At 43.7% G+C, this 144,179-nt stretch overlaps 3 protein-coding genes and 2 long non-coding RNA genes across 5 annotated transcripts; 3 read left to right on the top strand and 2 right to left on the bottom strand.

Annotated features, from left to right (window-relative positions):
• Nucleotides 1–4,999: 4,999 nt before the first annotated feature.
• LOC140470815 (histone H1-like) lies at nt 5,000–7,113 on the bottom strand. Its single transcript, XM_072566802.1, has 2 exons — nt 5,790–7,113; nt 5,000–5,087 (listed from the first exon to the last, which is right to left on the bottom strand). Exon 1 carries the CDS (start codon nt 7,070–7,072, stop codon nt 6,392–6,394), a length of 681 nt encoding a protein of 226 aa, XP_072422903.1. The 5' UTR covers nt 7,073–7,113; the 3' UTR covers nt 5,000–5,087; nt 5,790–6,391.
• Nucleotides 7,114–12,552: 5,439 nt separating this feature from the next.
• LOC140470846 (uncharacterized) lies at nt 12,553–14,889 on the top strand. Its single transcript, XR_011956749.1, has 2 exons — nt 12,553–13,444; nt 13,667–14,889. It is a non-coding gene; the product is annotated as an uncharacterized lncRNA (long non-coding RNA).
• An 8,972-nt stretch (nt 14,890–23,861) lies between these two features.
• On the top strand, nt 23,862–37,670 carry LOC140470843 (uncharacterized). Its single transcript, XR_011956745.1, has 2 exons — nt 23,862–24,281; nt 36,527–37,670. It is a non-coding gene; the product is annotated as an uncharacterized lncRNA (long non-coding RNA).
• LOC140470813 (uncharacterized) lies at nt 30,920–78,141 on the bottom strand. Its single transcript, XM_072566801.1, has 6 exons — nt 77,978–78,141; nt 77,075–77,129; nt 72,124–72,205; nt 45,790–46,701; nt 36,837–36,920; nt 30,920–34,071 (listed from the first exon to the last, which is right to left on the bottom strand). Exon 6 carries the CDS (start codon nt 33,440–33,442, stop codon nt 32,309–32,311), a length of 1,134 nt encoding a protein of 377 aa, XP_072422902.1. The 5' UTR covers nt 33,443–34,071; nt 36,837–36,920; nt 45,790–46,701; nt 72,124–72,205; nt 77,075–77,129; nt 77,978–78,141; the 3' UTR covers nt 30,920–32,308.
• A 4,524-nt stretch (nt 78,142–82,665) lies between these two features.
• On the top strand, nt 82,666–83,076 carry LOC140470614 (histone H3). Its single transcript, XM_072566662.1, has one exon. The coding sequence runs from the start codon at nt 82,666–82,668 to the stop codon at nt 83,074–83,076; it is 411 nt and encodes a 136-aa protein (XP_072422763.1).
• The last annotated feature ends 61,103 nt before the right edge of the window (nt 83,077–144,179 follow it).

A 144,179-nucleotide genomic window follows, 5' to 3' on the forward strand; every position in this document is an offset into this window, starting at 1 on the left:
TTTAGTTCTATGCCTAGTAGACTCGAACCTGGGTCTCTGGCGCTGTTTTCTCCGATTTCAGATTACAGTAAATGAGGCTTTCTGCTGTCGATGAGAGATTATCAAAATGAACCGAGATCAAACCAGAGCAGCCGCAGGACTGGGACAGCGAATGTGGAGTTTCCTTCCCGAATGAGAAATCCTTCCCATTTGCTTTCTATCCCAAACATTTCATTTCATTGTATCTCATAGGTGCCCCCCTCCCCAGGATTGTTTCGTGCCATGTGGTTTTCCTTATCGTTAGGTATATTGGGTTACACTTTTTATCGGGACAATCACGAGCTGGTCGGAAGGGGGCCCAGTGTACTGTGACGAGACCATTACACTAAGTACCATCCCCAAGGCCATCCTCATAGGACTTAAGATATATCTCAAAGCTGCGGTACTGTCCCTGATTATCTACATCCCCACAATTTACTAAGCTGCATACATCAGCGTCTATTACTTGTGGATGATCAGATTCAGGAACCGTTAATAATACATATGAAAATGATATTTGACGAAATCCCAATACTAAAAGGGCTAGCATCATAATTCTAGCAGCATCCCCAGTATTCTAAACATCATGCTGAAGCACAAAAAGACTTAATATGTAATCTTACAGAAATAATCCCGCGCTCGCGTCGCCACTGTATAATTAGTTACTCAAGGTCTCTTTAGTCTGAGTTTCAGTGGTTTTTGCGTTGATTCGGCTGTCCAGACTTCTTCCTGAACTGGAGATTCCACTGGCTCTTTGATTCGAGTGTAGTGAGTCCAGCCTTTCTCCGCCGTCCTTATTGCCGTTTCAGTAGTCAAAAGAGCCTGGTACGGCCCTTCCCAGTCCGGCTGCAATTTAGTCTCTGTCCATGATTTTACTAAGATTCAATCGCCCGGCTGAATGGGATGAACAGTGAATTCAAGGGGTGGAGTCTGTGCCAATAAACCCTGTTTCCTGAGGAAAAACAAAGAGGAGGACAAGCCCAGTATATACTTCTTTAAAAACAAATCTTTAGTTTCGGGAATTGGCAATTCTCCATTCGTTCCCAAGTAAGGTAATCCAAATAAGATTCTAAAGGGGGTTAGTCCCAAATCTTTCCTTGGGGCTGTTCGTACTTGCAAGAGAGCTATAGGTAAACATTTGGTCCAAGGGAGTCTGGTTCCTATTATCAATTTAGAGAGCTGTCGTTTGAGTGTTTGGTTCATTCTCTCAACCCTTCCCGATGATGGCGGGTGCCACGGAGTATGGAACTCCCAGGAAATTCCCAACTCTTTCATTACCCCCTGTAACACTTTAGAAGTAAAGTGAGTTCCTTGGTCGGAATCAATATGGTTCACGAGCCCATATCGGGGAATTATGTGCTCCAATATTGTTTTAGACACTCCACTCGCGGTGGCGGTAGCTAGGGGGTATGCCTCAACCCAACCAGATAGATGATCTACTATAACCAGCATATATTTTAGTCTGCCTACCCTGGGGAGTTCAGTATAATCTACTTGTATACTCTGGAAAGGTCTCAATCCTGGGTCTCTTCCTCCCGGGGTCTGTTTTCTCAAAACTTTCTTATTTACCTTTTTGCATATGATACATCCCTCACATATTTATTTAGCAATTGTATATATTCCTTTACATCCATATTCCCTAAGAACTAAATCACACATTTCTTGTACTCCCCAATGGCTGCCTTGGTGTAGGACAGCCATAATCTCTCGCATCATCATTTTGTTTAACATTCTCCTTCCATCAGGTAACCTCCAATGCCGTCTGCTGTTTTTACAGCCCCTAAATCTCTCAATTCTTTTTCTTCGCTTTCAGTAAATATAGGAACTTCCCAAGGACCTGGGACAGTAGGTATTAGGGAATGAATCACCACTTCTTGTGGGTTCAGGGCTGCTTCCTTAGCCACTTCATCGGCTAATCTATTTCCCCTAACTTCTGGTTCATTTCCTTTCTGATAACCATTTACATGCACTACTGCTATTTCTCGGGGGAGTAATAGGGATTCCAAGACCCATTTAATCAATTCTTCATGTACTAATTCCTTCCCCCACCTCTGGGTTAATACTCCCAAAACCGCTCCCTTATCCACAGTAGCAAAGAGGTGGAAAGGTTTATCTAGGGAAGGTAAGGCTAACACGGGGGCATGGATCAGATCTCTTTTGAGTTTCTCAACTAGGTCTTTTTCCTCATCATCCCAACTTAGACATTTTGGTTCCCCCTCTAATAGTTTGAGATATAATTTCTTAGTCTTCTGTGGATAGGAATCAATCCACAATCTGCAATAACCCGTTAGACCCAAAAATTTGCGTAACTCCCGTTTAGTGCTGGGCAGCGGCATCCCCACTATTCCCTCTGTCCGTTCAGGGCTTATCTTTCGCTTTCCCTCACTGACTAAATGTCCCAAGTATTTCACTTCTTGCTCCACATATTGTGGTTTGTTTTTAGATACCCTCAGTCCCTGCTGACCCAGGAAATTCAATAATTTGTTAGTGGCTTCTACTACTCTTTCTCTTCTTTTTCCTGTTACTAAGAGGTTGTCTACATACTGCAACAGGGTAGTCCCCTTGGGGCTGCTAAGGTTCTCCAAAGTTTGTTCTAACATCTGTCCAAATAAATTCAGGGATTCCGTACACCGGTATTGCTGTTTCTGTCTTGTCTTAGGGCCTTCCCACTCAAAGGCAAACAAATTCCTACCTTCCTCTGCCAAGGGACAAGCCCAAAAGGCATCCTTTAAATCTATCACACTAAACCATTTGAGGTCATGAGGGATCTCACTTAGTAAGGTATAGGGGTTTGGCACCACTGGGTGCCTGATCTGTACTATTTGATTTAATGTTCTCAAATCCTGCACCAATCGATAAGTTCCATCGGATTTCCGCACTGGTAGTATTAGGGTATTATAAGGAGACATACATGGCTCCAACAGTCCATCTCTAGTCAGTCCTTCAATTACTGGCTGCAGTCCTCGTTTACCTTCTATGGAAATGGGATATTGTCACTCACAGACAAAGTCCCCTTTCCTTTTTTTTTAAATTTACTTCAAGGGGAGGGATCTGTAGTTTTCCATAATTCCCTTCCCTAGCCCATACAATAGGATCTATCTCTCTCTCCACATCCTCTGTCAACATTGCCTTTTGTACAACTAATTCTTTTTCCTGAATTCCAATCCCCAGTCCTAAGAGGATAATTAAATCTCTCCCTAATAAGTTACTTCCTATATCAGCGATATACAACAATTCCCCTGTGACCCTATCCTTAGGACCTTCTATCATCATAGGTTCAAATACTGGAACAGTAAATCCTTCCCCTTTTACCCCCGAAACAGTAATTGACCGTGTTGACATTCCTACTTTCTTTGGTTTAAAATTCAGCGATGACCGTGCTGCCCCCGTATCTACTAGGAAGACGACCTCTTCCCTATAGGGTCCCACCTTCAGGTTTATCAAGGGTTCCTGGTGGATCCCCGGGGGCAGGAACCCCTGACACCCCTATTCTTCATCAAAATTCATAAGCGGAATTGCCCTCTCTTCCCTTTTCAGAGCAGGACACTCCCGCTTAAAGTGCCCTATCTTTCCGCAATAATAGCATCCTGCCTGTGGAGACCTCCAGCTCTGCCCCTGTCGCTCGAACCCTCTATCAAACGCTCCCCCTTGTCCTCTCTGTCCTACATGCTGCCACCCGCTGCTCCGGTTGCTCACTATTGGTTCCATTCTTTTCTTAACTACCTCATCAACCGTAGCTACCATCATTTTCTCCTTCTGTTTCTGTCTCTCATCCTCTCTCTTTACAAACACTTTCTGTGCCTCTCTTAACAATTCATCTAATGGCTTTTCACTCCTCCCTTCTATCTTCTGTATCTTTCTCTGTATGTCTGGCCATGCCTTTGTCACAAAAATGTACTTTCAAAAGACCCTGTGCCACTGGGTTCTCAGGGTTCATTCCAGAATATTTCCACATTGAGTCTCTTAATCTCTGCAAAAAAAAAACTGAGGGAGTCTCATCTTTCTCCTGTCTAACTTCAAAGACTTTAGTCAAATTCTGTGACTTCGGAACTGCCTCTCTTATTCCTTTTAGAATCAGGTCTTTCAATTCCCTCATTTCTTCTCTATGCTCCGGATTTTGATTTTCCCACTGGGGGTCTCTGAGGGGAAACTTCACCTCTCCCTGTCCAGCATTCCCATCTCCAATGGGGTGTTCCCTGTCCCATATTTTAATGGCTGCTCCCCATATAAGTCCCCTTTCTTCCCCAGTAAATAGTATATTCAAAATAGACATTAACTCAGCCCAGGTATACAGACTGGGCCCCAAAAGTTTATCAATTTGTTCAGAGAACTCTTCCGGATCCTCAACCAGGACCTTCATTTCTTTTTTAAATGTTCTGACCTCCCCACTGCTGAGGGGGACACTTACAAACCCAATCCCTATTTGTCCCCTATTGGTACCTCCCGAAGGGGATAAGTCATTACGTTCTTCCCTTTTCTTTTTTTTAAAGAAATATTGCAATATTTCTAGCTCCCCATAACTTCAAACACAAATTCATCAATTCATGCTTGACTAACTTTAAAGCCTATTCCAAACTTGTAAATATATTGATATATTTACGTTCATTTATTCAGTATTTAATATTCAAAATGTAAAATGCATACAGTTCTCAATTTTGAAATCCACTGTAATCACCCAGTTTTCCGTCCCCCTTTAATATCATTCAAAGCCATGTTCCAACGTCTGCGATCGCTTGACTGGTGCTTTATTGTTTATTAACTTTATTGTTTAACTGACTCCCCATTAATGTTTTACTCAGGCCCTGCGCAGGTCGGTCTTGAAGTCCTGAGCGATCTCTCGCACCAGCCGCTGGAAGGGCAGTTTGCGGATCAGCAGCTCGGTGGATTTCTGGTAGCGGCGGATCTCCCGCAGAGCCACCGTGCCGGGCCTGTAGCGATTAGGCTTCTTCACTCCGCCCGTGGCCGGAGCGCTCTTGCGGGCCGCTTTGGTCGCCAGCTGCTTGCGGGGAGCTTTCCCTCCGGTGGATTTGCGCGCTGTCTGCTTGGTTCGGGCTATTCTCTCCAACTCTCTGTAACACACACACAGGCTGCTGCTGTCAATGCTGAGGCTGCTGCGGTGCTGCCTGTTTAAGGGAATGGAGAGCCCGCCCTAGAGCTGGGACTGGATACAGCCCTGTCCCTCAACCCACAGAGAAACAGCTCCGGAAGGGACAGAAAAGACAGGAAAAGGATTGTTGGAGGCTGATTGGGTAACGTGAAATGACAGTTGGTCAAATTCAAAATATCCGCCGAATTCACCCTCACAAACCTTGAGATTAAAGTAACCATTAAAACGCAAAACACCATCCGTCTGCAACTAAGATATAATATTTTATAGTATTTTTAATATTTTATAGTAACTCTTTGAAACCGAGTTAGCAGTCAGCGCGGACAGGAGGCGGGATCATTGCCTGATCTGTCTGAAACAGGCAGGAGGAAAGGCGGGGTTTAAAACAGCCCAGGTAAACTGAACAACGGAACGTTTACCCGCCGTGAATCAATCGAAACAATCCCGCCAATTTAAACATCTTAAAAGATAATGCAGTGTACACCGATAAAAGGAGAGAATCTCACTTTATGATTAGATTACCCACAGTGTGGAGACAAGCCCTTCCGCCCAACAAGTCCACACCGACCCTCCGAAGAGCAACCCCACCCAGACCCATTCCCTTACATTTACCCCGACTAATCCATCTAGCACTATGCAATTTAGCATAGCCAATTCACCTGACCTGCACATCTTTGGATTGTGAGTGGAAACCGGAGCACCGAGAGGAAGCCCACGCAGACACGGGGAGAATGTGCAAACTCCACACATTTGTGGAGTTTGTCCCTGGCGCTGTGAGGCATCAGTGCTAACCACTGACCACCGTGCCGCCCCTGGTTTTTTTGTATTACCCCCAGATTGGAATTAGCACGAAGACAATGTGGGATTGCTGCCTGAACTGTTTGTAACAGGCAGATGGAAGGAACACGACATGAAAACATGCGCAGGGTCTCAGAATCAAAACTGAACAAAGTAACATTCCTGAACGGGTCAAATAAATACAAATACAATATGTCACATTCGTGACTCGGTAGAGTTATAAGTCGCGAAGTGAAATAAAATGGAGATCAATAACTCTCTCCCATTCCCCATTCAAAGGTCTCCATTCTCGTAAACCATGGCATGAGTGTGTATTTGAGTTATTCACATCAATTAACATCTTAGGCAGATTTGTGTTTGGCGCTGGGACGGGGAACATTGGATCCGGGCTCAGCTCTTTACTGAGAGATGTGGGTGGCTCTGATAAGAGCCTTTGGGTTCAGATGGTTATATGTTACACTGACTGGTTCATTTCTTTGCTGCTGTCTTGGTCACTTTCGCTTTGGGCTTGGCCTTGCCTTTAGTCGGTTTGCTGAGGGGTTTGGGGGCTTTAGGGCCCTTGGTCTTTTTCACCTTCTTCACGGGAGTCCGTTTCTTTGGCGCTGCTTTGCTCACCGCTTTCTTTGGCGGTGCCGTCTTCTTGCCGCTCGCTTTCTTGGCTGGGGATTTCTTGGCTGTCGCTTTCTTGGCTGAAGATTTCTTGACTGTCGCTTTCTTGGCCTGGGATTTCTTTGCTGTCACCTTCTTAGCCAGTGATTTCTTCACGGTCGGTTTCTTGGCGGCCGCTGATGTTCCCGCCTTCTTTCCCGCTTTTGCCTTGACTGGATTCTTTGGGAGTTTGAAGGAGCCGGAGACGCCCTGGCCCTTGACCAGAACAAGGGAGCCGTTCGCCAGGCATCTCCTGATACTCATCCTGATCTGTGCCTTTCGCTTTCCCACATCGATCCCGCTTCTCTCCAGCGCCTTCTTTACACCGGACAGAGACGTCCCTTTGCGATCCTTGATATCCCCAACAACCTTCAGAATCAGCTCTCCCAACCTGGGACCGGGTGTTTTTTTCCTGGGAACCACCGCCTTCTTCTTGGGAGCCTTGGCTTTGGTGGGAGCGGAGGCTGGAGGAGCCGTTTCGGCGGCTGCACTGTCGCTCATGTTGAGAACTCTGCGCTGAATCTCTCTCTGAGTCAGTCTGAACTGGGTCAGCAATGAAGCTGCTGGTGGCGGCACTGAGCAACTTCAAGGCAGCGAGCGGACGGCGCAGGGACAACCTGCTGTCAGCTCCCTGCTTCTGCTGCCTCTCTGTGTTTCTTTAATGGCCTAAACTCTCCAATTCCTCTGAAATTCCGCATCTCCAGACAGCCAGACTCGATCGCTCCTGATCCAGACAAGGGAAGGGTTGCGACTGAAAAGTTTTCACTCGAAAAGATGACTCCGTTGTCGAGTTAAACGCATTTTGCTGCCGCACAGATCGAGCTCTTTGAGCTGAGCGCTGACATTGTCGGTACTTTTAGACTGAAATCTTGAAATCAACGAATACATTGTCTTAAATTTTACCTTTGGGGTCTAGTGGGGGAGCCGGGAATAAGTTGAATTGAAAATGTTTTTGATTTTCACAAGCGAGACCCAAAAATATCGTAATATTCACGGACACACAAACACAGTTACGTTCGACTAACCGTCGCCCTTTTCCTGCAGTCTCTCTGACACAGTATTCACATCCACACAGTCACACGCCAGAAATATCACCAAATTTAAGTGTGGAAGGATAGAATGTCTCCTCCTTTCAGCCTTTGCTGAGGTGTCCAGGGAGTTAGTTGTAGTTTTTTTTCTCCTCAGTAACTGTTACACTCTCATCAGCTCTACTGTTTACATCCTCAAAGACGGCCAGTCGGTTTGTCAAGCTTAGAAGACAGAACAGTATGCACTGGAACAGGGCCTTCATGTCCATGCTGATTCTAGTAGATCCTGAATACTGTTTTGTCAAATGCTTCACAATTGAAGCTTTCATTTTGTTTTTTTCCCTGCAGACTGACTGGTCTATAGTTCACAATTTTATACCTACCTCCCTTTTCCATTGGATTGCTTACACTACCTAGCCCCCAGTCTGTGTAAATTATTGCAGAGCTTATAGAATCTTGGAACATGACCATCACTGCATCCAATATTACTCAGCCCACTACATTAAATACTCTGGGACGTAGATGATCAAGGATTGGTGTTTCCCAAACTTCAGTCCTGTCCACTGTCCCAACATCATTTCTCAAATATACTGATTTGGTTCAGTTCTTCCCTCTCACTAAACTCACCAATATCACTACTGTGTTAGTTGTGTGAACATTTGTGAACAGAGAACAATAGTATGTTAGTGATTTTTGAGACATTTTCGTTCCCCATTTTGAACCTCCCTCTTTAATGTTGTAAGTGGCATGTGGTCCTCTTTGGCAACCTATTTATGTTCATTTCTCTCTTTGCACATTTATTAGTATTTTAGCAGTTTTTTTTACAACATTACTCTCTTCTTCATTCGTTCTTTGTTAGTTAAATCCCTTTTTGCAGTCATTTGCTGAATTTGGATCTGTTTGCAGCCTTCCCATCTTGCTGTATTTCGTCCCAAATTGTAGGCCTTTTCTTTGGGCCAAAAACTATCTTAAGTCGTTGTTTCAAGTTTCACAACATTCTTTTTATAGGAGAGAGACCAGAATTGCACATAATATTCCAAAAGTGGCATTACCAATGTTCTGTAAACATGTTCTCCTAAGTCTCCTAAGAGCTCTGACCAGTAAAGGAAAACATATCAAATGCCTTCTTTGCTATCCTATCTAACTATAACTCCACGTTCAAGTAACAACGAACCTGCATTCCAATGTCTCTTTGTTCAGCAACACTCTACAGGACCTTTATATTAAGTGTGTAAGTCGTGCCCTGATTTGCCTTTCCAATTGCAGCACCTCATATCGATTTAAATTGAACTCAATATGTCACTCCTGGGTCCAGTGGCCCATCTGATCGAGATCCTGCTGTATTCTGAGGTAGCCTTCTTTGCTGTTTACTACACCTACAATTTTTGTGTAATCTGCAAACTTACTAACAATAACTGCAACCTCACATCCAAATCATTCATCATAATGTGGAGGTCCCGGTGCTGGACTGGGGTGTGCAAAGTTAAAAATGACACTCCACCAGCTTTCTAAATACAGACACCTGATGGAGGAGCAGCACTCCGAAAGTTTGTACTTCTAAATAAACCTGTTGGAATATAACCTGGTGTTGTCATTTTTTAACTAAAATTAGTTATATAAATGATGAAAAGCAGTGGACTCAGCAGTGATCCTTGTAGCACATACTTGTCACAGGCCTCCAGTCTGAAAAGCATCCCTCCATCACCACCCTCTGTCTTCTACCTTCGAACAAGTTCTGTATCCAAATGGCTAGTTCTCCCAGTATTCCATGTGATCGAATCTTGCTAACCAATTTCCCATGGGGAACCTTGTCAAACGCCTTATTGAAGGCCATATAGATCACATCCAACACTTTGCCCTCATCAGTTACCAATTCAAAATAACTCAGTCAAGTTAGCGATACCTGACTTCTCACACAGAAAGTCATGTTGAATACCCCTAATCAATCCTGGCCTTTCAAAAAGATGTAATCCTGTCTCTCACAATCCCCTCGACTGTTTGCCTACTGCTGATGTTACGCTCACGTTCAATAGTTCCCCAGCTTTTCCTTACCACCTGTCTTCAATAGTGGCACCACATTAGCCAGCCTCCAGTCTGTTTGCACTTCACCTGTAACTATGGATGATACAAATATCTCAGCAAGGGGCCCAACAATCACTTCCCTAGCTTATCACCATGTTCCACGTCCACCTGATCAGGTGCTCATGCTTTATCCACCTTTTCTGTATAAAATCATCCAGCAGTATCCTATGTATTATGGACATTTTTTAAGATATCACTATCTATTTCCCTCTCCTCTGTAAGCACTCGCTTAGTATCTCCCACTTTTCCTTTTCTTCTACACATAGGCTGACTTGGGGCCCTCTTCTTTCCCTGGTTACCCTTTTGACCTTCATGTATTTATAAAATCAATTTGAATTCTCCTTAACACTATTTACCAAAGGTATGTTATGTCCCTTTTTTGCCCTCCTCATTTCCTTCTCAAGTATATCCATTGCCTTTATACTCTTCGAAGGATTCACTCAACCTCTCCTGTATTTAACTAGAATATGCTTCCATCTTATTTGGACCAAAACCTCAACTTTTTTTCTCACGCAGCACTTCCTACACCTACCAGTCATGCCTTTCACTCGAACAGGAACAGACTGTCTCTGTACCCTCATTTTCTCATTTTTGAAGGCTTTCGATTTTTCAGCCATCACTTTGCCTGTGAACATCTGCCCTGAGTCAACTTTTGAAAGTTTTTGCACAATACTCTCAAAATTGGCCTTCCTCCAAATTAGAAATTCAAATTTTAGATCTGGTCTATCCTTTTCCATCAGAGCTTTAAAACTAATTAAATTATGGTTGTTGGCCCCAAAGTGCTCCCCCACTGATATATTATTATATCACAAGAGTAGGTCAAGATTTGCACCTTGTCTAGAAGATGCATTTCACATACTGAATCAGAAACTTTCCTTGTACACACTTAAGAAATTTGTTTCTGTCTAAACCATTAACAATATGGCAGCCATAATCTATGTTTGGAATGTTAAAATCCCTCACCATAACCACATCATTATTCCTGCAGATCGAAGATCTCCTGACAAATTTGTTTCTCAATTTCCTGCTGACTGTTAGGGTGTCTACAGTCCAATCTCAATAAGGTGATTAAACCCTTTCTTATTTCTGATTCCCATCCAAATAATTTCCATGGATATAAGCCCAGGAATATCCTCCCTCAGTAAAAGTGTGATCTTATCTCTTACCAAACTTGTCACATTTTCTCTTGCTGACCCCTCCCCCCATCCTTCCTGTAACATCTGATTCCTGGAACATTAAGCTGCCAGTTGTGTCATTCACAAACCATGTCTTTGTAATTGCTATGATATCCCAATTCCAATCCCATTTTCCTAATCATGTCCTGACTTCATCCTCCTTCCCTCTTAGGCCTCTTGCATTGAAATAAATGCAGTTTAAGTTATCAATCCAACCACATTCTCTGCTATGTTCCTGTCTGCCCTGGATGTTTGACTTACAGACTCACCAGCCTCAGATTGATATCTTTGTTCACTATGTCCCCGGTTCTCACTGACCTCACCCCACGCCCACACATTACTAGTTTTATACCCGATGAAGGGCTTTTGCCCGAAACGTCGATTTCGAAGCTACCTGGATGCTGCCTGAACTGCTGTGCTCTTCCAGCACCACTAATCCAGAACCTTACTAGTTTAACCCGTCCCCAGTAGCTCAAGGAAATGTCCCTGCCAATATAGTAGATCCCTTCCAATTCAGGTGTATTCCATCCTTTTTCTACAAGTCACGTCTTCCCCAGAAGAGATTCCAATCATCCAAACATTTTAACACGTCTCCCCTGCACCAGGTCCTGAGTCGGGCAGTCCTCTGCTCTATCATCCTATTCCTACCCTCAGTCGCTCGTAGCAGCGGGAGTAATCTAGATATTACTACCGGTGAGGACATCCTTTGTAAATTCTTGCCTCTCTTCCTTATTTTTCCTTCGGAATTTCATCCCTTTCCCTTCGTGTGTAGTTAGTTCCAATGTGTACGCCCCTTTGTGAAAATCCTGCATTCTCTCCGAGATATCCTTGATCCTGACACCAGGGAGGCAACACATTGTTCTGATTTCACGCTATCGGCCAGAGAGACGTCTGTCTGTGCCGTTAACAGAGATTCGAGTTTTGTAATTTGTAAAAGGAGGACCGTCGAAATCGCGAGTACTTCCATCTAAAACGATAAAGGCAGCTGATGTCAGGGAACACCGCCTTGATGTCGGACAAGTTCCCCTCCAAGGGGAACCATGCTGACTTGGAAATAAAACTGCTTTCTTTCACTGTCACTGGATCAAGATCCTGGAACTCCCTATTCATTGCATTGTGGGCAGCACATGGGCAACAGCTGTTTCAGAAGGAACAGCCTTCAAAAAGGGATGGAGAATAAATGGTAGGCTCAGCCAGCGACATCCACGTTCCAGGAGTGAATAAACAAAAACAGCTGGGGTCTCTCGTTGTGGCATACAATACATCACAAGGTTTCTGGGTGCGGCATACATGACACTAAAATCTGTCATCCACGACAAACTAAATCGAGTCCCAGGGGTGTTATTACACACCTGGTCTGACCTTTCCACGGGCCTCCTGACCCAGAAATAAGCACTGACACTGTGATTCAAGACTCTCTCCATCAGTTATTTTCTGCCTTCGTAAGAATGGTCCACTTATTCCCTCTCTCTGTATGTTAGTTTGGGCAAGGATTTAATATTTGTGGATGAGGGTCAGCAGGATTAAATACCACAGTTAACATTCGATCAAACGTGATGTTATTGAATGGGGGAGCACCGAGAATGGGCCGAGTGGCCGCCAGTTTCTCCGCTCCCTGATCAGATTGTGAGTGATCCGGAGGGAGGAGTTATTAACATGACCCGGGAATGAGCTCCATTGGAGCTTCAGAAAGAGACAATGTCCCAGCTTGAAACCTTCTTTGCCCTTTCCCCCACAGCCCCAGTTCCTTTGGTCAAACTGGGAGAAAATGGAATTTGGGAAATGACGTAATGTTTGTTTCTGGAAATTTTTGGGAAAACATCGCACGCTCGCCTCCCCCAAAGCTGATTGTTCCTGACCAGAGGAGCGCATGCGTAAAACCCTCCCCCAGTGCTGCCTTTGAGGAGCATTTACTCAGTGAGTGCAAGAGGTTTGTTTGAAACAGACCGCAATGGAGAGATCAGCGCCCACAGAACAGCAAGCTCCTTCCAGCAGCACATCGGGATGGGAGCCTTGGACACAGAGGGGGCTCTGAGACAGGGATTAATTCGGAGTGACTTCAGGGAGAACCGGGGCCTGCTTATAAGAGGCCGATCAGAGCAGGAACTGGTCCCAGCACCTGGAGTGACCGGGCGGTGGGGGGGGGGAAGGAGAGGGAAGAGAGAGACCTTTCTCGGGCTGTGTATAGGCCTGCTGAGGGAGGCAGAGCGGGAAGAAGCTGCTGTGGGACATTCTTGTGGTTTTTAATCCCATAACCACGGATGGAAATTCATTGTTTGGCTTCTGTTTCACGCTGAAAATGTGTAGCTGGAAAAGCGCAGCAGATCAGGCAGCATCCAAAGAGCAGAAGAATCGACGTTTCGGGCATGAGCACTTCTGTTTCACGCTGTTTATTGCGAAGAGACATTGAAATAAAGGACAGTAGAAACAAATGTGATAATCCTGTGTAGGATAAATATAGCCGGCGCTGGATAAACGTCTCCAAGTATGTGAAATCGTGCCTAGTATTTGTTTTTCAACAGTTAATGTGTTGGGAGCTGGGCATTGAACTGTGTAATCATTCCATTTATGGAGATGTCCATCTGTTGGTGAGTTCATTTTATCTCACTGAAATGTTTTAGAATTTGGGAAACAGAAAAAACTGGAAGGAGCGCAGGGCTCGAGTGGAACCAGGATCTGCACTGTTCACCTTGCCCTGTTCAAAAACAAAGAATTATAATGATCATGACCTGAATATTGCATTGATCATTTGGGTCTTCCTACTCAGCTGCTAGTGATGTACAGGAGCTCTCTCTTTTGTCTTTCTCCAGGCAAATATTTGATGGATCAATCCAAAAGTGACCAGCTGCTTCTCACACCCAGTTCCCACTGTCAGAGAGGAGAATGTCCTTTCCACTGTCTGAGTGGATTGAATCAGACACACATTGAGCTCCATTGCCAGAAGTACACATTCAATCCAAGAGTTAAAAACAACTGATGATATTATTTTGCCCTGTTCTCAGTGCTTACCACCTCAGTGACAGTAAATTCCATTATTCAAAACCAATTATTTTTCATAAGATTAGCAGCAGGTTAGCCTGTATGCTTATAATAAATACATATTTATGAGCTGCATTAAATTCATATGTAGATTTGGCATTTTTAAAGTTACAATCAATTTGAACAAACCGATCATGGTGTTACACGTTATAACAAATATAAATATGAAGTGTATATTTGAGAAGCAATGTTGGACATTTGAGTAATTGAGCAGCACAAAATTGTTCCAGGATTTGAACATCTTTCCCTCAGTAAGGTGTCCAGAACAGAACAAAACCAGCCTGGGTAACAGAAGGCCAACTCCCTTTGTCAAATGTATTTCTAAATTCAGCTACTGTTGCCTGTAAGGTGTAACACACATACAAAGAAATACCCAACAGAACAAAGATGCATCTCCAACATGATCTAATATTCTCCATTCAATACTTGTGCTGTCACCGGAATTAATTTATGCTCTCTGCTTTGTATTGGGTGTTGGGTTAGCTCAGTTGGCTGGATGGCTAGTTTGGAATGTGGAGTAACATCGACAGCATGGGTTTGAATCTCTCATTGGCTGAGGTTACCATGAAGGACTGTCCTTCCCCACCTGTCCCCTTGTCTGAGGCATGGTAACTCTCAGGTTAAACCACCACCTATCAGTTGTCACTCTCTCTCCCTCTCTTTCGCTCTCTCTGACACTCCAGGTGAGGTCTAACAAGTGTCTTGTACAAGTTCAACATCACCTCGCTGTTCTCAGACTCTAGGCCCTGATTAATGAAGCCAAGGATGTTGTGTGTTTCATTAACCCCTCTCCCCTGTTATACCACCTTCACTGATCTGTGCACATATACCCACAGCTCCCTCTGTTCCTGCACCACTTTTTAGAATCCCCCCCCCCCATTTTGTATTGTCTTTCTATTTCTTTCATCCAATGTCCTTCACCAAATTTGTATTAAATCAATTTTTGTCTTTATTTTCCAATGTTGACAAATTAAAACCTATTTTGTAAGTCAAACTTCATTTTCTCCCTCCTAGTCATTTTGTTTCATTTCCTTGCTACTAACTAACAAAATAATTCTGGTCTCCTTCCTATTGGAAAGATGTTGTGAAACTTGAAAGGGTTCAGAAAAGATTTACAAGAATGTTGCCAGGGTTGGAGGATCTGAGTGACAGGAAGAGGCTGAACAGACTGGGGCTGTTTTCCCTGGAGCGTCAGAGACTGAGGGATGACCTTATAGAGGTTTACAAAATTATGAGGGGCATGGATAGGATAAATAGGCAAAGTCTTTTCCCTGGAGTCGGGGAGTCCAGAACTGGAGGGCATAGGTTTAGGGTGAGAGTGGAAAGATGTAAAAGAGACCTAAAGGGCAACTTTTTCATGCAAAGGGTGGTACATGTATGGAATTAGCTGCCAGAGGATGCAGTGCAGGCTGGTACAATTGTAATATTTAAGAGGCATTTGAATGGGTATATGAATAGGAAGGGTTAGGAGGGATATGGGCCAGGTGATGGCAGGTGGGACTAGATTTGGTTGGGATATCTGGTTGGCATGGACAGGTTGTACTGTAGGGTCTGTTTCCAGGCTGTACATCCCTATGACTCTATAACTCCACAAAAACATTCAGGCTAGGATCAGGTTGAGTCCATCTGGCCCCTCAGAAAACTGCTCCCCTATTCCATACGATCGTAGTTGATCCCATCTCAGCCTCAAATCCACCTAGCTGCTCACACTTTCTTTGACCCACCACTGTCTAACGTTCTGTCTGTCTCCTCCTTCAATTTATGCAGTGTGCTGGGTGGTGGTGGCGGGTTCCCACAGGTGTACAACCCCCTCCTCATCTGAGAGATTTCATTCCTCCTTATCTCCGTTTTCAGTCTGCCCAGCCCCTTATCCTAAAACAATAACCTCTCATTCTGGATTGTCCCAAATGAGCAAACATCCTTTCTCCATCTCCTTTGTCAATCCCCACTTTAGCATCTTATAATCCTCAGTTAGTTGTCCTATCTTCCAAAATCCAGAGAAACAGCTCAATCGCTCATCTAAGAAACCCTTCATCTCTGAAAATGATTGAGTGAATCTCTTCAGAACTAATTCCAGTATAACTGCATCTGTCCTCAAGAGATCAAAATTGTACAAGACTAACCTTTCATCTTGGCAATCAATTCAGCGAATCTCCTCTGAACTCCCTCCAATTCAACTACATCCCTCCTCAAGTAAGAGGACCAAAACTGTCCACAGTAGTCTGGATGTGGAAACCCCAATACCTTGTTCAGTTGCAGTCACACTTCCCTACTTTCATACTCCATTCCTTTAGCAATAAATGCCTTCCTTATGACCCACTGCAGCTGTATACTACTTTGAGATTCATGCACAAGGACGCCCTGATCCCTTTGCACCAACAATTTGAACTTTCTCTCCCATTCAGATGACAACTTGCCTTTTTCAATTCTTCCAACTACAATGGATAGCCTCACCACTGATGAGACTGACCAACGCTCAGTTCAGTGCCTAACTGAAATTGATAGTGTGGCCTCGATTTGAACTATTGTACTTTAGATTTGCAGTCAGACACAATGGTCCATTTGCTCCAAATTGTCTAACAAATGTAAAATTGCTGGGTTTGCACCCCAGAGTGATTTTCAGGCTATTCGAACAGCATTCAAACACTGTCGAAAGTTGCTAAACACCTCACTAATTTACCTGTGCCACCGAGAACTGTTGGAAGAATCAGCTGGAGAAAATAAGAGAGAAAGAACATGGGAAAGTTTTACTGTAAATATTCAGCTTCACCTGCTTGCAAATGAATCTGGATTCTTTGCCTGATGCGCAAGCAACAAGTATTCCAATGTTAACCTTTCGTTTATATCTGTGCTGTCCATTCCTCAGAACACAACACATTACATTGTATGTCTCCCCAAATAATTTCATCTGCCACTTGTTCAGCCTGCCCATATCCTCACAAAGCACATTCCCACATAGTCTTTTATTATTTGTTTATAAATTCACGTGGGTTGTGGAAATCACTGGCTGGGCCAAGAATTTATGATCCATCCCTCGTTAGCCCCTTGAGAAGGAAGTAGTGAGCTGCGTTATTGAACCACTGCAGTCCCTGTGCTGTAGGTAGACCCACAATACCATTAGAGAGGGAACTGCAGGATGTTGACCCAGCAACACTAAGTGAACAGCTAATATATTTCCATGTTCGGATAATGAGTGGAGAAACTTAGGGAGAAACTTACAGGAGGTGGTATTCTCATCTATCTGCTGTCCTTGCCCTTCTAGATGGAACTGGTTGTGGGTTTGGAAGGTGCTGCCTGAGGACCTTTGGTTAATTTCTGCAGTGAATCTCATAGATGATACACACTGTTGCTACTGAGCACGGGTAGTGGAGCGTGTGGATGTTTGTGGATACAGTGCCAATCAAACATGAATTGTGTTGTCTCGACTCTGGATGGAGTTCGTCTTCTCAAGTGTTGTCTACAAGGTGCACTGCAGAAGTGAGTGAATGTGCATTTGCGCACATGAAATGTGTGCGTCTCTCTCTCTCTCTCTCATAAACATGCACACCTTCATACTCTCACTCGCACACACTCTCATTCATACTCCTCATACACACATCCTCACGCACTATGTGAGCAACATTAGTTTGAAACCCACGTCGAATCCTGACTGGAGAACAATCACCAGCATTACCTGCCAGAGTGTCTCACCCACCTGGTTTCCTGGTCCAGAGTTTAATGTGAAGCCATGTGACAAGAGAAAGGATCAGAAGCATTGCGACAATGAGTGCTGCCATCTCAGCGCTTGTGTTCCTGTGCTGGATTCAGAGAGCGATTTCCTATCAATAACATAATTGCATCAGCAAACACCAACCTTAGTGTTTCCTGTTTCCTGTTGCCCTGACCCTCTGCTAACACCCATCCATTTGGAAGGATAACCTTGTATGTGAAATTCGCTCCAAACCCTCACTGTTTTTGTGCAGTCTGTCTCATTAACAACAACCCATCAATCCAACCCAGACTCTTCAATGTTAAACTCAAAAGATCACTCTGTACCCACTCTCTCTAAATTGTCAGCTAGAAATTAATGTCCCTCATTCTCACAGCCTATATATAAAATCGAGGCAAAACCTCCCTTTGTCTTCCACCTGCCAGCGGCAACTGTGCCACTCGTCGAGAAACAATTTGGCCCCTCCACAGCCTGCTCCGCCCATTCAATGGAGTCATGGCTGATCACCTCACTTGGTCCCGTGTCTCCCCGTGCTCTCCCTTTTGCCCCTAAGAACTCTATCCAACTCCTTCCTGAACAACATTGTGTTCTGGTCCTGACTGCTTTCTGTGGCAGAGAATTCCATATTCTCACCACTCTCTGGGTAAAGAGATTTCTCCCCATCTCAATCTTGCACCGTCTCCTTTGGGTTGTTACCCCCTGGTTCTGGACTCTCCAACCGGTCACCAGGAACACCCTCCCTGTGTTTACTCTGTCTCATCTTTGTTCAAATTCATAGGTTTCTATGAGACTCCCCCTTAATTCTTCTAAACTCCAATGAATATCGTTCTAGCTGATCCTATCTCTCCATCTGTCAGTCCTGCCATCCCAGGAATCACTTGGGGAAACCTTTGCTACATTCCCTCCATTGGCACAATATCCTTCCTCAGGTAAGGAGACCCCAAACTGCACATACAGTTCTCCAGAGTGTGGTGTCACCCTGTCCAATTGTAGCAAGCCACTCCTGCTCCTGGACTTGAATCCTCTCACAATGAAGGTCTCCCTTATCTGAGAAAGGATGTTACTCTCTCTCTCCGCAGACCTGCTGAGTTTCTGAAGCAATTTTTTTCCGAGTGTTCATGTCGAGTGTTCAGTCGGACCCCAGTGAAGAATGGATGAAGAATGGAAGAATGGATAAAGAATGAATTACCTGGCACTGTGAGGTCGATGGAATTACTGGTCACATTAAATATCGTTCTGACCCCTGTTGATCGCGACGCACTGGTATCTGCCTTGGTGCTGGGACTGGAAGGATTCAATAACCAGCTCTGTCCTTCTGAGCTAGAATTGGAATTCCTGCTGGCATTCTTTAAGGCTTTCTATTGAAAGTAGCATTCAAAGTAGGGTGCAGTACCTCACTACACACTCAATACACATTCTAGAATGAGACGACTCTATAACCAGAACCACTGTTTATTGGCTCTGGGGTGAGGAAATCCCAGCAACAGGAACTGCAACAAAACAAGACAAAGAAGAAATAAAAGATTGGACACTGAAATTGTCTCTTTTTTCATTGATGTTACCTTCGATGACAGGATAATAATTGATGGAAAGGAGAAATAAAACAAGTGAGATTTCACATCATTGCAAAGTCTTCCTGTGTTGTAAAATCTACATTTTCAAAGATTGTGTTAACTATGGATGGCCAAATGGTACATCATCCAACCATTGCCTCTTGATGTTCAATGATGTGACCATCACTGTCCTCACCCCCTGCAGTATCAACATTCTAGAGGTTACCGTCATGCTCCCCTCCCCCACACAACTACCAACATCCAGGGGGTTACCATCAATGTCACCACTATCAACATCCGGGGCTAACGGTCACTGTTCCCATTCCCACATCACTATCAACATCCAGGGGGTTACGGTCACTGTCCCCATCCGCATACAGCTCTCAACATCCTGGGGGTTACCATCACTATCCCCACCCTCTTCCCACTATCAACATCTTGGGGGGGTTAGAGTCACTGTCCCCAACCCCATTATCAACATCCTGAGGATTACTGTCACTGACCATCCCCACCATCAACATCCTGGGGGTTACTGTCACTATCCCTACCTGCACTCCACTGTCAACATCCTGAGGGTTACTGTCACTGCCAACCACCTCATCACTATCAACATCCTGGGGGTTACCATCATTGACCCCACCCCCACCTCACTATCAGCATCCTGAGGGTTACCATCACTGTCCCCAACCTCATCCTACTATGAACATCTTTGGTGTTAACATCTGCGTCCTCCAGCTTGTAATGTCTCAGCTTCTACCTTTCTCTGATGGACGACTTAACAAGGAATCGTAGAATCAGAGGTCTACAGCACAGAAAATGGACCTTCGGCCAACTGAATCCATGCAATTCAAAAGCAACCAACCAATTCTCTAATAGCATTTTCCCATTTACAGGGGCATATAGCACGGAAATATGCCCATAGGTCCAATGTGTCCATGCCGACTGGATCTCACAAATGAAATGAAACTAGTCCCAGTTACTTGTTTTTGGCCCATATCCATCTAAATCTTTCCTATCCATGTATCTTTCCAAATCTCTTTTAGAGGCTGTCTCTGTGCCTACTTCCACCACTTCCTCTGGCAGCTCATTCCAAATATGCACCACCATCTGAGTGGAAAAAGTTACCCCTCAGGTCACTTTTAAATCTTTCCCTTCTCACCTTAAACCAATGCCCCCTAGCTTTGGGCACCCCTACCCTGCAGAAAAGACCTTGCCTATTCACTTTACCCAAGCTCGTATTTCTGCAGAAAAATACAAGTTAAACATCATGGACCACTTAATATGACTATCCTGGCATCACAAGTGCACATCTAAATCCGGATTCAATGTAATGAGGATTTCTGCCTTTCTTACTAGCAGTGAGTTCCAGATTCCCCACAACCCTCTGGGTGAAAATGTTTTCCCTCACATCCCCCTCGAAACCTCCTGGCCCTCACCTTTAATCTATGCCCCTCCCCCATTCATTTATCCCTCCATCAAGGGGGAAACGTTTCTTCCTGTCTACTCTATTATTTTATACATTATTTTATACATCTCAATCATGTCACCACACTCAATCTCCTCTGCTCTCAGGAAAACAACCACAGTCTTTCCAATCTCTTTCCATCATTGAAACTCTCCAGCCCGCAAGGCTATATCTTGGTCAATCTCCCTCCGCACGCTCCCCCAGTGCTACCATATTGCTGTGACAATATGGATTTGGATATGATTTGGAGATGCCGGTGTTGGACTGGGGTGTACAAAGTTAAAAATCACACAACACCAGGTTATAGTCCAACAGGTTTAATTGGAAGCACACTAGCTTTCGGAGTGACGCTCCTTCATCAGGTGATAGTGGAGGGCTCGATCGTAACACAGAATTTATAGCAAAAATTTTCAGTGTGATTTACACATGAAAGAAGTGAAACTATCACTGTATTCTAACAGATGAAAGGCTTAACAGACAATCAATTTTTCAATGTATAATTTCAGTTACATCTGTTGGACTATAACCTGTTGGACTATAACCTGGTGTTGTGTGATTTTTAATTTTGGATTTGGATAGAGTTGCTTAGAAACTCACCGATCACTGAAACGGCGAGGAATTTGCTGTTTAGGAAGATTCTCCCTCCTGGTTAGAAACAGCAGAGTAGTAATTGCCCTCTTGACTTTTGCTGATGTTGATGATTGTGTACACGGTTCTGCAGTGGTTGGAGTATTCCCAGTAAAACTCCTCACCATCCTTGTAGAATCTCCCATCCACCGCCTCCAACCTCATAGTCCCACAACCCTGCACCACCCGTTTCTACCTCCTGTCCAAAATCCACAAACCTGACTGCCCCGGCCGACCCATTGTCTCAGCCTGCTCCTGTCCCACCGAACTCATCTCTGCATACCTCGACATGGTCCTGTCCCCATAAGTCCAAGAACTCCCCACCTATGTTCGGGACACCACCCACGCCCTCCACCTCCTCCATGATTTTCGCTTCCCCGGTCCCCAACGCCTTATCTTCACCATGGACATCCAGTCCCTGTACACCTCCATCCCCCATCACGAAGGACTTAAAACCCTCCGCTTCTTCCTTTCCCACCGTACCAACCAGTACCCTTCCACCGACACCCTCCTTCGACTGACTGAACTGGTCCTCACCCTGAACAACTTCGCTTTCCAGTCCTCCCACTTCCTCCAAACCAAAGGAGTAGCCATGGGCACCCGCATGGGCCCCAGCTATGCCTGCCTCTTCGTAGCTACACTGGCCCCACCCCCACCTTTTCCTCCACTACATCGATAACTGTATCGGCGCTGCCTCGTGCTCCCATGAGAAGGTTGAACAGTTCATCCACTTTACCAACACCTTCCACCCAGACCTCAAATTCACCTGGACCATCTCAGACTCCTCTCTCCCCTTCCTAGACCTTTCCATTTCCATCTCGGGTGACCGAATCGACACGGACATTTATTATAAACCAACAGACTCCCACAGCTACCTAGACTACACCTCCTCCCACTCTGCCCCCTGTAAAAACGCCATCCCATATTCCCAATTCCTTCATCTCCACCGCATCTGCTCCCAGGAGGACCAGTTCCAAAACCATACCACCCAGATGGCCTCCTTCTTCAAGGACCACAATTTCCCCCCAGAAGTAGTCGACGATGCCCTCCACCGCATCTCTTCCACTTCCCGCTCCTCCGCCCTTGAGCCCTGCCCCTCCAAATGCCACCAGGACAGAACCCCACTGGTCCTCACCTACCACCCCACCAACCTCCATGTCCAACGTATCATCCGCCGTCATTTCCACCACCTCCAAACGGACCCCAACACCAGGGACATATTTCCCTCCCCTCCCCTATCAGCGTTCCGAAAAGACCACTCCCTCGGTGACTCTCTCGTCAGGTCCACACCCCCCCACCAACCCAACCTCCACTCCTGGCACCTTCTCCTCCAATCGCAAGAAATGCAAAACTTGCGCCCACACCTCCCCCCCTTACCTCCATCCAAGGCCCGGCCCCAAGGGACACTTCCATATCCGCCACAAATTCACCTGCACCTCCATTCACATCATCTATTGCATCCGCTGCACCCGATGTGGCCTCCTCTATATTGGGGAGACAGGCCGCCTACTTGCGGAACGTTTCAGAGAACACCTCTGGGGCACCTGGACCAACCAACACAACGACCCCAGGAGGACCAGTTCCAAAACCATACCACCCAGATGGCCTCCTTCTTCAAGGACCACAATTTCCCCCCAGAAGTAGTCGACGATGCCCTCCACCGCATCTCTTCCACTTCCCGCTCCTCTGCCCTTGAGCCCTGCCCCTCCCACTCCACCAAGGACATGCAGGTCCTTGGACTCCTCCATCGCCAGACCATGGCAACACAACGGTTGGAGGAAGAGCGCCTCATCTTCTGCCTGGGAACCCTCCAACCACAAGGGATGAACTCAGATTTCTCCAGTTTCCTCATTTCCCCTCCCCCTCACCTTATCTCAGTCCCTACCCTCAGACTCAGCACCGCCTTCTTGACCTGCAATCTTCTTCCTGACCTCTCCGCCCCCACCCCACTCCGGCCTATCACCCTCACCTTGACCTCCCTCCACCTATGGCATTCCCAACGCCCCTCCCCCAAGTCCCTCCTCCCTACCTTTTATCTTAGCCTGCTGGACACACTTTCCTCATTCCTGAAGAAGGGCTCAAGCCCAAAACGTCGATTCTCCTGTTCCTTGGATGCTGCCTGACCTGCTACGCTTTTCCAGCAACACATCTTCAGCTTTGAATTGGGGTCTAACCAAGCGGTTTAACGAGGTGCTGTCTCCCTCCACTACTTCATTTCCAGGTGGGCACTCAGCTCTAGGCCTGACACAGGGATGCCTGTGGTTAAACCAAACTGTTAGGCACTTTTCTAAGGCAAGAATTGTTGTTGGGCTCAGCAACATACAGTCAGAGAGAGATAGACATTGAGAGAGAGACAGAGGGTCATAGGCAGGGAGAAACAGAGAGGGACATAGGCACACAGGGACAGAGTCAGAAAGAGGCACAAAATCACAGCGCCATCGAGATTAATCAACATAGAGTTAAAGCAAGTCATGGACAGTCAGTTACAGAGAAAGATGTATAGAGAGACGAAGAGAGACCTCGCGGTTTGTACAAGATGCCTCACTGGGAGGGGGAATCTCTCCTGTCCCCCTCCACCCCCCAATAACCACCATCCTGACCCTCGGGGACGGGACATGTTGACACAGTCCGTTCTCCCTCGGCGCTTTTCCTTCCCGCGTGGCCCCGGCGCCATTTTAGCTTCAGGCCCCGCCCCCTCAGGCCCCGCGCGAGATGGCGGTTAACGGCCGCCTCGTGCCCCAAGTGACCGTTAGCAGCTGCTTCAGGGGAAAGACTCTTTAAAGGGACAACCCTTTCAGGAGAGAGAAACAACAGGGCCGGCTCCGGGACTCACCAAACTCAATAATAATGACAAATACACACACAGACAGAGAGGTGGGAGTGAACAAGAAACTGTGCGGCGGTACATCAAGACCAAAGGCCACTCTCCCGAAGGACGGCTGCCCCCGGACTCGAAACGTTGACTCCGCTTTCTCTCTGTCTGTCTCTGGACAGATGCTGCCAGACCTGAAGCACAAACAAGGTCCTCGGGGGTGAGTCCGAGTTCAGGATCCTATTAAGGTTCGGTTGGCAGATGGATGACAGTGTGGGAGGGTATACAATGGGTTTAGAAGAATAGAGACAGAGACTGTTTCCTAAATGGGGAAAGGTTTCGGAAATCTGAAGCACAGAGGGACTTGGGAGTCCGAGTTCAGGATTCTCTTCAGGTTAACAGGCAGGTTCAGTTGGCGGTTAGGAAGGTAAATGTAATTTTTTTTTATTTCAAAAATATACTTTATTCATAAAATGATTTGATGGTCTGTACATTTGATCATGCCATACATATGTCCACATTTACAAACACAGATTCAAATTTATCCTTGTCATATACAGGCCTGTGCATTTTTCAATCTTGTACATCTCTGAGGCATCAGCAGAGCCCAAAAAAACGTCTGCATGGGCCCCCTGTTCTTCTTTAGGCAGGCCGATCTTGCACGGTGGTCTTTCCCCACCGCGCCTTGGCGGCAGCTGCCCCAAGCTTCAGCGCGTCCCTCAACACGTAGTCTTGGACCTTGGAATGTGCCAGTCTGCAACACTCGGTCGGGGTCAACTCCTTCAGCTGGAAGATCAACAGGTTTCGGACCGCCCAGAGAGCGTCCTTCACCGAATTGATGATCCTCCAGGCGCAGTTAATGTTCGTCTCGGTGTGAGTCCCGGGGAACAGGCCGTAGAGCACGGAGTCCCTCGTCACGGCGCTGCTCGGGACGAACCTCGACAAACACCACTGCATTCCTCTCCAGACTTCCTCTGCATAGGCACATTCCAGAAGGAGGTGTGTGACAGTCTCGTCCCCCCCCCCGCAGCCACTTCGAGGGCAGCGTGCGGTGCGGCAGAGAGTCCGGGCATGCATGAAGGATCTCACAGGCAGAGCCCATCTCACCACCAGCCAAGCCACGTCTTGGTGCTTGTTGGAAAGTTCTGGCGATGAGGCATTCTGCCAAATGGCTTTAACAGTCTGCTCAGGGAACCGCTCGACAGGATCCGCCCTCTCCTTTTCCCAAAGGGTCTCAAGGACGCTACGTGCTGACCACTTCCTGATGGACTTGTGGTCAAAGGTGTTTTTCCTCATAAATGTCTCCACGAAGGACAGGTGATACGGAACGGTCCAACTACTCGGAGCGTTCCGCGGCAGCGAGGCCAGGCCCATCTTTCGCAACACCGGGGACAGGTAGAACCTCAGTACGTAGTGACACTTGGTGTTTGCGTACCGGGGATCCACGCACAGCTTGATGCAGCCACACACAAAGGTGGCCATCAGGGTGAGGGTGGCATTGGGTGTGTTTTTCCCCCATTGCACCGGTCTTTGTACATTGAGTCTCTTCGGACCCGGTCCATCTTTTATTTCCAAATGAATTGGAAGATGGCCCGGGTGACTGCGGCAGCACAGGTCCTGGGGATAGGCCAGACCTGTGCCACATATAGCAATACTGAGAGTACCTCACACCTGATGACCAGGTTTTTTTCCCCCCTTCATTTCGGGAGGGTTAGAATACAAGAGCAGGGATGTACTGCTGAGGCTGGATAAGGTTCTGGTCAGACCACATTTGGATCATTGTGAGCAGTTTTGGGTCCCCTATCTCAGGAAGGATGTGCTGAACTTGTAGGGGGTTCAGAGGGAGTTTACAAGAAAAATCACAGGGATGAAGAACTTGTCTTATGAGGAGAGATTGAGGACTTTGAGTCTGGACTCAATGGAGTTTAGAAGTATATGAGAGAATCTGATTGAAACGTACAGATATTGAGTGGCCCGGTTGGAGTGGACATGGAGATGTTTCCACGAGTAGGAGAGATGAGGACCTGAAGGCACAGTCTCAGAGTGATGGGATGTCCCTTTAGAACTGAAATGAGGAGGAATTCCTTCAGCCAGACACAAGGGAATCTGTGGATCTCATTGCTGCAAAAGGCTGTGGAGTCCAAGTCATCGAGTGTGTTTCAGACAGAGATGGATAATTTCTTGTTTTGTAAGGGGATCAAGGTTACAGGAGATTGCATGGGAATGGGGTGGAGAAACATGTCAGTCATGTTCAAATGGCAGAACAAGTTTTATTGGCTGAATGGCCTAAAATTAGATTAGATTAGATTAGATTACTTACAGTGTGGAAACAGGCCCTTCGGCCCAACAAGTCCACACCGCCCCGCCGAAGTGTAACCCACCCATACCCCTACATCTACATCTACCCCTTACCTAACACTACGGGCAATTTAGCATGGCCAATTCACCTGACCTGCACATCTTTGGACTGTGGGAGGAAACCGGAGCACCTGGAGGAAACCCACGCAGACACAGGGAGAACGTGCAAACTCCACACAGTCAGTCGCCTGAGGTGGGAATTGAACCCGGGTCTCTGGCGCTGTGAGGCAGCAGTGCTAACCACTGTGCCACCGTGCCGCCCATATCATAGACTTATGCTCTGCTGGGTTACAGTCTGGACTCTAATGAAGATGTTTGGGTTTGGTTATATACAGAGTAACTGTACCAGAGAGTGCAATGCAGATGGGAGAATGGTTGAGGGGCTTGGGGTGGTTTACATGTAGACACTGGGGAAAGAGTTACAGACTGCAATCTAATTTAAAGGTTCAGCGTAGTTTCTGTCGCGATATCCAGGAATAAGATACAAACTGGACTCTAATCACGGATTCGGTGTCGTTTTTACATAGAATAGCAGACATATGGGACTGAGATACAGATTGGAATCTTAATTGCAGCTCTGGAAGTTTTACTATGGAATAACAGGTCCCTGAGGGTGAATTACAGACTGGAATCTAATTGAGGCATTCGAGGTGATTTATGTTTTGAATAACAGAAGCATGGAATTGAATAACAGATTGGAATCTAATTGAGGGGATTAAGATAGTTTATGTTTTGAAAATTCGATACTGAAGAGTGAGTTACATATAAAATCTTTTTGAGAAATTTGTTGTGGTTAACATATGATTGAATTTCAGATTCAAATCCAATTGAGGCTTTCAGGGTGGTTTATACATGGAATAACATGTATAACTCCTAACTATACTTAGGAGTGAGTTATCATCTGGGATCTTATCAAGTCGATAGAGTGGTCTATATAAAGAATAAAAGTTATTCAGGAGTGAGTCAAATCAAGGATGTTTGGATGTAGAATAACAGATAACTGGGAGTGACTGACCGATTGGAATCTCATGGGCAGGGGTGATTTATATACAGAAACACCAGATAGGAGAGGGGCAAAGACAGGGGACAATGTAGCCACCATGAACCAATCCAAAAATGATGAATGAGGAGGTTTCCAAGTGCTTTTCCAGCACAGGTTTCTAAGATGGGAGAGAAACGGTCAGGAACACTCACACAGTCAGGAACAGACGGAAGAATATTTAGATTTCCAAATGGCATCAGATCAAGAATGTTATCATTTTTAAAATTGATGCAACATGCCTTTGTGCGTGGGAAATCATGTCTCACAAACTTGATTGAGTTTTCAAAGTAACAAATAGGATTGATGAGGGCAGAGCAGTAGATGTGATCTATATGGACTTCCGTAAGGCGTTCGACAAAGTTCCCCATGGGAGACTGGTAGGCAAGGTTAGATCTCATGGAATATAGGGAGAACTAGTCATTTGGATACAGAACTGGCTGAAAGGTAGAAGACAGAGGGTAGTTTTTCAGACTGGAGGCCTGTGACCAATCGAGTGCTACAAGGATCGGTGCTGGGTCCTCTACTTTTTGTCATTTAAATAAATGATTTGGATGTGAGCATAAAGTGGTACAATTAATAAGTTTGCAGATGACACCAAAACTAGTGGTGTAGTGGACAGCAAAGAAGGTTAACTCAGATTACAACAGGATCTTGACCAGATGGGTCAATGGGTGAGAAGTGGCAGATGGAGTTTAATTCAAATTAATGTGAGGTACTGCATTTTGGGAAAGCAAATCTTAGCAGCACTTTTACACCTAATGGTAAGGTCCTAGGGCATGTTGCTGAACAAAGAGACCTTGGAGTGCAGGTTCATAGCTCCTTGAAAGTGGAGTCGCAGGTAGATAGGATATTGAAGAAGGCATTTGGTATGCTTTCCTTTATTGGTCAGAGTATTGAGTACAGGAGTTGGGAGGTCATGTTGCGGCAGGACATTGGTTAGGCCACTATAGGCATGCAATTCTGGTCTCCTTCCTGTCAGAAAGATGTTGTGAAACTTGAAAGTGTTCAGAAAAGATTTACAAGGATATTGCTAGGGTTGGAGGATTTGAGCTATAGGGAGAGGCGGAACAGACGCAGACTGTTTTCCTTGGAGCGTCGGAGGCTGAGGGATGACCTTTTAGAGGTTTACAAAATTGAGGGACATGGATAGGGAAAATAGAAAAAGTCTTTTCCCTGGGGTCTGGGAGTCCAGACGTGGAGGGCATAGGTTTAGGGTGAGAGGGGAAAGATACAAAAGTGATGTAAGAGGCAACTTTTTCACACGGAGGGTGGTACATGTATGGAATGAACTGCCAGAGGAAGTGGTGGAGGCTGGTACAATTACAACATTTAAAAGGCATTTGGATGGGTATATGAATAGGAAGGATTTTGAGGCTGGGGACTGACAGGTGCTTCTAGATTGTGTTGGGATATCTGGTCGGTATGGACAGGTTGGACGAAGTGTCTGTTTCCATGTTGTACATCTCTGTGACTCTATAATTCGGCACAGATAGATCAGAAAGAAAATTGAGAAGACGTCATAAGGTATCTACAAAACACATAACATGTAACAGGAAACTAATCTGTTTGATCAACCTGTGCTGGAAAAGTAGAGCTGGTCAGACAGCATCTGAGTAGCAGGAGAATCAACATTTTGGATTTGAGCCCTCCATCAGGAATGAGGTTAACGCAGCAGATTATTGTAAATTTGCACTGCAAAATTAAAGTTGACCTGGCATCAATTCCTTTTGCAGTTCCACAACTGGTATGACCCTTTAGAAGTCTTTACCCATGTTACTTTAGTGACTTTCCATTTGCATACATTGAGCTACATCCCCATTTGCTTTCCCCATTCACTGAAAAATGAATATCGTTTTATAATTTCTGTACCATAATGGTTACAATGCTGCCTAACTGGTACTTTCTCATTTATCTTGAGTCCAGTGTAAATACAATGAAATCAACAAACATACGAAGTTCCATCCAATAACTTTGTTGATTTGAAATCAGAATGAAGTGTTGCCTTCCTGATCCAGGATTAAGGGTATCTCGGTGAGAGTGCAGAATATTCTCAGAGGGGAGAGGGACTAGAAGGAGGTCATTGTGCACATTGAAACTAATGACATAGGAAGGGAAAAAGATGAGACTGGAAGGAGAATATCGGAAATTTGGCAGGAATTTAAAAAGGAGGTCCTCTAGGTTAGTACGAGCTACTGAAGGTAGGAATAGGAGAATAGATCAGATTAATGTGTGGCTGAGGAGCTAGTGCAAGGGAGAAGGGTTCACATTGTTGGGTCTTTGGAATCTCTTCTGGTGTAGAAGTACCTGCATAAGAAGGACAGATTGCACCTGAATTGGAATGTGACTAATACAATGGCAGGGATATTTGCAACAGCTGCTGGGGAGGATGAAAAGGAGTAATGTGGGGTGGGTCCAAGAAGATAGTGAGGGAAGAGATCAATCTGGGAAAAGGAGCCATTCAAACAGTTAGGGCAGGCAGGAACAAAGCAGTGATTGAGGTAAGACTGATAAATTAAACTGCATTTGTTTCAATGCAAGAGGCCTAACAGGTAAGGCAGATGAACTCCAGGCATTTTAGGAACATGGGACTTGCATATCATAGCAATTACAAAAATGTGGTTCAGAGATGCACAGGACTGACATCTTAATATTCCAGGATACAAATGGTATAGGAGGGAGAGAAAGTGGGGCAAGAGAGAAAGGGGGTTTGGCGTTTTTTGAGAAGGAATAACACTACAGCAGTACTGAGTGAGGACATTCCTGGGAAGACATTTAGGAAAGTTACATAAAAATAAATTAGTTGGGTGGAAATGAGAAATAAGAAAGAGATGATCACCTAATTGGGATTGTACTATCAACCCTCCCGCCCCGGTCGTCAGTGAGAAATTGAAAAACAAAGTTGTAAGGAGATCACGCTTATCTGTGAAAATAATAAGGTGGTATTGCTTGGTGATTTTAACTTTCCAAATATAGACTGGGCTCCGATCATGCTAAGGGTTTAGATGGAGACAAATTTGCTAATTGATTAGATTAGATTACTTACAGTGTGGAAACAGGCCCTTCGGCCCAACAAGTCCACACTGCCCCGCTGAAGCGCAACCCACCCATACCCCCACATTTACCCCTTACCTAACACTATGGACAATTTAGCATGGCCAATTCACCTGACTGGCACATCTTTGGACTGTGGGAGGAAACCGGAGCACCCGGAGGAAACCCACGCAGACACGGGGAGAACGTGCAAACTCCACACAGACAGTCACCTGAGGTGGGAATTGAACCTCGGTCTCTGGCGCTGTGAGGCAGAAGTGCTAACCACTGTGCCACCGTGCCGCCCTAATTCACCACACAAAATAATTGAGTGCAAGAAAATTTTCTGATTCTTGTAGGTGCAAGATTTGACCTACTCTTGGGAAATAAGTTAAAAATCACACAACACCAGGTTATAGTCCAACAGGTTTAATTAGAAGCACACTAGCTTTCGGAGCGATGCTCCTTCATCAGGTGATTGTGGAGGGCTCAATCGTAACACAGAATTTATAGCAAAAATTTGCAGTGTGATGTAACCGAAATTATACATTGAAAAATTGATTGTCTGTTAAGCCTTTCATCTGCTAGTATACAGTGATAGTTTCACTTCTTTCATGTGTAAATCACAAAACCCTTTTTTTTAAAGTTGCATTCTCGGGTTAGATGTTAACAATGGTGATAGCTAGACAATATGTTGAAGGTGTTAGCCCCCTGTGTTCTCTGTCTATGACCTGATGTATAGATTGATTCTAATCTAAAAAGTGAGATAACAGAGTTTTACATAAATTCATGCAGTTTTTGAGCTCCGAGTTCTACATGAATGTATGCAGTTTTTGAGCAAAGTGCAATGTAACTCTGCAAGTACAAATTCACCACACAAAATATATTTGTGCATGTGGGTCTTTGTCTCTGTGTGTGTATGCCTGTCTGTCTGTCTGGGATGGAGGTTGTGAGTGTGAGAAAGTGTGTGTGTGTAGTGAATGCAGAGTGTCTTAAGTCTGTGAGGGGATGCATTTGGGAGTGTGTGTGTCTAAAAGGGGTGTGTGTGGGTGTCTGTGTGCGCGTCTGTGTGTATCTGTGTGCGTGTGCGTGTGTGTAGGAATATCTGTGTGTGTATAGTGCAATGGTGATCACCTGTAATGTGACATGAATCCAAAGTCCTGGTTGAGGCCCTCCCTATGGGTACCGAACTTAGCTATCAGCCTCTGCTCGGCCACTTTCCTCTGCTGCCTGTCCCGAAGTCCACCTTGGAGGATGGTCACCCGAAGGTCCGAGGCTGAATGTCCTGGACCACTGAAGTGTTCCCCAACTGGGAGGGAACCCTCCTTTCTGTTGATTGTTGTGCAGTGCCCATTCATCCATTGTCATAACCTTTGCTCAGTTTCCCCAATGTACCATGCCTCCGGGCACCGTTGCCTGCAACGTATAAGATAGACAACGTTGTCTGAGTCACATGAGTACCTGCCATCTACAAGGTGGGAGGTATTCCCACACGTAATAGTGGTATCTATGTCCACAATCTGACACGTCTTGCAGCGTCCACCATGGCAGGGTTGTATGGAGTTGTCCTGAGAGCTGGGCAGTTTGGTACAAACAATGATCTGTTTGAGGTTTGGCGGTTGTTTAAAGACAAGTAGTGGAGGTGTGGGTAAGGTCTTGGTGAGGTGCTCATCCTCATTGATAATGTGTTGCAGGCCACGAAGAACATGGCATAATTTTTCAGCCCCTGGGAAATACTTAACAACAAAGGGTACCCTGTCAGTTGCAGCATGTGTCTGTCTCCTGAGGAGGTCATTACGGTTCCTTGCTGTGGCACGTCAGAACTGGCGGTCGATGAGTTGAGCATCGTACCCCGTTCTTGTGAGGGCATCCTTGAGTACTTCCAGGTGTCTGTCACATTCCTCCTCATCTGAGCAGATTTGGTGTGTGCGTAGGGCTTGTCCATAGGGAATGGCTGTTTTAATATGTTTTGGGTGGAAGCTAGAGAAGTGCAGCATTGTGAGGTTGTATGTGGGTTTGCGATAGAGTGTGGTGCTGACATGTCCGTCCTTGATGGAGACACACGTGTCCAAGAATGAGACAGACAGTCGAGAGTAGTCCATGGTGAGTTTGATGGTGGGATGAAATTTGTTGATGTCACTGTGTAGTTTTATTAGTGACTCCTCGCCATGGGTCCAGAGGAAGAAAATGTCATCAATGTACTTGGTATACAATGTTGGTTGGAGATCCTGCATAGAGAAGAAATCTTGTTCGAACCTGTGCATAAAAATGTTGGCATATTGGGGTGCAAATTTGGTCCCCATGGCTGTTCCATGTGTCTGGATGAAGAATTGGTTGTCAAAGGTGAAGACGTTATGATCGAGCATAAAGCGGATGAGTTGTAGGATGGTGTTTGGAGACTGGCAGTTGTTGGTGTTGAGTACTGAGGCTGTTGCTGCGATGCCATCCTTGTTGGGGATGCTGGTGTAGAGTGCGGAAACGTCCGTTGTGACGAAGAATGTTCCCGGTTCGACAGGTCCGTGGGTGCTGAGTGTCTGTAAGAAATCTGTAGTGTCGCGACAAAAGCTGGAGATCCCCTGTGTGGAAGGTTTCAAGATACCTTCCACACAGCTGGAGAGATTCTCACAGAGGGTCCCATTGCCTGACATGATGGGACGTCCCGGTATGTTGGCTTTGTGTACCTTTGGAAGGCAGTAGAAGTCGCCTACATGAGAAGTACATAGGATGAGGGTGTGTAGGGAACTCTGAAGGACTGGATCCAAAGTTCTGATCAGTGTGTTTAATTCACGGGTGTGTTCTTTGGTCAGATCAGCTGGTAGTTGCCTGTAGTGTTCCTGGTTGTTCAGTTGTCGGTACACTTCCTTGCAGTAATCTGTTCTATTCTGAATGACTCCTTTATCTGTTGGTTTGATGACAATGTTGTCATTTGGTTTTGAGAGCCTGGATGGCATTATGTTGTGAACGGGTGATGTTTTGCTCTACCTTGTGGGTATGACTGATGAATCTGGCATTTATATATTTCCTGACAGTTTGAGCATACATGTCAAGCCTAGGGCAGCGGCCTTCCGGTGGGGTCCATGTTGACACCTTCTTTGGTCGCTCCTCTACAGATCCCTGTGATGACTGTTCTAGTTCATCAGTGGGATCACTGCCAGCACCTTGAAAGAACTCCTCTGTGTCTACTGCCAGAACCAACAGGTCCATTTTGGTGGGGGGGCAGAAGTTGAGACCCCTGCTCAGGAAGTAAGGCAGGGCAAGTGACTGAAATGTCAGTGGGGGAGAACGTAGGGCCAAGTGAGCGGGGATGGCTCAGTGGTTAGCACTGCTGCCTCACAGCATCAAGTACCCGGTTCTGAATCCAGCCTCGGGTGACTGTGTGAAGTTTGCATATTCTCCCTATTTCTGTATTGGTTTCCTCCAGGTGCTCCGGTTTCCTCCCACATTCAAACATGTGCAGATTGGGTGAAGTGGCCATCCTGAAGAAGGGCTGATGCCTGAAACGTAGATTCTCCTGTTCCTTGGATGCTGCCTGACCTGCTGCGCTTTTCCAGCAACACATTTTCAGCTCATGCTAAATTGCCTGTAGTGTTCAGGGATGTGTACGTTCAGTGCGTTAGTCAGGGAAATGTAGAGTAATAGGGCAGGGAAATGGGTCTGTTTGGATACTCTTTGGAGGGTTGATGTAGATCTAGAACTCTATTTGCATCATTGATAGTCACCAGTGAGGTTCTGGAAGACTGGAGGTTGGCTAACGTGATACCACTATCTGAGAACGGTGGTAAGGAAAAACCAAGGAAGTAAAGAGCGGTGAGCCTGACATCAATGGTGGACATGTAGTTGGAGGGAATCCTGAGGGACAGGATTTATATTTATTTGGAAAGGGAAAGGGAATGACTGGTCCAGGGTAGTCAACGTGGCTTTGTGCGTGGGAAGTTATGTCCTACTAAATTGATTGAGTTAAAAATCACACAACATCAGGTTATAGTCCAACAGGTTTATTTGGACCATGCTCTCAGAATTTATAGCCGAAGGAATCCAGTGTCAGAGAGATGTGGTACAATAAACAATTTTAGAATAAAACTTCCATCTTTCATAATGGAATATGCTGGTTTCTGGTTTTGATAATTAAATTCCAAAAATTCTTTTAAATTACATTCTCAAGATAGCTCAGCTTTTTAAACAACAGGTGTGAAGTCTGTTTGTGTCCCAATGTTATGTCAGACTGACAAACGCTGTCTATAGTTTTACATAGCTTCATACAATTTTTGAGCAAAATAAAATGTAATTCTTCAAAAAACATATTCTCCTGGTTTTGTGTGGTTTGTAACTTTGTGCACACCAGTCCAACACTGGCATCTCCAATTCATAACTTGATTGAGTTTTTTTGGAAGTAACAAAGAGGATTTATGAGAGAAGAGTGATGGACTTGATCTCGATGGACCACAGTAAGGTGTTCGACAAGTTTCTTCGCGGTGGACTAGTTAGCAAAGATAGATCACACGGAATAGAGGGAGAAGTAGCCATTTGAACACAGAACTGGCTTGAAGGTAGATGATAGAGGGTCATGGTGGAGGGTTGCTTTTCAGACTGGAGGCCTGTGACCAGTGGTGTGCTGGGTTCTCTGCTTTTCATTGTTTATTTTAATGATTTGGATATGAACATAGGATATATGGTTAGTAACTTTGCAGATGATACCAAAATTGGAGGTGTGGTGGACAGCGAAGAAGGATATCTCAGAGTACAAGGGGATCTTGACCAGATGGGTGAATGGGCCGAGGAGTGGCAGATGGAGTTTAATTTAGATAAATAAAGGTGCTGCATTTTAGAAAGGTAAATCAGGGTAGGTCTTATACACTTAGTGGTAAGGTCCTGGGGAGTATTTGTGAACAGTGAGACCTTGGAGTGCAGGTTCATATTTCCTTCCAAGTCTTGCTGAAGGTAGATAGAATAGTGAAGAAGGCGTTTGGTATGCTTTAATTTTTGGTCAAAGCATTGACAGTAGGAGAAAGTGCAGCTGCTGGAGATCACATTCTAAAATTGGGGTGCTGGAAAAGCACAGCAAGTCAGACCATTTGAGGAGCAGGAGAGTTGATGTGATGGGCATAAGCCCTTCATCAGGAATGTCATTCCTGATGAAGGGCTTATGCTTGAAATATTGACTCTCCTACTCCTCTGTTGCTACCTCTGCTGCGCTTTTCCAGCGCCACACATTGAACATAGGAGTTCAGAGATCATGTTGAGGATATTGGTTTGGCCACTTTTGGAATATTGATTGCAATTCTGGTGTTCCCACTCAGGAAGGCTGTGTAGCTTGAGAGGTTTCAGAAAAGATTGACAAAGATGTTGCCCTGTTTGAAGGGTTTGAGCTGTAGGGAGAGGCTGGAGCTGTTTTCGGTTGAGCGTCGGAAGAGCAGGGGTGACCTTTAGAGGTTTGTTTTTAAATCATGAAGGGCATGGAAACTGTAAATAAACATGTTTTTCTCCCTGGGATAGAACTAGAAGGCAGGGGTTTAAGCTGAGCAGAGAAAGATTTAAAAAGCATCTAAGGGACAATTTTTCACATAGATGATGGTGTATTTCTGGAATAAGTCACCAGAGGAAGTGGTGGAGGCTGGTATAATTACATTTAAAAGGCATGTAAATTGGTATATGATGGGAAGGGTTTAGAGGGATATGGGCCGAGTGCTAGCAAATTAGATTAGATTGACAAGATATCCTAAATTAATATGGACAAGTTGGATAGAAGGGTCTGTTTCTGTACTGCACTATCTCTATGAATATGACCTAGAAGCCAATCAGTGAGCTATTTCAGTTTTGTATATTTGTGTCTGTCAGAAATCAAGCTTGCAAAGTAAAGCAGACATTGCTGAAATGTTACATTGTCTCAGGCCTTTTCTGTAAACATGTTCTGGGATTTATCTTCTGTCTCCCTTCCCTACCTCTGGGAGAAGAATTCACATTTTTTACAATGCAGGAATGTATGAATGGAAAAGGTTTTTGTTATATTTGCACCTGTCCTTTCTCTCTTTCTCTAGGATCACGTGAAGATGTTAAACCACGGCTTTGGACAGAAGACCTCCCGCTTTCTAAGCGACTAAGGGTTAGGATTGTGTTCACAGAATTTGGAATCAATCGTGCTCTAGAGTGAGAGAGAAACCAGAAACCATTTCTCTGACATGAAGTGCCCGTGTTAATTTGGTCCATTCTTTCCTTCAGTTGACGATGACAAATGAAGACAAGTCATGCCCGCCACCAGAAGAACTTCTATTCTTCACCAGCAAGGACAGCAGAGTTCTGTGACTAGCACCTCCGAATGCTCTGGTAGACAGATGAGCCATTACCTACCTGCCTTCCAGCACGCACATCTTGGTCCCTTGTCCTTTCAAGGTGCATTAATGATGCATAAGTCACGTGACTGTCAACCTCTCTCTGCAAGGGAACAGATAATGTCTTAATCCAAGGCTCGTTGCATTTTTTGACCATTTCTGTAATTGCACTTCAACAAAGGAGCTAAAGGACAGAGCAAATAGGAGCAGGAGTAGGCCACCCGGTGCCTCCAGCCTACTACAATGATATTGCCCAACTCAGACTCCCATTTCCCACTTTCTCCTTTAGCCCCAAGGTACTCTATCCCAATCTTCTTTGAACATTATTTGATAGTCTCACCATGACCGCTTTCTGTGGTAGAGAATTCCACAGGCTCCCCACTTTCTGGGTGGAGACAGTTCTACCCATTGCAGCTCTACACCCTGTTTCCTTTTGACTATGACCCATTTGTTTTTAACTCTTTCCCCCCTTAGCTCTGTTAGTGGGAAATTCCTTCCTACTCTTACCCTGTTAGAATTTATAGGTTTCCTCCACCCCAATTCTTCTAAATTCTAGTAAATATAATCCTAACTAATTCAGTCTCTCATCATCTGTCAGTCCTGCCATCTCAGGAATCAGTCTGAGGTAGTGAAGAAGACAGTTATTTAGTAAAAAGAAAATAGAGCGGGAACGAACCATTTAGCCCAAAGATTACTGGGCCTGGAGTCACAGAGTCACATTCATACAGCCCTTCAGTCCAAACAGTCCACGCTGAACATAATCCAAAACTAAACTGGTTCCAACTGCCTGTCGTTGGTCATGACATTCCAAGTTTTTTTTGTTAATGATCTTATCAAACAGCTTTTAAACATTGTGATTGTGTCCGTATCCATCATTTATTCTGAAAGTTCATTACAAACCACTTTATAAGAAAAATTGCCAGTTATGCCTTTGTAAAATCTTTCGCCTCACCTTAAAATGTCCTGTGTTTATGAAAGCCTTCAGCTCAGGGAAAAGACATTTGTCATTAAACCTATCGATACCCCACATTATTTTATAAACCTCTATAAAGTCACCTCCCAACTTCCTGTGCTCCAGTGAAAGAAGTTCCAGCTATCTAGCCTCTCCTAACTCAAATCTTCCATTCCCAACAGCATCCAGGTAAATCTCTTCCAAGCCCTCTCCAACTTAATAATATCCTCCCTAATGACAAGGAGAACTGGACACAGTACTCCAGAACAGGCCTCACCACTGTCCTGTTCAACCTTAATAGGGCATCCAAACTCCTATAATCACATGTCTGAGCAATAAAGTCAAGCGTGCAAAATGCCTTCTTAACCACCCTATCTGTGATGCAAACTTCAGAAAATTATGTACCCGAACCCTTAGATTTCGCTATTCCACAACACCCAGTCTTCCAAGACACTGAAGCTTTCCATGAAGCTACTTAAAGTTCAGGATCATGGACCTTACTGTCAATCTTTAAAAGTGGCAACTTGTCTGTCCAACTGCATCACAATGTGGATCTGAACACCTTAATGATGAGTCAAAGCAGCAATAGAGAAAGAAAAGGAAGCATATCCTGCACCAGATCCCACTACCTATACAGGGAATCTGCCAGTTCAGTTGCATGTAGAGCAACAGCAAAAATGTATTATCCTGAGTAGATGACATCCTTGCATTGAGGGACAGCTGATGACACTTTGGTATTGATTGGGCCGAGTTGCTACAAATGTCCTGATCTCAGCTGATAACAGAACACTGCGACATGGATTGGTCTGCAAAAAGTGTTAGTTGCATAAAGCTTGCAGTAGCTGCAAAGATCAAATAGTCACTGTCCACTCTTGTTTATATTTCTCAAGCCATGATCTCAGAGCCCTAATGGCTACTCCTTGCAGTGTGTCCACTCTTGCATTGCAGCCATCAATGGAAGATTTGAGTTAGGAGAGGCTAGATAGCTGGAACTTCTTTCACTGGAGCACAGGAAGTTGGGAGGTGACTTTTAAAGACACATTATGATAGGTATTCTGTTGACCGGTCTTTTGTCTGCAGTGGAACGCAAAGCATTACAGAATATGACTCAGGAAAGCCAGACTTCCTGGGTACAGATTTCCTTCTGTCGAGGTCGTGATTTAAAAAAAAATATACACTCGTAGGATGCAGGTGTGACTGGCAGGGCTAACATTGATCACCCATCCCTAATTGCCAATAGGGCAGTTAAGAGTCAGCCACATTGTTGTGTGGTCTGGAGTTATATGTACGCCAGATGGGTAAAGATGACAGATTTTCTTCCCGAAAGGACATTAGTACCCAAACGGTGCTCTCTCCTGTCAATGGTCCTCATTAGACTTTAAATCCAAGACTTTTATTGAACTCAAATTCACCCCTTCGCCATGGCAGGATTTGCACCTAGGTCACTGGAACATCACCTAGGAATCCAGATTTATAGTCTAGCATCAATACCATTCAGCCATGACCTCCATTTGCTAGATCAGACAGCTAGTTGAGTGTTCATAACATGGTTCATTTGCTCAGATCCACTTTTAATGATTAACTAATGTATGACACAGAACCATATCTATTAAACTGATGTCAATACTTATTACTTAAATGGTGAAAGACTACAGAAAGCTATGGACCTAAGGGTTTGGGAGTCCTGGTCCGAGAATCCCAGAAAGCAGGTCATGATAGCCTTTATTTCAAAGGGAATGGAATATAAATCCCAAAATCAGTAGGCAGGGTCACAGATTCAAAGGTAAAAAAAAAGGATTTGCGGAGAAAATTGTTCATCCAGTGGATGGTGGGCTACCTGGAACTCACTGCCTCTGAAAGTGGGAGACGCAGAAACCCTAGTTATTCAAAGAAGTATTTAGATATACAACTGCACTGCTGTTGCCTCCGGGGATAAGGGTGAAAGCGCTGAAAAGTAAGAGTGTTGCTTTCAGATCTTTGCTGATAAGAACCCTCCTTGTCCTGTCAAGGAGAGAGTGCCGAAGTAGTTTTGATTTGATTTATTGTTGGCAGATGTACAGAAACAGTGAAAAGGTTTGTTTTGCATGCTCTACAGGCAGATCATCACATACAAAGTGCACCAGGGCAGTAGAACAGACTGCAGGATACAGTGTTAAAGCTGTAAAGAAGGTGCAGAGAGGGAGATAAACATTAATATTTGAGAAGTCCGTTCAAAAGTATGGTAACAGCGGGGAAGAAGATATTCTTTTTCTGTTGGTATGTATATTCAAACACTTCTATCTTCTTCAGAGGTAATAGAGTATAACCAGGTTGGGAGGGCTGTATGAATATGTCCGCTTTCCCGATGCAGCGAGAAGTATAAGTGGAGTCAGTCGAAGGAAAACTGGCTTCTGCGATAGGTTTCCAAGAACAAGGTTCCAGGGAGGAGAAACTCCAACGATGATGATACTGAAAGAAGTCAAGGACTGTACTCCCTTAGAGCGGAGAAGCAGAGAATGAGGGAGGTTTTCAAAATAGTTAGCAGGGGCTGGACAGAATTAATAGGGAGAAGCTGTTCCTGATCACAAAAAGAACAAAAATGAGAATGGTGGTGGGGGTGTGGTGGTGGTGGCGGCTTGTAGATTTAAACTGATATGGAAACAAAGCAAGTTGGCAAAGAAACATAAGGAATAAATCTTTTCACCCAGTTAGGGTGTAGAATGCACTGCCTGGAAATGTGTTGGAGGTAGGTTTAATGGAGAAGGGAATTTGGACAGAAATGGACTACATAGGTATCTGGTAGGATTGGCACGAGGGGATACATATCTGTCAAGCTGTGCAGAAAGAAGTTGGTTTCAGTCAGTGCCAACATACCCATTCGATTATACATTCGATTCTAAGTATCCTTGACAAAGCCATTGTGTTAGGTGGAGATTTTTTTTTAGATTTAGTTACCCACACTGTGTAAACAGGCCCTTCAGCCCAACAAGTCCACAATCACCCTCCGAAGAGCAACCCACCCAGACCCATTCCCCTACATTTCCCCCTGCACCTAACACTACGGGTAATTTAGCATGGCCAATGGACTGTGGGAGGAAACCGCAGTACCCGGAGTAAACCCACACAGACATGGGGAGAATGTGCAAACTCCACACAGACAGTTGCCCAAGGCAGGAATTTAACCTGGGTCCCTGGCGCTGTGAGGCCAACCACTGCTAATCACCATGTTGCCCAATGTCGGGCGATATTGTCTCACTGAAAGAATACAGCACAGATTAAAGGAATGTGAAGTTCAGTAAGGAATCCCACATCACATTGAACAGCAGAGCAGACTCGATGGGCTGAATGACCTGTTTCTGCTTCAATGTGCAGCAAACCACCAACAGACTGGACCTACCATTTACTGCTCCCATCCCTAATTGTTCCCGAGGGAAGTTAGGTGCCAACCACATCGCTGAGAGTCTGGAGTCACATGCAGGGTCAGACTAGGTAAGGAAGGAGATTTCTCTCCCTGAAGGAGACCAGTGAACCAGATGAATGTTCGTTCTGAGATACATTATCACTGCTTCACACTCAGTTTTTTAAAATTAGATTACTTACAGTGTGGAAACAGGCCATTCGGCCCAAGTCCGTGCCGAAGCGCAACCCACCCAGACCCATTCCCCTACATTTACCCCTTCACCTAACACTACGGGCAATTTAGCATAGCCAATTCACCTAACCTGTACATTTTTTGACTGTGGGAGGAAACTGGAGCACCTGGAGGAAACCCACGCAGACTCGGGGAGAATGTGCAAACTCCACAGAGAGTCGCCTGAGGTGGTAATTGAACCCGGTTCTCTGGCGCTGTGAGGCAGCAGTGCCTCTTAGTGAGACAAAGTTTAAAAATCTCACAGTACCAGGTTATAGTTCAACAGGTTTATTTGGAAATACATGTTTCCCAAGCACTGCTCCTTTGTCAGGTAGCTAGAGGGGAACTAGCTACCTGATGAAAGAACAGTGCTCTGAAAGACATTACTTTCAAATAAACCTATTGGATTATACTCTGATGTTATGAGATTTTTAACTTTGTCCACCTCAGTCCAACACTAGCATCATGTTAGTAAGATGATCGCTTACTTTGCAGGTGATGCAAAAATAGTTGGCAATGCAAGTTGTGCGTGTGCCACGAAGATGGGGTTAAGTGAATGGGCAAGAAACCTTGAATATAACATGTAGAAATATAAGGTGATGCAGGAAGAACAGAGGAGTTGAAGATTATTTAAATAGAGAAAGACTGCAGAAAGCTATGAGTCTGAGGGATTTGACAGTCCTCATCCATGAATCATAAAAAAAACTAGTGTTTGAATTCTGCAGGTGAGACCAGATCATTAGATATAGGAGCAGAGTTAGTCCCATCGGGTCTCCTCTGCCATTTTGTCATGGATAATATCTTTCTCAATCCAATCCTCCTGCTTTGTCCTGATAACCATTGATCCCCTTATTAATCAAAATCTGTCCATCTGTCTTAAAGACACTTAATGACTGGGTCTCCACAGCCTTCCGTGACAGTGAGTTTCACAGATTGACCACCTTTTGGCTGAAGGAAGTCGTCCTCATCTCAGTTCTAAAGGATTGTCCCTTCACTTGAGATTGTGCCCTTGGGTTCTTGTCTCTCCTACTCGTGGAAACATCTCCATGTGCACGCTATCCAGGCTTCTCAGTATTCTGTAAGTTAATTGATCACCCTTCATCCTTCTAAACTTCACCAAGTACAGACCCGTTTGCCAAACGCTTCATCTCTGGGATAGTTCATGTCAACCTTCTCTGGAAGTTCTATCAGGCTAATACATCCTCCCTTAGATACAGGGCCTAAACTGCTCATAATATTTCAACTGTAGTCTGACCAGAGCCTTATACGGCATCAGCAGTACATCCCTGCTCTTGTATTCTAGCCCTCACCGCCAGAGACCCGGGTTCAATTCCCGACTCAGGCGACTGTGTGGAGTTTGCACATATTCCCCATGTCTGCATGGGTTTCCTCCGGGTGCTCCGGTTTCCTCCCACAGTCCAAAGATGTGCAGGTCAGGTGAATTGGCTATGCTAAATTGCCCGTAGTGTTAGGTAAAAAAGGGGTAAATGTAGGGGTATGGGTGGGTCGTGGGTCGGTGTGGACTTGTTGGGCCAAAGGGCCTGTTTCCACACCGACCCGCTTGAAATAGCACTCCCAAGCCACTTTATGCTTCAGATTTCCTTACCCTTTCCCAGAAAACTGTCCATGCCTCTCCTCACCAATGTGTAGAACATAGAACAATACAGCACAGAACAGGCCCTTCGGCCCACGATGTTGTGCCGAACTTCTATCCTAGATTAAGCACCCATCCATGTACCTATCCAAATGCCGCTTAAAGGTCGCCAATGATTCTGACTCTACCACTCCCACAGGCAGCGCATTCCATGCCCCCACCACTCTCTGGGTAAAGAACCCACCCTTGACATCTCCCCTATACCTTCCACCCTTCACCTTAAATTTATGTCCCCTTGTAACACTCTGTTGTACCCGGGGAAAAAGTTTCTGACTGTCTACTCTATCTATTCCCCTGATCATCTTATAAACCTCTATCAAGTCACCCCATATCCTTCGCCGTTCCAACGAGAAAAGGCCTAGAACTCTCAACCTATCCTCGTACGACCTATTCTCCATTCCAGGCAACATCCTGGTAAATCTTCTCTACACCCTCTCCAAAGCTTCCACATCTTTCCTAAAGTGAGGCGACCAGAACTGCACACAGTACTCCAAATGTGGCCTAACCAAAGTCCTGTACAGCTGCAACATCACTTCACAACTCTTGAATTCAATCCCTCTGCTAATGAACGATAATACACCATAGGCCTTCTTACAAACTCTATCCACCTGAGTGGCAACTTTCAAAGATCTATGTACACAGACCCCAAGATCCCTCTGTTCCTCCACCTGACTAAGAACCCTACCATTAACCCTGTATTCCGCATTCTTATTTGTTCTTCCAAAATGGACAACCTCACACTTAGCAGGGTTGAACTCCATCTGCCACTCCTCAGCCCAGCTCTGCATCATATCTAAGTCCCTTTGCAAACGACAAATGCCCTCCTCACTGTCCACAACTCCACCTATCTTCGTATCATCTGCAAATTTACTGACCCACCCTTCAACTCCCTCATCCAAGTCATTAATAAAAATTACAAACAGCAGAGGACCCAGAACTGATCCCTGTGGAACTCCACTTGTAACTGGGCTCCAGGCTGAATATTTACCATCTACCACCACTCTCTGACTTCGACCGGTTAGCCAGTTTTCTATCCAATTGGCCAAATTTCCCTTTATCCCATGCCTCCTGACTTTCCACAGAAGCCTACCATGGGGAACCTTGTCAAATGCCTTACTAAAATCCATGTACACTACATCCACTGCTCTACCCTCATCCACATGCTTGGTCACCTCCTCGAAGAATTCAATAAGACTTGTAAGGCAAGACCTACCCCTCACAAATCCGTGCTGGCTGTCCCTAATCAAGCAGTGTCTTTCCAGATACTCATAAATCCTATCCCTCAGTACCCTTTCCATTACTTTGCCTACCACAGAAGTAAGACTAACTGGCCTGTAATTCCCGGGGTTATCCCTATTCCCTTTTTTGAACAGGGGCACAACATTCGCTACTCTCCAGTCCCCTGGTGCCACCCCCGTTGACAGTGAAGATGAAAAGATCATTGCCAACAGCTCTGCAATTTCCTCTCTTGCTTCCCTGATAATCCTAGGATATATCCCGTCAGGCCCGGGGGACTTGTCTATCCTCAAGTTGTTCAAAATGTCCAACACATCTTCCTTCCTAACAGGTATCTCTTCTAGCTTACCAGTCCGTTTCACACTCTCCTCTTCAACAATACGGTCCCTCTCGTTCATAAATACTGAAGAGAAATACTTGTTCAAGACCTCTCCTATCTCTTCCGACTCAATACACAATCTACCACTACTGTCCTTGATCGGATCTACCCTCGTTCTCGTCATTCTCAGGTTTCTCACATACGCATAGAATGCCTTGGGGTTATCCTTGATCCTATCCGCCAAGGATTTTTCATGCCCTCTCTTAGCTCTCCTAATCCCTTTCTTCAGGTCCCTTCTGGCTATCCTGTATCCCTCCACTGCTCTGTCTGAACCCTGTTTCCTCAACCTTATGTAAGCCTCCTTCTTCCTCTTTACTAGACATTCAACCTCCCTCGTCAACCAAGGCTCCCTCACACGACCATTTCTTTCCTGCCTGATAGGTACATACATATCAAGGACACGTCGTATCTGCTCCTTGAAAAAGTTCCACATTTCCACCACATCCTTCCCTGACAGCCTATGCTCCCAGCTTATGCTCCTCAAATCCTGTCTTACAGCATCGTAATTTCCCTTCCCCCAATTGTAAAATCTACATAGGGAAGGCAAATGGAATGTGGCCTTTATTTCGAAGAGGATGTAGTATAAAAGTGGGGGTGCTTCTGCTAAAAATGTACAAGTCATTAGTCAGACCATACCTGGGATAAAGTTTTGGAGGCCCGTATCTGAGGAAAGATAAGTTGAGTATTGGAGGAATTTCAGAGAAGTTATGATCCCAGCTATGGGGGGGACTGTCTGATGAGGAACTAGTCTGATGAATCTATCCGATGAGTGAGTTGGTTGGTGCTGTCCTGATTGGAGTTTAGAAGAAGAGGCAACCTTACCTAAGATTCTTTGATGGACTTGACAGGGGTGATGCAGAGAGAGGTTGTCCCCCCCTTGTATGGGTGAGTCTGGGATCAAAAGGGCATTGTCTCAGAACAAAGGGGGGCACCCATTGAAGACGGAGGTGAGGATGAATTTCTTCACGCTAAGGAGAACAAATCTTTGGAATTCTTTACAGCAGAGGACCGTCCAGGCTGGATCATGAAATATATTCAAGGCTGAGATTCTTAACCAGAAAGGGGCATTGAGAGATATGGGGACAAAATGGCAAAGAGGATAATTAGATCAGCCACAATCTTGTTGAATTTTGGAACTGACCCGATTGGCTGAATGGGCTAGTTCCGTTCCTATAGTTGTATGGATTCCATTCCTAGAAGATGTAATCTTGTGTTTTCTTCCTGACAGAGTGATGCAAAGTTATTTTGAAACATGTTACCTCCTTCTTTCCTCTTCGCTTGAACAACAGAGTACACAATATCACCAGAAGTGGAACCACTGTCATCTGAAACAAAGAACACAATTTTTAAGGTTCAAGAAATAACATGGTGCAGGATTCTGGAGATCTGAATCCAATGCAAAGCACTGGAAAAACTCAGCAGGCCTGGCAGCATCTGTGGAGAGAGAGAGAGAGAAAAACGGTGTTAATGTTTCAGATCCAGTGTGAATCTCCATCAGAAGTGAAAAGGTGTTGGAATCAATGTTCTGACTGACGAAAGCAAACATGGCAAACACCTTAACCACCCTGTCTACTTGTGACGTTACTTTCACAAAGCTATGTAACTAAACTTCTAGGTCTCTCTGTTCATTAACACTACCCAGACCCCTACTAAGCAGTGTATAAGTCTTGCCCTTGTTTGTTTTACCAAAATGCTTGACCTCGCATTTATCTGCCACTTCTCAGTCCATTGACCAAATTGATCAAGATTTCTTGGTAATCATACATAACCTTCACTGCTGACTGTACCACCAGTTTTGGTGCCATCCACAAAAGTACGAACCATGCTTCCTGAATATATATATTATATATAAACAGATCCGTACTTTTACCAGCAGCTGTACAAGGAAATGCAGTCTTTGTCTCCCAACCTCTGCTGGGTTGGGAATTGGAGGTATCCTGAACAACTTCTTTCTGACGGAGTTTGCAAACAGCGAACAGAAACAGGAAAGCAATGAGGAGAGCAGCAGCAACAGCAGAACCTCCGACCAGCAAGGCAAAAATCCCAGGAGTATCTGGAACACAGAATCGTCAAATGAAAGATCACTCTGTCGCAACGTCACTAACTTTTAACATGCTCTGTGAGAAAGCAGGCAACTGATCCTATTGAATTGGCAGAGAATTCTGGGAGGAATTAGGGGCAGGAGTAGGCCATTTACCTCTCCCATTTGATGAGTATGACCCCAAATGATCTAATCTCAACCTCAACTCCACTTCCCTGTCGGCGCTCCCTTTAACCTGTCACTGATTAAAACCTTTCTCTTCCTGAAATTTATTCAGTGTACTGGCATCCAGCACACACACTGAGGGCAGTGAATTCCTCCTCCTCCTCCCCTGTTCCAAATTCTTGGGCTGTCTGTTTTAAAAACACTCACAGGCTCCCCATTTGCTGGGTGAGGACATTTTTCATCATCTCAGTCCTACCCCATCTCCTTTAGCCTGTGACCTCCTGGTTCCGAACTCTTTCCCAGTCATCAGGAACGTCCTTCTTGCGTTTAGGATCAAGGTTTCCCCTGCAAATGGTGGAATTCTAAAGACAGTAGAAATGTGGAAGTGTGTCCAGAAACAGAGAGCGACGGTCGATGGATATTTTTTGGGATGCAGTAAGTTTCTAGTGGAGCTTTCCTGGGGATGCCGGAGGACGCTTGCTTCTCTTGATATGTTAATGATATGATCATGCAGTGCAGGAGTCCAATTCCAAGTTTGCAATTAACATAAAACATGGGAAGATCATTAACTGTGAAGAGAACGATGTGGAACTCTAAAAAGGACATTGACAAGTTGATGAAGTGGGTAAGTCGGTGATAGGTCCAGTTCGATGTAGAGGCAAGTGTGAAGTAATGAAATTTGGTGGGAAGTACATTGAAAGACAGTATAAAACGGGGTACAACTCTGAAGGGGGGTGTATGAGCTTGGTATATATGTGCACTGATCACTGAAGGTGATAGGTCAGAGGGACAGCAGTTAATAAAGCTCAGTATCCTCAACTTTATTAATAGAGGTGCAGTTTCTCACACCCTCATTTAGGAAAGGTTACCTGAACTTCATGCCTCTAATGCTTAGAAATAGAGGCCCGAGGACCACCCACCATCATTACATCAGCGTCTGATTAGGCCCAATTGATCAGGGTGATCAAGCACTGATCGATCAATTCGTCAGCATCAAAGACCCTCCCAAAGGTATAAGAAAACATTCAGGTATAATCACCGCAACACAACTCTCAGGAGTGGTAGCTCAAGATGAACAACCATGAAAAGAAGACGACCCTTGGACCACCAGAAGGAGACCAAATTGCCACGTGGATGAAGACCAATAACTAGCACAGTGGTAGTTGTACATTCAAAGTTAAGTTTAAGAGTTCAGATAGTTAATTAGAATTAGAGGGTTAATTATTAGTTTATAATCAATATATTATAAAAGTAGCTGTGTTGAAATCGATTTTAAAAAAGTCATTTCTTATTAATATTTTGAGTCAACCAGCAGTTTTTTGCTGAATATAAGAGTCAAAATGCACTGTGTGGCAGACACAAGAAATTGGCGACTCTGGTGGGCCTCAATAAGAAGTGACTTTGTTGTTGTAAAATTGAACCCCATGGAACCTAATACTCCCTCAAATTTTGCCTGTGTCCAAATTAAGAAGACAAGTCCCACCTGATGGTCGGGAATCCAAGTTAATTGAAGGAATAGAAAGGTCTACATTGGACTGTTCTTTAAAGGATAAATCCAGTAGGTACATGTGTGTGTGCATCGTGAGACAGGTAAGGTAAAACAGCGGAAGTTGGTACAGACCCAATGTGATTAAGACTGGAACACAGCAAAAGCTTAGTTTAATTTAGAATGGCAAAGAAATGTACCTGAGAAAACGACTGTCTGATTTGGATAAGAAGTTAAGATTTATATATCAGTAAGGAAAGGTGGGCGATATGGGCACAATTTTGCAGTAATGATGAAATGGGACCAGGATCCCTAAGACAACAATATTGAGACAATTGGAGGAAAATTCTCGGAAAGTGGTCTTCCAAGCTTGAAAACCCTACAACAATGATATGCTGTATCAGACAATTGCTAGGAACTGAGCAGGAATTGAAAAATATTTAGAAGTGGGGCGGTGGCAAAGCACAGCCAGTCAGGCAGCATCCGAGGAGCAAGAGCATCAGAAATGAAGAGCTTATGCTCAAAAAGTCGACTCTCCTGCTGCTCAGATGCTGCTGAGTGGCTGTGTTTTTCCAGCGTCACACTTTTAGACTCTGATCTCCAGCATCTGCAAACCTCACTCTCGCCTTGGAATTGAAAAGCTTTCGAAAAGAATCAGAGAATGCAAGGAAAGAAAGAGAGTTGCAAAGGAAAGTGGCGACTCAGGACGAAAGAAATCATGAGGCAATTCCAAACCCAATGTGAGAAAGCATACAGGACACCCAGTGAGTTGTTTCAGCTGAAGAAGCCACTGAGAATGAAGTCAGTCAGTTGAAAAGTAAATGTGCAGATCTACGAGCAGCAATAGATGTTAAAGGCGAAGGACAGGAGGTAGACTGAGATGAGTTCAGGCAAGATGTGCAGCAGTCTGCCATGTGAACAGAGGATTATGGTTCTCCGCTAACCTTCCCAGAGGACCCAACCTGTTTAGCCTCTACTGCAGTGAACTCGATTACCATGGAAAGACCGGTCAGGGACGCCGATGCCCCAGCGTTAACATACACGAACACACTTACAGTCACACAATCGGTGGAATTTGCTAAAACGATTTCAGAATTTGAGCCATCTGCAGATCCATATGTATTGCTTGTAGTCAGACAACAAAAGGCTTTGCACTGATTAGATGAGAGGGAAAAATGATCGAAATGTCTTTGAGCCAGTCAGCAGAGTCTGCAATCCCAGTCTCTCTGGGTGTAGTGAAAAGAACCCAAGCCACCATGGAAGTGGCAATTCTCACATCAATTGGGTACAATAAAGGAGACCCTGTAGATGGGCTAAATTAGTTCAGTCAAAAGAAGGAGAGAACAGCCGACAGCCTACTAATCGGTTATGTGTGTACTTCTCATGAGTCTATAAACAGAGGTCTGTTATTGGAAGCTGACTCAGTGAAGTGGGCTGGGCTGTAATTTCACATGCCACTGAAGACAGCCGGAAGACATGTGTGAACTTCAATCCTGCAGAGCCAACCCACAATGAGATATGTGTTCTGAGGAGACTGTCTCTGATGTGGGAAAAAGAAGTGCATAAACCAGACAAGAATAAAACAGGGAAAGAGGGGAAATGCTTCCTTTCCGAGTCTCAATCCAGTATTGAGGAATGAAGGAAGAGGAGGTAATTATTATCAAAGGATCCCAGCAACGGGGAGAGATAGAGGGCCACAGCAGGAGAACATGTGGCAGCCAGCGTGGTGCTACTACTGCGGGCAAACAGGACACGAAGCTTGAGAATATTTAGCTGATGTGTGGGAGGCACAATGTTATAATAACTTTAGTTTATTTGTCCTTACAAAAGGTAACACCGGTTGATCAACCTTACTAGCACTGAAAACTCCAACTAACAGTAATACACCTAACTAATTCCTAATAAACCTCACTTGAACTCTGTCCCTTACTGCCACTACTTTATTTTCTATTTACAGGATGTGGTTGCGACTGGCTGTGCCCTGCATTAATCACCCTAGTTTCCAGTTTCCCCCTTGAGAAGATAACAGTGAGCTGCCTTCTTGAACCATTGCAGTCAATGTGCTTCAGGTAGGCCCCCATGACCTTTGGGAGGTAATTTCCAGATGTCGACCCAACAATGCTGAAGGAACAGCTGATATATTTCCAAGTCAGGATGGTGAGTGGATCGGAGGGGAAATTGTAGGGGGTGGCATTCCCACGTATTTCCTGCCCTTGCCCTTCTAGATCGAAGTGGACATGGGTTTGAAAGTTTTTTTATAAGGAACTTTGGTGAATTTTGCAAATGGTACACACTGCTGAGATTGAGTATCGATGGTGGAGGGAGTGGATGTTTGTGGATGTGGTGCCAATCAAGTGGGAGCTATTTTGTCCTGGATGGTGTTGAGCTTCTCTAGTGTTCTTGGTGCTGCACCAGGCAAGTGGGGAATATTCCATCACATTTCTGACTTGTGCCTCGTCGATGGTAGACAGGATTTTGGGGGTGTGGCTGAGGGTGGAGGGGGTGTTTCTGGAGATGAGTTACTCGCTGCAGTATTCCTAGCCTCTGGCCTGCTCTTGTAGCTACAGTATTGATATGGCAAGTCCAGTTCAGTTTCTGGTCAATGGGAATTCTGGTTCTGGGGAGACTCTAATAGTAATATCAAATTGTCAAGGAGCTGATGGTTAGATTCTCTCTCAGTTGTTACCCCCAGAATGTTGATGGTGAGGGGATTCAGTGATGGTAACACTATTGAACATCAAGAGGTGGTACTTGGAATCTTTCTTATTAGAGATGTGTGTGGTGCAAATGTTACTTGTCACTTGTCAGCACAAGCCTAAGTATTATCAAGACCTTGCTACATTTTGATACAGACCGCTTCAGTATCTGAGGCATGGGGAATAGAACTGAAGAGTAGAGTCATAGAAATGAACAGCATGGAAACAGACCCTTCAGTCCAACTCAACTATGCCGACCAGATTCCCTAAATGAATTTGATCCTATTTGGCAGCATTTGGATCATATCCCTGCAAACCTTTCCTGTTCATGTCCCGATCCAGGTGCAACTCCCTCTGGCAGATCATTCCGTACACACACCATCCTCTGTGTGAAAAAGACATGCCACTTAGGTCCCTTTTAAATCTGTCTTGTCTCACCTAAAATCTATTCCCTCCAGTTTTAGACTTGCCTACCGTGGGAGAAAATACCTTGGTCATTCACCCTAATTCACCCTATCCATGCCCTTCATGTTTTTATAAAATTCCACATTTTACTCACCTTTAATCTTAACCAATCCAGGGAAAATAGCCCCAGCCTATTCAACATTTCCCTATTCCTCAAACCCTCCAACCCTGGCAACATCCTTGTAAACCTTTTCCAAAACCTTTCAAACTTAAACAGTATCTCTCCTATAGCAAGGACACCAGAATTTCATCCAGTATTCCAAAAAAAAGGACAACGTCCTGTACAGCGAGAACATTATATAGAACATAGAAAAATACAGCGCAGTACAGGCCCTTTGGCCCTCGATGTTGCGCCGATCCAAGCCCATCTAACCTACACTAGCCCACTATCCTCCATATGCCTATCCAATGCCAGTTTAAATGCCCATAAAGAGGGAGAATCCACCACTGCTACTGGCAGGGCATTCCATGAACTCATGACTCGCTGAGTAAAGAATCTACCCCTAACATCTGTCCTATACCTACCACCTCTTAATTTAAAGCTATGCCCCCTCGTAATAGCTGACTCCATACGTGGAAAAAGGTCAACCCTATCTAAACCCCTAATCATCTTGTAAATCATCTTACATCCCGATTCTTATACTCAGTGCACCCACCAACGAAGGCCAGTGTACCAAATGCCTTCTGGTTTGCTATCCTGTCCACCTGCAACTCACTTTCAAGGAACTATGAACCTGCACCCCTCGGTCTCATTGTTGCGCAATATTCCCTTGAATGCTACCACTAAGTGTATAAATCCTATCCTGATTTGCCTTACCAAAATTCAACACCTCACTTTATCTAATATTTATCCAATGTGAAATACATTGAACAGTTCTGGGTCCCCATATCTGAGAATATATAGTCTGGGCAGCGAGACAGTGCAGAGAAAATTCACACAGCTGATCCCGGATATGGAGGGACTGTCTGATGAGGAAAAGGTTGGGTAGGAGTAGGTCGGGTCTGTCCTGGTTGGAGTTCAGAAGAATGAGAGGTGACCTTATTGAAGATTCTTAGAGGGACCTGAAAAGGGAGAAGGAGGGAGATTGTTTCCCCTTGTGTAAGAGAGTTTAGGACCAGAGGGGCATTGTCTCAGAATAAAGGAGGTTACCCATTGAAGATGGAAATGGGAAGGAATTTATTTTCTCTGAGGGACCTAATCGGTGGAATTATTTACCGCACAGGGGTGTTGAGCCTGGCTCACTAAATATATTCAAGCCGAGATAAAGAGATTTTTAATAAGGAAGGGGAATTCGTGGTAATGGGTGGATGTTTTGTGGCAGTGAGAGCGTTTGAGTGGGATGGAGGGGGGGGGGGGGGGGGGTGTAATGACACAAATGTAGAGTTGAGGGTGATTAGATCAGAAGTGTTCCCATTTAACATCACAGCAAATTCTATAGGCTGAATACCATACTCCCACACCAACATCTTTTGGTCTTCGCATTCTGAAAACAGTCAAGTTACATCAACAGTGCAGATGTAAAACGCTTGCACAGAGTTGAGCTAAATTTAACAGTAAAAGGTCTCTCACAGGCATATGATCTCCAGTTAGAAACTTGTCTCTGGATCAGAGCAGAGGAGCAGGTCGGTGATCTACCAATTACAGAACACTCCTCCTGGAATTAACCCTCATCCCCAGCAGCTAAATCTGGAGAGTAAAAGTGGGACTATTCCAACAGCAATAAAAGATGATGTGAAGATGTCGGTCAACCTGAGAGACCTATTATGACAAATTGTCATTGACTGGTATGTATTCAATATGGCAACCGGAGAGCCAATACATCCCACATCTTCCATTGCCAATGTCAATTTGCTCCACCTAGAGTTGGAACGCTTGTAAAGTGTCCTGATCAGTTTTAAGACCAGAAACAAAATACACCATTTCCATTTAGCCAGATCAGCATTCGTGAACCATGGTTTCCATCCCATGTTAGCTTCCCCTCACACCTCCCACTGCACTGCAGCCACTTGGTTCACTCACTCTGGACAGTGATTTCCACCTGGAGGGACATGAACATTGAAAGGTTCTGGAAAACCATGCAGCAATACCATCCTGAATCTATTAGGGTCACTCAGTGGATGTGATAGATGTTGTGAGACACAGAATCAGAGCTCACGAGGATTTTGTTTCTGTAGAAGGAAGTTTGTCCTCTCTCACACACGTGATCCTGGGTGCAGTGACAATTCAGTGTGATGGATTCACTGGCTCTCTGCAGTCTGGGATCCACCTGCAATATCACCGGACTTTCTGAAATTGACAGAGTAGTTAAAATGTTTTGTGATGTAAACCATAGGATTTTGATTAATCATTTTCAATGTCTATTGCTTGGATATCTGCTTCACAATTGGAGTGAGTGTGATGTCGGGTGGAACACAGTGTATGAATTCCCTGATTGGACCAGGTTAACAGCCCCAATCAGAGAGTCCTGGCCAAAAGGTGTAAATGGGAGTGTCAGGGGTTCTGCTCAATTTTGGAGCCAGCTCTGAGCTAGCTGAGTTAGTGACATGTACCATACATATGTAATTAAAGTGTGACTTGGCTGAATACCGGTCTCTATGGAGTTACTTCAGATTTTCATCTCTGTATCTGTTGTTAACTATGAGCAGGTATTTCTGACACCATTCCATCTAAAACCAGTTGGGAAGTCTGGATATAGACTGCATAGCTTTATGTATTTAGATTACGTTTTGTTGGAAGGATTTATATTGCAGTTGTGAGAGACCACTTGGGATGAAAATTCATACCATGATAGAATTTTTCATTTGGTTGGAGAGTGAGATTCTGAGACTAGGTTGCTGAATGTTAATAAGATAAACTATGATAGTAAGAGGCGTGGGTAGGCCATGATAGATCGGGAAAAGTTAGTGAAAAGAATGAGAGTGGGTAGGCAGTGGCGAACATTCAAAGAGCGCATGGGTCAACTACCAAAATTATTTACTCCAATCTGATTTAAGTGAAACGAGAACAGTGGCCAAACTATGGCTTACAGGGGAAGTTTCAGATAGCATTGGATGAAAAAAGGCTTTCAAATTAGCAAGAAAAGAAACAATAGCCTTGAGGATGAGCAACAGTTCAGAAGTCATCAAAGGAGGACCAAAAGATTGCGTGAGAATAGGAAACTAGAGTATTAGTATAGGCTTGCTGGGAACATAAGAACTGACTATAAAATTTCTGCAAATATGTAAAGAGAAACTTATTGCTGTAAACTAATCTAAGTCCCTTGCAGTCAGAAACAAGGGAACTTACAACAAGGAACAAAGAAATGGCTAATGAACTGAATTTATACTTCACTTCTGTCTTCATACAGGACGAGATGAAAAATGTGCTGGAAATGTTGGAGATGCAAAAGTTGTTGAGCGGGAGGAAATAAAGGAATATTGCTAGGGAAATTCATGGGATTGAAGGGATTGAAGGGAGATTGATCCTCATGGCCTGACAATCTACATCCCAGAGTGGCCATAGAATTTATGGTTGCGTTGGTGACAGTGTTCAAGGATCCAACAGACTGTGGGACAGTTCATGTAGATTGGATGTTTGCTGATGTAACCTTACTATTTAAAAAAGGGAAGTAGAGTCATAGAGTAATAGAGCATGGAAATAGGCCCTCTGGCCCATCGAAACCCTCTCTTAATTAAAAACATACACCCAGACAAAAACTCACCTCAGCTCGTAGTCTGTTAAAGTGCGAGTGCGTGACAGAGAACTCCTAACTTCTACTATGAAGGAAAAATAACAACTTATTTTCCTAACTCTAATAGTGAACACTAAACAACAACTATTTACAAATTCAAGTCCCTTTTCTGAACTACTTATTATTTCACTCCAATGCAATAAAGACGTTTTGTTCCATTAACACTTATTAAACATTTTATTAGCTAAATCTCAAGACCACACGGTCTCTGCTGTCTTCAGTTTTCCTGCTGCTGATTTCGCTGGGTCATTTTTTTTCACTGTGAATAAACGTTACATGAAAAGGTACCTTTTGATAGTATTTTTTTCCCCTAATTTCTTTAAGAGCACATTGTTGGAAGGGCAGTTAATTTTCTGGTATTTTATCTCTCTATGGCAGTTGCTGTTTGACCAACATTCAAAATGTCTTCATTCTTATATCACCCAACATTGGATTGTCTCATTTGGTCAATGTTGTAAAAACAATAAACAAGATTAGATTAGATTATATTAGATTACTTACAGTGTGGAAACAGGCCCTTCGGCCCAACAAGTCCGCACCGCCCCACCGAAGCGTAACCCACCCATACCCCTACATCTACATCTACCCCTTACCTAACACTACGGGCAATTTAACATGGCCAATTCACCTGACCTGCACATCTTTGGACTGTGGGAGGAAACCGGAGCACCCGGAGGAAACCCACACAGACATGGGGAGAACGTGCAAACTCCACACAGTCAGTCGCCTGAGGCGGGAATAAGTTCAAACTCAATTTGATTTTAGTATCCCACGGCATTTTAGAGCAGCACGGTGGCACAGTGGTTAGCACTGCTGCCTCACAGCGCCAGAGACCCGGGTTCAATTCCCACCTCAGGCAACTGTCTGTGTGGAGGTTGCACATTCTCCCCGTGTCTGCGTGGGTTTCCTCAGACAGACCAAAAATGTGCAGGTCAGGTGAACTGGCCATGCTAAATTGCCCGTAGTGTTAGGTGAAGGGCTAAATGTAGGGGAATGGGTCTGGATGGGTTGCACTTCAGAGGGTCAGTGTGGACTTGTTGGGCCGAAGGGCCTGTTTCCACACTGTAAGTAGTCTAATCTGATTGTCAAAACAATAAACGAAACTCTGGTATCCATTTCACAGCTAAATGTTACATATTTTCAATTTTCCAGTATGCTCTGGGAGGGCCATCCAGTCAGATACAGGGGTTTGTAATCTCTCAGTTCAGAACAACATTCTCTGATTTAAAGGTACAGTACATTTCTTCAAACTTCATAACACAGGAGGGTGTTGAAACTGTACTGGAAATGATGGGGAACACAGAGGTTTGTGAGAGAGAGCTGGGGAAATTGATGGGTAAAAATGGAGATCGATCCTCAGGGCCTGACAATCTACACTACAGAATGGTTAAGGAAATAGTCTTGGAATTGATACATTGGTGACCATATTCCAGAATCCTACAGATGCTGGGATAGTGCCTGCATATTAGACGGTTGATGATGCAACCTTACTATTTAAAAAGGGAAGTAGGATCATCGAGTAATACAGCAGGGAAAGGGGCCCTTTGGCCCAAACTGCTCCATGCCAACTATGGTTCCCACTAAGCTAGTTACAATTGCCCTCATTTGGTCCACATCCCTCTAAACCCTTCCCATCCATGTAACTATCCAAATGTCATTTCAAAATGTTACTATTGTACCTGCCTCAACCATTTTCTCTTCCAGTCCATTCTATCTTCACACCATAGTCTGTGCGAAAAAGTTGTCCCTCAGGTCCTTTTTAAATCTTTCCCCTCTCACTTTAAATCTGTGCCCTCTAGTTAGCCTTTTTCCCAGGGATGGGGTAATGATATCTGCATTCATCCTCTCCATGCCCCTGATTATCTTATACACCTCTAAGGTCACCACTCATTCTCCCATGTTCCAAGGAATAAAGTCCTATACTGGCCAACCTCTCCCTTCAACTCAGACCTACTCGTCCTGGCAACATCCTTATAAATCTTCTTTGCACTTTTTCCAGTTTAATTATGTTTTCTTATAACAGGGTTATCAAACCTATACACAATACAACAATTGTGGCCTCACCAATAACCTATATAACTGTAACATAAAGGGCAACTCCTAAGTTCAATGCCTCGACAGATGAAGGCCAGCATGCTAAATGCCTTCATAACCACCTTGCCACCTACTGCGCTGCCTTCAACAAACTATGTAGTTATACTCCTAGACTCCTCTATTCCACCACACATCTCTGGACCTTTAAACTTCCTAGCTTGGTTTGACTTTATAAAAAGCGTGACACCTCACACTTATCTGTATTGAATTGCATTTGCAAATCCTCAGCCCACTTCCCCACCTGATCAAGATCCCTCTGTAATTGTTGATCATCTCTTCCTTGCTATCATCAATACTTTCCAATTGTGTATCATCCACCAACTTACTAATCATGCCTTGTACATTCACATTCAGATCATTTATTTGAATAACAAATAATAAAGGTCCTAGCGCCGACCCCTGAGACTTTCGACTAGTCATAGATTTCCAGTCTGAGAGAAAAAGACCTTCAACTCTACTTCCTAGAATTCAGCCAATATTGAATGCAATTAGTTAGATTTCCATGGATCCCATGCGACCTAACCTTTGTTACTAATCTGCCATGCAGGGCCTTGTCAAAATCCATGTAGACAACATCCATTGGGCATTATAGACCAGTCAGCTTGCCATCGGAATTGGGAGTATCAGGGACATTTTGAGGATTCAACATTGGCCAATTTCATGTCAACATAGGGACAGTTTAACCTGAGTGATGGGTAAAACCATAAGCATTATAGCCAGAAATTGATATCAGAGCCACACCGTGCTGTGATCAGCTAAAAGTAAGCGCTCAAATTATTACTCCCCTAATAATGCCAATCACTCAGTGTCATCTCTTTAACTGCTGAAATACATTTCTCTCTAGATTTCATGGGAATTAAATCAATCACATCATGTGATGCACTTCTGAAATAATATTCACATCAAATTCAGGGAATAACATTAGTTTAGACAGTGGATTGGCTAGCCAACAGACAACAGAGCCAAGATAAATGGACCTTTTCTTTCTGTTTTAGTGGGATATAATGAGTGGGAGCCCACAAGGTTAAGCCTTTGTCTCCAACTATTTATAATCTGCGTTCATGATTTGGGTGCAGGGATAGAAGGTACTCTAAGCAAATGTGCAGCTGACACTAAAATAGTTGGGAAACCATAAGCTGCAAGGTAGAAATAAGATACTTACAAATGGAACTAAATAGGTTAGGTGATGGTGACAATATTTGACATTTGATGCAGGTAGGTGTGAGGTTGACCACTGTGGTTAAAGGAATAGAAATGCAACTTATTATTCAAGTAGGCGAGAAACTTCAGAGTGAGACAGTGCAGAGGGATCCGGGTGTCCTTGTGCATGAACCTTAGAAAGTTGGCACGTAATAAGGAAGGCAATTGCTGAAAGAATGGTGTAAATGAGTAGGGAAATGTTGCTGCAACTATACAATGCATTAGGGTTTCCTCATCTGGAGTGCTGCATGATGGTTTGGTCCACTTACTTGAGGAAGGATGTAATTGTATTGGAGGCAGTTCAGCAGAGATTCATTCAATCGATTACAGGGGTTTGTCTTATGTGGAGAGATTAAACGGTTTCGGCATATACTCTCTATAGTTTAGAAGAATGAGAGGAGATCCAATTGTGGGATATAAGATGTGAAAGGGTGAGGTGGGGTTGACAAAGAAGATGGAGAGAGGATGTTTCCTCCTGTGGGATAATCTCGAATGACAGGTCATTAGTTCAGGATAAGGGGCTGAGCAGAATGAAAGCAGAGATAAGGCTTTTCTGAAAGTGAGTGGGGCAAGGGAGGTGTGAATCTGTAGAAATTCTCCCATCCGCCCTCCCCAGAGTTTGTGAGGGGAATGCCAGAACACTGAATAACTTTGAGGAGGAGACAACAGAATTTTTGACTTTGCCAATCCACAGCACACTTCCCCATCTGATCAAGATTCATCTATAATGTTTGATAAACTTTCATGCTGTCAACCATATTTGTATCTTAATTTTGTGTCATCCACCAACTTATTAAGCATGCCTTGTACATTCACATCCAGATCATTTATGGAAATGACAAATAATAAAGGTCCCAGCACCGAATCCTGTGGTGCACCACACATCACAGGCCTCCAGTCTGAGAATCAACCTTCAAATATCACTCCCTGCTTCCTCGAAGTGAGCCAATTTTGATTCCAATAAGGCTTTGTGACTAGCCTGCCGTGAAGGAACTTGTCATAGGCGTCACTAAAGTCCATATAGACAGCATCCATTTGGAATTATAGACCAGTCAGTCTGACATCGGAATTGGGAGTATTTGGGGCACGTTAAGGGTTCATTATTGGCCATCGTTTCAAGTCAATATGAAGGGTTAAAGGGAGCGGGGGTGGGGAGGTGGACTTGGAGTTGAGATATGATCAGCCACAGTCATACGGAATGGGGGAAGCAGGTTTTGGAGGGACTGATTGGCCTCGTTCTGCTTCTAACCTTTATATTCTAAAGTGAAACGTTTGTCACACATCCACATGTTTGTAAGCTGAAGTATATACAGGACCATCAGGATGATTAACAAACTGCATTTGGCATTGATACCATCCTGTATCCTCAGACGTAACACGTTCCTTTTCAAAAGAAACAATTTTATTTCTTGTCCGGATCTCAGCCACAACAGAGCTTTCCCAATAAAGCGTGTAACTGAATTCATCTTGCACACGGAACGCAAATCGACAACGCAACTTCAGTGTTCATACCACAGAGGTTCTGGCTCAGATTCAATACTCATAATTGAATCAGGAGCTGTCAAGAAAGAAATTACTTGAGTTAATAACGGGGCATAAGAACTAACCATACCAAACATCTACACGTTGCCAGCAAAATCTCCACTTCTACACAATCCCTGTCTCCACCTCATCATCCAATGTGACTTTCCCTCGTGCTTCAGCAAGCAGTTGTGTAATCAACCCTTTCAGTGTTGATTATAAAAGAAATTTCGAAAAGGGACACCGAGTTTTGTTATCGCAGTGTCTTTTCCCCATTTCAGTCCACCATCCAAAATACAGAAAAGATCATCTATAATTCTCAGGAGCAGTGCATCTCATTGACAGGAACGATACAAGAGCGGGGTATTGTTTAAATGGAGAAAGACTGTGGAAAGCTATGGATCAGAGAGATTTGAGGAGTCCTTGTCTGTGAATCACAAAAATAGCTAGCATGCAAATTCAGTGGGTTACAGGGAACACAAATTGTCTTTATTTCAAAGGAAATGGGCTATAAAAGGTTTTGCTAAAGCTAGACAGCCAACACACTAGTCAGACTACAGCTCGGATCCAAAGAACAAGTTGGGCCCCAAATCTGAGGAAGGTTAGACCAGCTTTGGAGGCAGCCCACAGAAGGTTTACTCAACTGAACCGGGTATGGAGGGACTGTCTAATGAGGGTGATCTTGAGTAGTTGTGCCTGTCTTCATTGGGGTTTACAAGAAGGGGAGGCAACCTTATGGAATATTCTTCAAGGCTTTTACAGCATCGATGCAGAAGAGGTTGTTTCCCCTTGTGTGGGAGAGCCTGGGACCAGAGTGGCATCGTCTCAGAATAATGGGGTGTGGTGGGCACCCAGTGAAGTTGGAGATGAGAAGGAATTCCTTCTGTCTGTGGGTAGTGAGTCTGTGGAATTCTTTCCCGCACAGGGCTGTTGAAGCTGGATCATTGAGTGTATCCACGGCTGAAATTTTTAATTGGGAAGAGGAGTCGAGTGTCACTGGGGAGAGTAGAGTTGTAGATAGTCAGACTGGTCGTGATATCATGTATCACTGAAGCAGATGCAATGGGCTGAATAGCCTAATTCTGATCCCACATCTCAAGAATTTGAGAACGCAAGTGTCACAAGCCACTGCTCTGCTAATATAGCAGTCAGTGTCTGCTATGTACAGAACAGATACTGCTGAGATCAACTATTCTTTCTGTGCTGTTAATGTTTGGAAAGGGGAACCATTTCCTAATACCCTGCTTTGGCTGTGGAAGAGAAACTGCCAACTGGGGGGGTTTACAAAAGGATTAAAAGAATGCATCAGACTCAGCGTCATTGAGTCTTCAAGGCATAGGTTCCACAATGCAGAAGTAGACACTTCAGTCTAACAAGTCCATGCCGACCATAACCCCAAATTAAACTAGCCCCATCTGCCTGCACTTGGACCATATCGCTGCATTTTTTAAAATACATGTAGTTAGCCAAATGTTTTTTAAACTTTACAACTGTACCCATATCCATCACTTCCTCTGGAAGTTCATTCCACACACAAACCATTCTCTGTGTAAAATCAATTGTTCTTCTTGTACTTCTTAAATCTTCCTCCTCTCATTTAAAAATATACCCACTGGTCTTGAAATCCCCCATGTGAGGGAACAAAACACACCTGCCATCCCCTCATGATTTTAAAAACCTCTATAAGGTCAGCCCTCAACATCATGCACTCCAGCCTGTCCAACATCTTTTTATAACTCAAACCCTCCATTCCCAGCAATATCGTGGTAAGTCTTTTCTGAACCCTCTTCTGCATAATAATAGCCTTCCTTTAAATGGACAGCCAGAACTGGACACAGTACTCCAGAAGAGGCCCATCAACATACTATACAACCTCAACATGACATCCAATCCCCTATATTCAAAGGTCTGAGCAATGAAGGCAAGTACGCTAAATGCCATCTTAACCATCCTGTCTTCCTGTGATGTAAACTTGAAAGAATCGTGGTCCTGAATCATAAGTCTCTCTGTTGAACTACACTTCCCAAGGCCCTTTTAATTGTAGAAGCTCTGCCTTTGTTTTACCAGAATGCAACACATCACATTTATCCAAATTAAACTCCTTCTCCCACTCCTCAGCCCACTGACCCGATCACCTTTTAGGGCCAGAAGGTGGTTTGTAGTTGAAGTAGTGGCTCTTTTTCCCGACATGTATAATTAATGATCTGGATCTTGTTGTGCAGGGGGAGCATTTTCAAGTTTGCAGATTGCATAAAAAGCTGGGAGAATTGTAAACTCTAAGGAGAAATGGTGTGGAAATCCAATAGGACATTGACAAGTTGGTGGCATGGGTAGAACGGTGGCAAATGCAATTCAATGTAAAGAGAAGTGTGAGGTGCAGCACTTTGGTGGGAAGAACATTGAATGACAATACAAAGTAGGGGGATACAATTCTACAGAGGGGTGTAGGAGCAGAGGGAGCTGGGGCGCATGTCCACAAATCAGTGAAGGTGGAACAACAAGGGGAGAGCAGTTAATAAAACACACAATGCCTTTCGCTTTATTAATATAGTTATAGAGTCAGACAGCAGGGCGGTGATTTTGAATATGTACAAGACACCAGCTGGAGTAGTGTGTATACTCGTTGGCACCTTGTTATAACAATGTAATGGGGATTGGGGCAGGGTTTGAGGGAGCACAGAAGCGGTTTACAGGCAAGATTCAATGGATGAGAAATTTTAGCGCTCAGGCTTTAATGGAGTATGATCCTCTTCAGTCCATAACAGACACAGTATCTACATTAAACCACGAGCTTTGTTTTGATTTAAATTGGGAAATAACCAGGAATTTTGTTCATAAACGGAGCTGGTTTTCTCTTAGCAAGAGATTGTTTCAGTTCAGATCATTTTCCCTCTGGGAGTGCACCAGCAGGATGTTTTCTTCTTGTTTCTCTTTTTAATTTGTGAAGCCTCCAAGTCAGGACAGTTTGATATAGAAACTTAAAATTCTCAGAGATATAAATATATGTATATAAAACATTATGCCCTCAAAATCACAAGACTGTCACACAAACAGACTCGTGGATGCAACATGACACTGAAAAGACAGAAATGGAAAGAAGGAGCCAGTTAAGTAGAAGGCTGAAGAGTTGGGTGAATATGATAGAAATATCGAAAATAGGAGCAGGGGTAGGCCATTCGGCCCTTCGAGAGAGCTAGTCCCCTGTTCCCCCTTTTAACGGCTTTAGTAACGAACTATATCTGAACTTAAGGGGCGGGATCATATGTACTGATCATATCACAGATTAGCAATCGAGTGGACCAGGGTGACAATCCACAGGGTGAGTACGAATCCCCCCACTTTCCTACGAGAACCACTGGGTAACAGCGATCCAAGCTCAGTGAGATCTGCACATGAGATGGTTTAGTCGAAACCATGCCACCCACCCACTTCCCATCATCAGAAGAGCCCTTCTTGGAAACCGTTGCCTGTTCTTAGCCCTTCCCTTTCTCTTTCCAGATCCAATTGCCACCAACTTTCGAGTGGGCAAGCTGCCCAGTCCAAGGGCATGTGGCTCACAATGTGGCAGCAATGCCTGAGAATGTTTGCGGGTGGGGGTTAGAAGGCACCGTCAATCGATTCAGTGAAGACCCGCAAACCTTTGCGCATCACAGCTGCACCGGTGCTACCCCACGAGAAGACCAATATCCTAACTATTCCCACCCCTGTCTATCTTTGGGAATTATTAAAACACACCCCAACAAAAAGGTTGGTTTATCTAACAGCGACATGACTCACAGGATACTCTCATAGCTGTCACTGTAGGGGGTTTTATTTGCCGACGTGGAAGATTGGCATTTGTACTCCCCATCATCCTCCTTTCTAGCAGCCTCAATGATGTAAGTCTTCTCCTTGAACTCTATGGTAGTTTTGTTTACGATACAGTTATAGGTTGTTGAACAAATCTCCCGACTGGCATCACAGCTAAGAGTCATCTGGCCACCCATTAAGAATCTGTCCCTCATTGGCTCCATCATTAGTACAGTTGCTCCAGTCTTCACTGAGGAACCTAATCCATAGAAAAACATACACAGCCACAATGGGAAGCACTGAAATTTGCTTGCTGCAGTAGCTTGCCACTCAGACAACTCAAGCTGGCTTAGGCTGATGAGTGGTAAGTAACATTCCCATCTCACAAATTCCAGGCAACGACTATCTCCAATAAGAGAGAACTGAACCATCACCCCTTGACATTCAATGGTGTTACCATCTCTGAATCACCTCAATATCAATATCTAGGGGTTACCACTGAGAGAGAATCTCACCAGCCCCTTCACTTTCAAAGATATTACCATGACTGAATCCATTAGACTATCAGTATTGGGAGTGGGGGAGGGGGAGGTTTACTATTGAGAGAGAATTGAATCGTCTCCCTTTGGTGTTCTATTGTGTTATTATCACTAAAGTCCCCACTATCAACATGCTGGGGTTACTATTGAGGGATAACTTAACCATCATCCCCTTCATTTTCCCCATTATCAAAATTCTGGATGCTATGTTGAGAGATCATAACCATCGCCCTCCACAACAACATTTGGGTTGCTATCATTAAAAGCAAATCTAATCATTGTCCCCTCAATGGTGTTGGCATCACTGAATCACCAATTATCAACTTCGTGGGGATGACCGTCAAGAGAGAATCTAACCAACAGCCCTTGACTTTCAATATTAAGATCATCACTGAATCCCCCCACGATTAATATCCTAGGGTTGCCATTGACCAGAAGCTGGATTGGACTCACCATGTAAACACAATAGCTACAAGAGCAGGTCAGGGGCTGGGAAGCCTGCAGTGAGTAACTCACCTTTGGACTCCCCACAGCCTGTCCACTATCAACAAGGTACAGTGACAGGCAGCATGGTTTTGTATGGGGAAAATCGTATCTCAATATCTTGACTGAATTTTTGGAGGAGAGAAAAAAAGATTGATAAAGGCAAAGAGTGGTGGATATTGTCTATCTGGACTTCAGCAAGGTGTTTGACAAGGTTCTGCATGGTTCTGTTGAGGAAGGTTAGATCACCTGGAATATAGGGAGAGCTAGCCATTGGACACACAATTGGCAGGAAGGTAGAAGACAGAAGGTGGTGGGTTGCTTTTCAGAGAGAAGGCTTGGGATCAGAAGGGTGCCACAAGGATCAGTGCTGCATCCACTGCTTTTCCTTATTTAAATAATTTGGATGTGAATATAGGAGGTATAGTTTATAAAATAGCAGACAACAACACAGCTGATAGCAAAGTGGCAGTGAAGGAAGTTGTCTCAGAGTACAATGGGACCTTGATCAGATAGGCTGAAGAGTGGCAGATGGAGTTAAATTTAGATAAATGTGAGGTGTTGCTTTTTCATAACACAAATTAGGGCAGGACTTACACACTTGTGAAAATAGATAAACCTCTGGGCCACATGGGATTTATCCTAGGATTCTCTGGGAAGCCAGGGAGGAGATTGTAGAGCCTTTGATTTGATCTTTATGTCGTCATTGTGTACAGGAATAGTGCCAGAAGACTAGAAGATAGCAAATGTTGTCCCCTTGTTCAAGAAGGGGAGTAGAGACCACTGTGGTAATTGTAAATCAGTGAGCCTTTCTTTGATCGTGGGTAAAGTGTTGGAAAAGGATAGAAGAGACAGGGTTTATAATCATCTCGATCAGAACAAGTTGTTTGGGAATAGTCAATATAGTTTTGTGAAGGGTAGGTCATGCCTCACAAATCTTTAAGAAGGAGACCAAATCAGTGGATGAGGGTAAAGCAGTTGATGCGATGCATGTGGATTTCAGTAAGGTGTTTGATTAGGTGTTTTCATTAAGGTTCCCAGAGGTAGGATACTGCACAAAACATGGAGGCATGGGATTGAGGGTGATTTAGCGGTTTCGCTCAGAGATTGGCTAGCTGAAAGAAGACAGAGGATGGTAGATGATGGATGGATCCTGGAGTCAGTTACTAGTGGTGTATCGCAAGGATCTGATTAGGGTGAGGGTGTAGAATGATTGGTTTGTAAATTTGCAGATGACACTAAGGTCAGTAGAGTTGTGGACAGTGCTGAAGGATGTTGTAGGTTACAGGGGGACATAGATAAGCTGCAGAGCTGGGCTGAGAGGTGGCAAATGGAGTTTAATGTGGAAAAGTGTGAGATTATTCACTTTTGAAGGAGCAATAGGAATAAAGAGTACGGGGCTAATGGTAAGGTTCTTAGCAGTGTAGATGAGCAGAGAGATCTCTGTGTACATGTACATAGATCCCTGAAAGTTGCCACCCAGGTTGATAGGGTTGTTAAGAAGGCATACGATGTGTTAGCTTTTATTGGGAGAGGGATTGAGTTTTGGACCCATGAGGTCATGCTGCAGCTCTACAAAACTCTGGTGTGGCCGCACTTGGAAAATTGCATCCACTCTAGTCACCGCATCACAGGAAGGATGTGGAAACTTTGGAAAGGGTTCAGAGATGATTTACTGGAATGTTGCCTGTCTGGAGGGAATGTCTTATGAGGAAAGGCTGAGAGACATTAGAGGGAAGAAGGTGAAGAAGTGACTTCATAGAGACACAAAATAATCAGAGGGTTAGATAGTGTGGGCAGTGAGAGCCTTATTCCTCCGATGGTGATGGCTAGCAAGAGGGGACAGCACCTTAAATTGAGGGGTGATAAATATAAAACAAATGTCAGAGTAGTTTCTTTACTCAGAGTAGTAGAGGTGTGGAATGTCCTGCCTGCAACTGTAGTAGACTCGCCAACTTTACGGGCATTTAAATGGTCATTGGATAAACATATGGATGAAAATGGAATAGTATACTGTGCTGTCATGTTCTGTGTTCTATTATCTCACTAAATCTTTCCTACTCCACTGTTTCAAATTATGATTATGTGATCACATTGAGTATTTGTGAAAATGGTAGAGTTTTCTTGTGTTTAATATCAGACTTCATAGCAACGCAGGGCTATTTGTAGAAAATGAAAGCTAATTTGAAACAGAAGCATTTTTGGTGAAGATGGAGTCATAAAATATCTGTGCTAATGGTGGGGATGGCAGCCCTTCTGCCACCATGATACATTGATGGAAATGGAATGCTGTCTGAATGGAAGTAGAACTGTTAGCTGGATGTCTCGGACTGCAGCAGACCACAATGACTCCATGAGAGAGTGATATTCACCTCGATTGGATCATTTCCTGTTGGCTCCAGTATATATGGAACTCCATAACTATTAGTCCTGCTCTGCAGTTACAGTGCTTGTATTTTGAACTAATTCTCAATTAGTCAATTGCTGTGTGTGTCTGCAGTAATTATTTTCCACTGTCAGGAACAACATTAGAAATTCCTGGAGAAACTCAGTTCGAATAACAGTCACTGGCCCCAACACATTAACTCTGCTTTCTATCAATGGATGCTGCCAGATGTGCTGAGTTTTTCCAGCAATTTCTACATTTGTTTCCAGCCTCTAGCATCTGCAGTTTTACTTGTCAGGCTTTGGCACAGAATGGGTGTTTGGAATTCACATTGTCACATGTAGTCACATGACAATTAAACAACTATTCATTAAAGCGTTAACTCTGTCCTACCCAATCACTAATAAACTTAATAACACTGTTTCATCCTGAAATTGGTGACTTTTGTCTGGTTTCCTTCTATCTCTGTATTTAACATCTATGTTACATATGGTTTTTGAAATGATGTTACAGTCTGATTTTCTTTTTCATCTTGATTTTAACTTTATAAATGTCATATTAAATGTAGATTTAATGCCTTTCCTGTGCATCTATTTCAGATAACAATTCAGTCTAAACACCTTGAAAATTGGTGTAAAATATCAATGGGCTAGACAATATTAGGCAAGAACTTTCAAAAGCTGATTGGCAGCAGATGTTCACAGGTAAAGGAACAGCAGGAAAATGGGAAACCTTCAAAAATGAGATAACGAGAGTCCAGAGACAGTCTGTTTCTGTTAGGGGGAACAGCAAGTCTGGAAAGTGTAGGGAATGCTGGATGACGGAGAAATTGATGTTTCCTTCTTTCTCTGGACCAAAACCTATGTCAGGTATAGACAGCAGAGATCGAGTGAATCCTTAGAAGAGGAAAAGGCAGAAGGAGTATACTTAAGAGGGAAATCAGGAGGGCAAAAAAGGGACATGAGATAGCTTTAGAAAATCGGGTTAGGGAGATTGCCAAGGGATGTTATTAATACATTAAGGACAAAAAAGGTAACTAGGGAGAAATTAGGGCCCCTCAAAGATCAGCAAGGCGGCCTTATGTGTAGCCACAGAAAATGGAGGAGATACTAAAAGAGTATTTTGCAACACTGTTTACTGTGGAGAAGGACATGGAAGATATAGAATGTGGGAAAATAGATGGTGATATCTTGAAAGATGTCCATATTACAGAGGAAGTAGTACTGGATGTCTTGAAACGCATAATGGTGGATAAATCCCCAGGACATGATCAGGCATACCATAGAACTCTTAGGGAAATTATGGAAATGTTTGGTGTGTCCATTGCCGAGATATTGGGCAGCACGGTGACACAGTGGTTAGCACTGCTGCCTCACAGCGCCAGAGACCCGGGTTCAATTCCCGCCTCAGGCGACTAACTGTGTGGAGTTTGCACGTCCTCCCCGTGTCTGCGTGGGTTTCCTCCGGGTGCTCCGGTTTCCTCCCACAGTCCAAAGATGTGCAGGTCAGGTGAATTGGCCATGCTAAATTGCCCGTAGTGTTAGGTGAAGGGGTAAATGTAGGGCAATGGGTGGGTTGTGCTTTGGCGGGGCGGTGTGGACTTGTTGGGCCGAAGGGCCTGTTTCCACACTGTAAGTAATCTAATATTTTTAACATCGATAGTCACAGGTGAGGTGCCAGAAGACGAGAGGTTGGCTAACGTGGTGCTACTATTTAAGAAAGGTGATAAGGAAAACCCAGTGAATTTTACGCTGGTGAGCCTGCCATCGGTGTTGGGCAAGATGTTGGAGGGAATCCTGAGGGACAGAACTTGCACGTATTTTGACAGTCAAGGACTGGTTCGGGACAGTAAACATGGCTTTGTGCGTGGGAAGCCATGACACACAAACTAAATTGAGATTTTTGAATAAGTAACAAAGAGGATTTCCCCATGGAAGACTGGTTAGCAAAGTTCGATCTCATGGAATACAGGGAGAACTTGCCATTTGGATACAGAACTGGCTCAAAGATAGAAGACAGAGGGTGGTAATGGAGGGTTGTTTTTAAGACTGGAGGCCAGTGACCAGTGGAGTGCTGGATTGTTTTTGTCATTTATATAAATGATTTGGATGTGAGCAGAGAAGGTATACTAAGTAAATTAGAAGGTTACCTCAGATTACAAAAGGATCTTGATCAGATGGGCCAATGGCTGAGAAGTGGCAGATGGAGTTTAATTCAGATAAATGCAAGGTGCTGCATTTTGGGAAAGCAAATCTTAGCAGGACTTATACATTTAATGTGAAGCTTCTAGGGGGTGTTGCTGAACAAAGAGACTTTGGAGTGCAGGTGCATAGTTCCCTGAAAGTGGAGTCGCAGGTATATAAGATAGTGAAGAAGGCATTTGGTATGCTTTTCTTTATTGGTCAGAGTTTTGAGTACATGTTGCGGCTATACAGGACATTGGTTAGGCTACTGTTGGAATATTGCATACAGTTCTGGTCTCCTTCCTATCAGAAGGATGCTGTGAAACTTGAAAGGGTTCAGAAAAGATTAAAAAGGATGTTGTCAGGGTTGGAGGAGTTAGGCTAGGAGAGGTTGAACAGGCTGGGGCTGTTTTCCCTGGAGCAGCAGAGGCTGAGGAGTGACCTTACAGAGGTTTATAAAATCAAGAGTGACATGGAAAAAGGTATGTTCCCTGGGATGGGGAAGTCCAGAACTAGAGGGAATAGGTTTAGGGAAAGATGGAAAAGATATAAAAGAGACCTAAGTGGAAAGGTTTTCATGCAGAGGGTGGTACATGCTTGGAATGAAGTGCCAGAGGAAGTCGTGGAGGCTAGTACAATTGCAACTTTTAAAAAGCATCTGAATGGCAACACAATGCCTGGAGGAAGAGCGCCTCATCTTCCGCCTAGGAACCCTCCAACCGCAAGGGATGAATGCAGATTTCTCCAGCTTCCTCATTTTCCCTCCCCCACCTTATCTCAGTCCCAACCCTCGGACTCAGCACCGTCTTCTTGACCTGACCTCTCTGCCCCCACCCCCTCTCCGGCCTATCACTCTCACCTTAACCTCCTTCCACCTATCACCTTCCCAGCGCCCCTCCCCCAAGTCCCTCCTCCCTGCCTTTTATCTTAGCCTGCTTGGCACACATTCCTCATTCCTGAAGAAGGGCTTATGCCCGAAACATCTATTCTCCTGCTCTTTGGATGCTGCCTGACCTGCTGCGCTTTTCCAGCAACACATTTTTCAGCTCTGAATAGAAAGAGTTTGGAGGGATATGGGCTGGGTGTTGGCACGTGGGACTAGATTGGGTTGGGGTAGCTAAATTGGCATGAAAAGTTGGACTGAAGGGTCTGTTTCCGTGCTGTACATCTCTTTGACTCGATGATTGATGAGAGTAGAGCGGTGGACGGGATCTATATGGACTTCAGCAAGATGTTTAACAAGTTTCCTCATTGCAGACTGGTTAGCAAAGTTAGATCACATGAAAATCGGGGAGAACTAGCAATTTGGACACAGAGTTGATTTGAACGTGGAAGACAGAGGGTGGTTGTGGAGGGTTATATTTCAGACTGAAGACCTGTGATCAATGGTGTGCCACAGGTGTGCAATGGTGTGCCACAGGGTACACTGCTTTTTATCATTTATAAGAATGATTTGAATGTGAACATAAAAAGTTTGCAGATGACACAAAATTGGGGGTGTAGTGGACAGCAAAGAAGGTTCCCTCATAGTACAACAGGATCTTGAACAGATGGCCACTGGGCTGAGCAGTGACAGATGGAGTTTAATTCAGATAAATTTGAGGTGCAGCATTTCGGAAAGGCAAATCAACACAGGAGTTATACACATAACGGTAAGGTCCTGGGGAGTATTACTGAACAAAGAGACCTTGGAGTGCAGGTTCATTGCTCCTTGAAAGTGGAGTTGCTGGTCGAAAGGATAATGAAGAAAGCATTTAGTCTGCTGTTCTTTATTGGTCCGAGCATAGAGTATAGGGGTTTGGACGTCATATTGAAGCTGTACAAGTAATTATAATATTGTGTGCAATTCTGATCTCCTTCCTATTGGAAGGATGTTGTGAAACTTGAAACATTCAGAAAAGATTTATAAGATTGTTCCCAGGGTTGGAGTGTTTGAGTGAAAGGGACAGGCTGAAGAGGCTGGGCCTGTTTTCCCTGGAGTGTTGGAGGCTGAGGGGGTGACTGTATAAATTGTAATTCCTCCATAATATTTGACTCTTGATTTGAAAATTTCTCTCTGGAAATTGAGTCAATGTGTGTCTAATTCAACCTGATCTATAACTATGGAAAGGATGTTTATAAAATCAGGAGGATCATGGATAGGCTAAATAGACAAGGTATTTTCCCTGGGGTGGGGGAGTCCAGAACTAGAGGGCATAGGTTTCAGGTGAGAGGGGCTAGATTTAAAAAGGACCTAAGAGGAAACTTTTTTATGCTGGTGGTCGTGTGTGTATGGAATGAGCTGCCAGAGGAAGTGGTGGAGGCTGGAACAATTCCAACATTTAAAAGGCATCTGGATACATACATGAATAAGAACGGTTTAGAGGGATATGGGCCAAGTGCTGGCAAACGGCACGAGAGTTGGCAAATGGGACGTGATTAGTTTCGGATATCTAGTTGGCATGGATGAGTCAGACTGAATGATCTGTTTCTATGCTGTACATCTCTATAACTCTAAGGCTGTGAACTATAAAAATTATTCGAAATGGGGTAGTGTACATAAAGAATGGAGAGAGAGAAAAAAAATCGTAATTCCTCCATAATATTTGACTCTTGATTTGAAAATTTCTCTCTGGAAATTGAGTCAATGTGTGTCTAATTCAACCTGCTCTATAACTATGGAAAGGATGTTCTTCAGTCTGACTGCAGTAACATACCTGCTGTTTGTTAGAAGGAACTGATCACACTTGGCTTTGTACCGAGGACATATTACACTGTCTTGGTCCTTCAAGTAATTGTCTGGAGGAAGACAGAAGAGACATCGTCTGTAAATCAATATTAAGTCAATGAAATAATTTAATAATCATTAAGTTGTGTTTCCTTCAAGACAACAATTCCACAGGACACAGGGCTGATTCTATTCTTGGCCTGAGCTCCTCTTTGGTGACTGTATCAATAAAACTGTACCAATTCACTGAGAACCAGATACTAACCAACACCTCTACAAATGGGATAACCTAATGCAAGTGCATGTCTGGATATGAAAGTTTCCTTATCTATCCATAGCTGTCAGTTCCTGCTCAGTGAATGTGTGGGGACAATTATCAAGATGTACCTGTTAAATGCTGCTCTGTGAGTATCTAAGTGCAATTATCAAACTGCAATTATCAGTCAGCAAAATCTGTACAAATATGCGAGTGAATGTAGTTATCAATCTGTCCCTGTCACACTCTGGTAAATATATTTACATTTTCAAATCACAGAGACAAATAGGGATAGACTGATAACTACACTCATACATTCACATAGCATAAACCGACAGGTGCAGATTGATAACTGAACTCGTATATCCACATAGAGGAAACTGTCAGGGACTGGTTGATAAATACATTTCATACATTTTAAATAAACAGGATCAGTCCCTATGTGTTTCTCCGATGTGGATATGCGAGTTTAGTTATCTATATATACCTGTCAGTTTCTGCCCTGCGAATGTGTTTGTTTGATTTAACAATCTGTCCTGAGTAGTTTCTGCTGTGTGTCTGAGAGTGTAGTTATCAACCTGAACCTGTCAATTTCAGCTATGAGAATGTGAGTTTCCATATTAGTCTCTACCTGTCAGTTTCTGCTGTATGAATATTAAATGCAGTCATCAATTTGTATCCATCAGTTATTCTGTGAGAATGTAGATATTGATCTCTACCTGCACGTTTAAGCTATATCAATACGGGAGAGCAATTATCAAACAGTATCTGTCGGGTTTTGCTATTTACCCTAGAGTGTCATTGTCAATCTGTTTCTACTATGTCAATATGACAGTGTAGATACCAATCTGTCCCTGTCAGTTTCTTCCTTGTCAATATGTGAATACAGTTATTGATCAGTACCCATCAGCTTCTGCTCTGTGAATGTGGGTGTATTAATCAAACTGTAGCTGTCGGTTTCAGTGATGTGAATGTGGGAGTACAGGTATCATTCTCTACCTGTCAATTTCTTCTTTGTCAAAGTGAGTGTAACTGTCAGTCTGTATCTTTCAGACTCTGCCATGTGAATACATAAATAAAGTTGTCAATCTGTAGCTGTCAGTTTCTGCCTGGTGAATATGTTTGTGCAATTGTCAATCCTTCCAGTTTCTACAATGTGAACATGTGAGCTGAGTTTTCACCTGTCACTATCAGTTTCTGCTTTACGAATGTGAGAGTTTAGTTATCAATCTTTGTGTGTCAGGGTCTGTAATGTCAGTGTTTGAGTGTATTTATTCATCTTTTCCTGTCAGTTTGTGTGACTGTCGTTCTCAACCTGTACCTCTCAGATTGAGAGTGTCGTTATCAATTTGATTTGATCTGATTTATTATTGTTACACGCACTGAGATACAATGGAAAGTATTGTTTTGTGTACTTTACAGGCAGATAATATTATACAAAATGCATCAGGGTAATAGAACAGAATCCGCAATACAGTATTAAAACTTCAAAGAGACAGAGATTAATGCTAAAAATTGAGCAAGATTAGAGTGGTGCTGGAAAAGCACAGCAGGTCAAGCAGCATCCGAGGAGCAAAAAAATTGACGTTTTGGGCAAAAGCCTTTCATCAGGAATGTCTGAAACGTCAATTTTCCTTCTCCTCAGATACTGCCTGACCTGCTGTGCTTTTCCAGCACCACTCTAATCTCCAGCATCTGCAGCACCCACTTTCGCCTTAAAATTTGCGCAGTCCATTCAAAAGTCTGATAACAGCAAAGAAGCTGTTCTTGGGTTTGTTGGGTGCATTTAAACTTCTGTATTTTCTGGTGGTAGCTAGGAAAATATTAGTTTTTTCCAGAAGGTAGGGTGATGAGTAAAAGACAGATGGAGAGAGAGTCCAAAGAAAGAAGAACAGTAGGACTTACAAAGGAGCGGATAACTGTCAGACTAAGTGGGTGAATAGCCTATTAATAGGGCCTGTTAGTGGCAAACAATTGGAGGTGTATAATATCAGACTATATGTTAGCAAGGCTGGACATGTGGGGTTTTGGGTAATGACATGGGAGAGCTCAAGTCCTGTAGTTGTTGAACTCAATATTGAGCCCAGAAGGCTGTTTAGATCCCACGCAGAAAATGAGGTGCCGTTCTTCCAGCTTGCACTGAGCTTCACTGGAGCACTGCAGTGAGTCAGAGACAGGGAACAGGGTGGTGTGTTGAAGTGGCAGGTAACTAGAAGCTCAGGGTCTTTTTGTCTGGATAGAATGTAGGTGTTCTGCACAGTAGACACCCAATCTACACTCAGTTTCCCCAACATAGAGGAGGCCACATTGTGTGCAATATCTTTGCCACCATCAGTTCTGAAGACAGGTCACTGGACCTGAAATGTTTGTTTTGTTATCAATCTCTGCCTGTCAGTTTCTTCTCAGTGAATATGTGAGTGTCGCTATCAAAGTGTACATGTCAATGCATGTGATTTGAAATTGGGAACATAATCAATCTATTCCAGTCAGTTTCTGCTTTATGAATATGAGAGTGTAGTTACCAATCTTTCTCTGAAATTTACTGCATGTGTGAGTTACTAACCAACTTGACCCTGTCAGGTTCTGCTCTGTGCATCTGAGAGTGCAGTCATTAATCTGTATCTATCAGCTTCTTGTTTATAAATGTGCAAATTCATTTATCATATGTACCTGTCACATTTTACAATGCAAATGTGTTAGTCTTTAGTTATCAACCCGTACCTGTCATATGTGTGTGTGCATGATTATTGTTCTCTCCCTTTCAGTTGCTGCAATATGAGAGCAGATATTGATTGATGCCCATCAGATTTGGCTGTGTCCATACAAGAGTTTAGGATTTGATGTATATATGCCAGTTTCTGCTGTGTGACTGTAAGAGCGAAGTTCTCAATGAGTTCCAGTCACTTTCAGCTCTAATATATCAAAGTTGCTCAATTCTCTGGCAGCCAATAATATACTAAGAGTCTACTGGTGTCCATGAATCTATTGTTGATTGCCAGAAAAACTCATCTGGTTCAGTCATGCCCTTGAATGAAGGAAACTGCCATCCTTCCTTTGTCTGGCCTACATGTGACTCCAGACCCACATCAATGTGGCTGCAGGGGTAGTTAGGGATGGGCATTAAATGCTGGCCGAGTCAGTGATGCCCCCATCCCATGAATGAATGAGAAAATAAAATTCAGTGACTGAGATTCAATCTGATAATATTGTTTAGGGTGTTGAGATTGGGCCTTAATCTCTTATGCATTTTGTGATTTATGACTCAATCACAGAATTGGTACAACCATTCAGCCTGTTGTATCTGCACTGGGACATTCTATTCTTTATCTGTTCTCCATATTAGTTTCCACTAATTATTGGGATTTTAATCTTCATTCACTCACTCACTGCCAGTGTCTTGATGTAAGTGCCAATTTAAGATTATTTCTGCAGTTATCGGCCTTTGAATAACTTTGAATAGTGCCAGTTTTGCTCTGTGTGCAACAGTGACAAGTCAAGGAAAGGATGTCATTCTCTTTCTATGTTCAGTGATGCTTTTTTTCAGTCAGGATGTTAGGATAAACCCGTTCACTATTCGATAGACCTGGGTGATTGAGGGATCAGTGTTGGTTCATTACTTATCTTTGCAAAGAATCTGAATTTTATTGTATTCAATCTCAGTTTTCTTTTTACATTTTGTGTGTGCAGTAGTGTTTGTCAGTTGCTGCTAGGCACTGCAATAATGTAACACCTAATACTAACATCTTCTGAAGCAATTAATAATGTGGTCAGTCAATTTATGACTGTCCATATCTGGAAGCACTAAATTGCACTTTTTTCACTGGTTGAGTGAGAATGAGTTTTCGGTTGTGTTGCCAATCTGTACCACTTTAAAGAGTGGTACTGGTTGAGATCACACCAACATTGTCTGTATGTCTCTGTGTGATTCCAATTCTGATACACTTTATGAGGTGGTTTTAATGTCTTATCAATCAGTGTTTCATACATTCAAAAAGTATGGAAATGCTTCTGCATTACTCAGGCCCTCAACCAGAATGGGAGCATGCATGAAGTGTGTTTTCATCAACACTAGGCTGAGAGTGAGAATGAGAGAGACAGAGACAGACATCGTATGTACGTATGTGAATGAGCATTAAGCATCCTCTCTAAAAGCATCCTCTGTAGATAAGGCTTGACCAAGAGGTTCATTTGAAATTTACATTGTTGTCTTTGTACAGGACAACTGTTTATCAAAAGAATAATTTTGTCCTGCTGAGTTACTCATAAATGTCCAACATTGCTTCTATACCTGCACTCAAATATACACTTCATACTTATATTTGTTATAACCATGTAACACCATGATTGGTTTGTTCAAATTGATTGTAACTTTAAAAATGCAAAATCTAGATATGAATTTAATGCAGTTCATAAATGTATATTTATTATAAGCATACAGTCTAACCTGCTTCTAATCTTATGAACCTTCACAAACCTTGCAATCTTATGAATGATAATTGGCTTTGAATAATGGAATTTACTGTCACTGAGGTGGTAAGCACTGAGAACAGGGCAAAATAATATTGATTTATCCGTCAGTTGTGTTTAACTCTTGGATTGAATGTGTACTTCTGGAAATGTGTGTCTGGCTCAATCCACTCAGACAGTAGAAAGGACATTCTCCTCTCTGACAGTGGTAACATACCTGCTGATTGTGAGAAGCAGCTGGTCACTCTTGGATTGATCCATCAAATATTTGCCTGGAGAAAGACAAAGGAGACAGCTCCTGTACATCAAATGATCAATGCAATACTCAGGTCACAGGGCAAGGTGAACAGTTCCACTCAAGCTCCTTGCAGTCTTTTTCTGTTTCCCAAATTCTAAAAAAATTTCACTTAGATAAAACAAAATCACCACAAATGATTAGATTAGTTACAGCGTGGAAACAGGCCCTTCGGCCCAACAAGTCCACACCGATCCTCCGAAGGGCAAACTACCCAGACCCATTCCCCTACATTTACCTTCACCTAACACTACGGGCAGTTTAGCATGCCGCCAATTCACCTAACCTGGTCACTTTTTTTGGACTATGTGGAGGGAGGAAACCCAAACAGACACGGGGAGAATGTGCAAACTCCACTGAGGCGGGAATTGAACTCGGGGCTGAGGCAGCAGTGCTAACCACTGTGCCACGGTGCCGTCCACTATGGAATGATTACACAGTTCAATGTCCAGCTCCCAATACATTAACTGTTGAAAAACAAATACTGGGCACGATTTCACATACTTGAAGACGTTTATCCGGTGCCTGCTATATTTATCCAACACAGGATTATCTCATTTGTTTCTACTGTCCTTTATTTCAACGTCTATTCGCAACAAACAGCGTGAAACAGAAGCCAAACAATGAATTCCCATCAGTGTTTAGGGGATTGTAAACCCCAAGAGTATCCCACAGCAGCTTCCTCCCGCTCTGCCTCCCTCAGCAGGCCCACACAGCCCGAGAAAGGCCTCTCTCTTCCCCCCAGCCCCCTCACTCCAAGTTCCGGGACCAGTTCCTGCTCCGCTCGGCCTCTTACAAACAGCCCCCGGTTCTCCCTGAACTTACCCCGAATCAATCCCGGTCTCGGAGCCCCCTCTGTGTCCCAGGCTCCCATCCCGATGTGCTGCTGGAAGGAGCCTGCTGTTCCCTCCCTTCCCTGGGCGCTGATCTCTCCATTGCGGTCTGTTTCAAACAAACCTCTTGTACTCACTGAGTAAATGCTCCTCAATGTCAGCGCTGGGGGAGGGCCTCACGAATGCGCTCCTCTACTCAGGGACAGTCAGCTTTGGAGAAGGGGCAGAAACGGGCTTGCGCTGTTTTCCCAATGATTCCCAGAAACAAACATCAATTGGTCATTTCCCTAATTCCCTTTTCTCCCAGTTTGACCAAAGGAACTGGGGCTGTGGGGGAAAGGGCAGAGAAGGTTACAAATTACAAAACTCGAATCTCTGTCAACGGCACAGACTTTTTTTATTTCAAAAATATACTTTATTCATAAAATGATTTGATGGTCTGTACATTTGATCATGCCATACATATGTCCACATTTACAAACACAGATTCGAATTTATCCTTGTCATATACAGGCCTGTGCATTTTTCAATCTTGTACATATATTTGGCTGAGGCATCAGCAGAGCCCAAAAAAACGTCTGTATGGGCCCCCTGTTCTTCTTTAGGCAGGCCGATCTTACACGGTGGTCTTTCCCCACCGCGCCTTGGCGGCAGCTGCCCCAAGCTTCAGCGCGTCCCTCAACACGTAGTCTTGGACCTTGGAATGTGCCAGTCTGCAACACTCGGTCGGGGTCAACTCCTTCAGCTGGAAGATCAACAGGTTTCGGACCGCCCAGAGAGCGTCCTTCACCGAATTGATGATCCTCCAGGCGCAGTTAATGTTCGTCTCGGTGTGAGTCCCGGGGAACAGACCGTAGAGCATGGAGTCACGGCGCTGCTCGGGACGAACCTCGACAAGCACCACTGCATTCCTCTCCAGACTTCCTCTGCATAGGCACATTCCAGAAGGAGGTGTGTGACAGTCTCGTCCCCCCCACAGCCACTTCGAGGGCAGCGTGCGGTGCGGCAGAGAGTCCGGGTCTGTCAACGGCACAGACAGGCGTCTCTCTGGCCGAGAGCGTGAAATCAGAATAGTGTGTTGCCTCCCTGGTGTCAGGATCAAGGATATTTCGGCGAGAATGCAGGATATTCACAAAGGGGCGTACTCATTGGAACTAACTACACAGGAAGGGAAAGGGATGAGATTCTGAAGGAACAATAAGGAAGAGAGGCAAGAATTTAGAAAGGAGGTCCTCTCCAGTAGTAATATCTAGATTACTCCCGCTTTAGGGTATAGGTTCCTGGGGTTTGTGGTGATGTCATTTCCTGGAACCCCATCCAGGAGAAAGATATAAATAGAAAGCAGGAGACAACAGCTTCGCTTCACTTGGAGGTCGCCACTGATGACGTTGTAAAAACAATGACTGCAGATGCTGAAAATCAAATACTGGATTAGTGGTGCTGGAAGAGCACAGTAGTTCAGGCAGCATCCAACGAGCAGCGAAATCAACGTTTCGGGCAAAAGCATGACGTTACCTAGCCAGGTAATGAAACGTCTGGATATCAAACCTACAGCTCAGCGAGCAAACTTACACCTCAACCTGAGCTACAAACCTTGCAATTACTCCCGTTGCTACGAGCGACTGAGGGTAGGAATAGGATGATAGAGCAGAGGAATGCCCAACTCAGGAGCTGGTGCAGGGGAGAGGTGTTCAAATTTTCGGATTATTGGAATCACTTCTGGGGAAGACGTGACTTGTAGAAAAAGGATGGAATACACCTGAATTAGAAGGGATCTACTATATTGGCAGGGACATTTCCTTGAGCTACTGGGGACGGGTTAAACTAGTAAGGTGTGGACGTGGGGTGAGGTCTGTGGGAACCGGGGAGATAGTGAACAAAGATATCAATCTGAGGCTGGTGAGTCAGTAAGTCAAACACTAAGGGCAGACAGGAACATAGCAGAGAATGTGGTTGAATTGATAACTTAAACTGCATTTATTTCAATGCAAGAAGGAGGATGAACTCAACACATGGTTAGGAAAATGGGACTGGAATTGGGATATCATAACAATTACAAAGACAAGATTTGGGGATGACACAACTGGCAGCTTAATGTTCCAGGAATCAAATGTTACAGGAAGGATAGGGGGAAGGGTCAGCAAGAGAAAATGGGGAGTGACATGTTTGGTAAGAGATAAGCTCACACCTTCACTGAGGGAGGATATTCCTGGGCTTATATCCCTGGAAATTATTTGGATGGAAATGAGAAATAAGAAAGGGTTTAATCACCTTATTGGGATTGGACTGTAGACACTCTAACAGTCAGCAGGAAATTGAGAAACAAATTTGTCAGGAGATCTTAGATTTGCAGGAATAATGGTGTGGTTTCAGTGAGGGATTTTAACATTCCAAACATAGATTATGCCTGCTATATTGTTAATGGTTTAGACAGAAAGGAATTTCTTAAGTGTGCACAAGAAAAGTTTCTGATTCAGTATGGGAATGTATCTTCTAGACAAGGTGCAAATCTTGACCTACTCTTGTGATGTGTCAGTGGGGGAGCACTTTGGGACCAACGACCATAATTTAATTAGTTTTAAAACTCTGATGGAAAAGGATAGACCAGATCTAAAAGTTAAATTTCTAATCTGGAGGAAGGCCAATTTTGAGAGTATTGTGCAAAAACTTTCAAAAGTTGACTGAGGGCAGATGTTCACAGGCAAAGTGATGGCTGAAAAAAACGGAAAGCCTTCAAAAATGAGAAAATGAAGGTACAGAGACAGTATGTTCCTGTTCGGGTGAAAGGCATGACTGGTAGGTGTAGGAAGTGCTGCATGAGAAAAAAAGTTGAGGTTTGGTCCAAATAAGAAGGAAGCATATGTTAGTTAAATACAGGAGAGGTTGAGTGAATCCTTTGAAGTGTATAAAGGCAGTAGGGATATACTTGAGAAGGAAATGAGGAAGGCAAAAAAGGGACAAAACATAGCTTTGGCAAACAGTGTAAATGAAAATTCAAATAGATTTTATAAATACATGAAGGTCAAAATGGTAAAGATTAGCAAGGCAGCCTATGTGTGGAAGAAAAGGAAAAGTGGGAGATACTAAGTGAGTGCTTACTGAGGAGAAGGAAATAGAAGATATAGAACATGGGGAAACAGATAGTGACATCTTAAAAAATGTCCATAATACAGAGGAGGTGCTGCTGGATGATTTTGAACAGAAAAGGTGGATAAAGCACGAGCACCCGATCAGGTGGACCTGGAACATGGTGATAAGCTAGGGAAGTGATTGTTGGGCCCCTTGCTGAGATATTTGTATCATCCATAGTCACAGGTGAAGTGCAAAAAGACTGGAGGCTGGCTAATGTGGTGCCACTATTGAAGAAAGGTGGTAAGGAAAAGTCAGGGAACGATTGAACAGTGAGCGTAACATCAACAGTAGGCAAACAGTTGAGGGGATTGTGAGAGACAGGATTACGTCTTTTTGAAAGGCCAGGATTGATTAGGGGTAGTCAACATGGCTTTCTGTGTGGGAGATCATGTATCACTAACTCAACTGAGTTTTTTTTAATTGGTAAGGAAGAGGACTGATGAGGGCAAAGTGGTGGATGTGATCTGTATGGCCTTCAATAAGGCGTTTGACAAGGTTCCCCATGGGAAATTGGTTAGCAAGATTGGATCACATGGAATACAGGGAGATATAGCCATTTGGATACAGAACCTGTTTGAAGGTAGAAGACAGAGAGTGGTGGTGGAGGGATGCTTTTCTGACTGGAGGCCTGTGACAAGTGATGTGCTACAAGGATCACTGCTGAGTCCACTGCTTTTCATCATTTATATAAATGATTTTAGTTAAAAGATGACAGAACACCTGGTTATATTCCAACAGGTTTATTTAGAAGTACAAATGTTCGAAGTGCTGCCCTTCCATCAGGTGTCTGGATTTAGAAAGATTGTACTTCCAAATAAACCTGTTGGACTATAACCTGGTGGAGTGTCATTTTTAACTTTGCACACCCCAGTCCAGCACCGGGACCTCCACATTATGTTAGATGGATTCGTCAGGGTTAAATGTTGGGGAAAGGGTCTGGGTGGAGTTGCTCTTCGGAGGGTCGGTGTGGACTTGTTGGGCCGAAGGGCCTGTTTCCAAACTCGGTAATCTAATCATAAAGTGAGATTCTGTCCTTTTATCGGTGTACACTGCATTAGCTTTTAAGATGTTAAAATTGGCGGGATTATTCACGGCCAGGTACAAGTTCGGTTGTTCAGTTTGCCTGGGCTGTTTTAAACCCCGCCTTTCCTCCTGCCTGTTACAGACAGATCAAGCAATGATCCCGCCTCCTGTCCGCACTGACTGCGGTTTTAAAGAGTTACCATAAAATATTAAATTTTGTCTTAGTTGCAGACGGATGGTGTTTTGCGTTTCAGTGGTTACTTTAATCTCCGTGTTTGTGAGGGTGAATTCGGCGGGCATTTTCAAACTGACCAACTGTCATTTCACGTTACCCAATCAGCCTCCAACAATTCTTTTCCTGTCTTTTCTGGACCTTCCGAAGCTGTTTCTCTGTGGGTTGAGGGACAGGGCTGTATCCAATCCCAGCTCTAGGGCGGGCTCTCCATTCCCTTAAACAGGCAGCACCGCAGCAGCCTGAGCATTGACAGCAGCAGCCTGTGTGTGTGTTACAGAGAGTTGGAGAGAATGGCCCGAACCAAGCAGACAGCGCGCAAATCCACCGGAGGGAAAGCTCCCCGCAAGCAGCTGGCGACCAAAGCGGCCCGCAAGAGCGCTCCGGCCACGGGCGGAGTGAAGAAGCCTCATCGCTACAGGCCCGGCACGGTGGCTCTGCGGGAGATCCGCCGCTACCAGAAATCCACCGAGCTGCTGATCCGCAAACTGCCCTTCCAGCGGCTGGTGCGAGAGATCGCTCAGGACTTCAAGACCGACCTGCGCTTCCAGAGCTCGGCGGTGATGGCCCTGCAGGAGGCCAGCGAGGCTTACCTGGTGGGACTGTTTGAGGACACCAACCTGTGCGCCATCCACGCCAAGCGGGTCACCATCATGCCCAAAGACATCCAGCTGGCCCGCCGGATCCGCGGGGAGCGCGCCTAAACGGAGCCTGACCGGCCCGGCACATTCACCCCGAGAGAGAGAAACACAACGGCTCTTTTCAGAGCCACTAAACCATCCAGAGAGAGCGGGAAACGATCGCTGTCGTTGGTACATGGTTTTGTGTAATATTAAAGGGGTGCGGGCACGACGTCAGTAATACATTTCAGGTGATTTAGCTGATGACAGTTATGTAATTTTCACATGCTTCAGTAGTGCAGTATTAATTCCGGATTAAATCTCCTTTGTGCCCCTTGGTGTTCCCACGAGCTGTAACTATATGATCATTGCTGAGAAAGCAGGCGGGAAAACATGGCGCCAAATCATCAACCGTTTTCTTTCAAATTTGAAAATCCCGCCGAAGTGTAGATCAGAGAAGGGAGCTTTACGGAAAACAATGCATTCGTATTTAGTCATTACCCGAAAGAAAAATTTGCAAATTAATGCCTCTAGACGCTATTTGAAGGATTCGAGATTGTCTTCGTAGGATTTCTTGAACGTTCTTCGGCGTGAGCGCATTAATAACGAACGCCGCCTTTAAATTTTATTTTAATACCGTGCTCCCTTATTGCAAAAGCTCCACATTAACAATTCCATTCTGGCGATTGTTCTGGTTTGATCTTGGTTCGTTTTGAAAGCTTCTAACTGTGAGAAACAAAGCTCACTCGCTTCAATAGTGTCAGTCCGAAACAAGATCTAAATCAGCAGTGTCCTTTATTTTTACACTTGCAAGAGGGTGAGATGTCCAGTGGACATACATACACCCACCAAATTGAATTCATACACAATATTTATATAATTTGATTTATTTTGTTTTACATTGCTCCTCCCCTGCTTACATCTTCCACTTCCCTAAGACCGGCCCCCATTACCCCTGTTTATCTCTTGCCTTATCCGGCCTTGTCGGTGACAAAATGCTGATTCCTGGCCTCACATGGCTGTTTGACCTCATCCTGCTGTAGGTCATTGTTAGGCATATTCCTTCTTCATCATTATCTATCCCCTTCATCTGTGCCTTTCCTGAGGCCGTTCTGAACCCTATGACCCTTTTAATTGGGGTTTGTTCCTGTGTTTTCGTAAAAGTGGGAAACAGATGTTTATACCTACTGTTTGTACAGGTGTATCTAGCTTAACTTCATCCCCTCACAACATCTTATCTATTTGCCCGTAATGTCTACCATTGTTTTGCTGTCACGTCTCATTCTGACATACAATTTTAGCTAATACAAAAACAATTATTTGTTTCCTCCACATCGTTTCCATTCTTGTTGACTCAGCTTTTGGCTAAAACAATTACACACTGGTGTGAGTTCATTTGATTTTGTAAAATGGAATTGCAGAAGTAACATTATTTCTCCCACATCCCACATAACCGACAACAGCAAGCCTCATTTACACTATTCTACAACACAACAGAACCCGCCATGAGTTTTGGAAGTTAAAAAAAAAGTATAATGTATCTACCCGTGGGTCTGTAAGAAAAGGAGTACTTTTGTTTCCGAGTCGTGACACTCAGGGCTCACACCCCAACCGGGGCTTGTCGCTCCCGGAATAATCAAATCTTAGAAAGTGACTTGAGCAAATAGCAGCAAACGGAAAGAAAATAGATTCACTGGTGTTTAATATGCTCCCTAGAGGCAGGGAGAAGAGAGGGCACATTCTCTACTCTTGATGCCAGCGCCAAATCATTAACACCTTTCTTTCCGATTTGAAAAGCCCGCCATTTCACAAATAACGGAGTATGTATACATAGAAAAATGATGTATTAAAAAGGAGAACGTTGTTCAGAGAGGAATTCATCAATACTTGTTAATTAGATTATAAATATAGACTTCAGACAATCTCTCTCGCTCATTCATTTGCCTAACTGCATCCATATCTTTCTACTTTTTTTTTCTGGACCTGAAGAACTGGCAGAAACAAAAACAAGCGCCAAGAACTGCAATCTGCAATTAATCTCTTCATTTCACATTTCGAAAGCACTTCGATATGTTGATAAAACATTACAGAACGTTCTTCCAGCTGAGCTCATTAATCGTCTTTAGACAATAGTTTAATGTCGCCCAGTCTTTTTGCATAGTACTGTCATCAGCAAAAACTCCACATTCGCTTTCCCAGTCCTGCGGCTGCTCTGGTTTGATCTCGGTTCATTTTGATAATCTCTCATCGACAGCAGAAAGCCTCATTTACTGTAATCTGAAATCGGAGAAAACAGCGCCAGAGACCCAGGTTCGAGTCTACTAGGCATAGAACTAAAGGCATGGACCGCCAATCGTTCCTAGTACTCAAAGACGGAGACACGTTTCTTTTTGGTTTGACTGGGTAGACATTGTCCGTTCATATCCCACCGTGAATGGTGGCTCCGGAACTGACATTTGAAGTGCTCATCCAAATACTTTTTAAAGGTTAAGGTTTCTGGCCTCCACTACCTTCGCATGCAGTGTCTTCCAGATTTCCACCACTTGCTGAGTGAAAAGATTTTTCTGAAATTCCCTCAACATCTTTACATCTAACCCTTCACCATAACGAGAATCCTTACAAAGTTAAAAATCACACAACACCAGGTTATAGTCCAACAGGTTTAACTGGAAGCACACGAGCTTTCGGAGAGATGCTCCTTCATCAGGTGATTGTGGAGGGCTCAATCGTAACACAATTTATAGCAAAATTTGCAGTGTGATGTAACTGAAATTATACATTGAAAAATTAATTGTCTGTTAAGCCTTTTATGTGTTAGAATACAGTGATAGATTCATTTCTTTCATGTGTAAATCACAAAACCCTTTTTTTAAAGTTGCATTCTCGGGTTAGCTGTTCACAATGATGATAGCTAGACAATGGTGTTGTGTGATTTTTAACTTTGTACACCACAGTCCAACACCGGCATCTCCACATCGAGAATCCTTGCCCTTACCATATCATTACCCAAGCACCACTTGTGATTGCTCGCTCAAACAAGGGAATCAGCTTCTCTCTATTCACCCTGACCCACAAGCCTCATAAATCGTTTATACTTCAATCATGTGTTCCCACCGCAGTCTGCTTTAGAGAAAACATTCTTTTTTTTTGGAAGTAGTAATTGTGCTTTAATCCCAATCCCCAATATTGCGCTGGATTTATCACTGCTGCTGTCACAGTCAGTTTAATGTTTATAATTTTTTCCTGCATTCTTACTCGCATGCGCGATGCTGCCCTTCCTCCAAAGCAATGTCACTCTGTAGAGGAGCGCATGCGTGAGACCCTCCCTCAGCGCTGCCATTGAGGAGCATTTACTCAGTGAGTACAAGAGGTTTGTTTGAAACAGACCGCAATGGAGAGATCAGCGCCCAGGGAAGCGAGGGAACAGCAGGCTCCTTCCAACAGCACATCGGGATGGGAGCCTGGGACATAGAGGGGACTCCGAGACCGGGATTGATTCGGGGTGAGTTCAGGGAGAACCGGGGGCTGTTTGTAAGAGGCCGAGCGGAGCAGGAACTGGTCCCGGAACTTGGAGTGAGCGGGTTGGGGGGAAGAGAGAGGCTTTTCTCGGGCTGTGTGGGGCCTGCTGAGGGAGATAGAGCGGGAAGAAGCTGCTGTGGGACATTCTTGTGGTTTGCAATCCCCTGAACACTGATGGAAATTCATTGTTTGGCTTCTATTTTATGCTGTTTGTTGCGAATAGACATTGAATAGTAGGTAATTAAAGGACAGTATCACTAAATGTAATAGTAGTGCCTGTTGTTCTTCCTTCAACAGTTAATATATTGGGAGCTGAATATTGAACTTGCAGATGTTGGTTAGTTTTTGTACCTTAGTAAATTGTTTTAGAATTTCGCAAGCAGACAAAAAAGACTGGGAGGAGCTCAGAGCTAGAGTGTAACCAGTCCTTGCTCTGTTCACATTGCCCTGTTTAAAAACAAAGAATTATCATGGTAATGACCTGAATATTGCATTGATCAGTTGATGTCTTTCTACTAAGGTGATGGTGATTTACAGGAAATATCCCTCTTGTCTTCCTCCAGGCAAATGATTGATGGACCAAGACAATGTAATATTTCCTCAGTACAAAGCCAAGTGTGACCAGCTGCTTCTAACGACCAGCAGGTATGTTACTGTTGTCAGATTGGAGAAGATCCTTTCTACAGTCAGAGTGGATTGAGTCAGACACACATTGAGCTTAATTTCCAGAAGTACACATTCAATCCACGAGTCAAACACAAGTGATGCAATATATTTTTTGATTTCTCCCTATACTCAATGCACAACAGCTCAGTTACCATAAAAGCCATGATGCTTAGTCAATTATCATTTGCAACATCCGAGGAGGGATAGATTGTATCCTCTTATGAAATATACATTAACTCCACATGTAATGAAGGCAATTAAAGTTACAGTCAAGGTGAACAAACAGATCATTCTATTACATTGTTATAGCAAGGATTTCTGAAAATATAGAAGGAAACTTTGGCATTATCAGTAACTGAGAAGGACAAAATTAATCTTTTGAGAAATAGAAGTCCTATGTGAAAGGCACAACAACTAAACAGTGTAATTCCAAATGAACCTCTGAGCCAAAGCCTGACGTACACACAACCACCATCTCCAATCCATGCTCTTATGTGTGCTTGCACACACACCATTCTCTCACACACAGCTACTGACTGATTTACAATTGTTGCAAATTTGTACGCCATCCTGAAATACTCATTCCAACATCTAAAAGTAATGAAAATCCATATACACCGCAACTAGCAGAAAACATTTCATCAAACTGATTCCTACTCTCAGATCTCAAGTCAAAGAAATTTACAGCACATAATAAGTCTCTTCAAATTATTAAGTCTGACTGATCAAAGACAGTCTATAACAACATAACAGTTGACTGAGCTAACAATTCTAATTCCTTTCAACCAGCATTCCATTTTTTGTAAAACTATCATGGCAGCAGAGAAGCTGTCAACTCCATCTGTATCGTAACCTCATTCTCCATTTCATCATTTTGTAGTCATTTTATTTTTCTGTCCAGCAAGAAAGTTTTTTATTTTAAATTATTCTATATGTAATTCAAAATTTGTTTTGATTTTCTATGAAGAGCCCTGCATTCCTCTTGACCCTCCCTTCATGATAGTACAAAAAAAAGCAAGGAATCGGGATATAGTTTTCTGAAGGAGTCATTGGAATTGGATCATTACTATTTAAATCATTGTAGAATGAAAGAGAAAGTCAAAATTAGTCGGTTTGTCAATCTGCTAATTTTTTTTTCCAACAGGAGTTGATATTTAAATTGTTAAATTCAATTTATTGAACTATTTGTCACAGAATGGTGGAAAATAAAAGTCCTTTTGATTTTCCCCTCCCTACTATAGAGCAAAACAAGAGTCTGCTAATGGCTTGCACCAGATCCTGTCCACATTGGTAAATAAAATAGAATTGGCCCATTCTCTTTCCTGTTCAAGGAACACTGTGGTCAGTCAGCTGCAATGCAGTTGAAGTATTGCAAATGGGTTCGGTTAATACTGATCATTAATTCATTGGTTAAAACATGTCACAATGCAAAACTGATAGCATTCTGAAAACCAGACCTTGATATCCCCATTGTTCCCAGTTAGACTCTGCACTTTAGGAGTTACAAAGTCCATTGCTTATCTCCCCTTGATTCTGAAGGAAAGCACAGATGCTTTTTTGCTGTAATGTGTTGCATGTTCAGTTTTCCATGGATCCTACAGGCACTAAAGCTAAAGAACATTGGCTGTGGACATTATCAAACTATATGGTGAAAACAATGACTGCAGATGCTGGAAACCAGATTCTGGATTAGTGGTGCTGGAAGAGCACAGCAGTTCAAGCAGCATCCGAGGAGCAGTAAAATCGACATTTCGGGCAAAAGTCCTTCATCAGGAATACAGACAGAGAGCCTGAAGGGTGGAGAGATAAGTGAGAGGAGGGTGGGGGTGGGGAGAAAGTAGAGAGGAACTCCGAGATTCTTGCAGAGAGAGGAGGAAAACTTCTTCAAGGTAGGCATCCTTGCAAGAAGATTGCAACCCTACTGCAAATCCTCTTGCAAAGATGCCTGTCTTGAAGAAGTTTTCCTCCCCTCTCTACAAGAATCTCAGGGAGTCCCTCTCTACCTTCTCCCCACCCCCACCCTCCTCTCACTCATCTCTCCACCCTTCAGGCTCTCTGCCTGTATTCCTGATGTTTCGGGCAAAAGCCCTTCATCGATTTTACTGCTCCTCGGATGCTGCCTGAACTGCTGGGCCCTTCCAGCACCACTAATCCAGATTATCGAACTACACGTGCAGTGCCAGAGATTAACAGATATACAAACACATCCACTTTCACGGACAGGAGCTGAGTCCAGTGGCAATGGATTCACGTCAAGTAGCAGAAGTTTGAACACTGAGGTACAGTAGCAGTTACTAAAAGTGACATGTTTCAATTTGGATGACACTGAAGCACTGTGAAACACAATAACCAAGAATAAGCAGCACATTGATATCTAGTATCAGAGAGTAAATGAATCTCATTCTCACACTGAGCCTGGTGCTGATGAACACACACTTTCTCCACACTCACATTCTGGTTGAGGTACTGAGGAATGCAGAAGCATTTCCATATTTTTTTTTAATATAGGAAACGCTGACTTATAAGGCATTAAACCCACCTCATAAAGTGTATCAGATCATGACATGCAGAACGGGAAACACAAGGTGACATAAAAAAAGTGTCAGTGTGATATAGACCAGTGCCACTCCTTTCAAGTGATACAGATTGGCAGCACAACAGAAAACTCACTCACACACAGCCAGTTAATGCTGAAAGGGGAAAAAAAATGAAATTTAGGCCCAGGCATTTCCAAATATGGACAGTTATAAATTGATTCACCAAACCATTAACCGTTTCAGTTAGTGTCAGATGTTATATCTTAGTGTCCAGCAGCAACTGATAAAGATTACTGCATACACAAAATAGAAAAAAAAAAGTCTGGATCCAATAAAATTCAGATTCATGGCAAAGATAACATTAATCCCTCAATCACAAAAGGTTAGTGAATATTGATCAAGTTTATCCTACACTCAGGCCAAAAAAGCACAACTGAACATGGAAAGAGAATGAGATCTACATACTCTACCTGGTGCTGTTGCCCACAGAACAAAACTGGCACTATAGTTATCAAAAACAGGTAACTGCAGAAATAATCTCAAATTAGCGTTTAGATAGAGATACTGGCAGTGAATGGATAAAGTTCAGGATCCCAACAGTTAATGGAAACTAGTATGGAGAACAGGTGAAGAACAGAATGTCCCAGTCTGGACACAAATGGGCTGAATGGTTGGGCCAATTCTGTGACTCTACTATAAATGACATAATACATTAGAGATTAAGGCCCAATCACAACACCCTAAAATCTACTATCACAGAATCAATCACAGTCACAGAGAATTTTTTTTCCTAAATTCATTCATGGGATGAGAGAATCACTGGCAAGGCCAGCATTTATTGCCCATCCCTAACTACACCCTGGGCAGTTATGTGTCAGTCACATTGCTGTGGGTCTGGAGACACATGTAGGCCAGACCAGGTAAGGATGGCAGCTTCCTTGCTTAGAGGACATTAGTGAACCAGATGGCAAACAAGAATAGATTTCTTGTCATCGTTGGACTCATAGAATATTATTGGCTGTCAGCGAATTAAGCAACTTTTGATGCATGAGAGTTGAAAGTGACTAGTACTGATTGAGCACTTGACGTTCAGTCACACAGCACAAACTGACAAGGTTTGCTCAATTCCTGAACTCTCATGTGGACACAACAAAAACTGACAGATGGAGATTGATGGCTGCTGTCACATATTCACTCTGCAGAAACTGAAAGGGAGAGCATGATACTTAAACACACACCCCAAAACCCCCACACACACTTCAAAAACACTGGCAGGTACAATCTGATGAATGCATTTGCACATTTATAAACTGGATGTTGACAAATTGAGATTCACAGCTACATCCTGAGTTACACAGAGCAGAATATAACCGGGACAGATTGGTCAAATGCACGTGGCAGAACATTTCAGAGGAAGACATTCTCATTCACAAAGCAGAAACTTATTGGAACAGATTGATTACACTCTGTTTCAAATTACTTAAATTGACATGTATGGTTTGATAATGACACTCTGATATTCACAGGAGAAACTGACAGGTAGAGATTGATAACAGAAGAAATCAGTGTTACATTTGAAGTCTAGTGACCCTTCCTCAGAACTGAGTGCGTGCATTTTCCGAGTTGCCACATGGTCTTCTCTATTCTGGGGAAACTGAGTGTAGATTGGGTGTCCACTTGCCAAACACCTACATTCTGTCCAGAAAACAAGACCCTGAGCTTCCACTTGCCAGCCACTTCAACACATCACCCAGTTCCCTGATGAACATCTCTGCCTCAGGCCTGCTGCAGTGCTCCAGCTAAAACTCAGTGTAAGCTGGAAGAACAGTACCTCATTTTCTGGTTGGGAACACAACAGCCTTCTGGACCCAATATTGAGTTCTACAACTAGGGCTAGAGCTCTCACGTGTCATTACCCAGAACCTCTCACACCAGGCCTTGTTATCACAAGGTCTGCTATTATACACCAACAGTCATTAACAGTCCCTGTTAATAGTGATTCAGCTTCCTCATCTGACCATGATCTTTGGATTCTATATCCATCTACTATTTACTCCTGACCCTTCAACATACCCTACCTTCTGCAGAAAAACTAATCATTTCCTGGCTACCATCAGTTCTCAGGAAGGGTTACTGGACTGGAATTTTTAACTCTGATTTCTGTCCACAGACTCTTGTCAGACCTGCTGAGCTTTTCCAGCAATTTGATTTTGTTTCTGATTTCCAGCATCTGCAGTTCTTTTGGTTTTCATTTAGAGATTAATAACTACATTTTCATATTCACAGAGCAGAAACTACCAGGGAAAATTGATAACTACATTCACATGTTCACAAAAGAAAATTTGTGAAACAAACTTTGATAAATACACTCACATTTACAATTCAGACCCTGATTGGGAAGGATTCTTAACTAAACTTCACTCAACCTTCACAAAGCAAAACCTGACAGGGACTGTTAAAAACTAACTTCTCCTATTCACATAGCAGAAACTGGCAGGCTGAGATTGACAATTACCCAAACATATTCACCAAGCAGATATCCTCAGGAGGCTAAGGAAATTCACCGTGTCTATAAAAACTCCTGCAAATTTTTATCGATGCACACCACCTATCTGGATGTGTCAGAGTGTGGTATGGCTACTGTTCTGCCCAAGACCACAAGAAATTACAGTCAGTTGTGAACAAAGCCCAATCCATCACTGAAAGCAGCCTTCTATCCAAAGGCATCATTTATACTTCCTCCTGTGTTGGGAAAGCATAATCAAAGACCCATCTGACCCTGGTTCTACGCTCCTCCACCCTGGTCTGTCAGGTAGAAAATACAGAAGTTTGAATATACCGTCCAAAAGATTCAAGAACTGATTCTGTGCTGTTATTAGACTTTTGAATGGACCTCTCAAATTTTAATGTTATTCTCTCTCTCTCTCTCTCTCTCTGCACCATTAACACTGTATTTCAGATTCTGTTCTATTGCCCTAATGCACTTTGTATGATATGATCTGCCTGTAAGGCACTCAAAACAGTACTTTTCATTGTATCTCTGTACATGTGACAATAATAAATCAGATCAAATCAAGTGGATAACTACACTCTCGTGTCGCAGAATCCGAGAGGTACAGGTTGATAGCTACAGTCACACAACCTGACAGGAAAAGATGAATAAGTACATTCAAACCCTGACATTACAGCACCTCACATTTAGATTGATAACTAAACTCTGTTATTCACAAAGCAGAAATTGATCGTGACAGATGAAAGCTCAGCTCACACATTCACATAGCATAAACTGGCAGGGATTGACAATTACACAAACATATTCACCAAGCAGAAACTGACAGGTATAGATTGATAACTATATTTATGTTTTCACACAGCAGAGTCCGAAAGGTACAGATTGACAATTACGCTCTCGCTTTGACAAAGAAGAAATTGACAGATTGAGAATGATAATTGTACTACTCACATATTGACAGGGAAGAATCTGACAGGGACAGATTGGTATTGACTCTCCCAAATTGACGTAATAGAAACAAATTGACAATGACACTCTGGTGTCAAATAGCAAAACCTGACAGGTACTGTTCGATAATTGCACTGAGAAATTGATTATAGCTAAAACTGACAGGTAGAGATCAATACCTACATTCACACAGAAGATACTGACAGGTACAAATTGATGACTGCATTTAATATTCATACAGCAGAAACTGGCAGGGAGATACTGAGAATGACACACCCATTCTCAATGCTGAAACTGACAGGTTCAGGTTGATAATTACAGTCAGATACACAGCAGAAACTGTTAGGGAAAGATTGTTAAGTAAATTCACACATTCACAACGGCAGAAACTGACAGGTATAGATTGATAACTGAACTCTCACATCCCCATCAGTGAAGCACATAGGGACTGATCCTATTTATATAAAATGTATTTATCAATCAGTCTCTGCCAGTTTCTACTATGTGGATATGGGTTCAGTTATCAATCTATACCTGTCAGTTTATACTACGTGAATGTAGTTATCAATCTGTCCCTGTCACTCTCTAATAAATACATTTTGGATATTGTAGAGAGTGACAGGGAGAGATTGATAACTATATTAACTCTCACGTTTGCACGGCCTATACTGACAGGTATAGGTTGATAGCTGTACTCCCACATTGACCTCGCAGGAACTGACAGGTATGGATTGATAAGGAAACTCTCAGATCCAGATACAAACTTGTTTAGGGTGTAGATTTGCTTGCTGAGCTATAGGTTTGCTATCCAGATGTTTCATTACCTGGCCAGGTAACATCATCAGTGATGACCTCCAAGTGAAGTGAAGCTGTTGTCTCCTGCTTTCTGTTTATATGTTTGTCCTGGATGGGGGTTCCTGAGGTTTGTGGTGATGTCATTTCCTGTTCGTTTTCTGAGGGGGTTGATAGATGGTATCTAGGTCTATGTGCTTGTTTATGGCGTTGTGGTTGGAGTCCCAGGCCTCTAGGAATTCTCTGGCATGTCTCTGCTTATACTGTCCCAGGATAGATGTGTTGTCCCAGTCGAAATGGTGGTTTTATTCCTCCGTGTGTAGGGCTACGAGGGAGAGAGGGTAGTTTCTTTTTGTGGCTAGCTGGTGTTCGTGTATCCTGGTGGCTAACTTTCTTCCTGTTTGTCCTACGTAGTGTTTGTGGTAGTCCTTCCATGAAATTTTGTAGATGACGTTGGTTTTGTCCATGGGCTGAACTGGGTCTTTTAAGTTTGTTAGTTTTTGTTTGAGAGTGTTGGTGGGTTTGTGTGCTACTGGGATTCCGAGGGGTCTTAGTAGTCTGGCTGTCATTTTTGAAACTTCTTTGATGTATGGTAAGGTGGTTAGGATTTTTGGCTGTGTTTGGTCTGCTTGTCGTGGTTTATTCTTGAGGAATCTGCGGACTGTGTTTTTTGAGTATCTGTTCTTCTTGAATACATTGTATTGGTGGTTCTCCTCTGTTTTCCGAAGTTTGTCTGTGCTGCAGTGTGATGTGGCTCGTTGGAATATGTTCTGATACAGCTTTGTTTGTGTGTTTTGGGATGGTTGCTGGTGTAGTTAAGTATTTGGTCAGTGTTTGTCGGTTTTCTATATACATAGGTTTGTAGTTCTCCATTGTCCTTTCTTTCGACTGTGACGTCCAGGAATGCAAGTTTGTTTGCGGTTTCTTCCTCCTTGGTGAACTTTATGCCTGTAAGGGTGTTGTTGATGATGTTAAATGTCTCTTCTATCTTGTTTCACATAGATCTAAATACCACCTATCAACCCCTCAGAAAACGAACAGGAAATGACATCACCACAAACCTTAGGAACCCCATCCAGGACAAACCTATAAATAGAAAGCAGGAGACAACAGCTTCACTTCACTTGGAGGTCGCCACTGATGATCGTACCTAGCCAGGTAATGAAATGTCTGAATATCAAACCTACAGCTCAGCGAGCAAACCTACACCCTAAACCTCAACCTGAGCTACAAACCTTCACAAACTTTGCAAAGTACAAACTCGTATTGGGTAGCCCCATTGTGGAGCTGTAGAGGCGTTGTGGTTAGTATTTGGTTCTCAGTGAATTGGTATAGATTTCTTTTGTTACAATCACCTGACAAAGAGCAACTCAGGCCAAGAATGGAGTCAGACTGGTAGTTCTGTTTGAAATGCTGGCTTGAAAGAAACACAGCCTTATGATTATAAAATGAATATTACATTGAAAGGTTTGATTCTGTCATACTCACTTAATGTTGATTTACAGGGGATGTCTCTTCTCTCTTCCTCCAGACAATTACATGAAGGAGCAAGACAATGTAACATTCTCTCAGTACGAAGCCAAGTGTGATCAGTTCCTTCTAACAAACAGCAGGTATGTTATCGCTGTCAGACTGAAAGACATACTTTTCACAGTCATAGAGAAGTTGAATTAGACACACATGGAACTCAATTTCTATAGAGAAGTTTTCACAAGAATAGTCAAATACCACCAAGCAATTATAACTTTTTTATCCCTCTCCATTCTCAATTCACATTACCCGATTTCCAAAAAATGTTATCATTCACAGCCATCAAGATGTACAGCATTGAAGCAGACTCTTTGGTCCTACTCATCCATGTCAACCAGATGTCGGAAACTAATCTAGTCCCATTTGCCAGCACTTGACTCCTATCCCTTTGAACCCTTCCTATTCATGGACCCATCCAGATGCCTTTTCAATGTTGTAATTCTACCAGCCTCCTCCACTTCCTCTGGCAGCTCATTCCTTACTCATACCATCTTATGTGTAAAAAATTGCTGCTTAGGTCCATTTAAAATTTTTCCCTGTTTATCTTAAACCTATGCCTCTAGTTTTGTACTCTCCCACCTCAGGGAAGAGGCATTGTCTCTCATGATTTTATATACCTCTGGGTGGTCAGCCATGGCCTGTTCAGCCTTTCCCTATAGCTCAAATCCTCCAACCCTGACAAATTCCTTGTAAATCTTTTCTGAACCCTTCAACATTTCACAATATCCTTCCAATACGAAGGAGACCAGTATTGCATGCAGTATTCCAAAACTGGCCTCACCAATGACCTGCACAGCCACAACATGACCTCCCACTCCTATACTCGATGCACTGACCAATGAAGAAAACATACCAAACGCTGCCTTCACTGTCCTATCTACTTGCGACTCCACTTTCAAGGAGCTATGAACCTGCATTCCAAGGTCTCTTTGTTCAGCAACACTCCCCATGATCTTACCATTAAGTGTACAAGTCCTGCTCTGATTTGCCTTTCCAAAATGTAGCACCCCAGATTTATCTGAATAAAACTCCATCTACCACTCCTCAGCCCATTGGCCCATGTGATCAAGACCCTTTTTTACTTTGAAGGAACCTTCTTTGCTGTCCAATTTTGGTGTCATCTGCAAACTTATTAACTATACCTGCTGTGTTCAAATCCAAATCATTCACATAAATGATGAAAAGCAGTGGATCCAACACTGATACTGGTGGCACACCACTGGTCACAGGCCTCCAGTCTGAAAAGCATCTCTCCTCCACCACCACCCCTGTCTTCTACCATCGAGCAAGTTCTGCATCCAGTTGGCTATCTTTCCTGTATTCCATGAGATCTAACCTTTCTAACTAATCTCACATGAAGAACCTCGTTGAACACCTTACTGAAGGCCATGTAGATCACATCCACCACTCTGACCTCGTCAATCCTCTTTGTTACTTCTTCAAAACAACTCATTCAAGTTCATGACACACATTTTCCCACACACAAAGTCATGCTGGCTATTCCTAATCAGTCCTTGTCTTACCAAATGCATGTGAATCCTGTCTCTCAGGATTCCCTCCAATATCTTGCCCACCACCGATATCAAACTCACTGGTCTATCGTTTCCTGGTTTTTCCTTACCACCTCTCTTAAATAGTGGCACCACATTAACAATCTTGTAGTCATCCAGCACCTCACCTGTGACTATCAATGATAAAAATATCTCAGCAAGGTGCCCAGCAATCACTTCCCTACCTTCCCACAGAGTTCGAGGGTGCACCTGATCAGGTCTTGGGGATTTATTCACTTTTATGCATTTCAAGACATCCAGCACTTTCTCCTCTGTAATAGCGACATCTTGAAAAATGTCCATATGTATTTTCCCACATTCTATTATCTTTCATGTTCTCCTTCATAGTGAACACTGATGCAAAATACTCATTTAGTATCTTCCCCATCTCCCACGGCTCCACGCAGCAGGTGCCTTGCTGATCTTTGAGAGGCCCTATTCTCTCCCTAGTTACTGTTTTGTCCTTAAATCTATTTCTAAAAACTCTTTGAATTCTCCTTCCTTCTATTTGCCAAAGCTATCTCATGTTCCCTTTTTGCCCTCAGGATTTCTCTCTTAAGGATACTCCTACAACTTTTATACTCTAAGGAGTCACTCAATTTCTTCTGTCTATACCTGACATATGCTTCATTTTTTCTTAACCAAAACCTCAATTTCTCTCGTCATCCCACATTCCCGCCACCTACCAGCCTTTCCTTTCACCCAAACAGGAATATACTAACACTGGGCCCTTGTTATCGCATTTTGAAGGCTTCCCATTTCCCAGCCTTCACTTTACCTCCAAACATCTGCCCCCAATAAGCTTTTGAAAGTTCTTGCCTAATGCTGTCAAAATTAGCCTTCCTCCAATTTCCAAGTTCAGCTTTTAGATCCGGTCTATCCTTTTCCATCACTATTTAAAAACAAACAGATTTATGGTTGCTGGCTCCAAACTGCTCCCCCACTGACACCTCAGCCTTTCCCTATAGCTCAAATCCTCCAACCCTGACAAATTCCTTGTAAATCTTTTCTGAACCCTTCAACATTTCACAATAACCTTCCAATACGAAGGAGAGCAGTATTGCATGCACTATTCCAAAACTGGCCTCACCAATGACCTCAGTCATTGAGAGAGAGAGTGGGAGCCGGCAGTGTGAGGGGGGGGAGAGAGAGAGTGGAAGCGGGCAGTGCGAGGGGGGGAGAGAGAGAGTGGGAGCCGGCTGTGTGAGGGAGAGCGAGTGGGAGCGGGCAGTGTGAGGGAGAGAGAGAGTGGGAGTGGGCAGTGTGAGGGAGACTGACACCTCAGTCACCTGTCCTACCTTATTTCCCAGGACAAGGTCATATTTTGCATCTTCTCTAGCAGGAACATCCACATACTAAATCAGAAACTTTCCTTGTACACACTTAACAAATTCCTCTCCTTTTAAACCCTTAACACTATGGCAGTCCCTGTCTACATTTGGAATGTTAAAATCCCCTACCATATCCACCGTATTATTCTTACAGAGAACTGAAATCTCCTTACAAATTTGTTTCTGAATTTCTTGCTGACTATCAGGGAGTCTATAATACCATCCCAATAAGATGACCATCCCTTCCTTATTTCTCAGAATCATCCAAATAACTTCCTGGATATATTCCCAGGAATATCGTCCCTAAGTACAGGAGTAATGCTACCCCTCATCAAAACTGCCACTCCCCTCCTCTCTTGCCCCTCTTGCCCCCACTTTCTAAGCTTCCTGTAGCAGTTGTATCCTGGAACATGAAACTCCTTGTCTCAGAACATTTAAGAAATTTTCTTCGAATTTTAAAAGTCTCTTCTCCATCCAAGCCTTTAACAGACTTTATTTCCAGACAATGTTTGTAAAAAACCGACTATTACAGCCTTTATATTCTTTCATATATCTGAAATCTGTGTATGTTTGTTCCTCAGTTTCCTTCTGATTGTTGGGGGGACCTATCGTACTGTCCCATCATTGTGATTATCCCTTTCTTATTTTAACCCAGATATTTTCACTGGATGATCTTTTTCAGTAAAAGTTTCTCTAGTTAGAGCAGCAATGTTTTCGTTAATCAAAAACACCACTCTGCCTTCTCTTTTACCTGCCTTTCTGTCCTTCCTATATCTCCCTCATACTTCTATAATCTAGTGAATACAGACCCAGAGTTATCCTCAATTGCTGTTTTTCTGACAGGTCATTCTTGTGAATGTACTCTGGGCTCCCTCCAACACGAGCACATCCTTCCCGATGTTAGAAACAAAATCAATAAAACTTATACAAGACCACCAAAACTGGAAACAAGACCTTGCAAGAAAGGGCATCAAATGCAGAAGCAATTGAGCAAATTGGAACTCAGGTTAGTGTACAGTTATACCCTTTGAGGTCATCTCCAGACTCAATCTCTCTCACTGTGCCATACCACTGCCCAGCTGCGCTCCACCCTTCTTACTTCCCCCTTCCCCAGGTTGGCAACCTTCCTCTCTGTAAGTGCTGACACACACATTATTTTGTCGACAGTACATCAAGATCTGGTTTAACATTTTGTATCATTTCTGCTGGTACATTCCATCCTCGGACATTTCATTAAATTGTATCATTTTGTATAGCCCAAGCATTTCGGTTATCTCTGCTTTTTACTGAAAACATAATTTTTTAAAAAGAACTTATTTGCTATAATAATTACACACCAAAGTTAGTATTTAGTTAACCACGATTATACACTGAAAAGTAGAGATACTCTTCCCTAAATACCTGCAGAGTTAATAGTTCTCTTGCTGTACCCCTTTTCTGTATGCGTTGTCTAGATCTGCAAAAACAACACTTTTCCCCATTTATAACAACTCCCCCATTTCTTTTCTTTTACCATTTGTTGTTTTTGCAATTTTTATTTTCTGCCCTTTTCACCCTAAGGCGTAGAGGAGGTTCACAATCTTGCCGTTTCTGCTCTCCTAAGTCTTTTTTTTTCCAAACTCCAGGAGTAATCTATTACTCTCTCTTTCTTACTTACTTTTGTCATGACCATCATTGATTGTTGTCCTCCTAAGGACATTGTCAACTTACTCATTCTCCACTTTAACACGTTAAATCCTATTATTAAACCTACTATTATCAGTAATACATAAATGCCTAAATTAGCTAACCATTTTCCCCAACCAGTCAGTCCCCATTTCTCATCTTTTCGAAGTTTATCCTCAATTTCTTTTATATTCTTTATCTTTTTCTTTATTATTTCTGCCTTATCTTCCACTAGGGAAGAGGCGTCTGGGATGAAGGTGCAGCATTCCTGTCCAATCAGTGCACAGGTTCCCCCTTTTTCAGCCAAGAGATAGTCTAGAGCCATTTGTTTCTGTAAGGCTGTTAGTCTTGTGGCAATCATTTCAGTGGCTATGGCCAATATTTGGGACTGAGTTTCTCCCATTACGTCGGCGGTAGTATTAATTAATTTCTCAAGGGCAGGCGCCAGTTTATGTATCTCTACCCCTGCCCTTGTAGTGCCGTAGTTTGGGAATAGTGTCCACAACAGACGGTCAGATACCTCTCAGGCCTTACGTCTTATTCCCCCTTCCTTCCTCGGGTTGAGTTCATGTTTTTCTAATCGGAGGTGAGCGACTATATAAGCAAGGTAACAGCAGCCACTCCAGCCTTTCTGGCTTTGAGGCAGTGATTCATCAACATCAAAACATGCATGCATTCCTATACATTCGGTCACTCGAACATATTTTTCCCCGGGAATAAATGGATTGGCCTTCCGGCCGCATACCCAATATGTTCCGTTCAATATTCAGGGAACGGTCGTGGCAGTGGCTTGGCTGGTGTAGTCACAAGATGACTTTCCTAATTTGAAGGGTGCGGCGTCATTTCTGATTACAAAAACAGGTGGTATTCACTGCTCCTTTTGGTGGGGAAATTATAAGGACTGACAACTCCCTGGGTTTTTCGGGGCTCGTCTAGGGAACCATCCCGCAAAGTTATATTTACCCCTGTCAGATTTCCACTTTGTATCATTTGAGCCCGAGTCAAATTGTTGTACATCGTACACTTCCTTTTTGGTGAGCAGTATTACCGAGGTGGAGATCCCAGGTTTGCCATGGTGTGGGACCTCTGCACAGACCCAACAGTTTGTAAGTCCCTCTTGTTCAGCATAATTTTGGCATAGTGTAGTAAAGTGATTTTTCCTGTCTCCTTGAATAGTTAGTACTACTAACGTTACAATACTGTACTAGTACCCACCCATCTCTAACCCTTGTCTACTGTCCTGCCTATCTGTCTTAATCTTTTAGGCGCCAGAGAGAGGTGAGTCCACACAGCCCTTACAATCAATAACAATATATATATCAGCAAACGTTAAAAAAGTCTTTTGTTTCAGTTCATTCTTTCTTTCTCAGCTTAACTTTCAGAGGGTTGTCTGTAGGATGAGTGTGCTACTCCACCAATGGAGCGTTCACAGGACCTTTAACGCGAGTGTGATGACTCCACCCTTTCTCAGCAGTCTGAATAGCTGTTTCACTAGTTAGGAGGGTTAGGAATGGTCCCTCCCAGCTCGGGTGCAGTTTGGTATCTTTCCAGGTCTTGATCAGGACCCAATCACCCGGTTGCATTCAATGTACTGCAAACTCGAGTGGCGATGTCTGTACCAACAGGCCTTTATTCCTAAGAATAGACAAAGAAGAGCCGAGCGCCACAATATAGTTCTTTAAAAACTTATCATTGAACTCTGACCAGCTGTTAGGCAGTCTTTCAGCCTCGATAATGCTTCCCTCTATCTCATCTACTGCTGTATATTCATTGTGCTTTTTACTCTCAATAATCCGGGAGGACCCGATGATAAACAACTGAGCTCTGGCATGCAACGGTACGTCTCTTAAGTTCATTCGCACTTTAGTCTGATATTCGGTAATATCAAGGCAGTCATATTCTGGGTTGCCAAGGGCCACCCCCCTCTCTCCGCCACAGAAATGCAGCTGGATTCAAGCAACTGTCTGTGACTAACACAAGGTCATCCTGTTCCATTAAGATTGTCTCATATTTCAAGATCCTAGAGTCTGTGAACCATTGTCCTGCATTCTGATTTAAGGATTCTTTGCCTTTTACTCCAGAAACCTCAAGACCTTTGTAAGTTAATTTAACACCACTAGGTCTAAAGCTTAGCGATAGTCGTGCTGCTCCCGTATGCACTAAAAACACTCTTTCCTCTCCTTCAGGTCCCACCTTTAAATTTATCAAGGGTTCCCGGTGGGTCTCAGGAGGAGGGAACCCCTGACTCCCCTAATCTTCATCAAAAATCATCAATGATACCGCTTCTGTTTGTCGTCCTAACCTTGGACATTGTCTTTTAAAATGTCCTGTTTTTTCCGCAGTAATAACATCCTGCCAGTTGCTTCCTTCCCCTACCATCTGCTCTCTGTCTCTCTTGTCCTCCTGTTCTCTGATTCTAACTTTCTCGTCGTAATTTCTTCAACTGCTGCAACCATTATTTTAGCTTTTTATTTTTGTTTCTCCATTTTCACATACACTTTCTGTGCCTCATATAACAGATCTTCTATCTTTTTTTCACTCCAGCCTTCTAATTTCTGTAATTTCTTTTGTATGTCTGGCCATGATTTAGTCAAAAATTGGACCTTTAAAAGTCCCTGTGCTATCGGATCATCAGGATTCATTCCCAAATATTTTCTAGTGGCTTCTTTTAATCTCTGTAAAAAGGCTGACGGGGCTTCCTCCTTTTCCTGTCTTACTTCAAAGGCTTTCAAAAACTTCTGAGATTTAGGTGCTGCTTCTTTAATACCCAAAATGACCATTTCTCAAAAGTCCCTCATTTTTCCTCTATCGTGTTCATCCATATCCTTCTAACGTGGGTCCACATTGGGGAATTTGTTTTTGGCTGGTATCACTCCCTCACCCACTGGATGTCTTTTTTTTTCCATTCCCTCAGAGCAGCTCTTCTAATCATGCCCCTTTCTTCTCCTGACCGTACCAGATGTGGGGTGCTGACTACTAAGGTTCCACTAAAAGTAAGTTTCCAACTCTCCTCTACCATTAAGGCTATTGCTACCACTGCCTGCACACACTCTGGCCAGTAATGAGGCTTTCCATTCTTTAATTAACAATGAATTAATGCAGTCATGTTTTAAATTAACCAAGAATCAATATGACAGGTCACTGAGAATGTATGAAGGAATCCTGCCAATTAATATGGATTCAGGCTGACACAATTGAATTATTATTAGTTATATATATTATATAATTCAGGATGAAAACACAACAAGTGATTGCAGTTCTGTTTGTTTACCTGTCACTTGTGACTTCTCATTCTGTTTCTGTAATTGTTTTGCTCGAGCACATTCATTTTGAAGAACCTCAACAGATTCCAAAGCACATTTTGCAGTTAATTGAATCCCCAATTTGGTGGCAATATCTCGTCATGAACGCAAAACTGATTCTTCGTGCCTCTCATCACAAAACTGTTGCCATAATCCAATTAACTTTTTTTTGTTCCCACTCCCTTGGGCTTAAAATTTAAGGATGACCTTGCTGCCCCCGTATCGACTCGGAAAACTACGTCCTCTTTGTAAGGTCCCACCTTTAAATTTATCAAGGGTCCCTGGTGGGTCCCCGGGGGCAGGAACTCCTGACACCCCTATTTTTCATCAAGGTTCATAAACAGCACTGCCATTACTTCCTTTTTTGGATCTGGACACTCTCTCTTAAAGTGACCTGTCTTTCCACAGTAAGAACATCCCGCCTGTGGGGATTTTCACTTTGATCCTTGTTCCTGTCTTCCAGACCCCTTAACATCTCCTCCCCGATCCTTTCTTCTCACTTTATTTTCAACATGCTGCCCGCCACCATTTCGGTTTATTATTCTTTTAGAATTGTCGTCCTTTTCTTTTTTACCTCATCAACCATGGCTTATCATTATTTTTGCCTTCTGTTTTTGCTTCTCATGTTACGTTGCCAGATCAATTGCTGAGCCAACTTAACCAACTGAACAGCAACCTCATAGCTATCCCTCATCACCCAATGTTTTGTTTAGACCTTGATTTTTTTCAAAGAAATATTGCAATATTTCTTGCTCCCTGTAATCTCAAATAGAATTTATCAATTTATGCTTGCTTTTCTTTAAAGCCTGAACATTTTGGAATCTTATTTGTAAATACATATTTATATATTATAAATTCATTTATTCAGTGTTTAATATTCAAAATGCACACAGTTCCCAACTCTGAAATCCATCACAATCACCCGTTTCCAGTCCCCCGATTCAAATTCAAAACGAGTCCTCCCTAGTAGTCCTGACCAGTCATTGCTGAAAATGTGTTGCTGGAAAAGCGCAGCAGGTCAGGCAGCATGCAATGAGCAGGAGAATTGATGTTTCGGGCATGAGCTCTTCTTCAGGAGCCCTTCTTCTGCTCCTTGGATGCTGCTCCTTGGTCGTGAAATAACCGGAGCTGCCTTAAAAGGATTTGTCTATTCAAGTTAAAACTTCAACTGTCCTCCATAAATTGCTTTTATGTAAGGATAAAAGAGACTAATTAGAAACTGATAGTAAGGCAGTCATGACCTGTAAAAAGAACATTTTATTTCATAATCTTGCAAAATCCTTAACCTTAAAAGAAATCATGTTAAAATTTCCGTAATAGAAATCAGATTCGAAACAGTCCCGGATCTCACGCTCCATGGAACATTCAATCACCAACAAACAAATGTGCATTCAGACTGAATCACAAAGGGTTAAACTTTCCTCCTGAACAGCTCTTCTCTCTCTCTCTCTCTCTCTCTCTCTCTCTCTCTCTCTGTGTCTCACTCACACACACACACACACACACACACACACACACACACACACACACACACACACACACACACACACACACACACACACCCATGTCTCACAGACACTCAGTTTCCCGCAACGACGACTCTAGCTTTTGAATATTTTTCTGGACATCTGGCCATAAGTTAGTTACAAAGTGCACCTTCAGCTACTAGGCCTTCTGACACAAAGCATAATCTGATTCCTCCTGATTGTAAGGTTGTTTTTCATTGACTTTTTATCCTTTCCTCGCGTCTGAGGATTGTACTTCCAATCTCTTAACATTTTTCCTAAAGGGCTGTCCGTTGGAACGTGGTCCTCAGACGTCCCTCTCATGTCCCCTTCGACACTTAAACAACTATTCTTTTTTTCCCATTTTAATACTCGGCTGTTTCTTTATGTAATTTAATTAAACTTACTGAGGCCCGGTGTCACCTTCTTTCACACCCATTTCAGGGTCCTGACCTTCGCATGGAGGATTTCCCCTCTTAACAACCGGTCTAAGGCTGGGTGATCAAATCAGGTAGACACCTTACTCAGCAGATTAATCTAGCCAATTAAACGCTTTATTTTCAAAGTTGCCAATTTCCCGTACTTCTCGTATGTCCCCGACCACCAAGGCAATACTTAAAGGTCCCTTTTCTTACCTTGGTCTGTGCACAAGAGTTACCTGGTCGAATCCGTGCACCCTTATCCCACAGCAATACCTGGCAACCACTACTATTGCCTATCCCGGTCGCTTACCCGACCGAACTTCCCGCCGTGTGTTTGTGCAGCCTGTCCCACAGCAATTACCTGGATATATCCACCTGGCAACAGTGACAACTGCGACCTACCCTGGTTGATTGGGTTCGCCTAACCCAGTCACCCAGACACCCGGTTCCACGGATACCCGGATATATCCGACTGGCAGCAACTACCGCAGCCAGCCACCCGGATACATCCACCTGGCAACGGTAACAACCGCGACCTACCCTGGTTGATCGGGTTCGCCTAACCCGGTCGCCCAGAACCCCGGATACCCGGATATATCTGACTGGCAGCAACTGCTGCTGCCGGCCTCCCGGATATATCCACCTGGCAACAGTATCAACAGCTACCACCCTGGCTGACCGGATTCGCCTATTCCAGTCGCCAGCACCCCAGTTCCCCGGATATATCCGACTGGCAGCAACTATCGCTGTCTACACCGGTCGCCCAGTTAAATCTTTTAAGACCTTTCTTACCCGGGTCTTGTGCACACAAGAGTCACCTGACTGAACCTGCCGCGTCTGCGCAGGGTCTCGCAGTCCGGATCACGCTCACCCAAAGCCGCCTTGGCAACAAGGGGAAACTAGAGATCGCCGAAATCAGCAAGGTGCACCTTCTCCGTTTCTCCAAGAATGCCGAGCGACCGGAGCTTGGGATCCCGGAACGAGCCCCCAAATCTGTTAAAAACAAAATTTATACGAGACCACCAAAATTGGAAACAAGACAATTTATTCTATGATCTTGCAAGAAAGGGCATCAAATGCAGAACCAAGTGAGCAAATTAGAACTCAGGTTAGTGTACAGTTATACCCTTTGAGCTGAGTGAGGTCGTCTCTCCAGACTCCTCATTACCCAATCTCTCTTACTGTGCCATATCACTGCCCAGCTGCACTCCACCCTTATTACATCCCCCTTCCCCAAGTTGGCAACCTTCCTCTCTGTAAGTGCTGACACACACATTATTTTGTCGACAGTCCATCAAGATCTGGTTTAACATTTTATATCATTTCTGCTGGTACATTCCATCCTCGGACATTTCATTAACTTGTATCATTTTGTGTAGCCCAAGCATTTCGGTTATCTCAGCTTTTTGCTGAAAACATAATTTTTTTAAAAAAGAACTTATTTGCTATAATATTTACACACCAAAGTTAGTATTGAATTAACCACAATTATACACTGAAAAGTAGAGATACTCTTACCTAAATACCTGCAGAGTTAATAGTTCTCTTGCTGTACCCCTTTTCTGTATGCTTTGTCTAGATCTGCAAAAACAACACTTTTCCCCATTTCTAAAACCGAGATAATGGGTCCAAGCTGCTCTCAATATTCCAAATGCAGTCTGACCAGAGCTGATAGAGCCTCAGCAGTACATCTCTGCTCTTGTATTATAGCTTCCTTGAAATAAATGTTAAAATGGCATTTGCCTTCCAACCTGCCAAGTGAACCTACCAGTTAACCTGAAGAGAATTTCTGAACTTGAACTCCCAAGGTCCCTTACCTTTGAGATTTCTGAAGACTTTCCCTGTTCAAAAAATTATCAACATCTTTATTCCTTCTACCAGAGTGCAAAGCCTCACAATTTCCCACATTGTATTCCATCTGTCACTTCTTCGTCCACTCTTGCAGCCTGTCCAAATCCTTCTACACCCTCCGCACCTCCTCAGCACTTACCTGCCCCTCCACCGACATCTATCCCATGTGCAAACGTGGTAAGAATACCCTTAGTTCCTTTGTCCAGATCATTAAGGTTGTGAATAGTTGTGGTCCCAACACTGACCCCTGTGGAAGTCCATGAGTCACTGGCTGCCATTCTGTAAAAGACCCTTTTATCCTGACTCTCTGCCTTCTGCCAGGCAGCCAATTCACTGCCTTTACCTTATTTAGCAGCCTGCTGTGTGGTACCTTATCAAAGGTTTTCTGAAAATGCAAATCGATTATGTCCACTGGCTCTGAATTGTCTAACTTGCTTGTTACTTCCTCAAAGAATTTGAACAGATTTGTCAGGGAAGATCTCTCCTTAACAAAGCCGTGCTGACTCTGCCCTATTTTACCATGCACTTTTAAGTACTCTGCAGCCTCATTCTAACCAGGGATTCTCAAGCCTTAGGAATGACTATGTTCTAGCTATGTAGCCTGTAGTTTCTTGCCTCTGCCTCCCTTTCTTAAACACGTGTTGCATTAGCCATTTTCCAGTCATCTGGGATCCTCCTGACTCCAATGCTTTCTGAAAGATCATCACCAATGCCTCTCCAATCTATTCCACTGTCTCCTTCAGTTATCTGGAGTATAGTCCATCCGGTCTTGGTGATTTATCCGCCTTCAGCTTCCCAGCACCTTCCCCTTACCAATGGCCAATGCACTCACTTCTGTCCCCAAGTTTCCCTTGAAGTTCTGGTCGGTTGCTGGTGTCTTCCACTGTTAAAAACTGATGGAAAGTACCTCTTCAGCTCCTTTGCCATGCTGTGGTTCCCCATTACTACTTTTCCAGCATTGTTTTCAAGCTGTCCAATGTCCACTCTTGTCTTTTTGTAACCGTTTGGATAGCCAAGAAAATTGCCTGCAGCTCTCTTCTGTATTAGTAGCGAGATTACGCTCCTATTTAACTTCTTTCCCCGTCCCCACCTTTTTTTAAAAAGTTATTTCTATTCTTTAAAGACTTCCCAATCTTCTGGCTTCCACGAATCTTTACTACACTATATGCTGCTTGTGTTGCCTTTCTGGTCTCCCTGACTTCCTCTGTCAACCAGGGTTGTCTCATCCTCCCCTTAGTATGTTTCTTCTTCCTTTGGGATGAATTTCTGCAAGTCTCCTGAATTAACCCAGAAACTCCTGCCAACGCTGCTCCACTGTCTTCACTGGTTGGCTCACCCTTCCAATCAACTCTGTCCAGCTCCACCCAAGTTACCTTTATCCAATTGTCATCCCGTTACATCTGATTCAGTCTTCTCCCTCTCAAGCTGCAGGGTAAACTCTATTATGTTATGGTCACTGTGTCCGAGGAGTTCCTTCACTTTGAGCTCCCTAATCAAGTCTCCCTCGTTACACATCACTAAATCCAGAATTGCCTGTTCCAGAGTGGGCTCTGCCACAAACTGCTCCAAACAAAAAAAATCTCTCCTATAATTCCACGTTTTCTTGAGAACCACTACCAACCTGTTTTTCCTAGTCCACCTGCATATTGAAGTCCCCAGTGATTATTGCAATAATTCCTTACATGCTTTTATAATCTCCTAATGTATTTTCTCCCCCACATCGTGACAATGGCTAATGGCTTGTACACAAGTTCCTTTGGCGTCTTTTTCCCTTTGTGGTTCCTGATCTCTACCCTCATGGATTCTACACCTTCTGACTCTATTTCGCTTCTTGCTGTTAATTTAATTTTATTTCTTGCACACAAGGCAACCCCTCTGACTCTGCCCATTGCCTTTTCGATAGCTTGGATAATTAGTTACCAGCCCTGAACTCCCTGCAGCCTTTTCTCTGATACCTATAACATTGTGCATACCAGCTGATTTACCTTGTTCTATAGACCGTGTGTATTTAGTTCCGAGTCCCTCAGCCCTGCGTTAATTGTCCCTCTTCTCATATTTGTCCCTTATCTGCTGTGCCTGAAGTTAGATTCCTGATCCTTTCCATACTTTCTGTCTTGCAGCATGTTGTGAAAGCTTTAACCTGTGCTGGGCATTTCCCCATTTTGACTTTTCCATAATTTTGCACGCAGCTGAAAAACAACCCCCATGTTTTAGTTTAAAGTCCAATATATAGATCCTGGTTATGCCATTCTCCAGGACTCTGATCCCAGCATCATTTACGTGTAGCCTGTCCCATCGGAACAGTTCCATCCTTCCCCAGTACTGTCTCCAATGTCCAGTGAATTCAAACCTCCTGTTTGTCCCACACCAATCTTTCAGCCACACACATCTTACTGTTATAATCTTACTGACTTTATGGCTCAGGTAGTAATCCAGAGACTATTACCTTTTTGATTTTTAAAAAAATTTATCCCTGAGCTGCACATATTCCTTCAGCAGAACTTCTTCCCTTGATCTGTCATATCGACAACTGGATCGTTTCTCTGCAGCCCAGATGATTATCGTGAAGCCAGGCACCAGACAGCCAAATCTGCCTTCGGGACTCTCGATTCTGGCAACAGGGAAGAGTCTCTATTCCCCTGACTGCACTGTTACCGATTACACTTGCATTTCTCTTTTCTCCTTCCTCTTGAATGGCTCCCTCTTCCACAGTGCTGTGGTCAGTTTGCTCATCCTCCCTACAGACCCCACACTCATCCACACAGGGAGCAAGAATCTCAAACCTGTTTGACAAGCTGAAGGGCTGAGGCTCATTCAGCACTACCCTCTGGTTTTCTCTATCTGCCTCACTCAGTCACACCCTTCTATCCCTGACCACTGATCGATTTGAGGTAGTTAATCCAAGGAGTGTGACTGCCTCCTGAAACAAAGCATCCAGGTAACTCCTGTCCCTCCCTGTTATGTGGCAATGTTCGGAACTCAGACCTCAGCTCAACAATCTGAGCTGGAATCCTGCAACCAACACTTGTGATGGTTGTAGTAGCTATGGACCACAATGGGGTCCACCAGTTCTGACGACATGTAAATAAGACACCTCGCCTGGTCTGGCCCCTCCATTTTAATGACTTGGTGCTTAATTTGATTTTTTAAACATTTCACGCTGAAAGCACATCCACTGTTGTTGGGGAGATTAATTGACCATGCGCAAGAGGCCAAAATTAAGTAAGTGCAGATATCTTGAAAGATTGTGTGGCTGGCAGAGATTAGAAGTGGGAATGATCAATATCATAGAGGGATTTGAAAAGAACAACGAGAAATTTGTTAAAATGTTGCTTTTCCTCAATTTGTGACCTCTCCAGGTCAGTGAGCTCAGGGTGGGGAGAACAAAACTCAGTGTGAGTGAGCACACGGGCAGCAGGGTGTTAGGATGAGCTGAAGGTTACAGGGAGGTTGAAAGTGGGAGGTGGATCAGGAGTGTGTTAGGGTCATCCAGTCTCGAGGTTACAAAGGACTGGATGAGATTTCAGCACCTGGCACTGAGACTGTGTTGGAGTCAGGCCACGTTACTGAAATGGAAATAGAACGTCATGGTAAGGATGTGGGTCTGTGGTTTAAAGCTAATCTCCAAATGCGCTTAATTTTGTGAAGAGCCTGGTTCAGATAGTTACCAGTGGGAGCGATACAGATGAAGTTAGGAAGTTTTGTAACAGGGACTGAAGCCAGCAGTCTTCAGTGAACAAAGGATCAGGAGTAGGCCTTTCAGCTGTTCCACTATTGAATGAACTCATTGGCTGCTGTGTGGAGTTCAGCCTTTGGCCCATATCCCTGAATACATTTGTAGAAGAAAAGTATATCTGTCTCAGATTGGAAACTAACAACTTAGTGATTGATTTCCAAACGTCTTCCACCCTTTTCATATCGAAGTCATTCCTCACATCTTTCTCGAACAGACTCTGCTCCCACATTCTTGATTAAATTGGAGAAAGTTTCTATTCATTCAGCACTGGATGTTGGGACGTTGTGTGAGCTGGAGGGAGCTTCAAGGGAGTGTTGGTCACATACGCCTACTCTGCAGTCCTTCATGGTGGTGGAAGTGGCTGTTTTGGGAGGTTATGCTCAAGGTATGATTGAGCAGTACGTCGATAAAACCCCCCTCATTCTCCTTCCAGCACTGTGGAATATAACTTGAGAAAATATATTGGGCGGCACGGTAGCTCAGTGGTTAGCACTGTTGCCTCACAGCACCAGGGTCCAAAGTTCGATTCCAGCCTCAGGTCACTGTCTGTGTGGAGTTTGCACATTGTCCCCAAAACTGCATGGATTTCCTCTGGGTGCTCCGGTTTCCTCCCACAATCCAGAGGTGTGCAGTCCAGGTGAATTGGCGATGGTAAATTGCCCATAGTGTTAGGTGCATTAGTCAGAGAGAAATGGGTCTGGGTGGTTACTCCTCAGAGAGGGTCGGTGTGGACTGGTTGGGCAGTGTTTGCACACTGTAGGGAGTCTAATCGAATATGCATTTCAACAGGAGGACTAGGAGAGGTGAATATTCTTTAACGAGGGAAAACCTCTGCAGAAAACCAGCGTAGAGAATTTTGGGTCCTTCTGCTTGAAAGATGAAAATCTAGTATCCAGGTTCAGTGGGTATCCAGGAAAGGAAATGGTCAGTTGGCTTTTATTTAAAGGGAATGGGGAGAAAAAAAATGGAAGTTTTGGTAAAACTGTTCAAGAGATGAGTCAGATCACACTTGGAATACTGTGAATTGCTTTTGTCCCTTGTTTTGGGAGAGGCAGTCCCTAGAGTATTCAGGAGATTGATCCTGGATGTGGGAGGAATTTCTCAGGAAACGAGTTTGAGCAAACAGCTTCTGTACTCATTGGAGTTCAGAAGAAGGAGAAGACCTTATGGAAAGATTCTGAGTGCCTTGACATTGTAGATTCAGGAAGATTGTTATTACTTGTTTGAGAGTTGAGGACATAATCTCCAGAGTAAGGAATCACCTGTTTAAAATGGATGTGGAGGAATTCCTGCTGTTAGAGTACAGAATACTGCAGTGGCCTGTGGAGGCTGTGCCGCTCAGTGTGTCCAAGGCTGAGATAAATAGATTTTTATTTGGAAGGGCTTCAATGGTGGGAGCATAAGGCAGGAAAATCAAGCTGAAGATTTTTGGATCAGCTCTGATCTCACTGAATGGTGAGAGCAGACTTGCTGGGTTGAGTTACCTAGTTCTGCTATTGCATCTGATGGTTTTAAACATTTTCTTTTTTGGATTCTCACTTGGTTTGCTCTTTGCTTTCCATGAACTTCACAGGGAATTAGACGACTATTTGCAATGAGGAGACTCAAAACCAAGCATCACTTCCCAATCTGACCAAGCTGCCGAGTTTATGGCCACCTGAATTTCATTGGGTTTGAAGTAAAAAAGCACCATTCACAGTGGCGGAGAAACCATATGTGTGTTATACATGTGGACAAGTCTTCAGCAGATCACTGCCCGTCACGATATAAATACAGCCACGCTGGGGAAAGGCTATTCATCTGTTCTAAGGGTGGGAAAGGAGCCACTCGATCATCCACCTTGCTGAAACCCGAGCAAGTTCACACAGAGAACAGACCTTTTGAAATGCTCAGAATGTGGAAGGTGTTTTAAAAACTCTGGGGCACTGATATCCCAACAACATCCTCACAGTGACGAGAGACCCTTCATGTACTCTCTGTGGGTGTGGGTTCAAGCCATCATCCAACCTCATTAAACACCAGCGGATCCACACTGGGTCCACCTGCTCACACAACGGCAAAGGATTTTCTCATAAATCCAACCTGTTAAAACACCAGCGATCTCTCAGAAGGTAGAGGCTGTTCTGCTGTACTGACTGTGGGAAGAGAATCATTGTGAAATCCAAGCTGCTGAAACACCAGCATATTCATGAGAAATTCCAGTGCCTGGTGTTTACTGTGTCTCAGTCAGAAGATTTTGTTTCAATTCCCACCTGATATAGAGCTATGTCAAAGAACTTAATTATTTTTGCAATTGATAACTGAATGATATCCACTGGGGCAGGTTTCTACTGAAGTTAATGACTATTCTGGATGACAGTGAAATAAAACCTATTTCTAATTTCTAAGTGCTCATTGAAGTGATCTCCCTCTGATTGTGTTATGGAAGAATCACTCAATGTTTTATAAAAAATTACCAGGAGACACAGAAAATCCTTCACGACTTAAACTTTCATCTTGCAAAATCAAAGCTGTGGGAGCCAGGGAAATGTCTTCCCTGGCTCCCCACAGGCTTTGTTCTCCTGCAACTTATACAGTTGTTCTTCCCGCACTTATCGGATAACATTAGCATAACCAATCATGCTGGCTTGCTTTATCTTTCTAAACCAATCACCGTCTGCCACACTGGTTCCCTCCATCACACTTCACCTATCACATTACAACGTCATTGTTTTCAGCATGAGCTCATGTACCAGTGGTTCGGCTAACCTATCACAATGCACTATCATTATCTGTTACTGGAGCCCTGTAATATGATACCAGGCATGCATTACAACACAAAGATAACTACATAATTGCCAGAGTAACTTCCATAACTGAAGGAGTTGGAATTTTCTGTTGATCACATCCAGCGCCCAATTTGATTCATTGTAGTCTTTCTCAAGTGACAGTGTGGAAATTTTAGCCTGGTTACAGGTGTTAATCAAAAGGATAAAAAGTCAATTATATCAAATTTGTGGTGAACACCCAACTTGCTAACACTTTCTAACATCCTTCGCACTTTCTTTTGAAAAGTTTCCCTTTCTCTCTCCTCCATCTTGTGAGGAGCTCATGCAACTGCTTTGTCATTCAGATTGAGATAATCTGAGCAGCTGTCTCTTCCATATCCCTCCTTTACCTGAAACTGCCTCTGAATTTCCACTTTGTTAGAGTCCTGAATACTCAACTTCCTCCAGCTCTTCTCCTACCTTGAGAGCTCCTCATGTTCATGAGAACCAACTTCTTGTCTCAATTTTCCCACTCAATTGTCGAGCATCCAACCTCCTCCCATTCACTGATATTGGTAACAGTTCTTGCTCTTATCAGGTAAGGTCCCTGTCACTTGAATTCCACCATTATCGTCCATCCAGTGAAAACCAACGTGGCCTCATTTCCAAACTCCCTTTCCTTTCCAAAAACCTAGAACTTGGTAACCCCCAAGCGAGGAGCCTATCCCTGGCTCAGGCTATTCTCAATCATACGACACCATGAGGTGAGCTCATCCAAAGGCGTGGCATTAGTTTTCACACATCTGCTGACATTACCCAATTCTACCTCATCAGACAACCCAATGTCTCCATTATTCCACTGTTGCGAAATTATCAGACAGTGTATTCTACAGCACTGGATGTTTTATTGATTTATTGAGTCACAGGATGTGGGCATCATTCACTCATCCAGGGCAATTAAGAAACAACCACATTGCTGTGGATGTAGAATGGGTATGGACAGGATTTTTTTCCTTTCAAGGACTTCAGTGTACTAAGTGGGATATTCCAACAATCAACCAGGCCATCATTAGTCTTTTAATTCCAGATTTTCATTGAATTCAAATTCCATCATCTGTCATAGTGGATATCAAAACCAGATCGCCCAAACATTACCTGGATCCCTAGTTTAACAGTCTAACCATAATTCGCTAAGCTACTGCTTCCATGAGCAGAAAATTGTTCCAGTTAAAAATTGCAAAAAATCCCTCTTGATCACTGTAATATCTAGTCCATAACTCTGTGATATCCATACATTGGGCTGTGTTTCACCCTGCCCCTGTTACCTGCACTTCCTCACTGAGATAGCCGCATTCCACTCATTCTGCCCACTTGAGCATCCCTGATTGTCATTACTCCATTATAGCCTTGCCTGAGCAGGATGTTCAGATATTCCATCCCTCAAGCAAGTCTGCCTCTCTCCTTGTTAATATTTGTTCAAAACTTGCCCTGCAATCAAAATTTTCGTCATTCAAGGAAATACCATTCAATGTGTCGGTGCCCAATGTTTATTTTGCAGACTTTCCTGAAGGATGTTGAGATGTTCTGTTACATAAAACATGTTCCATGTGACTGATCTTCTTTTACAGTGTTAGGCCAGAGATGCTCGTGTGTCTGAGGAGTCTAAAATGGTGCTACATATTGTGTAATCGGAGTACCAACTTGGACTTTCATTCAAACGTAAATTCATTGAGGCAGCTCAGAGCAATTGGGCCAAAGATACTAACCTGAGAAATTCCTGCAGTGGTGTTCTCGGTTTGGGATGAGTAACCACTAAGAATTACAAACATAAGAATCTGGAGTAAGAGTTGGCCATCTGGCCCTTTGAATGGCCATTCAAGATGATCATGGCTGATCTTTTCCCAGCCTCCGCTCTGCTTTCCCCAGCCTCAGCTCTACTTTCCCAGCCTCTCACCATAACCCTGAATTCCTTTACTCTTCCAAACATTATCTTAGCTTTAAAAATATTCAATGAGGAAACCTCAACTACTTCACTGGGCAGGGAATTCGACAAATACACAACCCTCTGGGTGAAGAAGTTCCTTCTCAATTCAGTCCTACATCTGCTCCCCCTAATTTTGAGTCAATGCCCTCTTGTTCTAGGTTCACACACCAGTGGTAAACTTTCTTCCTGCTTCAATCTCATTTATTCCCTTCACAATTTTATATGTTTCTGTAAGATTCGTCCCCCCCCAACCTTCTAAATTCCAATGATTATAATCCCAGCCTACTCAGTCTCTCCTCTTAAAGCAACCCCCTCAACTCAAGAACCGAGTGAGCCTCATCTGCACCCCCTTTAGTGCCAGTACCTCCTTTCTCAAGTAAGGAGACCAAAACTGCACACAGTACTCTAGATGTGACCTCACCAGCACCCTATACAGCCACAACATATCCTCTCCACTTTTAAACTCAATCCCTTCACCAATAAAAGGACAATATTCCATTGGTCTTAGTATTTACCTGTTGCATCCGCAGACCAGCCTTCTGCAATTTATGCTCAAGGAAACCCAAGTCCCACTGCACAGTAGCTTACTGCAAATTTTTACTGTTCAAATAATAGACCTTTTTACTATTATTGTTACTAAAATGGATGTCTTCACATTTACCAACATTGTACTCCATCTGCCAGATCTTCACCCAAACTCTTGAACATATGTCTCTAAACATTTGTCAGCTGCAAACCGTAACCCACTACATGTGGTCCCCAACTCCACACCATCTGTGTAAATTGTAAACAATTGCAGTCCTAACACTGATCCCTGATTCACACCACTAGTCATTGATTGCTAACCAGAAAAGCATTCAAATTTCCCCACTCCTTGCTTCCTGTTAGTTAACCAACCCTCTGTCCATGCTAATCGATTGCCTGTAATGCCGTGCACCTTTATATTATGCAGCAGCCTTTTGCACGGCCCCTTGTCGAATGCCTTTTGGAAATCTAGATAAATCTTGGTCCACATTGTTCAGCATACTTATAAAGTCTTCATAGTATTCTAGAAGATTAATTAAGCATGATCTGCTGTGCCTGGCGATTGGGACAATTTCTATTGAGATGCCTTGCTATTTCTTCCTTGATAATAGACTTGAGCATCTTACCACTACATATGTTAAGCTAACTGGCCTATAATTCCCCATTTGTTTTCTCTACCTCCCTTCTTAAACAGTGGCATCACATTTGCTGTTTTCCAATCTGCAAAACTGACCCAGACTCCAGCTAAGTTTAGAAAATTACCAAGAGCGCCATCTCTTTTAGTCCTCTCGGATGCAATCCATGAGGGCCAGGAGACTTTTCTACCCTTATATCCAGTTTGTCCAATTTCTAGGTCCTCACTGCAACAGGCTGGAGAAGATATTGCAGGGGACCTGGATGATATTTAGCCACAGGTGAGGTCACAGAAGAGTGGAGGGTGGCAAAGGTATCATTATTCAAGAATGGTTGCAAAGAAAAACCTGGGAACTACAGACCATTAAGCCTTAATCTATCTGAGGTAAATTACTTGAAGATTCTGAGAGATATGATTTACATGCAATTGGAAAGATCGGGTTTGATATGGAATGGTCAGCATAGCTTTGAGAGTGTGTGAGGTCTTGTATTTTGGAAAGACAAATCAAGGTAGGAGTTTCATGGTGAATCATAAAGCCTTAAGGAGTGTAGTGGAACAGAGGGAACTTGGAGTTCAAGTTCACAGTTCTGTCAAAGTGGAGTAATAGGAAGTTGGAAGAATTGAAAAAGGCAAGTTATCATTTGAATAGGAGATAAAGTTCAAAATGTCAGTGCAAAGGCTACAGCAGGTCACAAGGAAGACACTTATTGCGAAAGGAATCGAGTAGGGAAGTAGGTAATTGTTGCTGCAACTGTACAAAGGATTGCGGTTTCCACATCCGGAGTACTGCAGACAGTTTTGGTCCCATTCCTTGAGGAGGGATGTAGTTGAGTTGGAGGGAGTTCAAAGGAGATCATGGAATTGATTGCCAAGATGAAAATGTTATTCTTATGAGAAGAAACTGGTACAATTTTGATCTCTCGAGGACAGAGGCAGTTCAGAAGAGATTCACCCAATCATTTCCAGCGATGAAGGTTTGCCTTAGATGAGAGATTGAGCAGTTTCGCTGGAGTTTGGAAGAGAGGAAAACTAACTGAGGGCTATAAGATGCTAAAGGGGGTATTGACAAAGGAGATGAAGAGAGGATGTTTGCTCTTGTGGGAGAATCTAGAACGAGAGGTTATTGGTTCAGGAGAAGGAGCCGGGCAGATTGAAAACAGAGATAAGGAGGAATGAATTCTCTCAAATGAGGAAGGGGTTGTAAATCTGTGGGATCACTTCCCCCATCACCCAGGACACTGCATAAATTGGAGGAGACAGACAGATTGTTAATCAATGATGGGTCAAAGGGAGTGTTTGCAGGAAAGTGGAGTAGAGGCTGAGATGGGGTAGCGGAGCAGGTTCCTGAGGGATTAAATGGACTCAACCTGATCATAGACTGTATGTTCTTATGGATATATATGGTTAGTAGCAAAACAACTAGGATGGAGAAAATGAAGTTTGATGTAACAAAATAGGTTTTAATTCATGAACATTCAAAAATAAAGACAAAATTGATTCAACCCAAATTTGGTGAATGACATTGGCTGAAAAAACGGAAAGACAATACATTTGGGGGGTAAATAAATTAAAGCGGGTGCAGGAGCAGAGGGAGCCTGGGGGTATATGTCCACAGATCAGTGAAGGCGGCATAACAGGAGGAGAGCAGTTAATAAAACACACAGCATCCTCAGCTTTATTAATAGGGATTTAGAGACCAAGAACAAGGAGGTGATGTTGAAGTTGTAGAAGACACTGGTGGACTTCAGCTGGAGTGTCAGAGAGAGAGAGAGAGAGTAATGACTGAGAGGTGGTGGTTTAACCTGAGGGTTACCATGCCTCACACAAGGAGAAGAGATGGAGAAGGAGAGTCCTTCATGGTAACCTCAGCCAGTGAGAGATTCAAACTCACGCTGTCAATCTTTCTCCACACTTGAAACCAGCCATCCAGCCAAATAAGCTAACCCAAAACGCAACATAAAGCAAAGGGCAGAAAAGCAATTAATTCTGGTGACAGCCCAAGTATTGAATGGAGAATAGTAAATCATATTGGAGATAAACCTTTGATCTGTTGGGTATTTCTTTGTAAGTGTATAATACCTTACCGTCACCGGCAACAGAAGCTGAATTTAGAAATACATTTGACAAAGGGAGTTGGCACTCTATTACCCAGGGTGGTTTTATTCTGTTCAGGACACATTATTTAAGGAAGGCTGTTCAGACCCTTCAGACAGTGTGAAGGAGATGTATGGGAATTATACCAACGATGAGGGATTTTAGATACAGGGAAAGGTTCAGGAGATTGAGCTTATTCTCTTTTGAGCAGAGAAGATGAAGTGGTGACCTTATTGAGGTGTTGAAAATTTGAACAATTCTGACGGGAAAGCAAGTTATTGTTTCCCATTCATTGGTTTATTAGTAACTGGCTGGAAAGAATGTCAAGATTGTCAGTGAGAGAATGAGATGAGGAGAACCTTATTGGGTTGTTGAGTTCAGAACGTGCTGCTTGGGAGGCAAATTCCATAGGAGAGTCGAAAAGAGAGCTGGATAAAAATTTGAAAGGGATGATGTTAGAGGGCTACAGAGATAGGGCTAGAGAGTGGAACTACCTGGGTAGCTCTTTCAGGAGCTGATACAGACAAGAGTGGCCTCCTTCCATACAGTAAATGTTTATGATTCTATGAACATAAAAGTTCTGAAACAGATTCTGGACAATTCCAGGAGGTCATTCCTTGGAACCTTGGCTCAGTGATCTTGTTGCCAGGGATTTTTGCACACAAACAGCAGCAAATTGTTGTCACAAGTGGGATTGGAAATCGAGCTGAGGGCATGAGTGAGGACAGACCTGCAAGAAATTTCAAATATGCAGAGATTGGGTCAAGTCTATTGAACGGTGAATGTGAATCTGTGAGCTGCTGATCCTACATCACGTATTGGTCAGCAATCATGCTGGTATTCATCTGATTCAGAAGATCAACAAAAACAAACCTCTGGAAACATTGGAAGGAAGTTTGGGTTGTTTCCTCAACAACAGAGGAGGTTGATGGTGGAGGGGTCACGATAGAGGTCTGTAAGATCGGTAGTATTGTACAGCAGAGAGACCCACGGATTCAGGTACATAATTATTTGGGGTTTGTGTCACAAGTAGACAGGGTGTTTGAGAAAGTGTTTAGAACACTTGCCTTCATTGCTCAGACCATTGAGTGTTGGAGTTCGGACACCATGTTGTGGTTGTACAGCACGCTGGTGAAGCCTGTTCTGGTGTATTATGTCGAGTTCTGGTTGCCCTGTTATGGGAAGGAAATTACTAACCTGGAAAGGGTTCAGAAAAGATATATCAGTATGTTGTTAGGAATGGAGTGACTGAGTTATAGAGAGAGGCTGGATATGCTGGGACTATTTTAACCAGACCATAGAAGTTTGAGGGGTATGGAGGTTTATGAAATCATAACGGGCACAGATGAGGTGAATGGCAGGTATCTTTTCCCTAGGGTGGGGGACTTCAAGATCAGTGGACATTTTTTCAGGTGAGAGGAGAAACATTTTTAAAAACGAAATGATGAGCAACTTCTTTTTATGGCTAGTGGTTCAATTGGGGATTTAACTTCCAGATGAAGTGGCGGATATAAGGACAGTTACAATGTTTAAAAGACATTTAGAGAAGTACAAGAATAGAAAAGGTTTGGAGAGATATGGGCCAAGTGCAAACAAGTGGGACTAGTTTAGGTTGAGATTATGGACGGCATGGACTAGTTGGACTGAAGGGTTTGTTTACTTGCTGTACGACTCTACAATGCTATTATGAGGGACATTAGCAGGAGGACAGGAAGCAGCGTTCCTCTTAGTCAAAGGGTCAGTAACAAGGGGGGACATCATTTTAAAGTGGTAAGAGGTTTCAAGAGCGATTTGAGGATTGTTTCACCCACAGGATGGTGGGGATCTGGAATGTGTGAAAAAAAAATATTTGGACTTTCAGGTTCTATTTGAAATCACTAATTGCTCCGGTGTGTGGAAATGCCACTTGGTAACTGCAGGGGATTCCATGATTTATTAATGTGGAATATTCATATAAAGGAGCAGGAGGAAGCCATTCAGCCTCTTGATCCTGTTCCACCATTCAATGGCAGATCTGTGACCTGACTCCATAGACCTGCCCGTGGCCCCTGTCCCCTTTAATAACTTTGCTGAACAACAACAAAAAAATTCTCTTTTAGATTTAAAACTAACTGATCCAGCAATGCCTGCTGTTTGTGAAAGAGAGTCCCAAACCTCTCCCAGCCTTTGTGCGTAGTAGTACTTCCTAACATCTCTCCTGAACAGTCTGGCCCTAATTCTCCAGCCAGGCCCTCCCTAGTTCAAGGATCCCCAACCAGTGGAAACACTTTCAATTTCTATACCCTGTCTTCTCCTGTTAATATCTTCGATCAGATCATCCCTAAACCCTGTAAATTCTGGACACAACAGGCTTAACTTGTGTAATCTCTCCTCATAATATAACCCCTGAAGCCCAGGTATCAATCTTGTAAACTCACGCTGTACTCCCAGGCCAATCTATCCTTCCTCAGGTGTGGTGCCCAGATCTGCTCCAAGTGGCATCTAACCAGGGTTTTGTATAACTGCAGTGTCTCTTTTGCATCCCTGTACTCCAGTCCTCTCGATATAAAGGCCAACATTCCATTAGCTTTCTTCAGGCAATGAATGTCAGAAATGAAAAGAAATACTGAAACTGTTGGAGAAACTCAGCAGGGACAGATATTATTTGTCACCTGGGGACTGTCTGACTGCAGTTGAAGACGACTTTCCATCTTTTCTTTTGACCCTTTAGTTTTGAACTGTGCTGGAGCCATGTACTCTTCAGTGAAGAACACAGGGATACAGGATGGCAACTAATCATCTTGTTTAAAAACCTCGAGATCCTCGAACAAGGCGGGGTACTTTGAGAATTATTACTAAACAGCATAAAATCAAAGGATTTCCATATGTCTGAGGGAGGCTGTATGTGATGGGTGTGACTGAACTTGGAATTCTTCGGGTACACCCTGGGATCCATCTGAGAAAGATAGAACAATATTGATTCTTCATGATTTTATTCCTTTATTCCTTAGAGGGATATGTATGGTCAGAATCTTCCCTGATTGAGCCATTCCAAGTATCTCAGTCTCAAGTCAGGAGTGTGATGGAATGCCCCCCACCTTCCCTGGATGGTTGCAGCTCCAACAATATTCGAAAAGCTCAACATCGAAGGAAAAAGCAGTCCCACTTAATTGGAACCACATCCACAAGCATCTACTCCCTCTATAACCTATGCTCAGTAGCAGCAATACCAAGATATACTGCGAAAATACACCAAAGATCCTCAGGCAACACCTTCAAAACCCATGACCACTTCCATCTAGAAGGACAAGTGCAGCAGATACTTGGGAACACACCCTCTACAAGTTCCCCTTTGGGCCACTCAGTGTCCTGACTTGGATATATGTCACTGTTCCTCTGGTGTCATTGGGTCAAAATCCTGGAATTCCCTCCCTCAAGGCAGTGCGTGTCTACCTACAGTGCATGGACTGCAGCAGTTCCAAAAAGCACCTTCTCAAGTAGGGAACTAAGGAAGAGTTGGGCAATAAACACAGGGTTCAGTGGGTGTTGCCCATTGTCATGAGTGATTAATAATTTTAAAAAGTTGTAAATTACCCCAATGTTGATGCAAAATACACATTCAATGTTATTGAGTCACCTGGTTCGTGAACTGCTTTGAAAATGTTGCTATATAGCCAAGAGATGAGATTTATATTACTGTTGGGTTGGAGCTGTGACCTTAATTATCAGTCCGTATTTAACTTTGAGACATCGTTTGCTGTTATTTTAACATCCTGATCTCTAATCTTTTGGTTCACTTTGCTTATTGTTTTTTGATTATAGATGACTCCGAAACAGATAGCAGTTTGGTGTACTCAGTTTTCACCATCTCAAAACCAAGAAAGGCTGGTAAAGAATATAATATATATACACTTTATAACATTTCTGGTTCAGTGAAAGTGGAGATTTTCTTTGGTTTATCTTATCCCTCAAAAACCCAGCCACTTTCAAACATCGCTAATGTTTCTCTTGTTTATAGCATGGAGCAAAGGTCTGCCCAAGCGTTTTGAATCTTTTTACATTTTAATTTATTAATCATCGATAGTGTTTGCAATCATCTAAATCATAGAGATGTTCCAGCTATGTCAACTAAATTAACAACAGGGCAATGTGAATTGGAAGAGGGAACGTTACACTGATGGCTACTTGCTTTACCTTGTTTTCAGGGAATTCCTACATTTTAGGCCCTGGGACATCAATCTGTTGATTGCCCCAGTACAACAGCTTATTGTTTGAGAATGGTCCCTTCTGGCCTTGGTCTTTGTGAGCAAGGAGCCATTCGCTCTGGGTCTAGCATCATTCACATGAAGAGTGTTTCATTTCATTACCCTGAATGTTTCTTTAATGACAACGATAGGTGGAAGCACAGGTAGTATTGAGGAAGGGGTAAGGCTGCAGAAGGATTTACAAGAAAAATCCCAGGGATGAAGAGCCTGTCATATGAGGAGAGGTTGAGGAATATGAGTCTGGACTCGGTTAGAAGGGGGAGGGTGAATCTGAACATAGAACATAGAACAATACAGCACAGAACAGGCCCTTCGGCCCACGATGTTGTGCCGAACTTCTATCCTAGATTAAGCACCCATCCATGTACCTATCCAAATGCCGCTTAAAGGTCGCCAATGAATCTGACTCTACCACTCCCTCGGGCAGCGCATTCCATGCCCCCACCACTCTCTGGGTAAAGAACCCACCCCTGACATCTCCCCTATACCTTCCACCCTTCACCTTAAATTTATGTCCCCTTGTAACACTCTGTTGTACCCGGGGAAAAAGTTTCTGACTGTCTACTCTATCTATTCCTCTGATCATCTTATAAACCTCTATCAAGTCACCCCTCATCCTTCGCCGTTCCAACGAGAAAAGGCCGAGAACTCTCAACCTATCCTCGTACGACTTACTCTCCATTCCAGGCAACATCCTGGTAAATCTTCTCTGCACCCTCTCCAAAGCTTCCACATCTTTCCTAAAGTGAGGCGACCAGAACTGCACACAGTACCCCAAATGTGGCCTAACCAAAGTCCTGTACAGCTGCAACATCACCTCACGACTCTTGAATTCAATCCCTCTGCTAATGAACGATAATACTCCATAGGCCTTCTTACAAACTCTATCCACCTGAGTGGCAACCTTCAAAGATCTATGTACATAGACCCCAAGATCCCTCTGTTCCTCCACCTGACCAAGAACCCTCCCATTAACCCTGTATTCCGCATTCTTATTTGTTCTTCCAAAATGGACAACCTCACACTTGGCAGGGTTGAACTCCATCTGCCACTCCTCAGCCCAGCTCTGCATCATATCTAAGTCCCTCTGCAGCCGACAACAGCCCTCCTCACTGTCCACAACTCCACCTATCTTTGTATCATCTGCAAATTTACTGACCCACCCTTCGACTCCCTCCTCTAAGTCATTAATAAAAATTACAAACAGCAGAGGACCCAGAACTGATCCCTGCGGAACTCCACTTGTAACTGGACTCCATGCTGAATATTTACCATCTACCACCACTCTCTGACTTCGACCGGTTAGCCAGTTTTCTATCCAATTGGCCAAATTTCCCTCTATCCCATGCCTCCTGACTTTCCACATAAGCCTACCATGGGGAACCTTATCAAATGCCTTACTAAAATCCATGTACACTACATCCACTGCTCTACCCTCATCCACATGCTTGGTCACCTCCTCGAAGAATTCAATAAGACTTGTAAGGCAAGACCTACCCTTCACAAATCCGTGCTGGCTGTCCCTAATCAAGCAGTGTCTTTCCAGATACTCGTAAATCCTATCCCTCAGTACCCTTTCCATTACTTTGCCTACCACAGAAGTAAGACTAACTGGCCTGTAATTCCCGGGGTTATCCCTATTCCCTTTTTTGAACAGGGGCACAACATTCGCTACTCTCCAGTCCTCTGGTACCACCCCAGTTGCCAGTGAAGACGAGAAGATCATTGCCAACGGTACTGCAATTTCCTCTCTTGCTTCCCACATAATCCTAGGATATATCCCGTCAGGCCCGGGGGACTTGTCTATCCTCAAGTTGTTCAAAATGTCCAACACATCTTCCTTCCTAACAGGTATCTCTTCTAGCTTATCAGTCCGTTTCACACTCTCCTCTTCAACAATACGGTCCCTCTCGTTCGTAAATACTGAAGAGAAGTACTTGTTCAAGACCTCTCCTATCTCTTCCGACTCAATACACAGTCTCCCACTACTGTCCTTGATCGGACCTACCCTCGTTCTCGTCATTCTCAGGTTTCTCACATACGCATAGAATGCCTTGGGGTTATCCTTGATCCTATCCGCCAGGGATTTTTCATGCCCTCTCTTAGCTCTCCTAATCCCTTTCTTCAGGTCCCTTCTGGCTATCCTGTATCCCTCCACTGCTCTGTCTAAACCTTGTTTCCTCAACCTTATGTAAGCCTCCTTCTTCCTCTTTACTAGACATTCAACCTCCCTCGTCAACCAAGGCTCCCTCACACGACCATTTCTTTCCTGCCTGATCGGTACATACATATCAAGGACACGTCGTATCTGCTCCTTGAAAAAGTCCCAAATTTCCACCACATCCTTCCCTGACAGCCTATGCTCCCAACGTATGCTCCTCAAATCCTGTCTTACAGCATCGTAATTTCCCTTCCCCCAATTGTAAAAACTTCCTTGTTGTGCGCACCTATCTCTCTCCATAACCAAGGTGAAAGTCACAGAATTGTGGTCGCCATCACCAAAATGTTCACCCACTAACAAGCCCACCACTTGTCCCGGTTCGTTACCGAGTACCAAATCCAATATGGCCTCCCCTCTGGTTGGACAATCTACATACTGCGTTAGAAAAGCTTCCTGGACACACTGCACAAACACCGCCCCATCCAATCTACTTGATCTAAAGAGCTTCCAATCAATATTTGGGAAGTTGAAGTCGCCCATGACTACGACCCTGTGGCTTCTGCACCTTTCCAAAATCTGTTTCCCAATCTGTTTCTCCACATCTCTGCTGCTATTGGGGGGCCTATAATAAACACCCAACAAGGTGACTGCACCTTTGCTATTTCTGACTTCAGCCCATACTACCTCCAGAGGCAGATCCCCCTCAAACTTCCTTTCTGCAGCCGTTATACCATTTCTAATTAGCAATGCCACCCCCCCTCCTTTTTTACCACCCTCCCTAGTCTTACTGAAACATCTGTAACCAGGAACCTCCAACAGCCATTCCTGTCCCTCATCTATCCATGTTTCCGTGATGGCCACAACATCGTAGTCCCAGGTACCGATCCACGCCTTAAGTTCACCCACCTTATTTCTGATACTCCTTGCATTGAAGTATACGCACTTGAGCCCATCTCTGTGTCCGCAAGTAGTCCCTGTCAGTGCGACCTTCTCCACAGCCTCCCTACAGTCTTGGACATCCTGACACACAGCTAGCTTACTTGCTGGACTACAAGTCCGGATCCCATCCCCCTGCCAAATTAGTTTAAACTTGGAGAATACCGAGAGGCCCAGATAGTGTGGACATAGAGAAGATGTTTCCACGAGTAGAAGAGACTAAGACCCGAAGGCACAGCTTCAGAGTGAAGGGAACTCCCTTTAGAACGGAGATGAGGAGGAATTTCTTCAGCCAGACAGTGGGGAATCTGTGGAACTCATTACTGCAGAGGGCTGTTATTATGTCTTTAAGACGGAGATAGGTTCTTGATCAGTAGGAGGATCAACTGTTAGAGAGAAAGCAGGAAAATGGGGTTAACAAACATATCAGCCATGACGGAATGGCGGAGCAGACTTGATGGGTCGAATGCCTGCTATATCTTATGGCTTTGGTTATTAAGGGACTAATAGACCGTGATGCATCACACAGTTTAGGCCCTCAGATTCAGAGCTTTCTGAGCATGTGCTATGAGCCAGCAACTGGACGAGCAACACAACATACAGGCTAGGAGCCCACGGGACCCTGCTTCCCCCATTCTATACAGCTGCGACTGATCTCATCCCGGCCTCATTGCAGTTTCCTGCCCCCCCCCCCCTCCATTTAACCCCACACTGATTCACAATCTGTCTGTCCCCTCCTTCAATTTATTCAGTGTCCCAACATGCACCCACACACTGGGAAGTGAATTCCCAGAGATTCTCACTCCCTCTGCCTTGGAGAGAAGCCATGTCTCAACATCATTCGTTTCAATCTGTTCCACCCCCTTCTCCTGAAACAATGACCCTCCCGTCCTAAATTGTCACACCTGAGGAAACATCCTCTGTCTCCTTTGTCAATCCCACCCCCTTTACCAGAGCATATTGGCCTTAACTGCTGAATCTCTCTTTCAAAGACAAACCCCTCATCTCTGAACATGAAATGTATAAAATCATGCTAGATGGTATCTTGGATGTAGTTTACACATCTCAAAGTGAGTTTGTCATAATTTCTGAGAAAGGACTGAGTCTGTGCTGGTCAGAAACAACCACCTCGATATTCTCTTATCCCATTTCCCCAGCATTTGGCTCCATAGCCTTGGCGTCACGAGTGCACATTTAAATCCTCCTTCAATGTGATGAGTGTTTCTGCGTCTCCCATCCTTACAGGCAGTGACTTCCAGATTGCGCACCACCCTCTGGGTGAACAAGATTTTCCTCACATCCCTTTAAAACCTCCTGGCCCTTACCTTCAAACTATACCCCCTCCCCCACCTCCATCAAGCGGGGAAGGTTTCTTCCTGCCTCCCCTATCGTCATCCCTCATCATTTTATACATCCCTCTCTTTCAATCTACTCTGCTGTAGGGACAACAAACCCAGTCTGTCCAACCTCTCTCAAACACTGAAACTCTCCAGCCCCCAAGGCAATTCTGGTAATTCTCCCTGTGCACCCTCTCCCACTTCATTTAGATATGTACCGTTGGTAAAGTGACTTTTCTTTTATTTACAGCTCACTCCAATAGTGCATCAGGGCGGAAACATGCAAGTTATTTTGCAGTGAAAAAGAGGGCAGTTAATTTTTAATCAGCAGAGTTATATTTTTAGCAAGCGGTTAATGTGAAGTCACCATTGTCTCATTAGAGAGAGGGAGAAAGAGGTGTGGAGGAGAAAAAGCAAACAGCTGTTTTATGGTTTAACCTGAAGGACACCACACCGCACAGGGAATGATCACTCACAGCAATGTCAATCAGAGCAGCAATTGAACGCAGGCTGTCAATGTGACTGTACATTGTAAGCCTACTATAGAATCAACTGAGCTAACCAACCCCGGCATGGCCAGTGGCAAAAACATTGAGTGGCACAGTGGCTCAGTGGTTAGCATTGCTGCCTCACAGCGCCAGGGACCAAGGAACAATTCCAGCCACAGGTGACTGTTTATTGGGAGTTTGCACATCCTCCCCTTCTCTGCATGGGTTTTCTCCAGGTTCTCTGGTTTCCTCCCAAAGTCCAAAGATGTGCAGTTCAGATGGAGTGGCCTTGCTAAGTTGCCCATAGTGAGAGAGTTATGCACTTTAGGAGGATTAGTCATGGGAAATGCAGTGTTACAGGGATTGGAGAGATGGTGGCTCTGGGTTGGTCAATATATGGAGCTGATGGGCCAAAAGGCCTGCTTCCACACTGTAGGATACTATGATGTGCAGGTTAGGGGGATTGGCAATGGTTAATGCAGGGTTACGGGGGAGGGGGGGGGGGGTGGGGGTGGAGGGGTAGGGTCAGGACTGAGTGGGATCCTCTTCACTGGCTTGGGACAGACTGGATGGGCTGAATTGTCTCGTTCCACACTGTATGGATTGTGTCGACATCAATGGTTAGCTCAATGGTGTGGGGCAATTTATTCTGGTCTCAATTTTGATGAGATTCACTTCCAGTTTCTGAAATAATGGGGAAGCATTATTTTTCAGCTCCCCAGGGTATGCCCTGCAGATGTGAATTTGAATCTTGGTGTGGCAGGTAGTGGACTTGTAATGTGATTTTAAACAAAAACAGATCTGGAGTTGATGACTGTTGTCAGGAACAAACAATCATCTGGTTCAAAATTGAAGATTGAGGTGAGGAGGATTTTGTTCTCAGGGCTGCGTGTTGTTGGAACTCCTTGCCACAGAGAGCTGTGTGGGGGGACAGGGAGTAGTTTTAAGAGTGGGATAGGTAGATTCTTGATCAGTCGGGGAATTGAGGGTTACATGTTTAGTGCAGGAAAGTGAGCATGAGAAATGAGGCATCAGCTACAATGCTATTGAATGGATGAGCAGGCTCGAGGGGCCGAATGGCCTTCTGTTCCTGTCTGTGATGGTCCTTCAGGGAATGAAATCTGACCTCCTTACCCGCTGTGCTCTGCACGTGATTCCTAACCCTTTGCAAACTCTTCACTGCCTTCTGGCTGAGCAAGTCGATTGGTTCAAGGACATTTCAGAATTGCATCCACTTCCCACCTTGGCAGAGATGACCACATTCTGTTCAGACTACAGAGAAATAACATTTGTCAGAGTCAGTTTTTTTATTTGTTCCAATCACGTGCTTTGCCAAGACAAATTGACCCCAAATAATGACCCCAAATATTTACTGCTCCTCCTGTACACACACTCTGTCTTTCAGAGAAAGTTTGTTATTCTCATCCATTTTCATAGAAAGTCATGTAACACGGAAACAGGCCCTTCAGCCCAACTCGCCTATGCTGACAAGGTTGCCTAACTAGTCCCATTTATCTGCATTTGGCGCATATTTCTCTGCACCTTTCTTACCCATGTACCTTTACAAATGTCTCTTACATGTAATTGTACCTGCCTCTACCACTTCCTCTGTCCGCTCATTGCATATACTCACTGCCTTCAGTATGATAAATTTGCCTCTCAGGTCCCTTTTTAATCTTTCCCCTGTCACCTTAAACCCATGCCCACTAATTTTGGACACCCCTACATTGGGGAAAAGACTATACCTATTTACCTTTTCTATGCCCCTCATGATTTTATAACCTCGAAAAGGTCACCACCTCAGCCTCCAACTCTCCAGGGGAGAAAATCTCCCAGTTTATAAAGCTTCTACTTATAACTCAAACCCTGCAACCTTGGGAACATCTTTGTAAATCTTTTCTATAACCTTTCGAGCTTCACAACATCCTTTCTACAGCAGGTTGACCAGGACTGTACACAGTATTGTAAAAATGATCTCACCAACATCCTGTACAGCTGTAACATGATGACCCAACTTCTGTCGTCAGTGCTCTGACCAGTGAAGGCAAGCATGCCAAACACTTACTTCACCAAAGTGTCAAGCTGCAATGTCACATTTAAGGAACTGCCTTCCTGCATCCCCGAGGTCTGTTTGTTCGGAAACACTCCCCAGACGATAGCATCAATAAAGATGTATCTAGACAGATGCATGAATGGGCCTTTCAATATTCTGTAAGTTTCAATCAGGTTGTCTCTCATCTATCGAGTTAAGAACCAGAGTCCTCAACCTCTCCTCATATGAGAAGTGTTCCATCCCTGGGATTTTTCTTGTAAACTCCCTCTGAACCCCCTGCAAGTTCAGCACATCCTTCCTGAGATAGGGGACCCAAAACTGCTCACAATGATCCAAATGTGGTCTGACCAGAGCCTTATCCAGCCTCAGCAGTACATCCCTGCTCTTGTATTCTAACCCTCCCGAAATGAATGCTAACATTACATTTACCTTCCTAACCGCCAACTGAACCTGCCTGTTAACCTGAAGAGAATCCTGAACTCGGACTCCCAAGTCCCTCTGTGCTTCAGATTTCCGAAACCTTTCCCCATTTTAGGAAACAGTCTCTGTCTCTATTCTTCTAAACCCATTGTATACCCTCCCACACTGTCATCCATCTGCCAACCGAACCTTAATAGGATCCTGAACTCGGACTCACCCCCGAGGACCTTGTTTGTGCTTCAGGTCTGGCAGCATCTGTCCAGAGACAGACAGAGAGAAAGCGGAGTCAACGTTTCGAGTCCGGGGGCAGCCGTCCTTCGGGAGAGTGGCCTTTGGTCTTGATGTGCCGCCGCACAGTTTCTTGTTCACTCCCACCTCTCTGTCTGTGTGTGTATTTGTCATTATTATTAAGTTTGGTGAGTCCCGGAGCCGGCCCTGTTGTTTCTCTCTCCTGAAAGGGTTGTCCCTTTAAAGAGTCTTTCCCCTGAAGCAGCTGCTAACGGTCACTTGGGGCACGAGGCGGCCGTTAACCGCCATCTCGCGCGGGGCCTGAGGGGGCGGGGCCTGAAGCTAAAATGGCGCCGGGGCCACGCGGGAAGGAAAAGCGCCGAGGGAGAGCGGACTGTGTCAACATGTCCCGTCCCCGAGGGTCAGGATGGTGGTTATTGGGGGGTGGAGGGGGACAGGAGAGATTCCCCCTCCCAGTGAGGTATCTTGTACAAACCGCGAGATCTTTCTCCGTCTCCCTCTCTCTATATACATCTATCTCTCTCTGTAACTGATTATCCATGACTTGCTTTAACTCTCTGATTATGTCGATTGATCTTGTACAAACCACGAGGTCTCTATCTCTCTCTGTTTGACTGTCTATGACTTGCTTTAACTCTGTCGATTAATCTCGATGACGCTGTGATTTTAGAACATAGAAGAACATTACAGCGCAGTACAGGCCCTTCGGCCCTCGATGTTGCGCCGATCAAAGCACACCTAACCTACACTAAGCCACTATCCTCCATATACCTATCCAATGCCCGCTTAAATACCCATAAAGAGGGAGAGTCCACTACTGCTACTGGCAGGGCATTCCATGAACTTACGACTCGCTGAGTGAAGAACCTACCCCTAACATCAGTCCTATATCTACCCCCCCTTAATTTAAAGCTATGCCCCCTTGTAATAGCTGACTCCATACGTGGAAAAAGGTTCTCACTGTCAACCCGATCTAACCCCCTAATCATCTTGTACACCTCTATCAAATCTCCAATGAAAACAACCCCAAGTGCCTCAGCCTTTCCTCATAGGATTTTCCTACCATACCAGGCAACATCCTGGTAAACTTCCTCTGCACCCGTTCCAGTGCCTCCACATCCTTCCTATAGTATGGCGACCAAAACTGCACACAATATTCCAGATGCGGCCGCACCAGAGTCTTATACAACTGCAGCATGACCTCAGGACTCCGGAACTCAATTCCTCTACCAATAAAAGCCAGTACGCCATATGCCTTCTTCACTGCACTATTTACCTGGGTGGCAACTTTCAGAGATCTGTGTACATGGACACCAAGATCCCTCTGCTCTTCCACACTACCAAGTAGTCTACCATTAGCCCAGTAATCCATCTTTTTATTACTCTTACCAAAGTGAATCACTTCACACTTAGCTACATTGAACTCCATTTGCCACCTTTCTGCCCAGCTCTGCAGCTTCTCTATATCCCGCTGTAACCTGCCATATCCTTCCTCACTGTCTACAACTCCTCCGACTTTCGTATCATCCGCAAACTTGCTCACCCAACCTTCTAACCCTTCCTCCAGGTCATTTATAAAAATGACAAACAGCAATGGTCCCAAAACAGATCCTTGCGGAACACCGCTAGTGACGGCACTCCAAGATGAATCTTTGCCATCAACTACTACCCTCTGTCTTCTTCCAGAGAGCCAATTCCTAATCCAAACCTCCAACTCACCTTCAATGCCATATCTCTGTATTTTCTGCAGTAGCCTACCATGGCTTACTAAAATCCATATATACCACATCTACCGCTTTCCCCTCATCTACCTCCTTAGTCACCTCAAAGAATTCAATAAGGTTTGTGAGGCACGACCTGCCCTTCACAAAACCATGCTGACTATCCTTGATCACATCACTCTTATCCAGATGTGCATAAATCCTATCCCTTACAATTCTCTCTAAGACTTTGCCCACAACAGAAGTGAGACTCACTGGCCTATAGTTACTAGGATTATCCCTACTCCCCTTCTTGAACAAGGGAACCACGTTTGCTAGCCTCCAGTCCTCTGGCACTACTCCTGTCGACAAAGAGGACACAAAAATCAAGGCCAATGGCTCTGCAATCTCCTCCCTTGCTTCCCAGAGAATCCTAGGATAAATACCATCAGGCCCAGGGGACTTATCTATTTTCACCCTTGCCAGAATTTCCAACACCTCTTCTCTACATATCTCAAAGCCATCCATTCTACTTATTCGTGCCTCAGTATTTATATCGACAACAATGTCCTGTTCCTGAGTGAATACTGACGAAAAGTATTCATTCAGCGCCTCCCCAATCTCTTCAGCCTCCACACGCAACTTCCCATTACTATCCTTGATTGGACCTATTCCTTCCCTAGTCATTCTTTTATTCCTAACATACCTATAGAAAGCCTTGGGGTTTTCCCTAATCCTACCAACTAAGGACCTTTCATGTCCCCTCCTTGCTGCTCTTAGCTCTCTCTTCAGGTCCTTCCGGGCTACCTTATAACTCTCAATTGCCCTTATTGAACCTTCACGCCTCATCTTTACAAAGGCCGCCCTCTTCCGTTTAACAAGGGATTCCAACTCCTTATTAAACCACGGCTCCCTCACACGACCCTTTCCTCCCTGCCTGATAGGTACGTACTTATCAAGGACACTCAATAGTTGCTCCTTGAACAAGTTCCACATATCAATTACGCTCTTGCCTTGGAATCTACTTTTCCAATCCACACATCCTAAGTCATGCCTCAACGCATCATAATTTCCCTGCCCCCAGCTATAACTCTTGCCCTGTAGTACACACTTATCCCTCTCCATCACGAGAGTAAAAATCACCGAATTGTGGTCACTGTCCCCAAAGTGCTCACCTACCTCTAGTTCTAATACCTGGCCTGGTTCGTTACCCAGAACCAAATCCAGTATGGCCTCACCTCTTGTAGGCTTATCTACATATTGTGTCAGGAAACTTTCCTGCACACATTGCACAAACACTGACCCATCTAACGAACTTGAGCTATAGCTTTCCCAATCAATATCAGGAAAGTTAAAGTCTCCCATAACAATCACCCTATTACTGTCGCTCTTCTGCTGAATCATCTTCACAATCCTTTCTTCAACGATTCTAGGAGTATTAGGAGGCCTGTAAAAGACTCCTAACAGGGTGACCTCACCTCTCCTATTCCTAACCTCCACCCAAACTACCTCAGATGGCAAATCTTCGTCCATCTTCCTTTCCACCGCTGTAATACTATCTTTGACAAGCAAAGCCACACCCCCCCCTCTTTTGCCCCCACCTCTGACCCTACTAAAACATTTAAACCCTGGAACCTGCAACAGCCAATCCTGTCCCTGATCTAGCCATGTCTCCGTAATAGCCACAACATCGAAGTCCCAGGTACCAACCCACGCTGCGAGTTCAACTACCTTATTTCGTATACTTCTGGCATTAAAGTACACACACTTCAAGCCACTCTTCTGTTTACAGGCACCCTCCTTTAAGATTGATGCCATATTCCTAACCTCCCTACACTCCAGGTCCTGCACCCTAAAGCTACAGTCTGGGTTCCCATGCCCCTGCAGAGTTAGTTTAAACCCCCCCCAAGAGCACTAGCAAACCTCCCCCCAAGGATACTGGTGCCCCTCAGGTTCAGGTGCAGACCATCCTGTTTATAGAGGTCCCACCTTCCCCAGAAAGAACCCCAGTTATCCAAGTACCGAAATCCCTCCCTCCTGCACCATCCCTGTAGCCACGCATTTAACTCTTCTCTCTCCCTATTCCTCGACTCTCTATCACGTGGCACGGGTAACAAACCAGAGACAACAACTCTGTTCGTTCTAACTCTGAGCTTCCAACCTAGCTCCCTAAAAGCCTGTCTAACATCCTCAGCACTCCTCCTACCTATGTCATTGGTGCCAATATGGACCACGACTTCAGGCTGCTCCCCCTCCCCCTTAAGGACCCGGAAAACACGATCAGAGACATCACGTACCCTTGCACCTGGGAGGCAACATACCAAACGTGAGTCTCTCTCGTTCCCACAAAACCGCCTCTTTCTGACTCTTGACTATGTTTCTATATAACTCTATATGCCTCTATGTCTCTCCCTGCCTCTCTGTGACCCTCTGTCTCTCTCTAACTCTCAGTGACTCGGACTGAATGGTGGGAGTACTGTTTGTTGCTGAACACAACAACTCCTGCCTTAGAAAAAGTGCTGAACAGTTTTGTTTTAATCACAGACATCCCTGTGTCAGTCCTAGAGCTGAGTGCCCGCCCTGGAAATAAGGTAGTGGAGGGAGACAGCACCTCGCTAAATCACTCGTTTCGACCCCAATTCAATATATTTTCTACAAGAATGGTGTGAGAAACGAACCCCACTTAATTAATAATTTTCAGTCCGAGTCAAAGAGTTCCGAAGCAGCACATTTATTCAAACATCTTTAAAGATGGGTGGCTGTACGAGAAGAGACACACACGACAGTAAAATACAGAGCTTTTTATACTTTTGAGGGGTCTCTCGACACCCCTACACTGAGCAATAAACCTATCATAAATATTTATTTCATTCTATCCCCTTATTTGATTATTACTTGCACCCGTTATTCCTTCATTTGGTAATTCCCTGCACCCAAGCCTATTATACTTATTAATTACCTCACTTGTTTTTCTTTAAATCTGCCTTATTTGGCTGTCCTTGTTCGTTACAGACTTCGTTATTTTGTCCAGTTCCTCTTTTCTTATTTAACCTTTGACCTCTGAGATCGTCCTTTACTATCTTGATAGTCCAAAAAGTGGACCTACAAACTATGATCTTATTGTGAAATGAGAGAGGAAACAGAGAATTATAGACTAGTTAGTCTGACCTCAGGGGTGGGAAAAATGCTGGAGTCAATTATAAAGGACGAAATTACGACATCTGGATAGCAGTTACAGGATAGGTCAGAGTCAGCATGGATTTATGAAGGGGAAATCTTGCTTGACGAATCTTCTGGAATTTTTTTGAGGATGTAACTCTGAAGATGGGCAAGAGATCTAGTGGATGTAGTATACCTGGACTTTCAGAAAGCCTTTGATAAAGTTCCACACTGGAGGTTAGGGCACAAGGCATTAGGGGCAAAATACTGACATGGTTTGAAAATGGGTTGGCTGACAGGAAACCAAGAGTGGTGATAAACAGCTCCTTTTTGGAATGGCAGGAAGTGACCAGTGGTGTGCTGCAGGGATCAATGCTGGGACCACAGCTTTTTACAATGTAATTAATAATATAGATGAAGGTATTAAAAGTAATATTAGTAAATTTGCTGATGACACAAAGCTGGGTGGCAGGGTGAAATGTGAAGAGGATGTTAGGAGAATACAGGGTGACCTGGACAGGTTAGTTGAGTGGACAGATGCATGGCAGATGCAGTTTAATATGGATAAATGTGTGGTTATCCACGTTGGTGGCAAGAACAGGAAGGCAGATTACTACCTAAATGAAGTCAAGTTGGGCAAAGGGGCAGTACAATGAGATCTAGGTGTTCTTGTACATCAGTCAACGAAAGCAAGCATGCAGGTACAGCAGGCAGTGAAGCAAGCTAATAGCATGCTGGCCTTCATAACAAGAGGAATTGAATATAGAAGCAAAATGGTTCTTCTGCAGCTGTACAGGGCCCTGGTGAGACCGCACCTAGAATATTGTGCACAGTTTTGGTCTCCTCATTTGAGGAAAGACATTCTGGCTTTTGAAGGAATGCAGCGTAGGTTCACAAGATCAATTCCCGGAATGGCGGGACTATCTTACGCTGAAAGATTGGAGTGACTGGGCTTGTATACCCTTGAGTTTAGAATGCTGAGAGGGTATATGATCGAGACATAAGATTATTAAAGGATTGCAGACAGGAAGCATGTTTCCGCTGATGAGTGAGTCAGAGGACACAGTTTAAAAATAAGGGGTAGGCCACTTAGAACAGAGTTGAGGAGAAACTTCTTCACCCAGAGAGTGGTGGGTGTATGGAATGCTCTGCTCCAGAAGGCTAAGTCTCTGGATACTTTCAAGAAAGAGTTGGATAGAGCTCGTAAGGATAGTGGAATGGGGATAAGGCAGGAAAAGGATACTGGTTGAGGATGATCAGCCATGATCATAACGAATGGTGGTTCTGGCTGGAAGGGCAGAATGGCCTACTCCGGCACCTATTGTCTATTGAAAGGATGTTCTTCGCTGTGACAGCAGTAACATACCTGCTGTTTGTTCGAAGCAGCTGGTCACACTTGGCTCTGCACCAAGGGAATATTACATTGTCCTGGTCCTTTGAGTACTTGCCTGGAGGAAGACAGAAGAGATACCTCCTGTAAACCAACATCAGTTGTGATTGACAGCATCAATGTAACATTCAGTTAATGATCATTAGGATTTTTTTGTTTAAAGCCAGCAATTTAAACAGAACGAGTCTGATTCCACTCCTGCTCTGAGCTGCTCCTTGTCCATTTTTTCTTAATATTCTAATACCAGTTGAGTTAGATTCAGAAACTAAACAACATCCATACAGCTCCTTAAATGGGGCCACCTGATGGAAATGGATATGTGAGTTTAGTTATTGTCTATACCTGTCAGATGAATGTGTGGGTGTAGTTATCAAACTGTAACTTTCAGTGTATGGTAAATATATTTACATATTCACACAGCATTGACTGGTCTGGTCTCATTGATAACTGGAGAATCATAAAAATAATACAGCTTGTCCATGCCTACGTGTCCTTTCTCATCCCACCTTCCTGCCAGAGCCCGTAAACTTGCAGTTTACAACACTTGAGGCTCAGTTCCAGGGAATATTTGTTTAAAAAATGTAAGGTCTCTGCCTGCACCACCAAATCAAACAGTGAATTCCAGATACCCACCACTCTCTGCATAAAAAAACATTTTCCCTCAAATTCTAATCCTACAGCCACTTAACTTGAATCCATGATCCCTGGTTTTTGAACTCTTTGCTAAAGGAAACAGGTTCCTCCTGTCTAATGTCTCCCTCTCTCTAGTTAGTTAAAAATCACACAACACCAGGTTATAGTTCAACAGGCTTATATGGAAGTGCACGCTTTCAAAGTGCTGCTTCTTCATCAGGTAGCTCACTATTTAGTACTGTATTCCCCCACGGGTATGGGGGGGGTCTATGATCCAGGACCAACAGCGGAAATGCAAAACCATTAATTTAAATGGGAAATATACCTTTGCGGCAGTCTCCTGGTCCCTGGTTCTGGAACATTTCCTTTTATATGCTCGGACCACTGTAAACCACAGGTAAGCGAATCCGCGATAACTGGACCCACGGAGTGTCACCCTGTATTGCTTAATCATAGCACCACTGTTCCAAGGAATACAACCCCAATCTCTCCAATCCCTACTGATAGCTACAATTCACCAGCCCTGGCAACATTCTAGTAAATCTCCTCTGCACTCTCTCCACAGCAATGACATCCTTTCTGTAATGTGGTGACCCGACTGCACACAATATTCCTGTTGTAGCCACCAGTGCCTCTCAGTTTCATTGTCATTTCCCTATTTTTGTATTCACCCTTCTGCCAATGAAGGAGAGCATTCCATGTCCCTTTTTTACAGCCCCTTCTATCTTTAGGGACCTGAGCATTTGCACACTAAGATCTCTCACTTAACCTGTCCCCCTCAGTATACTCCCATTTATTGTCGATTCCCATTTACCGTCTGACTTCCTAAAATGCATTCCCTCATACTTATCAGAGCTGAACTCCACCTGCCACGTTCTTGCCCACTCCACCAAACCATCTGTATAGTTTTGGAGCTTACAGCTATCCTCCACACTATCCACTACACGGCCAATTTTTGTGTCATCTGCAAATTTCACAAATTTGCCCAACATATGCAACTCCAAATCATTAATGGATAAAACAAACAGCAGAGGTCCCAACACCGAGCCATGCATAGCACCACTTGTAACAATTTTCCATTCACAAGGGCCCCCATTGACCATTATCCTTTCTGTCCTGTGACTGAGCCAACTTTGGATCCAATTCAACACATTACCCTATATCCCTCGGGGTATTACTTTTTGGAGCAGTCTGCTGTGATGCTGCTGCAGCTCCTTTAACAAGCTTGTAAAAGACACAGGCTCCGAAAAGTCAGAGTTGATGGGTTTTAGGGCCATTTTGATTATAGCTAACAGGTAATGCCTCAGTCAAAAGGCTTTCACATTTTTAAGAAGAACACTTGTACAATGAAAGGGGAGTGGCCCAGTTTTCCCAGCTCAGCTTTTCTCTGGCTTGATTTGGTTTTTGGTTGTCTAGCTATTGACTGAAAGCAGTCAGGCAGTTGAAAAAGTTGCTGAACCCAAAGAACAGGTCCATGATGGTACTTTCTCTCTTACATTTCTCCTGTAAGACCCTGTGTTTGACTTTACCTTTTGTGCCAAGGGATATTTATGGGGATTGTTTTAAATGTTGTGTACACCATCATTAAGTTGGTATAGTCTGTTGGGTTTTCGGAGTTTTAAGTTATTTCGTATTCTGCTCTCTTTGTTTGTGTATCATTCAGTAAATGTGTAAATCAAACTGTTTTGTTTAAAACTATTGGTTTGACCAGCTGCATCCCTCCTGGAATACCTTCGTTAAACCCGCTTAAAACAATTAGCAAAATTAGGGTCTGGGTTACTTTCTTGATATGTTTGGAGGGAGTCTGGCCTTTTCCATAACAGATTGGGGGCTGTTTGCAGAACTTATTCGGTAGTTCTGATTTGGGATTTGGGTTGTTGGACTCGAAGGCAGTGAGTGGTAAATATTAGCGTCTTTTGTTCCAGGTGTTGAATTCAATTGGTTTAAACAGTGCTTGGAGAAAGTAAGGACTGCAGATGCTGGAGATCAGAGACGAGTGTGTGTTACTGGAAAACCAAGCAGATCAGGCAGCATCTGAGGAGTAGGAGAATCAATGTTTTGGGCATCAGCCCTTCATCAGGAAACAATGTTTGGGATAGCAATGGTTCTTTGAGTCATCAAGAGTTTTCTGGGGGTGGAAGAAGTGGCTTCAGTTTTTGCAAAAAGTTTTTGCCAAGCTGCTGGAATTAGCAGACAAGCTGGAGCTCAACTGCCTCCTTCCACGAGGAAAAAGGCGATAATTACAGTCGTGGCTCACCATTTAAATTTCCTGGAAACGCCATCAGGATCTTTAGAGATGGCTAACATTCAATTGATAATAAAACAACTCAAATTAGAGGCAAAAGTCAAGGAAAGGGTAGCAAACAAAACAGTTTGAATTACGATTAAAAGCAGAAGAGAGGGAGAAGAGAGAGAGGAAAGGAAGAAAGAGGGAGTTTGAACTTTGGTAATTGACACTTAGACAGGAGTTCAAAAATTCACTTCCTGAAGTAATGAGAACTCATGTGTCAGAGCAAAGAGTTAAAACAGCAAGACTGGCATCGGAAATGGCTGATGATTGAGTTGATCAATAAATCAAAATTGGGCTGCCAAAATCAATTTCAATCCATGAGGGATAATAATTGTGGGTAAGAGAAATTCTCACATGAAAAGTAAAATGTAGATCTCTGTGAAGATCACAAGGATAATTTACCACAGGGTGAAAAGGAAACCCTTGAAGGCGAAAGACAAGTGAAAAAGCTCTGGTGTTTTCAATAAAGTAGGCCACATGGAATCAGTATTAGTGGGTTCGGAAAAGCACTGAGAAGCCAGATGTAGGAAAACAGGATAAGCCAGTGAATTTTGTTGGAGTGGTAACAGAGAGCACTGTGGAGACTAGAAAGCTGCACCAGAATGTACAAGCTGGTCATAGGTTGTTTATGGAGGAAGTGCCAGATCTTCTTAAACCATTCACCGTGAAGGTAAAGTTTAATCGCATAGGCCAGGAGCAGCAGGTAAAGAGGTAACAATATTCAGAGATACAAGGATCCTCTCAATCTGTGATGCTAAAAGACGAAGATATATGTACTTCTAAAGGACTATTGCCAGAAAAGGTATGAGTAACAGGAATTCACATTGAAATAAGAAATGCTCAATTGTAAGAAGTGAGGTTAGAGTGTCTAGTGAAGAGGGAGAAGTCATAGTAGGAGTACTGGACAAAGTTTCAGCTCTGGGAATACAATTTGTCCTTGCTGATGTCGTTGCTGATTCACTGGTGGGAATGCCGATTGTGGTTGCAAAGCCAATGGAAATTCCAGCAACTGCACTATTCCTGGGATGTTTCCTGACTGTGTGGTACCGAGGTCACAAAGTCACTAGTTGAAACAGGAAAGTTCAAAGAGTACAGATAAGAAAGTTGAAGGGAAATTAACAGAGACCCTGTTTGATCAGATAGTTGAGACAAACCAGGAACAGAGATGACAAAGCAGACATCTTTAGCTCAGGTAAATTAACTGAGTTACAGCAAAAATATGAAAATTTAAAGAATTATATCAAAAGACATATACAAAATGAACCCAAATGTATCCCTGATTGTTATTATCTTAAAAATGATGTCTTAATGAGGAAATGAAGAACATCACATTCAGGCAGATGAGAAATGGACAGAAGTTTATCAAGTTGTATTGTTAGTGGATTATAGAAAGGACATGTTGCAAGTATAGCACATGAGCTACCTGTATAGATTGTCTGTTTGAAATTCACATTATTTAATTGTTATCTCAGTATGTGACAACTATTCAGTAAAGGATTAATTCTGTCTTTCTCAGTCACACATAAACTCCATGTAAATATGCTTCATCCCAGTTGGAGAATTTGAGCTGTAGGCAGAGGCTGAACAGGCTGGAACTGTTTTCCCTGGAGAGTGACCTTATAGAAGTTTATAAAATCATAAGGCGCATGGAGAAGTGGTGAAGCCTGGTACAATTATAACATTTAAATGGCATCTGAGTGAGTGTAATGAGAGAGCCTTAAAACTTGCCCTTAATACTTAGACTAAATGTAATGTTGAATTGTAGAACACAATAAAATAAACAGGGCAGGCAGGGAGGCATCAGGCCACAAAAGGGGGAACCTAGGATGTGCAGAAGTTAAAAAAACATCTGTTCTCACCAAGTGATAACAGGATGCTCTAAAGCAATTAAGAACATTTGCCTTAACATCAATGAATCTATGTAAAAAAGGCACAGAGTGATAACATTCACAGTTGATAACTTACGAATTTAATGATGATTGTAATCTCGGAAACTTTGTATCATTTCAGAAGCATGTCAAAAGCCTTGGAATAAACGGTCAGGTCCTATCAATTATAATGGATTCTTATTGTGAGTGAGAGTGAGTGAGTGATGTTTTAGATGATTTTGAGTAGCCATCACTGATTATGAAATGCAAACTCTAAAATGTAATATTGATGAAGCACTTGTTGGGCCGAAGGGCCTGTTACCACACTAAGTAATTTAAAGATTAGATTAGATTACTTGGTGTTCCTACACACCACGACTGCCCCACTGTCAATTCTAACTCGTCACGTCTTCTTTGAATTTGAATCACAATCCTGAAAAGAAAGCATGTTTAAATTTGATACTAATGAATCATTTAAAATTTAACCTTTCAGCCTCAGTTACAGAATGATTTTGTGCTTAAGATAAAAAGGAGTCTGCTCCTAGCTTAAAAATTATTCTAAACCTAACATTGAAGAGATTCTGAAACAATCTGTCAGGAAACCATTTTATGGTCAATGTTTGCCCTCCTCACTAAGATGCCATTTTATAAAACAATGATATCTGACATGCAAGCTGTGCCAGGTTATCTTATGACCTCTCCCAATTGGTTTAGATGATACCTGTTTATGACAGGCACTGTCTGGGCTGGATTGGTTTTTCCCACCTGATGGATGGCTAAAGGCCTACAGGAGTCATCAGTTAAGTGCACACAGATCTGTTAATTAACTTCTCTTCCTTACGAATTATTGCCTGTCTGTCTAATTAAGCACATGCAGTGTTTTTTGTAAAGTTTCTCAAACAGGTTTCCTTTTTACAAAAGAGTGGAGTAGTCTGCGAGGGCTCTTAAAGGAAGAGCTGGTATCCTACTTTTCTGGTATCCTAGTTTTAGAAACTCTGCTAGCCTGGTTTATAGGTGTCAATGTTATGTTTTAACACTGATACTATTGGTAATTAAAAGGGAAGGCTAAAATTAAACTAAACCGTTTTGTAAGAGGTTTTTATTCCAGACTACCAAAGAGTAGGATCTCTCGGACGAACCAAGAGAGGCTTATAGATCTGAGTCCACAAGGGGTTCCCTGGGCTGTCTTAAATCTGTACTTTAACAATATGAATAGGAAGGGTTTATAGAGAGATGGGCTAAGTGCTGGCAAATGGGACTAGATTAGGTTAGAATATCTGGTCGGCATGGACAAGTTGGATCGAAGGATCTGTTTCCATGCTATACTTCTCTATGACACGACGACTCTTCGGTAACTCTTGCCCTGTCAGTGAGCACAGTTTCCTTCCATCTCTGTACTTAACCCCTCCTTCACGAATTGTTGCATTATTTCAACAACCATGTGGCGTATTTGTCTATCTTCGTTGTAACTTTGAAAATGCTCTTAATAATTGCAGATTTTAATGTTGTTCCTGAATGTTTATTTTGGATGAGGATTCAGTTTATCTATCTTCAACACTGGTGTAAACATCAATGAGCTACATACCTTCCGTTTGTTAGAGGTAGCTGGTCACTCTTTGCTTTGAACTGAGGAAGTATTACGGCGTCTTAGTCCCTCAGGTGGTTTTCTGGAGGAAGACACAGGGACACCACCTGTAAATCAACATGAAGCTAATCTGGCAATATTGAACTGATCATTGTCACATTCATTGCATCTTCATTAGGATGTGGGTTGTTTTTTTTCTTTAAAAGCCAACAACTTAACCAGAATCACGGATCTGATTCCATTGTTGCCCTGAGCTGCTCTCTGTCTGGGGATTATTTGTTTTTAATGTGATTCGATACCAGTTGGTTTAGAGATGTTGGTGTTGGACTAGGGTGCACAATGTTACACATCAAGTGCTTCCAGAAAAAAACCGTTGGACTATAACCTGGTGTTGTGCGATTTTTAACTTGATATCAGTTGAGTGAGATCCAGAAACTGAGCAACAACTGCCCAGCACCATGAATGGGTGTACTCAACCACCAGGATGTTTATACAGTTCAATATCCAACTACCTGTTGGAAATAGGAAAAACGGCGCTATTTCTAATGTTGTTACCAAGACCCCGTGTATGTCCTTTTACAAGAGTATCCCATTCCTACAGTTGGTCCACACAAACTCAGAAAGAGCGGGAAACAGAATGAAATTAAAACTGGATTCAGAGGATTGCAAACCCCAAGAATGTCCCACAGCAGTTTCTTCCCGCTCTGTCCCCCTCAGCAGGCCCACACACAGCCCGAGAAAGGCCTCTCTCTTCCCCCCAGCCCGCTCACTCCAAGTTCCGGGACCAGTTCCTGCTCCGCTCGGCCTCTTACAAACAGCCCCCG

Source organism: Chiloscyllium punctatum, chromosome 52 (assembly GCF_047496795.1).
Source record: "Chiloscyllium punctatum isolate Juve2018m chromosome 52, sChiPun1.3, whole genome shotgun sequence".
Lineage (NCBI taxonomy): Eukaryota > Metazoa > Chordata > Chondrichthyes > Orectolobiformes > Hemiscylliidae > Chiloscyllium > Chiloscyllium punctatum.

Bases quoted from the DNA above. Each gene is read 5' to 3' on its own strand.
- LOC140470815 (XM_072566802.1), bottom strand. From the start codon at position 7,072: ATGAGCGACAGTGCAGCCGCCGAAACGGCTCCTCCAGCCTCCGCTCCC.
- LOC140470813 (XM_072566801.1), bottom strand. From the start codon at position 33,442: ATGCCATCCAGGCTCTCAAAACCAAATGACAACATTGTCATCAAACCA.
- LOC140470614 (XM_072566662.1), top strand. From the start codon at position 82,666: ATGGCCCGAACCAAGCAGACAGCGCGCAAATCCACCGGAGGGAAAGCT.